This window comes from Spodoptera frugiperda, chromosome 25 (genome assembly GCF_023101765.2).
Source record: "Spodoptera frugiperda isolate SF20-4 chromosome 25, AGI-APGP_CSIRO_Sfru_2.0, whole genome shotgun sequence".
Taxonomy (NCBI): Eukaryota; Metazoa; Arthropoda; class Insecta; order Lepidoptera; family Noctuidae; genus Spodoptera; species Spodoptera frugiperda.
Genome location: NC_064236.1, coordinates 3485737 through 3629915, shown reverse-complemented (window position 1 = coordinate 3629915; position 144179 = coordinate 3485737). Strand labels below are relative to the sequence as shown.

The 144179-nt window shown below is 38.2% G+C and overlaps 9 protein-coding genes and 1 pseudogene across 20 annotated transcripts in view; 5 read left to right on the top strand and 5 right to left on the bottom strand.

Annotated features, from left to right (window-relative positions):
* Positions 1-1884: 1884 nt before the first annotated feature.
* LOC118263144 (phytanoyl-CoA dioxygenase domain-containing protein 1 homolog) lies at positions 1885-22134 on the bottom strand. Its single transcript, XM_035574957.2, has 6 exons — positions 21978-22134; positions 5544-5690; positions 4525-4641; positions 3876-4026; positions 3360-3605; positions 1885-2916 (listed from the first exon to the last, which is right to left on the bottom strand). Exons 1-6 carry the CDS (start codon positions 22002-22004, stop codon positions 2729-2731), a joined length of 876 nt encoding a protein of 291 aa, XP_035430850.1. The 5' UTR covers positions 22005-22134; the 3' UTR covers positions 1885-2728.
* A 4694-nt stretch (positions 22135-26828) lies between these two features.
* On the top strand, positions 26829-38445 carry LOC118263154 (cubilin). The gene is made up of 4 exons (XM_035574968.2): positions 26829-26996; positions 34797-34931; positions 35844-35969; positions 38233-38445. Exons 1-4 carry the CDS (start codon positions 26948-26950, stop codon positions 38289-38291), a joined length of 369 nt encoding a protein of 122 aa, XP_035430861.1. The 5' UTR covers positions 26829-26947; the 3' UTR covers positions 38292-38445.
* A 4716-nt stretch (positions 38446-43161) lies between these two features.
* On the top strand, positions 43162-73525 carry LOC118268783 (solute carrier family 35 member F6). The gene is made up of 8 exons (XM_035583485.2): positions 43162-43356; positions 45086-45233; positions 45616-45765; positions 51672-51819; positions 61181-61345; positions 62025-62189; positions 65837-65963; positions 66490-73525. Exons 2-8 carry the CDS (start codon positions 45087-45089, stop codon positions 66707-66709), a joined length of 1122 nt encoding a protein of 373 aa, XP_035439378.1. The 5' UTR covers positions 43162-43356; position 45086; the 3' UTR covers positions 66710-73525.
* Positions 73526-75203: 1678 nt separating this feature from the next.
* LOC118268839 (proton-coupled amino acid transporter-like protein CG1139) lies at positions 75204-82822 on the bottom strand. The gene is made up of 8 exons (XM_035583622.2): positions 82647-82822; positions 82455-82521; positions 80824-80974; positions 79937-80143; positions 78414-78689; positions 78161-78339; positions 76879-77048; positions 75204-76243 (listed from the first exon to the last, which is right to left on the bottom strand). Exons 1-8 carry the CDS (start codon positions 82696-82698, stop codon positions 75999-76001), a joined length of 1347 nt encoding a protein of 448 aa, XP_035439515.1. The 5' UTR covers positions 82699-82822; the 3' UTR covers positions 75204-75998.
* A 1746-nt stretch (positions 82823-84568) lies between these two features.
* On the bottom strand, positions 84569-101542 carry LOC118264186 (sialidase). 4 transcript variants are annotated; one of them, XM_035576632.2, is made up of 8 exons: positions 101353-101540; positions 98787-98948; positions 97934-98132; positions 96988-97325; positions 96327-96464; positions 94775-94897; positions 91274-91302; positions 84686-84804 (listed from the first exon to the last, which is right to left on the bottom strand). In XM_035576632.2, exons 1-6 carry the CDS (start codon positions 101367-101369, stop codon positions 94780-94782), a joined length of 972 nt encoding a protein of 323 aa, XP_035432525.2. In that variant the 5' UTR covers positions 101370-101540; the 3' UTR covers positions 84686-84804; positions 91274-91302; positions 94775-94779. The 4 variants fall into 4 exon arrangements, with proteins under 4 accessions (XP_035432508.2, XP_035432517.2, XP_035432543.2 ...); XM_035576615.2 differs by lacking the exon at positions 94775-94897 and having other exon boundaries at positions 84569-84804; positions 101353-101538; XM_035576624.2 differs by lacking the exon at positions 94775-94897 and having other exon boundaries at positions 84569-84804; positions 96988-97322; positions 101353-101535.
* Positions 86714-90878, top strand: LOC126912413 (uncharacterized). The gene has a single exon (XM_050704338.1). It carries the CDS (start codon positions 86979-86981, stop codon positions 90678-90680), a length of 3702 nt encoding a protein of 1233 aa, XP_050560295.1. The 5' UTR covers positions 86714-86978; the 3' UTR covers positions 90681-90878.
* An 8457-nt stretch (positions 101543-109999) lies between the features above and the next one.
* Positions 110000-122595, bottom strand: LOC118266889 (proton-coupled amino acid transporter-like protein CG1139). 2 transcript variants are annotated; one of them, XM_035580506.2, is made up of 8 exons: positions 122417-122595; positions 119945-119993; positions 118601-118751; positions 117603-117809; positions 112656-112931; positions 112116-112294; positions 111041-111201; positions 110000-110484 (listed from the first exon to the last, which is right to left on the bottom strand). In XM_035580506.2, the coding sequence occupies exons 1-8, from the start codon at positions 122436-122438 to the stop codon at positions 110243-110245; spliced, it is 1287 nt and encodes a 428-aa protein (XP_035436399.1). In that variant the 5' UTR covers positions 122439-122595; the 3' UTR covers positions 110000-110242. The 2 variants fall into 2 exon arrangements, with proteins under 2 accessions (XP_035436399.1, XP_035436408.1); XM_035580515.2 differs by having other exon boundaries at positions 122450-122575.
* A 9461-nt stretch (positions 122596-132056) lies between these two features.
* Positions 132057-144179, top strand: part of LOC118264474 (proton-coupled amino acid transporter-like protein CG1139) — a 15109-nt gene continuing 2986 nt past the window's right edge. Inside the window, exons 1-7 of one of the 8 annotated variants that reach the window (XM_035577007.2) lie at positions 132057-132139; positions 132274-132355; positions 132442-132644; positions 139199-139289; positions 142411-142501; positions 142584-142643; positions 144124-144179. The exon at positions 144124-144179 is cut by the window's right edge and continues 95 nt beyond it. In XM_035577007.2, coding sequence (XP_035432900.1) covers positions 139223-139289; positions 142411-142501; positions 142584-142643; positions 144124-144179 — 274 coding nt within the window. In that variant the 5' untranslated portion in view covers positions 132057-132139; positions 132274-132355; positions 132442-132644; positions 139199-139222. Of the gene's footprint in view, positions 132356-132441; positions 132645-139198; positions 139290-139941; positions 140428-142410; positions 142502-142583; positions 142644-144123 lie in introns of those variants that run through there. The other 7 variants (XM_035577037.2, XM_035577068.2, XM_035577061.2 and 4 more) reach the window with 7 other exon arrangements.
* On the top strand, positions 132651-136903 carry LOC118268450 (uncharacterized). Its single transcript, XM_050704370.1, has one exon. It carries the CDS (start codon positions 134930-134932, stop codon positions 136235-136237), a length of 1308 nt encoding a protein of 435 aa, XP_050560327.1. The 5' UTR covers positions 132651-134929; the 3' UTR covers positions 136238-136903.
* LOC118268448 (uncharacterized) lies at positions 137641-139192 on the bottom strand (annotated as a pseudogene).

Here is a 144179-nt window from a genome sequence, read left to right as displayed (position 1 = left end):
ATTTTATTAAAAACTGGAGAAATAAGGAAATTTAAGGTATATTTTGTAACCATTAGTTCGTGTGCCAAATGCAATAAATCAATGAAAACAACCACTTTTTGAAAAATGTACTTTTCGAGGTAATACCTTATTTATTACAAGTAAGCACGTATATTATCAACAACCATCAATTCATGATGTTTTGACCATCATCATACTGTGAATTATCAAAAAAGTGCATTCGTGGGACATCTATTCATATTAGACGGAACCAATTAAGCTATCGTATCGCTTTGCATCACAAGCCGGCACCGACTAAAATTTGTATTTTGTATTGTGATAATGCATGCTGTTATTCACAGATGACACTGCTGCTAATGTTTGACGATTAACATCATAGATGGCGTTGAATTATGTTACGATTTTTGTGTCATAGATGGCACTTTTTTCAACTTTTTGGTTTCTTACGAATGTGGATAGATGTCGCAACAATGCACTTTTTTGATAATTAACGTTACATATTAACTCCGTAAATAATGGTGATAACATCACGAATCGATGTTTAACGATATAATACATGCTTACTTGAAGTAAATAAGGTGTTATTTCAACATGTACTTTTTTTAATAGTGCTTAATTTCATTAACTTTTTGCATTTTTAGGGATCAAATTTGACATAGGAACCTAGATAAATAAGGTTTTTAACAAAATATTCCAAATTTCTCCAGATTTAAAAAAAAAATACCCTTTCCCAGTTTTGCCAGTTCTGCGCAGTTCCTAGGCACCATAGCGTGATGTTTAATACTCAGTCTCGTTCTGAAAGAGTGTGGCTATCATTTAAAAAAAGAATTTTTGAAATCCAACAAGTAGTTTCCGAGATATAAGCAATCAAAAATTTATAACCAAAATAAAACGTAATATCACGCTTCTTTTTCCGAAAAAGGGTCAGCAGGTGATTTACTAGCCCATTTCTGTACTCTATGCAAAATTTCAGACTCCTATTTCACATTTCATTTCCAGCGTCGAAAAAAATATGTTTTATTAAAATAATAACTTTATTTTCTCGTCAAAATGGACCCAAATATTCTATAAGGTCATAACTTTTGTCCATAGATACTTAGGTAACGACAATTTCAATAAAAACGTCTTGCCGCTGTGTCTGCACCAATTATGCGATATAAAATATTACTTTAACATACACAATATATTAAATTCATATATTAAGTACCTATTCTCATGTGGAAATATACCTATTGTAATAGTTTAAGCTGTGAAAACTCCCAATGTTCAATAGTTATGTATGAGTCTTATGCCATAAACCGGGCATGTTTCCAGACTATGATGCTCCGGAGCAGAGGACAACATAACAGGTTACCGGGACTCCGACTCAAAGCAGGAGAAGGCAAGGGGTGGTTTTTAGTCAGTAAGAGTCTGACGCTCCCTCTCGCCTAACCCAAGGCGGGAGAAGTCATTTTTATGATTTACACCTTTCAAAAAAAGTAAATAAATAAAACACTATGACGCAAGTAAAATAAGAAATCGGAATAAGCTTAATAATACCTAGTTTCCGAGAGCCAAACTCTAGTTCAACAGCCAACCTTGCGACCGCTTTACTTAACGACTCAGTCACTATCATCATATCCACAATCGGACTTGGATACTAGCCATTAGTCAGTAACAGTCTGACACTCCCTCTCGCCTCGCCCAAGGCGGGAGAAGTCATTGGATGATATCCCACCTCAAAAAAGGCCATGTTCCACTGCTGAACATAGGCATCCCCCAATAACTTCCAGATTCTTGATCGCCTGGTTGGAAGATACATGCGTCCAATTACCTATATGTATGTATTAATAAAACTAGCTTTATACATAAGTAAAATGACCACAATATAATAAAAAAATCAAATCATCGTAATTATTGTAATTTTGTCAAAAAATATGGCGTACAATAAGTATTTATGTATGTCATTATCACAAAAAATATTACATAAAAATATTGAGACGTATTATAAAAATATAATATAATATAATCATCAATGTATAAAAATATGAGTGACATCACAAACACAATTTTTGAATATTTATTTTAGTACTATTGCAGATATACATTTATTTTTTAAATATAGGTAGGTAGATAAATCACTCCAGGAACCCGGGAGTCATAGACTTCATGTCACGCGATAAAGCTCACGCTACGGGCCCCTGGCATGGCTTGAAACTAATCGCGTTACCTCGTCGACGTTATGTAAATAAGCCGTACAATGTAATTAATTTAATATGTCTCACGACACGTTATAAAACAAACATATATTAAATTTAGCGACTCATTTTTAAGTTTTGTACTTATAAAGGTATCTACTAACATGAGGGTCATAGTATGGTAACTATTACTACCTATTAGGCCCTAGGTACAATTACTAATGCCCATACAGGTACTTGACACGACTTGTGAATAATTTTAAACATTATAATAGGTACCGTAAGCTGTGCTCGTGCGCAGCGGGTACAAAGTAAATATGTACAGTATCAATTTACTTTTCCAAATGTCGATGAAAATAGTTTAAATTGACAGCACTTATGTAAATGTATGTAATTTTCGCAATAATCCTTATTTTAATTACATTTCATTATCAAAATCTTAATTACTTATTATTATTAAATTACGTAATTAAAAACCATCAAAAAATAAGGTAAAAGCCAGAAAACTTTCACGTTATCTAGAGACATAGTCGATGGTGCGAGTGATCTATCTATATGAGCTGCGAGGTGGTGTAGAGGTTGGAGAAGGGCGCGCGCTCCCCCTCCTGCAGCCAGTTGTCCGCGGAGTACTGGTTGTCCTGCTTCTCCACGATGTGGAACGTGTACGCGGGCCGCCCGTTGCTGGAGTGGTTGTGCGCACTCCTGTGCACCACGTTACCGTGGAGGACAATGCAGGTACCTGAAACATTATTTGTCTATTCTATAATACTGCTCCAGAACCTGGTCAAACCCCTAAAAGTCACCAAATAAAGCCTTACTCCAAAGAATCTGCAAAAGTTTTACTTTTTTGTATACTTCTACTAAACTTACTTTATCTCTTATTGCTAACTCAACTTATCCATATAAACTACGAGACGGTCTCGACTTCTCGAAAAAAATATCGCTGATCAGCTAGACTATTTTGTAATGTTCAATTCGAAATATTCGAAGTTTGCTCGATCGCGGTCCGCTATGTCATTGGTTGTGAAAATAATGTCGACCAATAACAGGTTAGCTAGCCTAGCTGCAGTTAGAGCTCATAGTATCGTCGATTCCGCCCATTGTAGAATAGACCACCCTATTGGCGCGCACATTGCATACCGGTCTCAAAATAGCTTTAAAGGCGTCAACGCCAACGCTTACCTTTACTAACTGGAACTGCAGTAAATCTAGACTGAGGGTAGAATGGAGCTGGACTATCGTATATCAGTTTGTCTTTACTGTCTTTGTCAAAGTTCCTTGTAAGTCTTCTATGGACCCCAGACTTGTGGGACCCAGGGACTATCCAGAGACATCCATTTTGTACTGTAGCGTCTTCCAGGGCTATCCAGAAACCCACTGGTGGGATGGGAGCGGTGTGTAGGTATGTGATGTCTTGGTGTGCAGTTACTGAAACGGAAAGAATTGTAAGATAATTATTTTATCAGTTGCGAGCTGTTGCTTGCGACTTCGTCTGCGTAGAATTATGACTTCCGATAGAATTTGGGACATTGAAATTAGTTTAAAATATTTAGTACCCTAAGTTACTCCTTAGTACATCAGCTACTTAAAAATAATATTCCCGTCAAAATTCGTCCAGCCATTTCAAAGTAACATTCTAAAAACAATTGAACGTTCTACAAATACAAATTGAGATATGCAAAGAACATAAGATCCTACCTTCGCCTCCAACACCAGGGTTCTTGTAGATGTACATGGACTGCACCACCGCCGGCTCCTTGAAGCCCAGAGCTTTGGCAACTTCCTTCACGCGGTCACAATACGTGTAGCATCTGAAGATTGGATGCTGGTAGTGCAACGCGTGACCGACCTGGAACCAGAACGAATACCACTAATTAGGAAGACCTACGTCTGATGAAACTTACTGAGTATATTTTCCTGACAGATCCTACCTGAATAAAAATTGGTAAGCAAGTGAAAAGAACGTCATCATGATAATGGAGACCTTTTCAGCTAACTATTCAACATTTAATAAGATCTATGGCCTTAATAAAAGCTTTTTGAGATTATCTAGTTCTTTCCTTAGAAGAGAGACACATACATATAACTATAAATATAGAATTTAGTAATCTACCACAAAACAGTGGTATTTCTCTCTTCTGTGTAATCTACGCAGTAGACTACTACAGGTATCCGGAGCTGCAGACTACCCAGCGGGTTTACCGGGGATCCGTTTCGGAAAGCAAGAGTTGGATCGGGGTGGTTTTTAGTCAGTAAGAGTCTGACATTCCTTCTCACCTCACCCAAGGCAGGAGAAGTCATTGGATGACTTTCAGCCCTTAAAAAAAGACTTATTATTCTGACTTACCTTGTTTAGAGATATGCTGGGGTCTACAGTCAGTTCTCCATCAGGCCCAACTGCAGATGCTTCGAAGAAATAACTGATGCTATCGTTGCTATTCAGGAAATACTCGTCTTGTAGTTGCTGCAACGAAAGTGGATGGAATGTTAGAATTGCAAGGTGATGATGATGAATATTTGATTTGATTGAAACATGTGCAATGGAGGACAAATCTGCTTGATCATTTTAAAGTTTAATTGCTTGTACCCAGCAAAAACATTAAGCCATACTCCATGAATGTCTCATTAAATAGAAAAGTGATAACGACGCAGCTTAGTGACGCAACCCGTGTATCTTTCAGTTAGTAGTGCGTTTGATGTTGTTCAGCTACCTGCGCCAGCGGGGCAACGTCCACCACCGCGATTTGCGGAGTTAGAAACTCTATCTCATCAGGTACAAGCAAACTTTAACTTGGTGGTTTGGTGGTCAGGCGAAAGTGACCACTATTGTACATACTTAAATTATGATTAAACTTTTGTCATATTCGCGTCTCGTTTGAAAAGGTTAAATGTTTAATGTTGTATGGTATATTCGGACATAGGAAAGCCAAGGGGGAATTCTGAAAATCCTTAAATGAATTAAGAAAATGGAGAGTTCAATTTAAAGATGTACAACCATTATTGCTAGCAGAGTTTGTAATGATTAACTACTGTGTGTGTGAGAGAGTGTGTGTGTGTGTGGGAGAGCCATGCTTCAGCACGAATGGGCCGCCTCCACCGGATACCACGGCCTCACCGAAAACCGACGTGAAACAACGCTTACGTTGTATTTCGTTGTGTGAGTGAGGTTACCGGATGCCCAACTCCCCCCTTCCCAATCCCCGATTCCTCACAACCCTTAAATTCCTAACCCAAAACGGTGGCAATGCCCTTGTAACGCCTCTGGTGTTTCAAGTGTCCATGGGCTGCGACGATTGCTTACCATCAGGTGATAAGTCTGCTCGTTTACGTGTTCCATAAAAAAAACAACTAAATACATTTACGTACCTTCTTTTCGGAGTCGACAGTAGAGAAAATTATCCGTTGTTCTTTAGGAGGTAAGTTCTTTGTGAATTCTGTCCCGGCTGCCACCATCTCGTCACATTCGGATGGGGACAGGAAATCTTCTAATACCACGTACCCATCCTCTTGCATCTGAAACATTAAATGATAGACAATTAATTTCAATATCAAGAGCCCACGAAAATCCACTGTTGAACTACGGACCTCCTCTACATAAGATATAATTATCTTATTATTCTCCAAACTGCTTAGCTGGTGGGTTCAGGGCTGTCATTAGCTTAAGTATACCAGCCCCCTTTTTGGGTGGATTGAAAGATTTACTACCGTGCTGTACTAAATGACTATGATTTAATGGTTACTTAACCCAATCCTTATCAATTGTTTTCGGAACAAAATCGTTACTAAGGAATAGTTTAAGTTATCATTAAATAACTCTCGAGTGCGGCGGTTAGACTGAATTTTCAGTTACGGTTTCGTTTTTGATTGAGTTTCGGCAAAAATACGAGTTTCGATTTAGTTATGTTTTCGGCGATAAACGTGTTGAAACTACGACCGAAACCGAAAGTGCATTCAGGGGTAAGAGTACCCACTCTTAAAATCGGCCAAGTGCGAGTCGGACTCGCCCATGGAGTGTTCCGTAGCAGTAAGTAGATGACATAATATAAAAAGTATGGTAGTGAAAAAAATAACTTGGTTTTACATAGTGTTTGTATGAACGACAAAGTTGTATTATGCGTTTTTTGAAAATGTTTTATTTCTTAAAAACTTATGATGACATCTCGTCCAAACCAATTTTCGTTGAAAGTTTCCATTGAAATCTACAGCATATCTAGATAGATCTTTAGGTATTTGTCCGATACAAATACCTAGTGTGGAGGGTCCCCTTTATTTATATTTTTTTATTCAAAATTCGAATTACGTTTACTACAATACATCAACCTACAAAGTTTCAACTATGTAAGCTCAAAAGTTTCTAAAAAAAATTTCTTTTTTAAAGCTTTATCCAAAGATAACCACCACGGTTTGCTGAAAAAAAAACTTTTGTCAGTTAAATGTATGGAGTGCCTCCCATTATTTTTTAATTTATAAATTTTTATTCAAAATTCGAATTGCGGTTACCAGAATACACCAACCTACAAAGTTTCAAGTATGTAGGCCCAACAGTTTCGGATATAGATGACTGTGACGTACGGACGGACGGACAGACAGACATGACGAATCTATAAAGGTTCCGTTTTTGCCATTTGGCTACGGAACCCTAAAAAGTAGTTTAGTTCTATACATATTTTGCTATTAAAAATTACGAAATATTTAAGCAGGTGCCTATTTTCTTAAGACTAAAGTAATAGTTATCCTATTTGTGAAATTACTATTTAACTATTTACTGAAGACTGAAGTAAAGTTATTTATAAAATTCTGTCAAATGTGTTTTTTAATCTAATTATAATAAATGTTAGGGAAAAGTACCTATAGACGTAAACGTATTTTTAAAATGTTATGAAGATAACTAAAAACTACAATTCTTTAATATGTTTCCTATACTAATTCGCTGATAGAAGTTTTGTATTCTCATTTTCCTTCCAAGATGAAACAAAAGATCGTATAATATATAAACACATGCAGTAAAATGCAATTTAATTAACTATATTCCTGACCAAGCTTATATGGGTAGTATTGTACTCTCCTTACGCAAGCATATTGCATAATGCTAAAGACAAATATTTTTTAACAAACTTTAATCTGTCTGTAATAAAAACAAAAATATAATAATTATTTAAAAACATGTCATTTTCTTATATCTGACACCCAATAAAATACTTCTTCCTCCCTGTATATGTACGTACTATGCAATATTAACTGTAGATATAATACTAGGTTATTCTGATACTGACTGACAAAAAGTATGGCGTAATTTTCATATCGTTTCAATACGTAATAACATACGTTATTAAGACTCTGAAAAGCCCTTTATGCATTTTGTATAGTTTATTAGAACTGACATGCATCCCTGCAGTCAGTTCGTTCCAAAAATTAAATGTCGCGGAGTCATCAAAGACCATTAAAGTTGAGGGTAGTAGCGCGGCGATCCTTATACGGGAGCGTGAACGAAACCATAGCGCGATTCAGCTTTTGTTAGAAACTGTACAACGCCATCTAGTTAGAAAATAGTAACTAAAATTGTTATGGAGTTTGTTATTATTTGCTGAAATTTTATTGCTGTTTTTTAGATTGGCATTAGAAAAAAATACTTCAAGAAATTAGTTTTATTATTTTTAACCGATTTCCCAAAAAGGAGGAGGTTCTCAATTCGGCCGGTGTCTCTTTTTATATATGTAGGTCTGTAATACATCAATTGGATAGTTTCCTAGGTCGAAAATAAATTATTTTATCACTTCAATATAATAAAATATCCCAAAATAATCGTAATTTCATTGATTAATTTAACGATATTCTTGTTTATTTAATTTTTCCAGCAAATTTTAGAGAAGTAAGTCGATTCAGCGAAATCGTACCCACAACGCCATCTAGTTAGAAAATAATAACTAAAATTATACTGGAGTTTACTAGGCTCACCACCTGTTACATGGGACTTAAAAATATAAATAGTGAACAGTGGGTGTACACAGTGGCATTACGTTCCATAATGTGCACCTCTGCCTACCCCTTCGGGGAATAAAGGCGTGACGATATGTATGTATGTATGTACTGGAGTTTAGTTATTTAGTTATTATTTGCTGAAATTTGATTGCTGTTTTTTAGATTGGAATTAGAAAAAATTACTTCTAGAAATTAGTTTTTATTATTTGCCAGCGGAGACGCTGGCAAATAATAAAAACTTACATTTTACATTTTTAAAATATTACATTTTTACGTATGTATGTAGGACCGTAGGTACGTCAATTGGATAGTTTCCTAGGTCGAAAATAAATTATTTTAACACTTTAATATAATAAAATATCCCAAAATAATCGTAATTTCATTGATTAATTTAACGATATTCTTGTTTATTTAATTTTTCCAGCAAATTTTAGAGAAGTAAGTACACTATATGACGCAAAAAAAATGACGTCATAAGTTGCGATCTCCTACAAAATTCATAGAAAATTGTCATTTGGATAAAAGTATTGACTTTGACTAGTAAGAAACTACCGTATCAGGTACGCCGTGCCGGATTACCGCCGTGGGATTTGGAGGCGAAGGTGCTTGCGCGCGTCTTCTGTTTGTGCGCCGACGCGCGTCGCCGGGGCGAAACTCCGCTGCCGCGCCAGATTAGTGTTTGGCGGGACGAGCTCCGGCGCGATCTCACGGCGGAATGGCAGCAACGACTGTCGCAACCAAGGGCTGGGCTCGCTGTCATTGCAGCGATAAGTCCCCTCTTTGAGGAGTGGCTTGAGAGACGCCACGGCGTCCTCACCTACCGCCTGACGCAGGTGCTTACCGGACATGGAAGTTTCGGCAGGTTCCTGTTTCGGGAGGAAACGCCCGGGTGTCATCACTGCGAGGACCGTCCGGAGGACACAGTGGAACATACGGTGGCGCTGTGCCCTGCATGGGCTGAGCACCGCCGTGTCCTCAGGGATGTAGTCGGCGACGGCGACCTCTCGCGTCCGGCATTGGTACAAGCCATGGTGCGGAGCGAGGGGGACTGGGATGCCGTCTCCTCCTTCTGCGAAGCAATCATGCTAGCTAAGAAGGAGGCGAGGCGCGTCAGGGAACGAACCCCCTTACGCCCCAACTGTCGCGAGAGACACTCAGGGCGTCGGATCGCGCGACGATCTCCGGCCACCGTAAGTGCGGGCCTGCAGACGGCGAGCAAGGGTAGTTCGCCGCCCGACCAGAACCAGACCCGTACGTGCGGCACCACAGATGGGGCCCAGTAGGGCTGATGCCTGATCCGGAGCTGCGGACTACCTAGCGGGTTTACCGGGGCTCCGGCTCGAAAGGCAGGAGAAGGAACGGGGTGGTTTTTAGTCAGTAAGAGTCTGACACTCCCTCTCGCCTCGCCCAAGGCGAGAAAAGTCATTGGATGATTTTCCCCCTCAAAAAAAAAAATCAGGTACACCGAGGTTTGTGGACAGATATGCGTGATTCTTTTTTTGTTAAAGTTAAATAGCCGCCAATTGGTCACATAAAAATTTGATCTGTGTGGTTCAATAGTTTTTATATTATAAGCATTATATTACTAAAATGATGCCATTTTCAGCCGTCAAATTGTAGGCTTAGACTCTGGAAAGGTCTTATAAGCATTTTGTATAGTTTATTAGAACTGACATGCATCTCTGCAGTCAGTTCGTTCCAAAAATTCAATGTCGCGGTTCAAAGAGCATTAAAGTTGAGGGTTGTAGCGCGATACTTATACCGTAGAGTGAACGAAACCATAGCGCGATTCAGCAGAACCGTACAACGCCATCTAGTTAGAAAATAATAACTAAAATTGAACTGGAGTTTGTTATTATTTGTCGCAATATGTTTAGATTGGCATTACAATGATAGACTTTTAGAAGTAAGTTTTATTTATTTTCTCATGTAAATTACAAATAGACCCTGAAGGAACTAAATACGGTATGAAGATTACTCATACGTCATTCTTTATTACAATATTTATGGCAAGACTAGTAGGTAATATATCGCACACCTAGTAATATATTGGCACATTTACGGTTTTTGTAGTTTCCCTGACTTGTTTAGTTTTTAGTTTACTGACCAATTAACCGTTGTTTTACGTGCGTAGGGGGAACTACAATAATGGTACAATGACACTTACGACCTCTCTCGATGAATATGCCGAAGCATGGCTCTCCCACACTTAGCATAACATATAACTTAATATTATTTAAACTTATTAAATTTAAAAATTAATATTTATAAAATAATTTTATTATTTTGTTTATTTATTTATTTATTATTATAAAAGAAATACAACATTTATTTAAGACAATCTCCCACAAAACCGGTTTAGCGGTTTATATAGTGTTTGTATGAACGACGATATTAAAATTTCTCAAAAACGAATAATGACATCTCGTTCAAATTACTTTTCGTTGAAAGTATCCATTAAAATCTACAGCTTATAGTATTTTAGTTTTCTCACTCTCTTATTTTAAAAGTTAGAAGGGGGATTTTACAATTTGGAAGCATGATTGATTTTGACGAAAAATGGTTTAAGGAACCTTAATGTGTCTTTAAATTCCTATCCTGTCATCATGGATAGGTTAGCTGAAAAACTATTTTTTGAATCAATTCAGTTATTAATTTTTATTCGAAATTCGAATAGCGGTTACTAGAATGCATCAACCTACAAAGTTTCAACTGTGTAGGCCCAACTGTTTCGGAAATAAATGGCTGTGACATACGGACGGACGGACGGACTAACAGACAGACATGACGAATCTATAAGGGTTCTGTGTTTTGTCATTTGGCTACGGAACCCTAAAAAGAAGTAAAAATAAATCATAGAAGCCGTTCATTGTGATTGTTACCGGCCAATCTCTTTGAAGAATATGCTAGTTTCCTACTAGTCAAATTCAATACTTTTTTCGAAACGTCAAAAACGATATTTTGTATGAACTTTGTATGAAATACTATATTATGACGTTATACGTTTTTGACGTCAAATAGCAGATTTATTTCTAGAAATTTAGCTAGAAAAAAATCGAATATAAGTCGTTCATCAAATTTATGAATGAGTGTGTGATTATTTTTTACTATATTTTATTGTATTGAAAAGTTGTAATAATGTATTTTTGACCCAGTCATCATCTCTATTATAGTTGTTGGTTGTATCGAGAAGTACAGACTTATTTTAGGCGCCTGTCCAGGTACATCGATGGTAATAGACCGTAAATCAGGCAGACATAGTGGTTCTGACTGAAATATGGTCTCTGGCTGGCATTCCACTTTCATAATTACTAACAGACGTCGCCACGAAGTCACTGCTTTAGAATTAATATTATCTTCTTAAGCTACTGAATAATTTTTCAAAAAACTTTAACTTTTATTTAACAAATCATTATTCTCCCGCGTTATTAAGCATCGTGGTAGCTTATTATCATCCTTATTTTTATTGGATTGTTTGAGAATGACAGATTAATTTATTGAAACGAAATTTTTTCTTTCAATCGGCAGAATTGTTTACATTTTTTTTTTAATTACCCCACTTCACATAGCTATGAATAAAAAGATAAATGAATCATTTAGTCGGTTATTTACTTTGAGTTATTTATTTTATGACATCAGTTGTCTTGACTTTTCTCAAGCTTATTATATTTTAAATTCAACTAATAATTATTTTTTTGAGTGGAAAAGTCAATAGTTATTTCTCCCTCCTTGGGTGAGGCGAGAGGGAGTGTCAAACTCATTCAACTCATTTTTTTTGGGGTGAAAATAATCCAATGACTTCTCCCTCCTTGGGCGAGGCGAGAGGGACTGTCAAACTCTTACTGACTATAAACCGTTCCTTCTACTACTTTGAGCCGAAGCCCCGGTAATTTGCCGATGTAGCAGCGCGACAATCGCCGCGTCGTGTGTTGCGGAATGCTGCTCATGAATATGAGCCTCTAGCATGGCTTGTAACTAGTCGAGTTCCTCGTCAAATAGTTAAGTGAGTAAGCCAATAAAATAATAATTAATTTAATATTTCTCACGAAAGTTATAATACAATTATTCCGCCGATGTTTTCGTAGTCTAATCTTGCTAAATATTTCAGTGTTTTTAATACATTTGTGGTCACACATTTACAGGTAAGTGAAAAAGTGTCAGTATTTTTTTTTTATAATTAAAACCATACATATATTATATACTTTATTGTATAGTTTTATTTTATCAATTATTTATGTTTATTATTTTTGTAATCGGTGCAAATAAACTGTTTTTCTTGCTTTCTTTCTTTCATATGAACCATATATCATATCATACCTGAAATCTAAATCTAATTATAAAAATACTTTTAACTTAAATGAAAGTGTTAAAACGACTGATAATTAAATTATAGTTAAAATTCATAAAAATAATACAATAAAAGAGATCACTAGGTCTTTAAGAATACAATACGACGACCATTCGTGTTGCCATAAAAAACAATAATTGTGATGTTTATGTTTGTGTTGGAGAGATGCGCACACGCAAGTCGCGTTGTCGGCCGCCCCCACGTGGTGAAGCTATTTTCGGCAGCTTATTTCAATATCGCGACGCGGAGGGCCTTGGGTTCCGACACCAAATAAATACAACATTTCGTAGTAAGTATATAAGAAACTAGTAAATGGTAGTACTGGCTTTTGTCACTACATAGTATTAAACAAAGTCGTTTTCTCTGTCCCTATGTCCCTTTGTATGCTTAAATCTTTAAAACTACGGAATGGATTTTGTTGCGGTTTTTTTTAATAGACAGAATGATTCAATTGGAAGTTTTATACGTATAATATAGGCAAAATATATCACCATTGCACCAATGCGAAGCTGGGACGGATCGCTAGTGTTATATAAATAGTACTTTATAATATATCTCTGTGTCAAATTCCATTCAAATCCGCTCAGTGCTTTTTGAGTAGAACATATTATACTTAACGGGAGATAGAGAATTAATTAATTTGATTAACTACCGCACTCAGAGACATTTAATGATTACTTAAACTATTCCTTAGTATCGAAGACAATTGCTAAGGGCTGGGTTGAGTAATTGTTAAATAACTCTGAGTATGGCAGAATCATCCAATGACTTCTTCCACCTTGGGCGAGGTGAGAGGGAGTGTCAGACTTTTACTGACTAAAAACCACCCCGTTCCTACTCCTGCCTGTCAAGCCGGAGCCTCGGTAAACCCGCTAGGTAGTCCGCAGCTCCAGATAGTCCGCAGCTCCAGATGAGTAGGGCGGTATAGGAGATTGATTCTAGAGTCCTTTGTATTGCAACCTTTTTTGAAGAGTTGGCACGTAACTGAAGAACAGAGTTGCGGAAACAGGTGACGGGTGACGTCTGTCATTATGGAAAAGAGGACTGTGGCCGCGTCGAATGTCGGCAAAACCGTAGAGCTCTTGAAAATTATTTTTCAGTAATAATTTGTAATCTATTTAAGTGTATTTGTTATTTTAAATGGTAATTAAATTTTAGTTCGATAAACGTTACAGCGTATTTTTTTTATTTTTTTTACATTTAATGGGTCGACGTTTGGCCGCTATCTCACCTGATGGTAAGTGATGATGCGGCCTACGGTGGAGCACGTCTGCCAATATTAATTAAGATGTTCCTTTTTTTTTTTAAGGGTCCCCCATCTTCCCAGATTTTCCAGTCTCTTCTCTCGCCAGGGCGAGGCGAGAGGGAATGTCAGGGAATGTTCCTAATCCTGCTTGTCGAGCCGGAGCCCTGGTAAAACCGCTAGGTAGTCCGCAGCTTTGGATTATGCATAGGAACTACTGGGCCCCATCCTTGGTGGTCCGGCTCTTTGGGGGCGCGCGGTACGCACGGATCGGGATCTGGGCGGCGAGCTACCCTTACTCGCCGGCCGCAGACCCGCACTTACGGTGGCCGGAGATCGTCATGTGATCCCCGACGCCCGGAGTGTCTTCTGCGGCGGCTGGGGGGTGAGGAGGATCGTTCTCCCACGCGCTCCGCCTCTTCCTTGGCTAGCATGACTGCTTCGTAGAAGGAGGAGACGGCGTCCCATTCCCCCTCGTTCCGCACCATGGCCTGAACCAGAGCCGGACGCGAGAGGTCACTATCGCCGATCACATCCCTAAGGACACGGCGGTGCTCGGCCCATGCAGGGCACACCGCTAATGTATGCTCCACCGTGTCCTCCGGGTGGTTCTCGCAATGATGACACCCAGGCGTTTCCTCCCGCCGAACCCGAAACAGGTACCTACCGAAAGTTCCGTGTCCGGTAAGCACCTGCGTCAGGCGGTAGGTGAGGACGCCGTGATGCTTCTCAAGCCACTGCTCAAAGAGGGACTTACCGCTGCTATTAAAGCGAGCCCAAGCTGCGGACTACCTAGCGGGTTTATCATTACTTCGGCTCGAAAAGCAGGAGTAGGAACGAGGTGATTTTTAGTCAGTAAGAGCCTGACACTCCTTCTCGGCTCGCCCAAGACCTAAGAAGTCATTGGATAATTTCCCCACTTAAAACAAAAAGACATGAAATGTTCTAAATTGGTACTAAAAGCAGGTGACCGCTATAATGTACCATAAAAATAAAAGTGAAAATTTAAATTGCACAATAAAAAGTATTTATGTACACAATGAACTATTAAACAGCTGCATTGGCCAAGTGTATGTAAAATTAATGAAATTACCTAGGTACTAACTTTTTGTTCACCCTGTATGAGCGGAAACACTTAATTTCACATTACATTAAAATGACACTTAAATGACTGGTTAACTGGCTTTTAATTTAACTGCTGTCAACAATTTTCTCAAGGAAACTTGTTATGCAGTTGTAGGGTTCAATTTGCGGTTTTTAGGCGGTATTTTGGTTTTCTGTGGTCGGTTTTTAATATTATTTAAAACTACCTTCTGTCTGCGGTCTCGTTTCGGTTGTCGTATAAAAATAAAAGTATCCTATCGCCCAAGTCAGCACATACCGTACATCAAAACCCGTTCAGTAGTTTCAGCGTGGTTGACGGACAAACAAACTTTTACAATTATATTAGAGTGATAGGATAGTCTGGAATTGAGCACGATTTGCATAAAAAGAAACTATCTTCACTTTGATAGAACCCACTTTAATAAAGATAAATGTGAATACGAGGTACATTATTTACCAAATGCAGAGCTGCTTTTGTTTTTATGTCAGTGCGAAAGGATCAATTATAAGAAACAACACATTCGCAAAATTATTGAATAAATTATTACATTGGCTAATGGATTAACGTTCATTTCTTATCGTCTGATGAGAGTCCTTTGTCCAGCAGATAGAGAAAGAGGGAGAGCGGTGATTTAAGAGTCTGCTTTCCAATTCTTGATAGATACACCATATTTTTGAATAGGTAATCATCATCATCCGAGAGACGTCCACTGTTGACCCTTAGTCATCCTCGTAGAGCGACAAGCCACCTGCATCCACTGGCTCCCCGCGACTCTGACGATGTCGTCGGTTCACCTAGTGGGAGGTCTGCCCACGTTACGTGTAACTAATTAAGTACTAAGTAATTAAGTTTATCAAACGTAGTAAAACAGGTAGACCATAAAATATGTAGCAGTATAATAAGAGATATAAATAGATAATAGAGTATATTCGAAACAACTATCGCACAGCAGATCCTCGGTGTGATCTCCAGATGTTCCAATTGAGTTTTCTATTGTGTGTGTATACTATACGATAGGTATTTTCATGCATTCGCATAAATACTTAGGTCCAATACATGAAAAAAATATCGCAGTGCAAAATGACAAAAGATAAAAAAAAAGATTAAGGCGTTTTAAGTTACCTAAGTAACATTATATACTTAATTCACCAGTTCTTGTCCTATCTACCTACCTCATAGTTTCGTTGCTCAGCTTTGTTGTGCACAATTCTAAAGAAAAACGCATCAGCTTTCACGAAAACCAAAATATACAACGCATCACCTTTCCCGCCTCGCAAAATATTTATACGCCGAAAAGCTATTTATTCAAAACGCGTGCATTCACCCCAAAAACGCAATGGTCTTATTATATTTTTGTATGTAAACAAAAAATGTTTTGCTGAGCAATGCTTCGGCACGAATAGGGTAGCTCGACCAGAGTGATACAATGGACCCAAAAAAAACCGGCGTGAAACAACGCTAGTGTTGTGTTTCGTTGTGTGTGTGAGGTTACCTGTGGGGAGAAAATAGCAGCGTGCGCGACGTCGCGCCTGCGCACGCTACTCGTGATTAAAAGCCCCTCTGTGACTCGAAACTAGTAGAGTTTTTCTCCATTGATTTACTCGAGCAAACCGTCATTTTTAGTTAATGTAGTATGTCTCACGATAGTTATTATAAAAAACATAAAACAGTATTTTGTTTTGCCCAAAGCTGCTAGGATAATAATTAATTAACTGAACTCAAAACTGAAGACAGCTGTCGTGATGTTACGGGCGCCGTGTAATTAGTGCTGGCTTCTTGTCTGACCGTCATTAAGCAATTACAGTCGCTGGTAGATCTGAATGTCAACAGGCATGTCTTATATTAACCTGATGTAAGAAATTACTAGGATGATGAATTATAAAATTGCATCTGCCTTGAATTACTATTAATTAATTATCAACAGCTAAACTACGATGAGATTATGTTTTAATTTCCATGGAAAAAATTAAAAAGATATCATAAATCGGTATGGTGATGAGGTAATAACAAATTCAGCTCTTTGAACCGCCTCCAGTAACATCATTCACATGGTGAAACACAATGCAAGCGTTGTTGCACGCTTGAGCTCGCTGTTATAGCAACGATAAGCCCCCTCTTTGAAAAGTGGCTAGAGTGGTGTCACGGCATCCTCACCTACCGCCTGTCGCAGGTGCTTACTGTACACGGAACTTTCGGTAGGTACCTGTTTTGGATTCCGCGGGAGGACACCGGGTGTCTTCATTGCGAGGACCATTCGGAGGACGCGGTGGAGCATACAGTAGCGGTTGCGCCCTGCATGGGCTGAGCACCGCTATGACCTTAGGGATGTGATCGGTGAAGGTCCTGCTCTGGTTCAGGGTATCGTGCGGAACCAGGCGGAATAGGACGCCGCCTCCTCCTTCTGCGAAGCAGTCATGCTAGGTAAGAAGGAGGCGGAACGCGTGAGGGAACGATCCTTCTCACGTCCCAGCCGCCGTAGAAGACACTCCGAGCGTAGGGGATCGCGTGACGATCTCCGGCCACCGAAAGTGCGAGTCTGCGGACGGCGAGCAAGGGTAACTCGCCGCCCGACCAGAACCAGACCCGTGCCTCTGCGACGCGTCCATTCCGTGTGCGCCTCAAAGAGCCAGACCACCACAAATGGGGCCCTGTAGGGCTGATGTCCGATGCGGAGCTCCGAACAACGTAAAAGGTTACCGAGGCTTCGGCTAAAAGCAGGAGAAGAAACCAAATGGTTTTCAGTCAGTAAGAGTTTGACGCTCCCTCTTGCCTCACCCAAAGCGAGAGAAGTCATTGGATGTGTGATATGGACGGCTTCCCTACTATTCGCAAGGTCGAGCCGAGCATCTTCTTCACACATCTTACTCACACAGCTACATAGCTTAGTATCTGTGGATACAGTAACATAGCTTCACAGCTTAGCTATTACATCTTCATAGCATAGCTACATAGCACATCCCTGGTGGAAAAGCACATTTTTATTATTTTATCGGCATCTGCATAATAAAATTTATCCTAGTCTATAAATAGATTACGAAGTTCTAAAATAACTTCTCAATTACAGTTAGCCAATCAGCAGATTGTTTTAATTTGTTCACAAACTATATTAAGAGCTTGTGTTGAGACGTGACCATATTTGTTAAAGGATAAAGTGCTCAAGGGAACGCTGTGGATGACGTCACGTAAGAAAAATCTAGATTACATTGCAACATGAGTCATTGGCTAAAACACTTGGTTATGTTTACAAAAAAAAAAAAAAAAAAAAGCACCTTGGTTTTTTTATAACTGAATGTTTTACTGGCCGTCGAAAAGAATATGCTTCGTGTTTTCCACACTTAGGTACTTTATTTGAACAAAGAATGTCTTTGTTTTTAAATTGTTGTCGAATTATTTTGAAAAGGATTTCATCGAGCTTTGCACTTTGAGCATCGGGCCCATAAAATAGTGGGTGAGCCTATTGCCCGGCACAATTTTATTCTAACCACGCGACTACTGGGTAGGCTGTGCAACATCGCCGCGTTTGCGCACGCTGTTCATGATGAAAAGTCCCCCTGTGATTCGAAACTTGTAGTGCTTTTCTGAATTAATTTACGTGATTAAACAGTGATTTTTAGTTAATTCCAGACTCCGTACTTCTCCTGAAGGATTTTCTAAATACCGAATATAACCCAGCAGTACATAGCCCGGTGCGAGAATCGAACCCGAGACTCCTTACCCAGCACTCGCACTTGCAATCACTGGGCCAACGAAACACTCGAGATATTATACCAGTAGCTAAATTAGTTTTAACAATAATGGCAATGAGTTAACTAGTTTAACTCATAGCATACTAGCCCGATGTCTTACGTATCATCAATTATCTTAATAGCTTATTAATTCCTTTTGGTATTTATACGATATTTCTTACGAAGAAATGTACGTTTCTTATCATTAATTAATATTTTATTGTTAACATCGTTTAACTGACGTTTTCATTTTATACCTCACTACATTGGTCTTACTAAGCATGGTCATAGAGTTTACGATGATATGGCATTAACCATTACCATCTTGCTTGGTAGTAAATGATAATTTAATGATCAAGTTTTAAATTAGAAGTTACGTTCTTGTTATATGCGAATGGCAAGCAAGGGTAGTTCGCGTCACGAGCCGTCAGACCACCACAGATGGTGCCCAATAGGGTTGATGTCTGATCCGGACCTGCTAACTACCTAGCGAGTTTACCGAGGCTCCGGCTCGAATAGCAGGAGTACGAACGGACGATTTTTAATCAGTAAGAGTCTGACAGTGTCAGGCTGACACTCCCTGCCCAAGGTGGGAGAAGGCATTGGATGATTTTCCCCTTTTAAAAAAAGCTCATTTAAAAGTAGAGTAGTGTTTATGAGTCTTGCACCCACATGCACCTGAGACTGAGTCTACTGACATAAGCAATCTGCGCTACCTATGACTAAGAGATTCTAGATAATTTATTCTAGATTTTCCAAAGAGATTTTAGTATTAGTTTCATAATATTTCTCAATATTCACCTAGATTATAACTAACGTGTGCAACGTACAGGATAAATTATTATTAGCGTTAGACTCAGCTCTGCCCACGACACTATGTGTTGGCTAGCCATCGGTTAGGGATTACTCACATACAAACATACATACGTGTGTATGTATATACACATACACAACCAAACAGAGATTCGTGAGAAAAGTTCCCAAAATATAAACATTTTAGGTTGAATTCGAATGATGACACTCTTTGACGAAATACGTGACGGAGACGCCTTTGTTTACATCTTATGTAAAACTAATCGGTCAAGTAGAAGTCGGATTTAATGAGTTCTGTACCAATAGCAGTAAAAATCGGAATAAAAATTGTGTATTTGCGACCGCTCGCTCGGCCAAAGAGGCAGCATGTTCAAATTGTGCCCATGCATTACCTAGGTAGGCACCATGAAGCAAATACAAAGAGGAGATTTCATTACTGCATTTCCCTTTAACATAATGCGTGAGCGCTTTACGTCGAGCGTGAGACGTTACCACCCCTCTCTGTTTACTATCTAGCAATCCCATACTACAAAAACGTTGCCAATTGTCCACTTTTGAATGTGCCTGTTTCTGAGCGCTTATAACTTGTTCAAATCTATTTACTTATAATATTATTAGGCAAAGCCGTTCTTTTACGTCAAGGTGGACAATCACATTATGGTTATCTCCTCTTTGTACTTGCTTCATGGTAAACATCAAACTAGAAAAACTTTGCTTAAATTAATTACCGTAGTGTTAAGTTGATCATCATGAGAGATAGACAAATAATTATGGTCATTGTCTATGAATGGAACAGGGTATAAAGTTGTATTTGTATTGTATCTTAACTTTTTCTTAATCTGCCTGTCTGACTCTAATTAGCTTCCTTTCAATCTGTAGATAGAAATCTCTACCTATCTACATACTATTGTGGCGACACATGACAAGTGACAGATGACAGAAGTGGCACATAGACGATCGACGAACAAATTAACAGATGACGTCATATATGCTACATCGCACATGTAAAGTTTTGCCAATAAACATGGATAGAAAACCCTAAGGAACAGCTGTTGGGCAGAAAGCCCACCAGACACAATCACCACGCATGGTTCCGGCGTGGTGATTGTCTCTTTGGATCCTCCTTTACTTAGGGAACTGCACTCTCAATTCCCTAAAACATGCTTACTTATACCATTGTTACTTGCTAGTAACAAAACTATTTGTCCAAACTAGCTCCAATAGTCGTGGTATTGTTAACATTTATACACCTACACGTCGTATTATTCCACTGAAACTGAATTTAGATAAAATAAACAATTGATGCTATTTATAATAATACGAGCTTGGTACATACCACTTCCAAAACCGATACAATGCATCGTATCGTTACTCAACCTTTCATTGCATTTGCTAGCTCTTGTACTTGCAGACTAACATGCTTCGTAAACCTAAAGTTACCTAACATACATTATAGTTGTCTACAAATTTGTGTACCACGTGGGTCTCCGTTTCAAATCCAAATAACATCCTCAGAGTTAAAAGTTGGTCGAAATAACCCTTCAAAAACTATTTAGTTAACTACATATTTAGTCATGTCTGATCGAGGGCCTCTTATTAGGATTTGCTACGGGGCCACCGTGTTATCTGTATATTAAGTCCATCACTGGCCACATTAGCCACATATTCAATCACTGTAACTTCAGTCAACGAACAACAAAACAATGAAGCCTTATGCTCAGTATAGATCTACAGTAAATAAGTTAATTCTGAAAACATTTTAACAAAACAAAAAGTTTTATAACTTTTATTGTCTTTCCCATTCCTGACCCTATACACTGCCAATAGACCAATAAGAGACCTTCAAACATAGGTCAGTATCGTATTAGTAATAGTCCCTGTCATGAAAAACATTTAGGTAAGTATCTTTTTTAGTGTAGCTTAGTCAGCATAGAGCTTCGAAATCTTTATGAGAATTCACATCAGTCCTTAACTTTGAAACTGATAACATAAACCGAGGTTAACCTAACAGACTAACTAACTAACTAATTATGTTTACCATAACAATGTTTACAAATGATACTAATTAGAGATAGAAAGCTAACAATACACATTATGCATAGTTCATTTGTGGCAAAGTAAAGCCGGTTACAAAGAATCAATATATCGATGTTATAACGAGTCTACTTTGGCCTTCTATGGTACTACGCAACAATATTTACTCACTAAACACGAATATTAATTAACAGACACTTAATACTATCAAAATAAATATGTTGTCCAATAAAAATCGACCAACGTTTAATTCGCATTTGTTCAATGAAGAATTAAGAATATCATATTATAACCACGTGTATATAGAAACATAGGTACTTACATATGATATTACAATAGGTACATTATGTCACACAAATAACGATAACGTAATAAAATATGTAATAAGAATAAATCAACCAAATACCGTTCGGTAAACAGCAGCTAAAGTTTGTACTTAGTAATATTCGTTTCTCTACTAACAGATAGCCAAGCGAAATAAACTAGAAATAGACACGATAAATAAAATAAAATAGAAAATAGCAGTAAGAAAATTAAATAAATATTTGAATACCTTTTGCCATATTTTGTTGCTAGTCATGTTGGCTGCGTGTAGAACGAAGTTACACAAACACGTAGGTGCGTCTCCTGCGCCGAGCGACTGACAACTGCCCGAGCCGGGAGTCGAGCAAACTCGTCTACACAAACAACCTCAAACAAGCAATGTACGTCCCGCGCCCACCCATATCCTACGTCACAAACGAAAATACTGATACAACGCGCGTTACATACCGCAGTGATGACTAAACACTCATTTAAAGCCAGCGGTGTATGTTACTCACTGGGAACTGTGACGCGTTATGATGCGCTGGCGACTGCAGTGCGGGGTTCGCATTGCCGACAGTTTTTGTCATATGTTCGTTATGAAAAAAGTACACTGCATTCCTTTTGGGGTGATAGTGCGTGCCATTATAGGGCCCGACTGAGTCATTTAGTTGCTTTGGTAATATGATTTTAGTTATTTGTGCAAAACTTATGCATGTCTCATCGATGAATGTTGATTTATGAAACATAGTTTCTTCTTTATGTAGATAAATAACATTCAGGGTATGTTTCAGAATGTCTGATTATGTTGCTGTTGACTGGTACCTATAGATTTAAAACGTTTTGCATTGAATGTACATAAAAATGTTCCCATTTGAAATAGACATTGTAAAATAGGCCTTAAGGATCTGACTACAAAGTACAAAAATTACAATATGGTCTTAAAAATGAGACCAAAAATTTAACATTTATTGGTCCAAGCTTTAAACTCATTGCTAGTATACTCCGATACCACGCTAGTTGGGAAAAGGCCAAAAGAAAGAAAGTATATCACCAACTAATAATAGGGATGATGACAGGGTTTGAAAAATAAACGTCTATTTAGTAACGGTAGTTAAATAAAACAAAATATATTGGACAATTATTTTTTGTTTTGACTAAATACCAACATAAAAATGAAAAAAGAAAACTAGACAACTCTCATAGAATTAAAGTTAAGGAGTTTTAGAAAACCACGCTACGTTATCGTTGGTGTATAAAATACGTGTCTAATATTATACATAATATTAAATTACCACATGGACACTAAGCGAATAAAAATGAAAAAAAAAATCATCGTTCATCTTTATTTATCTTTTTACAACTCATAATATGTATAATTATAGTGTCATTGGTAAGTACAAATAAAATTACTATAAGTATTGTTGCTCTCTGTATATTGTGACCCAAATCCAGTACTGATCATTTAATGAAAACAGCAAGAAATTGGTTAACAGTCAACATGTAACGCCTGTAGAAAATAAACTAGCAAATAACGCGTTGTAGCAACATACCAACGTTTGCTCCTTTCCTAAAATATCAGTGTTTTACCAAAACATTAAAAGATATTTACGAATCTAATCATAACCTTCTGCTTTTCTTTAATAGGTAGGTTTTTCAAAGTCCGATCGATCATAAATATCAATACGAATATATTTACGGTCTACTCAATAACAGACACTGTAGCTTAAAGGATATTTGGAACCTCAGAAATATCACAAACACATACAACTATTAGAGAACTACTAACTTATAGAGAACTAAATGTTTTTCGTTAGCGGCCCTGGGCCCCAGAATACCGGGCACCCTTCCCCGCATACCGAACATTAATGCGCCGGCCCTGTGTTTTCCCATCGATCAATACACAATTTCACATTCCGATCTCAGTATTGCCAGTATTCGTCGCAGCTTTTACCACTTTACAGGCAGATCGGAGTTAAAACTCACGGTAGAACGTTAATAAAACTATTTTCAATTAGTATTGCATTATTAAGACGGTTTTACTTATTAGCTTAGATTTCCAAAAAGCTAGAGATTTCCAATATATGTTTGCATCAAAAACAATAAAATGTCATTCAACGTTGGTAAATTTTAAAAATGTATGTGGCTACAATTTTCTTCTGTCACAATTTAGTTCCGGAAAATGCTACTGTTTATTTTGTAGATGTCGTGGGTGCTGCTTTGTGTACATAGAAAAGCCTGCGATCAGGTGATCTGGTGCTGATAAACGGACCGTGTCGTTTTTGTGAGAAAGAATTATAAAAGCAGGTGAGTACTGTTTATTATTGTTTGTTTACATCATTAATTTGAAAACCTTCGTGATATAGGTATTTGCACTCTAATGTCTTGAATTATTATTCTAGATTGAACTTTTCTCTGCTACGGCTACTGTGTTTCTCTCACCCTCAAAGCCATGTATAGACGGAACATAGGGGTGACTTTACCCAGCAGCTAAGAATCAGACAGTCCCCATCGACCTTCCTTTGAATGACAATGTAAACAAGAATTGTATTGTGAACCTGATTAAAAAAGAGTATTGTATATACCTATGGAGTTTCTTGCTCGTTCTACTTTATAGGAATCTATACTTAGGAACGAGCAAGTATCTTCACTAGAGGATTGCCAAACAGACTGTTATTTTTTATATTATAATATTTAGTTTGAAAGCCTCCTGGTCTATTTATTTATTTTTGAAATGAAGAATTTTGACTTGACATTTTACTGTCAGTTTTAAATCATGAAATACAGAAACTTCTGTATTCCGTGTTTTAAATATTTATTGAAACTAAAGTACCTACTCGTATTTACTTACCTCTTACATAAGTAAGTATATGGTGGTGTGATGTTTATTACTTAAATATTACAATGTGAAAGTGTATTTGTTTGTTAGTTTTTCTTTCACGTCACAACAGAGCATTATTCTGGTATGTTTTTCTTGTGGAAATACTTTGTCAGGTGGTTGGAAAGTAGGAATAAGTTTTGTGGATAGTTAGGAGGCCTATTAGCATACACCAGTGTGTAGGCTACCTTTCTGTTTACTGTTAACCCTGCACTGTTTCTGACGCATATTTAGACAGAGCACCCTTTATTCGCGTTTCCGGGTTAAATAAGATGATTGATAAGAACTTAAGAGCGCATACAGCGCTGTACTTACAAAGACAGGCTTATTCATAAATGCAAAAGCTGTTTTAAGTACATACCTATGTATCAATGTTATGTTATGTATTTTTCTTGAAAGTCAATTTATGTGTTTGATAAAATTAACAAAGCGTTTTTTAGGTTACATTAGGTTATTTAATTCGTATTTGTTAAGTCATTTTGTAGCTATCACACACTCACATTTTAGTAAATAACTACTATCCTTTTGCTAATTGCTTTTATCATTTGCAAACTAAAGATTTTTGATTGGGACTGGTTATTGAAATCGACAGTCCATACAAAATGTGTCAAAATTGTATCACTACTAAGCAAATCTACATATAAATAGGGATATTAAACTAAAGATTTTAAATTGAGATCGATTATTAAAAATCGAAAAAAAAGTCCAAACAAAATGTGTCCAAAATTAAATCTACAGATAGATAAAACTAGCCGACAGCTAAGCGGCTCAGCTCACGCCAATAGTTTCAGTGCGAGAGAATCTCCACACTCCACACATACTTTTAATACAGTAAAGATGACGATTTTAATGTTTCATATGAATACATTACCCTCGTACGATACAACAGGGACCATTGACCTGTCATTTGGTCAATATTTTCATTGCCACACGCTCTGAGATAATAACATTAATTTCAACTTGTATGAACTTCGAAAGAGACTGTTTACAGTAGGTACCGATATTATTCTTGACGATGATCTAATTAATTTTTATCATTCACGGAATAACAGACTCTTGTTTTGTTTATGTTGGAGCTGCTATTATTTCCTGTAAGTTGTTTTAAGTCAAAGTCAAAGTTAATGTCAAAAATATTTATTTCAAACTAGCTGACACTTTTTAAGTCTTTGACTGCCAATAGAAAACTGTTGAAGGCAAATCCTCCGCTAACGTCGGTCACCGGTGACCACCACGGCGTTCAAAGTGTTAAAGCTTTCCTGGACTTCCATAAATAATAATTCAAGACTAAAATTTACCAAATCCATTTAGACGGATCCGTTTGAACGGCTAGCCGTTTTCAAGTTTTAGTGAGACTAACGAACAGCAATTGATGTTTAAATATAGAGATAAACTAGTACCGTAAGTTAAGTAAAGTAAAGACAGTTTTGAACGTTAAAGAATTAACTGCCGTTCTAGTATTCAGTGACCGTGCTCAGTCTCATTTAAATATTACTTTAACTTTTCCTTAGCAACGATTTTGTATGGAACACTATTGATGTGGACTGGGTTAAATTATCACTAATTGATGCTGAGTACGGCAGTATCTAAGATTGGTAATAAACCTATAGGTATTATTACGTTACACAACAAGATTCCTTGTAATATGTCCCGTTATGACCAAATGTGTTGGAAGTACCATGATTTCTTAGTTGGTATATACCAAAGAGTGCGAACCTATTGCCTTGCATTAGATATATTTACAATTCTTGACTTTGATAAGAATTTTAGAAAATATCGGTTCTATCAAATTCAATAAATATCCATCGGCAGTTTAGGATCTACGACCAGTCGAACAACGGGACAGTCTCTTTGCGTGGAAATATTTGCTCTCACGCTTACTAATAATGGGGTTAGTCCCGTTAAAACCATTACATATAAAAATAACTCACCCAATCCCCCTCTAACTAGACTAGTCGTCAAAAGAAAGGCGCCATTTGAAAATTTCCTTCCGAAGCGAAACAAAATATTTCAAAAAAGGTATTAAAATAATTAATGAAATGCTTACATAAGACGTAGGCCTCGTATCATATAACATTAATCAGACAATTCCTATCATTACCCAGAAAGAACTATCAATCAAATTCCCGTAACATTAACTTAAATATGAATTAAAAGTTAAAACAAATAATATTGTGGAATGATAATATCAAACAGCATATACGCACTCAAATTTAGGGGTGTTAGTTTAATGGGAAGATAGATACGGTGTGATACGACGGCCGTTCACACTGGCCAGAGGAAGCGCGTATCGTATCAGTAAAGCAGTACAGTTTCGAACCTCACCGTGTCCACACAAGTCCACGATGCGTCCCAGCACTGCGCTTCTTATTGCCGTCTTCTCCTGCATCCAACGTAAGTACCTGAATACACGCCCAGCATTACCTATCGCCAATGCGTTTTTAAATTTCCATTCCACCAGCGAATTTATTTTGACGTTCCAATCTTAAAACTCGCGCTTTTTTATTATAATTTCTTTTTTTATCTATGGAACTTTTCGATTTCTTTTTTTTTTCTTTATAAAATTATCAATTTGTTTTCTGGGTAATAGGTATTTAATTTAGAGTGATATAGTTACTGTGAATGATTAATTTAATGTCGTAAGTTATGTATTATCGCTATGCATAGTCAAGTCTCGCGTTTGATAGTTAGATATCAAAGGGTCATTGGTTCATTCGGGTAAAATATATTTTATGGAACGTTTTATTTTAGAACGTGTTGACAGGTGGTCGATCTATATGAAGATGTACATATTTTACTTCTTTTTTAACATCTAGTCCCTCCGGTGGCAAATATATTTTCTATTTTCTGTTTTCATGTGTTTTACGTAATGTGGTATTTATATTGCAGTATCTTATAACTGTTTCTAACTGTTTAGACCTGATTATTATCAGATAACTAGGTAACTATTTTAGTATCAAACCAAGGATTTTATATGGGTCGATTAAGCTAACAACAGCAATTTTAATCAGACATTGTGGAACTGGCCAATAAGGCCTTAGTTAGAATCTTTCCAAAATTTAACTCTACACGTGATCACAGGGATCACCTCTTTTTCTCAGACCAAAGTAAGCGACATCTGTGATATTGCTTGAAGTCCAATTTATTCTCCATAAATGATCTTTCTACCAAGTTTTGGGGCTTAAACACATCAATTTTCTGCTCCGCGAAGCTACAGTTAGCTATTACACGAACTAAAAATCACGGTTTACTCACGTACATTAATGGAGAAAAGCTCTACTAGTTTCGAGTCACAGCGGGACTCTTCATTCATCAAGTAGGCTGGGCGACGTCGCCGCGTCTGCGCACGATGTCTCACGATATTTTTTATAAAAATATAGTTACCTAACATTGTATTAGTTGAAAAATTTCTGTCATTTTGGCTGAGCAATAAAATTGGTTGCTAATGCTTTTAGTACCTATAACTTCAATAATACGGGCAAATATTGCTAGATCAAAAAGAGCCTCTAGATCTGTCAGTTGAGTAATCCTGCTAACACTAAATTTAGTAACAGTTCTAGTAACTGTAAGACAGAGAATACTAACCCTTAAATTCCTAAACCCCATAAGATCGGCAACGCACTTGTAACGCAGAGACGTTACCGATGGTAAGCCGAAACACCTGAGGGCATTTCCATGAGCAGCGGCGATTGCTTACCATCAGTGATCCGTATTCCGTACGCTCTCTTACCGGTTATACCACCAAAAAAACCGTAAGCCGCTGCAGTACCCTGTCATCATCATCAACAACAACCTAGAAGTGGCCACTGCTGCCCAATGGCACGGTATAGGAAAATAGGGATAACCAATACGGGTTCAAAACGTATAATTCAAAATTATAAATCCAGGTTATCTATATATTAATACGTGATGCAAAAACTTTGTACGCACTTTTACGAAAATTGCGCGAACGTAGGAGCATAAAATTTGGTACACTTATAGTTTATGTGTAGGAGAAGTGCAGAACGCTAATATTTTTCAAAAATAATGCTTATAAAGTACATTAAATCTATAAATAAACACATTACACACACTACCATGCATAGTATCTGATCGTAATTGACAAAACGTCAAAATTGACAGACATTGCGATGATATTCTCACGTCTTATATGAATAGAGTTTTATAAAAGAGTTTGTTTGAGTTTGAGTTAAATAAAAATTATCTTTGAACGTATGTTAAGTGGTATTGTAAATTAAATCGTAGATGGTCGAATTTCGACCACTAGGCGACCACTAGTCTAAATAATTTCATGTTATGGTACTTACCAATAGTAAGTTTTGAAGCCGCATGCATGTTTTGAAACAGGCGTAGCAGCAGACTAAGCAGTTAAACTGCCTAAAAATATTTCATGCGCTACAAAAAAAAATGTTTACCTACTACTTTGCTTGCTAGCAAAGCATTATCACCGTATCAAAATACAAAAAGCTTGGTATTAATACAAGGCAGTTATTATTTGTCTGGTACCGCAACTTGATTTTTAATTTATTCCGCGTTTTCAGCTCTAACTGCTGATTTAAAAAACCGGTCTCAATCCTTCTTTAGATTAAGAATGATTTTTGACATTAGTTCTATAGAATTTCTGTCAAAAATAAGAATCGATCCAAAGATTTTGGATTTAGATCGGTTATTAAAATTGGCAGTGAATCAAGCAAACTAGAAGACAACAACTGGCAGTAAAGCCAGCAAACTAGAATTATACGACTGAACAAACAATCAGACGTCAGTAACAACAATTCACATTCAAAATCCATCCTAATTGCTAATAAAATAAAGGTTACAAGGTTGATCTATATTCAGGTGCATCCTTGATACCATTGCATATAGCAAAATGAAGTTCAGCAATTTTACAATTCAGGACACGGCACAGATTGCGTACCTAGATGTCTAGGTACCTAGTCATTTCGTGCATGCACTGAACGCACTCGGGAGCAAATTGGATCAATTCACAAATAGGTCAGTGTTATCTAACAACCGATGCACTGGTGTAATTGACAGCAGATGCTATATGCCCCAACCAGGGCAAGGATACAGCCTGTACCTAGGGTCCGTAGATTAAATGGGAAGTTGTTATACACTCGTCCACTTAAGTTTATTTCGAGCAATAGGTAGTTGTTTACTTACTGTTCACGGTCTTAATTAGTCTTAAATCCAGGCAATGATAAACAGTTTCGATAATTTTGTAAATTAACATCATCAACGAGAAACTCGAAAGAAAATTTCTTATTACTTTCATTAATTTGATCTGTTTGGTTCAATCGACAATCAATTCATTTCTCGTTTATTTTATCAACTTTCAATACTAGTAAGTTGATAATCGTCTTCGTCAGCGGGAATACGCATATTCTCCCTTATGGTGGTATGGAGGTGGAGCTAGCCACTCAGATTACAATGAGGTCGCCCTGATGATTTAACATGCAGTCCACGGGACAGAGAATTTTCGTTTCTGTGAAGCAGTGCTTTCATTTAACGTATCTCTAGGTTCCAAGTCACATTTTTACAATAACTGAAATACCAGATAATTACTACCTAAACTAATTCATAAACAAGAAAAATTGGAAAAAAAACATGATAGTTATGTAATATTCGTACTTAATTAGTCAAAATTCCGAATTGACTTATTTAAAAAAAGTTGTCAATGTACTAATACTGTGTTGCATACAAAGGATGTATTAAATCGGCGTGGACGGAAACTGGAGATAAAGCATCCCACAGAGGCCCATAAGTACACTTTAGTAATGAGTAGAGTAAAGTACGAATGTACGTTAAATTTGTACCACTACTTATCACCGTGTTTATAAGGTTTTTTTCTGATGGGGATAAGCCCGACACAATCATAAGATCTATAGTAGATACAATCACTAAAACACTGAAGTCCACGTTTCTGGGACATGAACAATTGCTGTTGGTTGCCGCGTAGAGATAGAGCAGAAAACTTTTTACTACCGTTAATAGTCTATCTGCGGTTATCGTAAGAGCCTGCATTTCTTTTTTGATTCTGTTGCTTTATAGCTAATATCGAGGATCAAATCTTTATACGGAAAATAACTGATCCTTCCATTTCGACGGCCCCTACGTAAACTATCGAAAAAACTACAAAACCTCTACTTTACAGGAGAGCGATTCTAAGTTTCGATTTAGATTTTTGTTAAACATGAAATTCGTATATTCAATATTACCAGTATATCTAACGTGGAAAATATTAGTGTTTTATACTATCTACTGTAGTTTTTCATAATTATCATACTTTTTCTAATATTACACACTCGATACTTTTCTTGGTTATTTCTGGTTACTTTTTTATCGAATGTGCCAGTTTCGATAGTGTTGTATGACAAAAAATTTTAATCTACTATCGAATGTGCCCGTTTCGATACTTTTCCACGACAAGTATCTCTAGTAAACTATTGAATGTGGTACTTTCGATTGTATTCATTGTTACATTGCTCAAGTCTAGGTAACATAAGACTAGTTTCGATATGAGATACCTTCCAACTATTTATTTATGTCAAGCTTTTACTGCTATTTTTTCTGGGGAATTAGTGACAAATGAAGAAAATCAATCAAATATTGTTAATCAAGCAATTTGTATTAAAAAATAAAGAACTTAAAAACGTAGTAATTGCACGGTTTTGCACTAAAGTTGAATCGAACTTCTGCCGTCCTTCACTCCCACCTCTCCTGGGGCCGCTGGCACACACCGCGGTAGAGAAAACAAACCTGTTTGCTTCTCTGTTTGCGGAATCTTCACGTCTTGATACTGGTGGCGCTTTGCCTCCTTCTCTCCATAGAGTTTGCGAGACGAATATGTCAAAAATTCGCATCCGATAGAAGGAGGTATATAAGACGTTGCGTAATCTTGACGTGAACAAGGCCAGTGGACCCGACGGAATCCTAGCCGTGGTTTTAAAACCTGTGTGCCTGAGACTGGTCAAGTGCCGGTTGCATGGAAGCAGGCCAACGTGCAGCCTGTGCCCAAAAAAGGTAGTCGTGCCGACCCTAACAATTACCGACCAATCTCAGTCACGTCGGAACGTGTACTTAACAACAGGCTCCTGGCATACCTTGAAGGTAGCGATCAGCAGTATGGGTTTCGCCGCAACCGATCCACAGAAGGTCCCCTTCTTGCGTATGCCACTCACATTTGGAGCGAGGCCATCGAGAAGCACGGGGAAGCATTAGCTGTCTCGCTCGATATATCTAAGGCCTTTGACAGGGTATGGCACGACAGCCTTATCGGCAAGCTTCCTTAGCATATGGACTTCCCGCTGATCTGTGCAGATGGATTGCTGACTTCCTTACGGGTCGGTCAATCCGAGTAGTCATTGATGGCTGCTCGTCTGACCAATTTAGCATCAACGCCGGAGTCCTCAGGGGACAGTACTTTCAGCAACGCTCTTTTTGCTGCATATCAACGACGAATTTGGGTATGCAGATGACAGCACAGTTGTTGAAAGGTATGTGTCCGATGCGCGGACTAGCGGAACACAGATCCAGTCTCTAAGAGAATCCATGGTCGAATGGTTGAACTCCTCCTTGAAGGCGGTCTCCGATTGGGGTGACGCCAACTTGGTCAAGTTCAATGCTATAAAAACCCAGGCGTGTCTATTCTCTGCCAAACGGAGCCAATTTCCGCTGACTCCTACTTTCCGAGATGTATCCGTTCCAATATCGGATCATCTTGAGCTTCTGGGCGTAACTCTATCGCCTACCCTAAACTTCGGCTCGTATACAAGGTGTAACAAAATACCCATATACATCAAAAAGCCCTGATGAATACAGGTTGAATAGAATCTCTAGACAAAGTTTCAGCAAAAAATATGTTTAAAAAAAATTAGTATCAAATACTTGGTATCGCATAGTTCTTGATTTCAAATCATACAAACGTGTCACAACCCTGCAGGAATCACTCGCTAATATTACGAAACATTTTTTCTGTCAATCTGATCACCTAGTACCTGTCTACCTAATTTTGATTCGCGCGTCGGCGCGATTGGAAAAAATTCATAACATGGTACCATGAAAACATGAGTTTAAAAAACCCTTCCCGTATCGTTTGTTATGTTATCTAGAAACCGTGCAATTGATATGTATACCCCCTTTTTGTTACACGTTGTATAAAGTCGAAGGCGCATCTGGCTGGTAGGAAGTTGGGCATCCTCTGGAGGGTGAGACGGTATTTCACATCGGAACAGCTACTGAGCCTGTACCAAGCGCAGGTTCGGTCTTGTGTGGAGTACTGTTCTCACCTTTGGGACGGCTCGGTTAAATACCAGCTCGATGCACCAGAACAAATCGAAAGGCGTGCCAAGAAGCTCATCAACAATGATGCGCTTGTGGAGGCCCGGCTTCAAAGCCTCGAACACAGGCGTAAGGTTGCAAGCCTTTCCGTTTATTACCGGATACATTTCGGAGAGTGTGCGGGGGAATTGCACAACTTGATTCCCCCTAGTCCTTTTCATCATCGAACCACAAAACAATCGGCGAGGCGTCACCGCTTCATGGTAGATATCCCACCCACTCGCACGAAGCGCTTCGCTTCAAGCTTCCTTGTGCGAACTGCTAGGGAGTGGAACTCCTTGCCGGAGTCTGTGTTTCCTGATGGGTATAACCTGGGTGTCTTCAAGGCCCGAGTGAATAGGTTGCTTATGGGCAGACGTGCTCCACCGTAGGCCGCATCATCACTTACCATCAGGTGAGATAGCGGCCAAACGTCTACCCATCAAATGTAAAAAAAGGTTTGGTTTGTTGGACAATAAAAATCTTGGACAGATTTAGGAGATGGAACGATTTCAGAATCGTTATACAGAAAATCCCCGTCAACCGCATCAGTTTCTTTGTAAATATCATTTAAATATTTCCACTCTTCGTCGGTGAATTGACATCGCACAGGAGATGCTGAAAATCCAAGACAAAAATATTATATCTATCGAAATTGTAGGACAATCTATTACTTTGCCGTAGTAAAGTATCGAAAGTGGTACATTCGATGTGTTCATAGCAGAGAAAAGTATCGAATGTGTCACTTTCGATAAATTGCTCAGTACAAATACCAAGGAATACTATCGAATGTGGTAGATTCGACAGTACAAATTTGCTCTTTGTACTAGAACAGTATCGAATCTACCACTTTCGATAGTATATTATATTTACCATGTGTATACTTCTCCTATTCATTTTGAATTAAAAGTAAAAAAAAACTAACGTAATCCTAACCTCAAAATACACGTGCGTCCTCACTCACATTTCGAGGAACACTGACGAAACAGGCAGTTTCGTGTCTCGCTCGCGCAGCGCTGACCGCGTATATCATCGAAAACGGCAGGTTCGATGTTTTAATGTGTTCATTTTATGCAGTTACGATTCTGTTCGATTGAAAAATAGTTGTAGGTATACAATTGGAACATAATTTATATATATAATAATAGATCTTTATCTCCACATACTATTAGTGCAATAAAATGAAAATGGCTTTTTTGTAGTTTCGATAGTTTACGTAGGGGCCGTCGATTTATAAAGAACTACATTACCTGTTTATAAAACCAAACGAAACACAAAAATACTAGTAGTATAATCGGGTGAGCGAACGAGTAAATACCAATTTAATAATATTTACATGACGATAATCAGATGACCTAACCTGTACGACCTGAAATATAATTATAAAGTTAAGCTTAATGTTTATCATATTTCCGCACAAAACTGTAAACAGCTTTTTACTAAACTGGCACTTCACATCTGTGTCTAGAAGAATACCAAAATCTGGATATTTTTCCAACTTACTACACAATTAGTGAACAATTTTAGTTTCATCCAATAGGTCTGCTAGAGGTCTCGGTGCCCCTTAACGGTGCTGAGGGTTGCCACCTGGGTAGTTTTAGTGAAGTAAAAATCCCACACTCCCGAGTCTTTCTCCCCAAAAAGCTAGGTGCCTTTTGAAGGTTTCCATCGTCATCAAACAAAAAAGGTCTGCTCACCCCTATGGTTCACAAAAGGCGATGGTAAAGAAGAATAAGATTTTCGCCACCACTTTATTATTTTTAATGATACCTGAACCTTTTTTATACTCTAATCTCCAATGCCACCTGCCACCTGGCAATCATAAAGTATACTGACAATGCCTATACTAATTGAAGTCTTAACTATAATTTCCAGTGGCAGTATGGGCCTGTGAACCAGACCAGACTCACAATGGATGCAAGATCTATGGCGCATCATGCACGTGTGGGTACGGATGCAGGACAGAGTACATCTACAGGACACGGAGGGCATGCCTCAACGCCTTGAGAGGTAAGAGCTCACGTTCAATGCTTCTTTTTACCCTCAATTTTTTTTTATGTTAAATCGGCCGACGTTTGGCCGCTATCTCACCTGATGGTAAGTGATGATGCGGCCTACGATGGAGCACGTGTACCCATAGGCAACCTATTCACTCGGGCTTTGAAGACACCCAAGTTATACTCATCAGGAAGCACAGACTCCGGCAAGGAGTTCCACTTCCTAGCAGTTCACAAAAGGAAGCTTGAAGTGAAGCGCTTCGTGCGAGTGGGTGGGATATCCACCATGAAACGGTGACGCCTCGCCGATTGTCTTGTGGTTCGATGATGGAAAGGACTAGGGGGAATCAAGTTGTGCAATTCCCCCGCACACTCTCCGAAATGTATCCGGTAAAAAACGGAAAAGATTGCGACCTTGCGCCTGTGTTCAAGGCTTTGAAGCCGGGCCTCCACAAGCGCATCATCATTGATGAGCTTCTTGACACGCCTTTCTATGTATTCGAGCGCATCGAGCTAGTATTTAGCCGAGCCGTCCCAAATCCAACATCATTATCTACTTCAGCTAGAACACGTTCATCCCTCGTTCACATGGAGGACTATGGGAGTCCCCATAGTCTTCCACGCTCCAAACGTCACTCGCCATTATGTTTTTGCGTATCCCAAATTAGTTATGGTTTCATTATTATTCTTATACATACTTTACTATTCTTCTATGTGAAAAGACACATTTTGACTTAACTGCGATTGGTTAGCTGTAGTACCAGTACCTCTAACCGAAAATTACCAAAATCATCCACCTCACTACCCACTTAAAATACCTCACAATTTTCCAAGTTACATATACATGAATACATATGTGAAAAATTATATTATTTCACTTATTATCCAGTTTGTTCTATACATATTTTTCGTTCTATATTTTCAGAAAGGAGTTCAAATATTTGCAGTCGCCTACCATGTTTGAGGGGAAATTGTATACAAACTATTCAAGATCCAGGTTTCACTTGCAAATGTGAAGGTACCGGTTTCTACGGGCAACGCTGCGAGAAGGGTATTTTTCTTTTAATTTGAGTTTGTTTGGTAAATTTTTTTATGGAACACGAAACGTTACAAATCTGTTATACGTCTGCTAAGACATATTATCACCTGATGGTAAGCAATCGCCGACGCCATTTGAAACACCAGAGGCGTTACAAGTGCGTTAGATTACTGCAGGATGCGCAGGAGGGTTGTAAAATCTACCGTTTTACATAACAACTAGCCGTTTAGTAAACCATGTGCGTTCTCAAAACTATCTTTGACATGTACTTAATAAATATGAGTCCAAAGATTAAAAAAAAGAAGAAGTTTCTTGTAGATCATTGCTTCATGCAATAAAATACTTTATCCTTTATATATTACAGATTATTTTTTTGAAAGGCAGGTAAATGTTGTGTATGAAAGTTATTAGGGACAAGCCCTTGTTGCGCTTAAGCGGCCCCTGCCCAACCTCGGGGGGCCAAATGCCTCCTGCCGGAGGTTGTACGTAGGGATCGTGCGGTCCATTGCCCTCTACGGCGCCCCTGTGTGGGCGCCGAACCTGATGCGGCGGCCAGCTCGGGCGCTGCTCACGTCCCAGAGGGTCATGGCCATTCGGGTGATCCGTGGATATCGCACGATCTCTGGAGAGGCAGCTAATCTTCTTGCCGGATTGCCGCCATGGGATCTGGAGGCAAAAGTGCTCGCGCGCGTCTTTAGATTGCGCACGGACGCGCGTCGCTGGGGCGAAACTCCGTTGCCGCGCCAGATTAGTGCGTGGCGGGACGAGCTCCGGCGTGATCTCATGGTGGAATGGCAGCAACGACTGTCGCAACCGAGAGCTAGGCTCGCTGTCATTGCAGCGGTAAGTCCCCTCTTCGAGGAGTCGAGTGGCTTGACAGACACTACGGTGTCCTTACCTACCGCCTGACACAGGTGCTACCGGACATGGGAGCTTTGGTAGGTTCCTGTTTCTGATAGGGCGGGAGGAAACGCCCGGGTATCATCACTGCGAGTATCGCACGGAGGATACGATGGAGCATACTGTGGCGGTCTGCCCTGCGTGGACTGAGCACCGCCGTGTCCTCAGGGAAGTGATCGGTGACGGTGACCTCTCGCGTCCGGCATTGGTACAAGCCATGGTGCGGAGCGAGAGGGACTGGGATGCCGTCTCCTCCTTCTGCGAAACAGTCATGCTAGCTAAGGAGGAGGCGGGGCGAGTGAGGGAACGAACCTCGTCAAGCCCCAGCCGTCGCGAGAGACACCCCAGGCGTCGAAGATCGCGCGACGTTCTCCGGCCACCGTAACTGCGAGTCTGAGGACGGCGAGCAAGGGTAGCTGCCCAACAAGAACCAGACCCGTGCGTACGGCGCGTCGCGTTCTGCGCGCACCTCAAAAAGCCAATAGACCACCACAGATGGGGCCCAGTAGGGCTGATGCCTGATCCGGAGCTGCGGACTACCTAGCGGGTTTACCGGGGCTCCGGTTCGAAAAGTAGGAAGTAGGAATGGGGTGGTTTTTAGTCGTTAAGAGTCTGTCACTCCTTCTCGCCTCGCCCAAGGCGAGAGAAGTCATTGGATGACTTACCCCCCTCAAAAAAAGGACAAGCCCTTAAAGAAGCCCAAGAAAGAAATTAGAATTACTTACGTCATGTACTTTTTTCTTAAAATCGTCTTTTAAATACAATTTATGAGTCGTCCTTTAACTAGTAGTCGGGGTAATTCTAAGAAATAAAATTGTTGTATTATCTGTAAAGCAATATTGGGTTTTCAGCCCAAAAACCGAAATTTTACGCATGAGAAAATCATTCACACGGTTTAGTTAAGACAAATTTAGAAATATAAAATGTTTGCTTATCAAAAGAATGGTCTTTGGCAATGGCAAACTTATCTATTCTAGTAAACCACCACAAGGAGAAATAATGCATTGGCTTCTCCTGCCTTGGGCAAGGCGAGAGGGAGTGTCAGACGCTTACCGCCTTAAAAACCACCCCGTTACTACTCCTGCTTTTCGAGCTGCTTCAAGCCGGAGCCCCGGTAACTCGCTACCGCTAGGCAGTCCGTAGCTTTGGAATAAATGGGGGCTTGCGTTCTTTTTTGAAATATGTCTGATGGACTTATACTGCTCTAATTTATAACAGCCAGTCCACTGCCTGAAAACCTTTTGAAGAAACTTCTGTCCTGCATTTTTGTATACCAAACCATCACATGGAAACCTGCACTACTCTGGACCCATTTCCTCAAATTTTATATTTAAAATTACCTGTCCTAATTATATGAATATCTTTCTTTTTGCAGCTTGCCCAATTGTACCAATGCGCGGAATGGTCTTCCCCCATGAGTGCATCGTCATCTGAAGCCTACAGGCAGCAACTACAGAAGCACCCATATTTATTTAGTCATCTCTAAACTATATTTTATATGTACAGTTTCAACAAACCATTAATAACTTAAGTATAATATTTTATCTGATCAATTTATTCCGAAATAAAGTTACACTTTATTAAAAAACGATGCAACTTTTTTTAAAAGGACATTTAAGCACGTTGTAGGCCGTCTTATGATTAAAACTTCTGGTACTTACTTCTTACTAACATTATACCTAACGTATTTAAATACGAAAGTTAGTGAGATTGTCTGTATGTTTATTACTCAATCACGTCAAAATGATTGAAAGGATCTTCAGAACCTATTAGAACCTATAAGAAGAGTTAGATTAGGTATGGTTTGGAATAACACATCCTTTCTGTACTGATGGTCCTTTTTATCCTGCTGAAACGGACGAAGCCGCTGACAGAAGCTAGTTCCTTATAATACAATTTTTATCCCACCAGATACTTAACTTTTGCCCGATGCCACCGATTGTCTGACAGCGTAAGTAGGCTTTCCATTTTTTCTATAAAATAGAGGAATAAACGAGTACGGATCACCTGATGTCAAGCAATCAGTGTTACCCATGGCCACAAATCAAGCTACCTACAAGTTCCTTCTGGGGGGTTAAACTCTATTGTGAATGTTTTTAATAATGTCTTTGAGACAATAACAGACAGTAATGCGGTATCTTCATTTTTACGAATAGATATTAGATTTTTTACTTAGATTAGATGGTTGATCTAAATGGACCTATAAGGACTACAAGCCTATATAATATGATGGTTTTTTACATAAAATACTTCACCTAGAGATTACGAATTGAAAACAAATGTAGCTTACAAGAAATAGGTACCAAATCAACGTTCAAAACTTAATGATATTAAGTATGTAAATAGTCTTTCAATCAAACAAACAAACAATCAAATACATTTTAACTCCTGTACTGTCAGTTTTGTAACATAAAAAATATGACTGTATTTAATTTGAATAGATAGAACAAAATTTAAAATCTACCGGAACAGGAAATTAGTTACAAACTACAAATAGGTAGGGTAAGGTCTCATCCCACGTCAACTTGCATCTCACTTACTCGTTAAGGTGCAAAGTTATGCCTACTCACTCACTCATAGGAAGTTCTGTCCTCAGTGACAGCTTTCAACGATCTGACGTTTGAGTAGAATTACATTGTTACCGAACTGGTAGATTTTTTAAAATAAAAACATGCTTAATTTATTTATTTTTAGTTTGAAATTTCTTGATTGGACAAGATTCGTAAATAAGATATGTTAGGTGTTGATTTTTTTTAAGCAACACCGTTTTATTTGACTGGTAAGGTACGAACCTGTACAAACTTGTCCCTATAAACCAAATACAAAATTATATTGACAAAATATATAGGTATTACGATAACAAAAGAGACCTAATTTGAAAACACATGTAGTTAAATTTTCTACCGTAGTAAAATTCTACCGTAATTTCTACTAACCAGCTGTATTAGTAGAATTTTGACAATTTTACTGGTCACACTAAAATTTAGAGCCGGCCAGTGCGGTCATTTTAAAATAATTCGCGCAGCGGTATTGTGCGGACGTACCTGAGCACCTGTGTCTGTGCTACCCCCACAGTTGTGTTCCATTTAGTACACATTCATACTCATGAAGACCAAAATGGACGCGAGACGACGGGAAGCTTTAAGGAGGATGACGGAGGCGCTTCGGGCCGACTTATTTGAAGATTACAATAGTGGCGAATGGCAAGTTAACCCAGTCAGAAATTTTCAAATGCTCTATAAGTATAATGTGGCAAATTGGCTTACCTTACTTCTTATAGGGAAGGACCCTAATGAGTCAGACTTGAAACCTATTCTAGAGAGGCTAAGAGCCACAATGGTGAAGTACGAAGAGAACAACCCGAGCGGCGATCCTGGAGCTGTCGAATTTATACATAGTATGTTCGAGAATATTTATAACTTGTAAACCCGCCAAGCGAAATTATTTGCGATCCACCGCGAATTACTGTTTTGTGCTAATTATGTGATGTTCTTACTGTTAAACTTTTGAATAAAAGAGATGTTTGTTGGCCATTGCAACACCAAATCAGGGATACCTGATCAAAATTTCCCTAACTCACTTATGAACAGCACTAGAAAGACTTATCATCAACGAAACTTTAGAAGAAGTAGAAAAACAGACACGAAGAAACCGAAGTACATCATAATATATCCTTGGAGTTGAAGTTGCTGCAATAGAAACATTCAAGATAAAGTGTGTTAAAATTAAGATACCTATTATTTTAAAGCTTATTGTGGTGCCACCCTGTCCCGGCTTTTTGATGTCATAAAAATTAATAAAAATGTAATAATAATTGGTGTTTCATTTTCCATTAGTCAAATATTAATCTGATCCTACACATAATAATCACACTTGGGTAGGTACTTACTTATTAAATGTTAAACACTTAACATACACTCTTGTAATGTCTTAAAATGTGGTCTTTAATATACAGAATAGCTTTCATTGTGCACACCACAATACATATTTGCAACTAATTTGCAAAGATATTACAAATAATCTACACCGTTCTGGAAAAGGTAGCTGCCTAGGTAGTTCAAAATACACACTTAATCATTTAGGTGGGTATTTTGTAATCGTGGTATTTTAATAAGCCAATAAATTAAAAATTGTAATGACTATAGGTACCTAAAAAATAGTAATTCTGGGACAAAAATAGCTAGTTATCTCACTAAATAAAACCTCTAGATTGATTTTTATCGTGGTGGCAAGTTCAACTAGACTACCCCACTACGCAGGAGATATTATAGTGCACAAGTGTATGCGCAAACACAGGTGTTTTTTTATTTATTTATTTTTTTAAGTCGATAAATAAAAAATTTCTCCCGCCTAATGACTATAGTGTCAGACTCTACTGAAAAAACCACCCCGTTCCTTCTCTGGGAGCAAAAATAGGTAACCTTACGTTGTCCGCAGCTCCGGATAAGGCATCAGCCTCTAGATCTGTGGTGGTTTTTCGCGGTGGCAAGTTCAACTCTGGTTCTACCGGGCGGCACTACGCTCGCCGTCCGCAGATATTATGGCCGGAGATGCATCCCCGACGCCCGGAGTGTATGCGGCGGCTGGGGCGTGAGGAGGATACAGGTGTAGATCCTACTTTCTGTTGTCTCACTCTATAAACCCGATGGCAGACCGACTATTAAAGTAAAGACAGTAAATTATCAAAAAGTATGAACTTAGGTATTTGGTTGTCATAGTCTACCTAACGTCTTCAATCTGCTGGTTAATAGCCGGGTTGGAGCGACGACTATGGTTACACCTTAGGTCAACCTGAAATAAGAAAGAAGGGATATCTCCTCGTTCTCATGAGAAAGACATATCTCTTGAAACAATATAAACAATCTTGGAACAACTATTTCGTTTCTGACATAATGCCGCATCCAGTTAATTTTAGTTTAAAGACCCAAGGGTCAACGTCTGTAAGGGGACTAAGGTTTAACAGAAGATAGATCTCTATCCAGGACGTGTTGAGTAATCTTTATAAGTCAATTGCTATATAATGATGCACAATTGAAACCAATGATGCACTTGATGAAGTGCAGTCTGGAGTTAAACTACGGCCGGTTTCACTAATCCATCTGCATATTTACAACCCAATAGAGATAAAATTTTGGCATAAAAATTTACCACTTATTAAGGAAAATAAATTCTTATCGTACAAGCCAGGTAAAGGACTACACATTCACAAAGACTGAGCCGCAGGAGTCTGATAAATCTGTACTTTTTATATGGGATAGTAAAGCAAATATCGGACAATCTGATGGTAAGCAATCGCCGCCGCCCATGGACACATAAATACTAATGGCGTTACAAGTGTGTTCCTAGCCTTTTAGGGGTTAGGAGCTTAAGGATTGTTGGGGAATCGGGAATTGGGAAGAACTACCGAACTATATACTACAGAAAGGATAGAATTTTAATTTTTGTAATTTTCAGTCAGTAATTTTATTATAGGTAGTAAAAATCCTTTTGACTTTGTAAGCCAACTACTAGATATTTTTTTTTTTAGATATTTTTATGTTACCTGCTCAGTTAGATTGAATTTTTAGTTACAACAAACAACATTTAGCTACTAGAAAATACCCAAAAAATAGTTGAAAAGTAAAAGGATTCTATATAATATGTAATACCACAGTTCAGAGTTATCCCCACGTTATCCCTAAGGCAAACTGGTTAAGTACCTAGTGCCAAGTTACAAAGGACCCCAGTCTCGAGATGCGCGTACGCAGCTGTCCAAGGAGTGGCGATGACGCCAAAAAATTAGGTACGTAAATGAGATGCTTGCCTTGAACATTTTCTACGTTTAATCCGCTTTTTTCCAATTCCACTTGTGATATTTTAAATTATTCTCCCTAAGTGTGTAACTAGGTAGTAAGACCAATTGCAACGACAATTTCTATAGGCGCATAAGAAAAAATACTTATAACTTGCTGTAAACTATATATTTATTTGTAGAGCAGTATCCAAAATAAATTCTATCTTAAAAAATATCGATAAGTTTATTTTGATTTCTTAATTGGCACTGTTCATCGTTATCGAACGACTACTTACGTACATAATAGACTAATTCAAAAATATGTACGACGTATTACTCAATTTAATTTCTTGTAAATAAAAAGTTCATATCCATATAAAATCTTGCTTTCGGAACTCTCTGTACATACTTACTTACAAAGTCTTAGTCGCCATGGTTACATTGGTTCCCTTCGAGACGCCATATTTTTATTTACTGCAATGTTACTTGGCAACACTCGATCGTGGCATTACGTTTACGTCATTCTAATGTCAGATGAAGTAACGCGAAAGCAGCCGAAGTCGCGAGTCGCCGAACTAGTAAAGTCATTGTCTTGTTGGCCTTGTTGCTTGTCGCTAACTTATGTTCTAGTCCATTTTTAATTACTTGTTTTAATTTAATTAACACCCTTTGTATAGTGTCGTTGTGTGTGTTAAAATTCTGAACCCAAAGGACACAAAAATCCAGGTAAGAATAATGTAAAAATCCAAAAAGCAGCCAAGTATTACGTTACCAAATTACCGTATTTTTGTTTACAAGAGAAACTTTCTGTCATTGTTATTCTTTTGTTGTCAAAAACACTAGAATTACGCTGTCATTTGTTTCTTCTTAAATATAATACAATGACTTGACAGTATTCTGATTAATTTCTATAGTTTCGTGTCGGCTTTTAAATCTGCATCATTTGCCAAAAAGAAATAAAGGTATATATGGCCAGAGTGAGTGCCAAAGTGGCTTAAAAATCTGTTTATCTTATTTAAAAACTTTCTTATTGTAAAACATTAATTTCTAATAGGTACTTTGTGATCCTATCAATTTGCTCTAATGTATCGAAATATCTCCTGACGAGATTACGATACACTTTAAAGGAGACTTAATAGAGGTCAAAGTTGCATTCTAACTAGGTACTTACTCAATAAGATAATTATCTACAACATATTACATACTTACCACCTAAACTAAAACTATCATTTTGCAAAAATATATCTACCATTTTAAATGTATTTTATTAATAATAGCAGGCAGTTAAAAACAACCTTCAATCACATAAAAATGAAATAAAACGATCTAATTATTATTCAATGTTCCCTCCAATTCAATTTTGTAATTCAAACTCTTTTCTCTCATTAACTGCTATTATTTCAAGCTATGTCTGTAGGTACATTATAAATAATGCATCTGTGTTAGTCATAATTTACCATTCTCTATAGATAATTTATTCGCCTATTTCATTTTAAAGAGTAATTCCATTATTGCTATTGCTTTAAAAATATAAATGAATGTACATCCAAAATAAATCATTTTTTAAAAATCATTGCCCCTTTATTAGGATTTTATCCTGTGTCGTGGGTGCATTTGCATACATGTAATTTCACATACAAATGACACCCAGGACCCAGACCCAGAACAATAATTTGTGGATCTCACCAAGAGTTGCTCCATGCGGGAGTCAAACCCACTATATGTTACACAACAGTTGGTTATCCAGCCACCGTGCTAACTGTGCAGTCTACAAATGAAAAATAATCAAAGGAGATAAAGACCTATCTAACATAATAGCTATCAGCCAATATTCAACCCTGTAAGCAACTGTATTAAAACAATTCTACAACATTATATTTACAATTAAGTAAACTAAAAAAACTTCAGTATTGTAACACACATAAATCAGCATTAGCATTGTCAGAGAGCATTTTAAAATTAAAATCATTACCAAAACCAGACTCACTATCTCTGATTGATAAACAATGTAGTGAGCAAATTTGTGTGAGAACAATAACCGACAATAAATGAGTCATAAACTCTCATGTGTGCTCTCAATCCACACAATACCAAAACTAAAGTAACAGCGATATTTATTACAGTCTTTTTATTTATATTGAAAAGACACACATAACATATTTATTATATTCTATGATATACTTTAGAACTATTATTTTTATGCAACTTTTTATGATAGATGCAATCATGATAGCGAGTCAATTAAACTGGCTATCATGCACGAAATATCATAGCATTATAATATGCATGGATACATACCTACTATACATGCAATATAGGTGCAATCAGTCCCCTCACTCTCTTGATGCGATGTGATGACAATCACACCCAATCAGAGCGCAGGGCAATAGGTTAATGGATTGAAGTGCATTGACACAATTCATGTTTTATATTTACACAAGGTCTCTTTTCTCAGGATGGCCTGGACAGCTTATCAGAAGTTCCTAGCTGCTATGCTAGTAGTTACGGGGTCCATTAATTCACTGAGTACCAAATGGGCTGATAAATTGGAAGCCAAGGGTTCCGATGGACAGATACGAGTATTCGAACATCCGTTCCTTCAGGTATGTACATACTTTTGTGCTATTTTCTGTTTATAAAACCAATGTGAACCTAATAGGTTTCCTTGTTTATTTTAAAATAGTCATACATATTATGCATTTTAACTTGAAAATGTGATCACGAAATTAAATTTACAATTCAGTGAATGCAGAATGGAACTCTGTGTTAGTGCTATTTCCAAATGAGTTTCAAACTTCTAACTTTGTTCCATTGAAATTGCATGGGACAAAGTTGCACAGAGCGACCCAATTAATTCAAATGTACAGTTTCAAAACAAACTATAAAGGCTTCAGTTCTAGATTTAGTTACAGTATTTCCATCCCTATTAGGGTATGCTATTTTGTAACTTTATCTACATGTTGGTGTTATTTTGCACCGAAATAGGCGGCTGCCATGTTTCTCGGGGAGATGATGTGCTTGCTGACTTTCAAGCTGATCTACTTCAAGACGAAGAATACTGGAGGACATGCTCTTACCAATGGCAATCAGAACTTCAACCCGTTCATCCTTATGCCGGCCGCAATGTTTGATTTGGTAAGTGAATACTATGCTATGCGTTAATTTCTAATGTTCTAATATCTAACGTTAAATTCTACTCAAAACTACTTTATGTACCTCACTGCCTGATTAAAAAAACAAATCACGTGTGCTTCTTAGAATGAGTGAGAGGAACAACTGAGGAATACTAATTATTCGAAAAACTGTATCCAAACTACGAAATGTATACTAAAATTGCGCTAAGCTTTCTTGTCACTGATTTTGATATTTTTATTCAGGCTCTATGACAATTACGAGACATTTTTTAGCCTATATAGCTTTTTACGTGGGAATTTGGATATTCTGTCCCTCGTCTATTTGATAAACGGTGATATCTATTGGCAATTAATTACGTCACGATACCGAAAAGGCTGCTATGTGCTGATCTCTTTCTCTTCTTCGAAATTCATCCGGGTTGGTCTTTATATGCGTGGATTCTTTTCTCTGTGTTAGTAAGTTGTATTCGCCGCACTGCTTTAAGTCACACAGACTATTTATTTAATCTAAAATGCTCATCACGGTCCGGTTTTATATGTAAACCTCAGTTCTTTTGAATCTCAATAAATAAAATGATGAATAAATGCCCCAACCCGCCACTAGACTAAAACTCTACCTGAGTCTTTCGCTTTGACGGGGTTCAATCTTGAGAAAAATGGTGGACAATATAGCTCCGAGTAGTTACTCATTTTTGTGGCATTTTAACTCCGTACCCTGTTCTTAAGCGACGTAGTGTATCAGATAGATCTTATTTACTCCAGAATATAAACACAAGAAGACCTCAATTATCCGATTAGTTCGAATATCACGTTTCACGAAAAAAGAAAAACAATTAGCTATTTCTATTTCTATAATAGATAAGTAACAGATATCAGCTAGGATTGTTTATGTGTGCCATGATACTCCTAATGTACCCATTGACTTTGTTCGAGATAATTCGGTGTTTCTAATTGGTTGCTATCGGCGATTCGCGGTGATTGTGCTCGGAGCAAAATAAATATCAATATTTATCTTAACCACGCGTATTATCTTTCGGATATTTATTTATGTTTGACTCTCTTGAGGTCGAGTGGGTTGACTAAGCCTAAATATCGGCCTGGCAAAGTATTAATGGGATATTAATTTGGAAATATTCCTGTAGCTTAGACTCGATTGCGATTTTCGACAACTCCTACACAATTTTGTCGTAGTTGCCATATAACATTACAAGACTATAATGATTAGTCAGATATGTTTGTTTGATTAAGTTCGAGTTTGTAAAACGTTATGCTATAGGTTATAAAATGTTATTCTATCTTCCCAATGATAAATATCCTCTGCGTTATCCACCATCAATTTTAATTCCTTCAAGAAAAGAACATAGTTACTCCTTTTTCGGCCGGAAACGCAACTGTGACTCCTGGTGTTGCGGTTGTTCATGGGCGGCGCTGATCGCTTATCATCAGGTGACTCGTCCGCACGTTTGCCACCTATTCCATAATAAAAATTGTTGGCTACCTTCAACGTCAACAACTTAATTAGTTTCGGAGTTTTCCGACTGATGTTTATCTCAGTTTTCTCTTCAAGAACTTCTTTTTCTTTGCTCTGAAGAGTTTTATGTAGCTCTCTGACAATCACCTAAGTTATGATTCCGTAATGCAGTACTTCTTAGTATAAGAATTCCTTATGTACCGCTATTAAATTGTATTGTGTACATTAAAGTTCATTAACATTTGTGTTATCAGCTGATGACGAGTAATATCTTTCTTTATAACCAGCTGACGATTTTCTTTCATCGAAATATTATGCTAATTATAAAGTAGACGAGTTTTTAATCAGGAGGAAATGACGATTAAAGTTTTATGTTCTTACATGTTTGAGTGACTGCCATTGTACAACTACTCACTGTACCTCTGCGTATGCGCTTACGTTCATAACGCTTCTCATTACAGTACCATTAGTATGAGTTTGCTCACGTTGAACGAAAACGAAACGAGAACTGCGTTTGGCGCTCTGATTGGCCAGCGCGAATGAACCAACCAATCAGAACGCCGAACCCTCTCGTTTCATTTTCGTCTAACGTAAGGCAAACTTGTACTAAGGGTACAGGACTCTTAAGTATTTTATAAACCTGATCCGGAGCTACAGACTACGTATCGGGTTTACCGGGGCTCCGACTCGAAAAGTAGGAGTAGGAACGAGGTGGGTTTTGGTCAGTAAGGGTCTGAGACTCCCTCTTAGAAAGTCATGGATGACTGTATTTTACAAAATACTGAGATTAAATTAATTGTTCTTGAAAATCTGTTGCTAGATTAAGAGCTTTAACTGTTAAGGTAACTTGACGTTCTTGACTGCGCGTCGTGAGCTGAGTCGTGGACCACACAAAGCTGCTCATGAATAGTCTATATACCTCGAGCGTGGCTTGAAACTAGATGACTTGCCTAGTTAAAATATCCGTTTAATGTTATTAAATTAATGAAGTAGCCTTTATTTTTAGATACTCTAGTGAATTAATGCACGTTACGCTTTTTATCCCCGAAGAGGTAAGTAGAGGTGCATATTACGGCACATTATGCCGCTACACAATGTTCACTCACTTTTCACCATTTCTGTTATAAGTCACATGTAATAGGGGCATTGCATATACTGGGCACAATTCTAGACTCCGTATTACTGCTGAGATATTTTGAAAAACCGAAAAAAGCCCATTAATACTTTGCCCGACCTGGAAATCGAACACAAGACCCCTCGTTCGACAGAAAATTTGCGACCACTCGACCAACAGTCAATTAATGGAAAATATTTTAGATTAAGGAAATTTCGTAGGTTGATACGGAAATTTTCCAGTACTAGCTACTCCCGCACGGTTTTAACAGCTGCTCGGCTCCCATTGACCGTAGCATTATGTTTCATAGCCTATAGCCTTCCTCGATAAATGGACTATCCGACCCAAAAAGAATTATTCGAATCGAACCAATAGTTCCGGAGATTAGTATACTTATAGATATGTAACGTAAAAGGAAAATTTTATTTGGTATTGTCGTTATATCACAGAAGGCAGGTAAACCTATAGATATTGGATATCTCGTACGTTGTCTAGGTACGTGTTTATATTGTTTTGAATGTTTATCTTTATGTATTTCAAGTGGATTTCCTTTGTTTTGATACAATTTTCTTATCGGTAACTCGTATACTCTATCGTAGTTCGGTAGCTCATACAATCGATTTCTTGTACACAGCATCGCACTCACAGTAAATACTTAGGCCATGCGTAATTAATTCTGATCACCATAATTATGACAAATAATTTTAAAGGTATTTCAGTTTGTTTGAAGTAGATTCTTTCGCATGTAGGTAATTAGTTTTAGTAACAAGAACAGTATTCGAATCTGTTATGCGATATCCAATGCGAATGAAAGTACGGGTATCAAAGCAAAATGTACGGAAGATCTGTGTAATTAATTATTAACTTGACATTCATACATTCTGAGCATTTCTGAGTACAGACACTCTGATAAGAACCTATCATATTAAATAAAATGTATTCAATTATCACTTTCCATTGCACGCTCCGTATCGCTTGTTGATAAAACACAAACATGTTTACGGAAAGGTCATCGATGCCATGGTAACATAATAAATGCTAAACAAAGTTTGCACTAAGAATTTTGGCTTTTATGCTCTGAGCAATAAGGTTGAAAAGTCAACTGTGGACATTGTGATCTTAGCTACGTACGATAGAATAAAATCTACAGGCTGTTGCGAAACGCTGGCGTCTCGTGTTCCTTAAGCCGATGACAAAACGTACGTAAGGACCTGTTGAATGTAATGTTTGCGTTTTCGTACCATTCATGAAAGTTATAGGCCGCTCCATTGTACGCCCGCCACAGGTTAGTAGTACGTAAATGACGTATGACATGATGGAATTTCGGTGATAGTGGATACGTTATTTGTAGTAGTTTGGAGTTTCATCGAAAGTGAATGGTGGTTTTGACATGAGATGGCTTTACAAGATATGTATCTATGTTTTGTATTGATTTTTGATTTAGTAAGGGGGCTAATTTAAATGTAAACAATTTTATATGTATAAAGCAGTATACATGCATGAATATTTATTTATTTATTTAGGAACAATTAACAATCATATGTTACATTAGTACAGTAAAAGTAATAAGACTAGTAACACTTAACAAATATATGATATATAATATAATATAGTTAAGGAAGGAAGAGAGCTATAAATTAATAATTAGTAGGGGGCAATGGGCACCGTTTTTCCTGCGGGTCGCGGGACGCGGTGCTCATTTTCACCGGGTCAAACCCGAGAAGGAGAGACCTCCCCACTAATATAGTTAAATATTAAGGTGTTTAAACCTATCACCATTACATCTGCTATGAATATAATAAGGTATGGAATATTTGACTTAAAATGGCCGTCGAATTGAGTAGAAGTAAGGTTTATGTAGGTCATACCGTAATGTAGACCTACTCGGCTACTCGTACGAAGACAAACGGCTGCAAAGAAATCAATAATTGCATCTGCGCAGACCATACTTCGATGTTCATTGAACTAGACGAACTCAGGTCATTCTAGAAATATCGAGGCTAGCTTTGGATTGATATATTACCTAGTGTAATGTTCTTTTTTGTGTAGGTACACCGCAAAGCGAATTAATGTTTAAAATTCATAGTAGTGGATAAAATATAATTACAGTTCGCTTCTTTTGCCTCAAGCTTATGCGAATTGTCTTAAAGAATTTAGATTGAAAAATAAAAAAGATGTAAAATGTATTCGTAGGTACTTGGCGAAAGTCTAGCGACATGTATGCTAATATGTTTTATTACATCTATTAATCTATTCCAACTTTCGAGAAGATAGTTTGAATAAAAATAATACTGATAATGTTTGACATGCGTAATTGAATGTTACTAGTGGTCGCCTAGTGGTCGAAATTCGACCATATACGATTTAATTTACAATACCACTTAACATACGTTCAAGGATAATTTTTATTTAACGAATTGCTATTAGTTTTGTTAAATTCAAATTAATATATTCCCCGGCGCATCATGAACAAGAAAACTCTATTCATATGAGACGTGAGAATATCATCGCAATGTCTGTCGATTTTGACGTTTTGTCAAATACGATCAGATACTATGCATGTGTGTGTAATGTTTTATTTATTGACTAGCTTTTGCCCGCGACTTCGTTCGCGTGGAATAGTGACTTCCGGCAAATTTTTGGTTTTAACCACATAGTTCCCGATCTCGCGGGATCTCTTCAAAAATGAAAAATATTCGCGTTCTCCACTTCTCCTACACATAAACTATAAGTGTACCAAATTTTATGCTCCTACGTCCGCGCAATTTTCGTAAAAAGGGGTCCATAGTTTTTGCATCACGTATTAATATATAGATATCTAATAGGGATGATGTTAAGTATGAAAATTAAAAATCTATTTAGTCCATTAGTTAGGGAATGAAAAAATATTAGACACGTATTTTTATTTTGTCCTATAACATAACTACTTAGAAAAAATGAATGAAAGTTTAGGAAAGGGGGCAAAAACGTCATTTCTACCTACATACTATAACATGTACATAGGAGTGACGTCACGCTGTTTCAAATCGAGATATCTTCGAAACTACACCAACTTTTGAGTAGAGGAGAGTGACATGAGAATGATACTTAAAATGTAAATTGAAGGAACTATTTAGGAATTCCTCTAAAATACATCTAGTTATTTTATCTCTTTGTCTTGTGTACCATTGAATGGATTTAATGCCACCATGCGAATGGATATTTAGGAATTCAAACCTCTTTGTTACTTAATGGATTTAATACCAGAGGATAACAAACCTCATAAATATAGAGTCATAATCGTTTGCTACAAATCTGCACCGATTTCCTTTTGTCCACGCAGATTGGAACCTCGATCATGTACATCGGTCTGACGCTGACCTACGTGAGCAGCTTCCAAATGTTCAGAGGGTCTATCATCATATTCGTTGCTGTGCTCTCCATGACTTTCCTGGACAGAAGAATAATTCGACGCGAGTGGGCTGGCATCGGTAAGTCAACCTTTATACTCGTATTTTTTTATATAGATGGTGGCAAACAAGCAGACGAGTCACTCGATGGTAAGCGATCAGCGCCGCCCATGGACACCCGCAACACCAGAGGAGTCACAGGTGCGTTGCCGGCCTTTTAAAAAGGAGTATGCTCTTTTCTTGAAGGTTTAAAGGTCATATCAGTCTCACAGGTCAGTCTCTTTTAATCCTTGTAAATAGAGAACCGATCAGGGTATTCAGCGCTTGTACTAGCTACGACCGTGCGGTTTTACCCGCTGCTCGACTCCTATTGGTTACAGCGTGATGTAATAGCTCATAGCCTTCCTCGATAAATGCGCTATCCAACAAAAAAATAATTATTCAAATCGGACCAATAGTTTCGGAGATTAGTGCGTTCAAACAAACTCTAACTATATATTTTAAAAAAAGTATAGAGCGTAGAAGAGAGATGCTTTTAAATATAAAAAAAGTATAGAGTATAAATGAGAGATGCTTATGTCCTAGTGATCTAAATGTGGTCTTCTTAGCAGCCTCCGTACTACAATTGACGTTGATGACTCGGAAAACTACTTTTAAACGTAGTTTGAAAGAGAGAAATGGGTCGACAGCCGTAGAAAGGGCTTTTGTGTCCTTTTTAAAGTAATACTAGCTACTCCTGCGCGGTTTCATTCGCCTCTTTACTTCTGATGACTACATTGATGCGTTTAGCTTATAACCTTCCTCCATACATGAACTATTCAACCAATATTTTGTATTAATTATTACTTTAGTAATCATTAAAAACGAAATGAGCGTACGGCATCAGCTGCTCCATAGTAATTTTGTCTCCACCAAGCTTTTTTTCCATTTTTAATTTGCCCGCAATCTGGTCTTTGACGATCTTTCAAGTCTTAGTGAATGGGTAGATAAATAGGACCAGGGGCGTTCCTTTTCAACTATCGCCTCAATATACCCGCATAGTTATGAATATTTTTTGTTTATTAGTTTTAACTGACGTTATAATAAAATAAGGTTGAAAGACTGACCTATTTACTGGTACTTATAGTTAGTCGAAGTGGTTAAGTTAAGCAGTCTAAGTGGTTCCTGATAAAATAAACATGGAACATCAAGTGACTGAATTAGAATATGGATATTTGATTCTCCGTACAGGACTATTTGTTTGCATAAAACATTTTATTGCATCTTTGTAATACCTTGACGCGATGTAACAGTCTTGCAGTTTGAAACGAACTTTTTTGTGAAGTGGGAAAATCATTCACGTCCTTCTCTCGCTTTGGACGAGACTACGAATAGTGTTAGACTCTAACTGACTAAAAATCACCCCGTTCCTAATCCTGCTTTTCGAGCCCCAGTAATCCGCTAGGCAGTCCGCAGCGCCGGGTCGGCATCAGCCTTTACTGAAACCCATCTGTGGTGGTCTAAAGGCTCTTTGAATCGTCGTGGGATCTTACTGACTAAAAACCACCTCGTTCCTACTCCTGCTTTACAAGCCAGAGCCCTGGTAACAGCAGTCCGCAACTCCGGGTCGACATCAGCCCTACTGAGCCCCATCTGTGGTGGTCTGGCTCTTTGAATCGTCGTGGGATCTTACTGACTAAAAACCACTTCGTTCCTACTTCTGCTTTACAAGCCAGAGCCCTGGTAACAGCAGTCCGCAGCTCCGGGTCGACATCAGCCCTACTGAGCCCCATCTGTGGTGGTCTAATGGCTCTTTGAGGCGTCGGGGTGTCTGGTTCTGGTCGGGCGGTAAGCTACCCGTGCTCGCCGTCCGCAGGCCCGTGTAGTTGAAACTTACATAAGTACTATGTATCGATTTGTTAGAACTGGAAATACAACGCGATCGATTGTCGCTGACTGATTCTACCTTAGCATACGGTGCATTATTGACTACTTTTTGATGCTTCAATTCTAACCTTAAAAATTAAGGCTTTAAATACGTATTATGTACTTAGCTATTAAAAGTATGTTTTCCATAACTTTTGATAAATATGTCCCAAAATTATGACCAACCTGACGAATGGCTGTCCATTCCTTGGGAATATTTAGAGGAAGCTGCCGTTAGGTTCCACTAAACTTTCGAAAACCTGACTGCTAACCAATTTGTCAGCCAAGCACGGGTATTTTAGTAATGTCACCTCCCTAATAGTCTTTTGGGCAGCAGTTTTCGGCTTTGATGTTCAAAATTATTATAGGTACATAGGTACATATGTAGTTAATGAAATTTCTGGAAAAGCGAGCCATGATTATTCTAGTTATTCATTTCAGCGAACTGTAGCCATTACATTTGCAGTGTTTATCTAAATATAGGTGGAGAGCTGCGTATATTTTATTCACGTTTATTGATTTTAGTACCGGTAACAGTTCGGTTGTCGGCTGTTGCACAAAAGTTACCTATACGCAATAGGTCAAAGCTCTCTCGATTTTGAATTCAGTTCAGTTTGGCACTTACATGGGGATTCATTTTTGGCGCTAAACGTCTCTAGAGTTAATTAAGAACACGATAGATTTACAATATGTTTAGGTACAAAAAATCTTTTCGAAAATGGAACATAATATCCTATCAAAAACAGGTATCTGGATACTGTTTGTCTAAGGATTCACAATGAATTATATTTTATTCTCATTTCCAATTCTAACGCATTGTAGAACTTCAGTTCTCTCAACCTTGTTATCTAAATATATGCACTCATATCGATCGCGCTGGACTTCATTGCATGTGAGTCCAATATATAGGTACTTGTGTTCTCGAACGTTCTAGAACTGTCGATGGCATAGTAATTACTTTAATATTTAGTCTTCTATCATTAACAACTCATCTTTGCCCTACTACTGAGAGTAGCTTTGAGAATTTCTTACTTAATTCACGTAAAACTGCCATCATCATCATTGATTGTCCTTTGCCGTATTATTGAAGTTAGTCTTGGCTGTTAAAGGCTTTATTCTTATCATGTTACTATTCGTTACTTAATCAAAGGCAAGCTATCTACCTCAAAAACTCAATACCTCAATTATTTGTAAAATCCAAAAACCTCTACCTCACTTTTGAAATGAAAGTTTATTTTAGTTGTGGATTTCTTTATTTGTCACATACGAGTAGAGTATATGAGTGCTATTATTTTAAGTAAGCTTTTAATCGTGGAGGAGTGTCAAAACAATGTACCACTTCAACATAAGTACGACTACGACGTTCCCGCTCGGGGACGTAGTTAGTGGGATGTTGTCAAAACAAAACGTTGCTTGTTTCCAAACAGGGCGAGAAAATTCCGTCGCCTTGGGAAGTTGAATCTCAACACAATAACAAAAAAACTGTTTCTGTTTATCTCAAATAACATGGCTTCTATTTTTGTTCGCCACCTCGTTTGTTGTCGGGTGGCTAGTATAGATACCATAAGATATTGACTCCTTTATTATCAACAGCCCACGAATATCCACAGCCGGGATATGGGCGTTATTTATCATAAGCATCAATATATAATCACCATATCATAATATCATTTTTATGAAAGAATTGGCAGAGGTGCACATTACAGCACGTAATGCCACTATACAATGTACACCCACTTTTCACCAATTGTGTTATAGGTCCCATGTAATTGGGGGTGAGCATTATCTTGCTGTTTACCATTATCTCCATAATTGAAGCCTCGTCATTATTTGAATCTCTTTAGGTACGTATTATCTTCTTGCGTCTCACACTATCCTACTATATCTTAGATTCATCATTACCTGGAGAAGATGTCCATTATATAAGTACTGTACAACGTTCTCCCCCCTGAACCACCCACACGCCCTTTTCCTGTGAAATTGCATAAGCAACACCACCTTCGCAAAAAATAACGCTTTCATATTATGCTGTTCTAATTACAATGACATCTCTCGGTTTTGCTTTCGTCGGCTTTATATGGGTCACTGGATACACTACTTTCATTTTTACTCCCCTTGTATGACATTCTGGCAAATGCAACAGGATGAAAGTAATTTTTACGGTTGACCTCTAACGTGCGGGATGCTAACTCGTGTTCCCCTCAATGTTATGAAATTGGTTTACAATGTACCATAATTGTGGCGTTGATGATTGGCGTGTGTCCAGGGTTGGCTGTGGCTTGGAGCTATCGATATAACGGCTGCAATTCTTAACCATTCCCAATATCCATAATGCTTGGTTGGCGATCGATTTTTGATTTGACTATCGTTGTTTTGTATTTCTGTCAAAGAGATCGACTACGAGATTTGTTGGATCAGCTTATAGTTTCGACTATTTCTTAGTTTATTAAAGTGAGTTAATCTTTGTTGTAATGAAGCCATAAATTTTGCATTGAGTACCTTCTAGTCTATTTGTACACGTGTACAAAATTACAAAGTTCAGTATAGTTCCAGGTAATGAAAGAAGGTTTAAGCACTTGAATATACACCCTAGTATTATTTATTTTTGAAATGTTTATTAAGTACTCATGTTTGATGAGAAATCTACTTAAACGCTTGAATCTATTCTAATGTTTAAAGTTGAAAAGTTTGTTCGTGAGTTTCGGAACTACTGGCGCGATTTGAAAAAATCCTTTTGTGTTGGTTAGTCCATTTAGCGAGAGAGGCTATAGGCCATAATAGGAGTTACTACTAACAGGAGCTGACCAGAGGTTAAAGATATATATCGGTCCAAAGGTGTCACCTTTGAATAAAACATAGCATCTCGTATGACCTAAATAGAGTTCTAATACGTCGTAGCACTGGATGGAAGCTGCATCCCGTTATAAATCAATATCCGACGTCGCCATAGTACAATGTGCAGTGTCCCCCGTCCCCCTCTCCCCCTCTCCCGTGTCCGCCGCTCCCCTGACGCGCCACCCTCGAACTACACTCAGGAGATTGAAATTGTAAAGCGTACTTATACGACACGGTTATTATGGTTTCAGAGTTCCGTGTACAGGTTTATAGAACTATTTTATTTTCTATTTTATTTGTTTTTTTTTTATATACCATATCTATTACGCATTAACTTGTCTGTCGTAAAATTGTATAGTCTTCAATAGCAAGGGCCTATGACGGTCCACTGTTAGACTAAGAGCCTCCTCTATACATATAGGAGGGCCTGTCATGATCTTCGTTCTTTGCTCACCAGGTGGATTTTTTGAGCTCGCAGTTTTCAAGTTCAGGTTTATCACGGAGCGCTGCTACATGGTCTCTCTTGTCATTTAAATAGTAGAAACTCGCGGAAAGAATAAGATTAGTTGCAAATGCATATTCTGCCGTTACAACACGGCAATTAGATTCGCCAATCACCTTCACAGATGCTCTGCAATTCCTGATCAATACCAAATAACTCATACCATTTTGTTTAGTCTAAACACCGCACCGCTCACCTAGCTCGAAAGTAAAATTATCGACCCCTTAAACAGCAATACAATTAACAAAACTTGGCATCTACTCATTTATGAATGGCGCGACGACGGGCGACATAGTTTCTGCCTCATTCATATTCTCCAACCCACAGGTGGTTGTTGTGGTGATTTTGTTTATCCGACACCGTGAGACGCATTGTTCTAATGTTTGGACTAAATGGGCCAGTAACACAATTACTTCCACGGCGTGTATTAAATTGGGTTTGATACATTCACTGCGTTGTTTGCATGCTCCTAATTGTGTGTCCGTTTACCTGGCAAATTATGCACAGGGGGAATGTCTTTTGTAGTTTCCCTAGTGATTACGGAGTTCTGAACAGATGGGGTCTTAAGTAGCGAGGGGTGACTGATGAAAGAAAGATATACGGGCGATGTGAATGAGTGTTGATATGAAAGCGTGGAATTACAAATGGAAAGGTAAATAAAAAAAATAATCAATCGTGAAGCCAAAATAAGTTTTGGTATTGTCGAATAGTATTTTGGTTGGAAAATGATAACAGGCAAACTCAAATTATGATGTGAACGTATCTGAGTTTATGTTGAATGAGGGAGAAATTGACACATTTTGAGTGCAGTTTAGTCATACATCTGCCTTTATTAATTTAATATACTGATCGATGTTCCATTCGTCTGTAATATTCGGCCGTATGATTTAAAAACACACAGCAGTGTGAACTAGTGAACTATTCAGTATATTGAAAATTTAAATTAATTTCTTGTAATGGTATTGCGGTTCCGTAGACACCAGCGTGCTTGGTCACTTCCTCAGAGGGAGTCTGGTAGGGTGGGGTAAACCCTAGCCTCCCTATACCACCCCAGACTTACTGGACTTCCCATAATATTTAATATAATTGCTACTTTATACACTACCTTCGTTGATTTGCGATCGATACCGCCTGCAGCTTTCATGTTTACTGCGTTTCCACTCACCCCACTACCCAACTAGTAAGTAGGGGTGAACCAACCTCCCCCCAATACCTATAATTAAGCGGAGCACTTACTTTGAGGAATATTATGTAGAAAGTTTTTCAAAGAGCTGTGAAAAGCTTTGAAAATGCTTCTCATTTAATTACGACGTCTTCTTATTTGCTCGCCTTTTTATAAAGTTGTTTTTAATATTATGCTGCCATGGACTGCATTGTAGTGGGTTGGAAAACGCCCCGAGGAGGGGAAACTTTTCATTTTCTTTTGCGTTTGTTTATTTCCAAGTAAATTGAATAGGGAGTCTTCGCCCGTTTCACAATTTATTACTAGCAAGCATCTATGCGTGCAAAATTGAAAGCGCTCGGTCCTGATTTGATTTGTTCAGTAGTGATTATGAAAGAGCCGTTTGTGATCACTGCACTCATGAAAATATGTTGGTTGTAGTCCGGTCAATTTAGACCTGAAAACAGTAATGAAAGAGCAAAAATTCCGACAGAGCTGAATTTTGGTACAGACCTTTATTTTACTATAAAGATTAAAAATTTAAAAGTCCCCATCGATCCCATATGTGCTTCAAAAGTTATTCGAGGTCAAAGTTCAACATTTTAGGTATTTTGAGTTTTCTGAAAAACCGTAAGTTTTTCAAAAAAATACCTCAGACCAAATTTGTAGATCTCAAAATTCTCTACAAAATGGTCCTTATAAGTTTTTCTATAAGTATTACCGTTTCTAAGATAAATTCGTGTGTCCCCACATTTTTCCACTTTGGAAGCGTCTAACTTTCAAACGATTGATTTTGACGTAAAGTGGTTTTAGAAACCTTATTGTCTTTTTAAAGACCTATCCATAGAGACCCATCACGGATATGTAAGTTGAAAAAAATTTTTTTGAGTCAGTTCCATGTATGGAGTGCCCCCTTTACTTTTTAAATTTATAAATTTTTATTCAAAATTCGAATAGCGGTTACCGAAATACACCATCTTACAAAGTTTAAACTATGTAGGCCCAACAGTTTCGTGGCCCAACAGGCTGTGACATACGGACGGATGGACGGACGGACGGACAGACATTTATTTCCGAAACTGTTGGGCCTACATAGTTGAAACTTTGTAAGATGGTGTATCGGTAACCGCTATTCGAATTTTGAATAAAAATTTATAAATTTAAAAAGTAAAGGGGGCACTCCATACATGGAACTGACTCAAAAAAATTTTTTTCAGCTTACATATCCGTGATGGGTCTCTATGGATAGGTCTTTAAAAAAGACATTAAGGTTTCTAAAACCACTTTTCGTCAAAATCAATCGTTTGAAAGTTAGACGCTTCCAAAGTGGAAAAATGTGTGGGACACACGAATCTATCTTAGAAACGGTAATACTTATAGAAAAACTTATAAGGACCATTTTGTAGAGAATTTTGAGATCTACAAATTTGGTCTGATGTATTTTTTCGAAAAAACTTACGGTTTTTGAGAAAAACTCAATAAACCTAAAATCTTGACCTTTGACCCCGAATAACTTTTGAAGCACATATGGGATCGATGGGGACTTTTAATATTTTAATCTTTATAGTAAAATAAAGGTCTATACCAAAATTCAGCTCTGTCGGAATTTTTGATATTTCAATATCGTATGTTGACCGGACTATTGGCGCGGTTTCTGGGCAACCGACTGCCGCGCTACGTGTAGCGGGTTTAATTCCCGCTCGGAGCAATTCTTTCTGTGATCCACAAATTGTTGTTTCGGGTTTAGGTGTAATGTGTATATGAACTTATATGTTTGTAAACGCACCGACGACATAGGAGACAATCCTAGGGTGGGACAACGGTGTGTAAAAGAAAAAATAAATAATGTAAGAATTCACTGTGCTAATATAAAAACATACCTAATGAGTAAATAATATAAACGTAACATCTGTGACAAATGAATCATGAAAATAATGTTTGCTCGATCCGTTTTCAATTTATCTACGTAACATGAGTCACCATAATTATATTATTGAGAACACATGACCTTTGTTACTAACTAACAGAAAATGTAGCATCAGCAATTAGTCATTGCATTGCTTTATAAGTAAAAATAATTAGCAAGTCTCACACACATCAACAGCCTATTAAGTGGCCACTGCTGACCAAAGGCCTCTTCTCGTACGGAGAAGGTTTGAGCATTAATTTCACATACACATGACACCCAGACTCGAAACAACAATATGTGGATCACACGAGGTCTTGCTCCGTGCGAGAATTGAACGTCGTGCAACGTGTAGTGGGTTCTCATGTAACAAACAACTTATATCGATCGTGAATAAATGACGTTAACTACAAAAATATTAAATGAGATGAAAAACATCGAAATCCTCTTAGAGAAAGTCAATAAATAAGACAATAACAACTTATTATTTTTTTGTTATTTCTTTTTCCAAGTGCCAATTTACTTCAATGCTCTTTATAATTTTCCAAAGAATTCATTATCAATTAAGCTAAAGAGAACTCTTAAAAAATATAAAATAATATATTAGTCTCGAGAATACTTCTTAAGTATACTTATAAAGAAATCACTAATGATATTACAGGTCTTTTTAAAAACAAATAAAAGGTTCTTTGAATATTACTAATAGGTTTTTAATGAAAATTAAAAGAAAAAAAGTAATGTATGGGTGGATGTACAGTGGAGAATAGACCTGCTTGATCTTTTTAAAATTTTATTGCTTGAATCATGTCATGACGTGACATGTCATGCAGTCATGGGGCGGGGCTAGAGAGCGGATCTCACCAGGTAAAAGCAAACAATAACTTAGTGCTAGTCAGGCGCATGGGACCACCCTTGTACTTTGTACATAATACTGATGTACCTCTTGTAAGAAGTTTTTGATTCTTGATCGAAGTACATCTTAGTTCAATCAAAAGGCTTTGGAATTCATTACTAGTTATCATTTTTTTTTCGAGGGGTCACCTGGTTGTTAGCGATGGTATTTTATTACGGAGACCATTTTCCAATTTTCACGGGCCGTTAAAGATAGTAAACTTCATTTTTCTCGTTCCAGGTTTTGTTATTATTGGTCTGATCGTGGTTGGTGTTACGGATGCTCTGTACCAGTCAGCTGGCGAGGCCAAAGGAAGGAACAGCCTGATCACCGGAGACCTGCTCATCATTGTCGCCCAAGTTATCTCAGCCTGCCAAATGGTGTACGAGGAGAAATACGTCGCTGGTAAGTGTTAATAGTGTTGTTTCCCAAAATATTGATTGTCAATCTAAAGAAGTACCTAGTACTTATTCGATTAAAAAATATTACGTATGAAAACACAATAATTTTCTAACCGGAAAACTTAGTAAAGTTTGGATATACAGAGATTCAACTGCCTTTAAAAGTGGTCTAGCTAATGGCTAGGCAAATGACTTTACTTAATTAATGGGTTATAGTGTCTATATATTCAGAGAAAACAACATGTATTTGTTTGCTATATACCTAGTGTAATAAACAAAAATGAAATGTTTCATGTCCATTGCGCACGTGTTGTTTCAACTTACCGTACATATGTGCTTACATGCTATACAAGTTATGGAACATTAAATGTTTCTTATTGGTGGAATAGATTTCATCAAGATAAACATACCAACGCAGCACACTATTCGTTGGATAAATAATATCTTGTTGTTGTAAAAATACACGCTATACTATGTTTGGTCCAGATGTGTTTCTAGCCCATATAGCACACCAGCGTAATAACTAGTGCCTGCTTATAACCAAACACTTTATTTGGAATAGGTTCACACTTGTTGATGATTTTTGAGCACCACCGACTTTTCATCAATCATTAGTATCATCATGACAATGATGCTAAAATGTGGTTTTACGATGTTTTAAGTTAATGCTGTAATATTTCCAGGTCTTAACATTCCACCTCTGCAAGCTGTAGGATGGGAAGGTGTCTTTGGTTTCTCTGTACTGTCCTCTCTCCTGGTCGTATTCTACTGGACTCCAGCCCCTCCCCACTTCGGTAATAATGCTCGTGGAACCGTCGAAGATGCTATTGATGGACTGGTACAAATCGGTGAGTAACATGGTCTATAAATGGTTTTAACAACATGGAATTAATCACATACATTATGAAATAGGAATTTAAATATTCCTAAATACCATCGACGTCTTACCCTATACAGAACTTAAGTGCTAGTTTTGATTTCAGTCAAGCCTTTAATTTCATTCACCACTCTACTCTTATTGAAAAGTAATTCAAAACTTATTTAAGAAGTTTGATTGTAACTGGTTCTAAACTTACTTAATGAGCAGTACTCAAATTACAAGTATCAAAAATAATCTTTACAAACTTTCTTTCTTAACCCATCATACTCAGGTAGGTGTCCCTCAAGGAAGCACTTTAGGCCCTTTGCTGTTCCCCATCAATATATGTAAATGTCTTTCAAAAGATCAGGAGTGTATTTTGTTGGCTAATAATACGAGTACTACTGTTATTAACTATAAAAACAATCGTTTTTCTCCATTCGAAGCTACACTTTGGAATGAGCACCTAGCTTCACTAACAGACAGACTGACAGACAATTCAATTCGACGTTTTAAAAGTGCCTAATTAAGGATTAATTGAAATAAATGTTTTGACTTTGACATTTAATATTCATATTATCTAGCCGATGCATTACATTTGCAGCTGAATTACTTTTGTGAATCTCACAATAGCACGTATTATCATTTAATGTGCTACTATTCATAGCCTTCTATTTCATTCCTTTGTTTCATAACACGTGTATCACTATCGCGCGTTAGAAGAAATATCCTATTAATATTTCAATAACAGATTAAATTTTCTCTGGCATAGTTGATTGGACATAATAAATGTTGCAATTTATTGTTTAAAGGCTTTTAAATTATTAAGAGTTATGCCATTCTTACAGATATAATTATGACGTGTATCCGATTGCGGAAAATTCATATAATTATGTAAGAATTTGTATTGAATAAAGATACCATTTATAATGTTGCGTGGGATAAAATGTATCCTATCGACTAAATCACCTCATACTCTGTCTGTATACCAAAATTCATCGAAATTCGTTCAGTAGTTTCAGCTTTAATTACAGACAAACATCCACACCAATAAACTTTCACATTTAAGGCGCGGTGAATAGACAACTTTTATGTATTTGAGGGGGTGAAGCAGGTGAAGTGGGTCTCGTGTACTGAGGGATGCACCGTGCAAATGTCATTGATACGCGTATTCCATTTTATTTAGGAGCGTAATTTCGCTACTATAGTTTCATGGACGAGTGGCCCAGTGCGTTGCCGTCTAGATTCGCGTTCCGTGATCCTTAAGATCGAATCTCATTACTCGTATTAGTTTTTGTTTTTTTATTTTTTCAATATTATGTTGTATACATTTTTATTTTATTTTTATTTTATTTTTTTATTAGTTTTTTTATGACTAAAACCGAAATCGAACAATAATTTACACAAACTTACTACTACTATAGTTTTTGCGCTAGTGACAGTTGCCTGTATGACGTTGACGTCTCTCAGTACCACATGATTAGGGATGGACATTAGAAAGGTCTTTTTTTATCGCTATCGATACTCGCAGCATACATTGAATTCTCTTTAATTTTGTTATTAAAGTGTGTTGTTTAGTTGTGCAGTGTATCTGCGTGTATATAATGTCAATATACAGATACAGATTCAGATGATCCTGACTCAGATAATAATATGAGTTTGGACGAATAATAAGTAAATAATTTTGGTTTTAAGCAAGGAGCGTGTGTGACGTGTCGAAGATCTGACACGTTTGGCTCTCCAGTGCCCCGAACAGTCGCTACAGTCGAAGACAAGTTTTTACATTCAATATTCTGTACTTAGGGCCTATGCAAACCACGTTTTTTAAACGCGCCGGTGACTCGCGTTGTGGAAACGCGTGTCACCGGCGCGTTTTTCTCCTTCAGTGCAGTTTGTTGTCGTTTGTATCGATACAAACGCGCGGCACGTGCGCGTGTGTATCGATACACACGCGCTCCTGTATCGCTACACACGCGCGTCAGGTGTGCAAAGGTCTACAGGCCGCGTCTAACTATCGCGTCTGTAGCGATACAGACGCGATACGCACGCAAGTATCGCGTCAGTATCGCTAAAAACGCGCGTCGACGGCGCGTTTAAAAAACGTGGTGCAAACATAGGCACTTAGAAGCAGTAGGCACTAATCTTTTAAAAACTAAAAAACGGACAGGAGGATATATAAATAAAACACCAATTATGTATAAAATATGTATTATTCATCTTCAATAATTAGGAGAATGTCATCTAAGAATTGTGTAGGGGCGGGGTACGTATATTTTCTTGGTATCTTTCCCAACTGAGATACCATATTATACAGGCTGAGATGCACGCCACTGACGAATAACTGATAAAATCGCCTCATCTTCCAAGACTCTTCTGCCAATAGAGTTACTGCGACCAGTCGCAATCGTACAATCTACACAGCGATCCATGTCGTCAATATCCGATTGATAGGCTTAAACAGTTGTCCAAAATAGAGAGTAAGGTAATTTAGAGATGCAAGATCCGTCAAAAGTCCTTTATAAAGCCGAGGTCGTGGGGTTTAACAATAAAACATGGAAAATACGTGCGCATTTAGAACGAAACACAACAAACAAGTGTCATCTGTCAATCGATGACTGACTGATATCAGACAGAAGTGTTGTAAGAAGTTTAAATCACAGAGTACTTATACGCATAAATGATTAAATAATCATTAATGTTTTATAACTTAATTTAAGTTTTCTCGCTTCCCGGATAGACACAAGGTACCATATTTTGTGATTTCCTTTAGAAAAATATGACGGTTTTTTTAATATACATTTCAACTAGTTAACTGCTGGGCCCAAAAGTCCCCTTCTCCTTTCAAGAATGGTACGGAACGTTACTGAATGTGTCATCTGCACCATGCTACGCGGTAATAGTATATGAAAAAATTAATTGTATTTACATAACTTTAAATCGATTTCGTACAAAAAAATATACTGACAACCCAACTTAGAAAAAGCTAATTACAAAATAAAATATTACAAACAGCAAAAAGATATGTTAGTGAATGATTATTTTCTGAGCGGCGATTGACACAAACTGACATAGGTCCACCAAGCAGCGCGCCTCAGCGGTCACTGCCGGTCCGCGTAGGAATGAAAGAGAAACGAATAGATGTCATGATCGGACGACATTTTGTTCGATTCGTTCTGAGTTATTTATCATGAATTATATTAATTCTTACAAATATCTCATTTCAATCGACAAATAAATAAGGCAGATCCCTTTATTATTTTAAATTACGTCACTGTTATTAATTTTATTAAGATATGTTCATAAATAATATAGTTACAATGGCTAGAATTTCAATTTAAATGGTTAGTTTATGATTTTTTTTTATCGAGAAAATTTATAGAAATCGTGTTTTGAAGAAGGTGGTCCATTCATAAAAATGATCAAGATTAACATATATTTTTTTTGTTGCTCTAACATGTAAACATTGGGCAAAAAAATCTGTTGAATCAATCCTATTTTGACTATGCACAGCGCCTTAAATAATATTAGTGTGATAGAATTGCTATAATTCATATAAAATTGTGTACTCTACAGGCATAACTTATTACATTCTTTCTTCTTTAAATTATATTGTTCGTCTATATGTACATGTTTCAGGCAACAACCCCCTGATCTTGGTAGCGACTTTGGGCACGATCATTTCTATTGCATTCTTCAACTTCGCCGGTATCAGCGTCACTAAGGAAATGTCTGCTACTACTCGAATGGTCCTGGATTCTATCAGGTAATCTGATTAATCATATTCAATAGATGTATAATACGTAATTTATTACATGATGTGTCGTGGTGGCTCGGAGGTTTAAGACACCCGCTTCTCCAGCATAAGGGTGTGGGTTCGGCACCTACCAACGGCAAGTACCAATGAGAAATTTTCCAAGTTATATGTACTTTCTAAAATTACTTAAACACCACTGTCTAACGGTGAAGGAAAACATCGTGAACAAACCTGCATTGAGTAAAGTCATTAATGGTCAATCTTTTTCCGTATGAGAAGAGGCCTCTGGTCAGCAGTGACCACTCATAGGCTGTTTATGTATGATGATGAATTTATTACATTGTGAGTATATTATATCTAGCTGATTATAGCCAGTTTTTACAGTCATTACGTGTACTGTACAGGCAGAATCATAGGATTAGGGTATTTATGCATTTCACGTATATAAATCTTAATTTAAAATAAGTACGTGTAAAATGTCTGTAAATTCTTTACACACCATAAATTACTATAAAGTATGTAAACACATTCACAGAACGTTCGTGATCTGGATGGTGTCTTTGGCGGTGAGGTGGCAAACGTTCCACTGGCAGCATCTGATCGGGTTCGCCATCTTGATCTTTGGCCTGTGCGAGTACAATGGCATTATTCCTCGATGCCGTCGCCCCGCTCCCGAGCCTCTCGCCGACGACGCCGAGAGCCAGGCTGTCAACACCGAGCCTGAACCGACAGATCACGATGTTGAGGAACAATAGGTAAAGCATTCTTTACCAATTCAGTGTCCACAACCATCATATCAAGCGCACACGAGACATTTGGACTGGCCACTGAATTTGTAAAAGAATCAAAAGTGAGAAACGGTTATGCAGTGTATCTTATACGGGAACATTGATATTTTGATGATGTTTATTAATGTAAAATTAGAAATTTTAATGACTTTTTGGTAATATACAGTTATAACTTATAATACTCTTTGTAATGTTCACTCGGCAATGTGTACGTTTTATGTCTCAGTGTGCAAAATTCATGTGTAAAGAAGATTAGTTATATGTAATGGTGTTTACAGACATACAGTTTCAAGATCAGTAGCGAATTAATCTTCCTTATTCCATTAGACTGTTAGATTTTTATGCGTAATAATGAAATTGTTATAATTATTATGTCACTTGTAACACGGCCGTTGTTATATTTATGTCAGTTGTTACACATATTATTATGTATAATCCACTAGTAACTTGCCCAGATCGAATAGGTAAATGATTTTCACTATATCGGAATCTTCATATATTTTATAGGACTATTGATGTTTAAACGATATTGGATGTGTAATAAAATGTATGTTAAAGTATACAGCGTGAGTTTATAACCGCTTTCCCGCAGCAGAACGACGTAATTGCCCTCGAAAGGAATTAAAATTCGAAACTGTCGATTATTAACTGAGTTAAAGGAAATATGAAAATAAAAAGATTTTCGCTAACTCAAGGTTTAGTATCCACGCTAATCAAATAATTGATAAGTACGATCAGTCCAGGTTACCGTTTTCGTATTAACGGCTGATTATGATGACAGGGGCGTAGCTAGTGCCGTATCTGCCGTACCAATTATATGGGCCCCTGGGCTACGGGGGCCTTCAACGTGACAAGGAATGACAAAAGTCCAAATAACGAATCAATTCCTTTTTTAGCAAGTTTAAGATAATTGATGTCATCATAAGGACCCTTAAACATGGGGTCGCTGATTCGATGATTCGCCACTGCATAATGATGATTCTATCAAGAAAAGGTAGATCGATTGTACTATCAAAACAAAATCATTTAGCCACGGGAGAACAAGACAAAATCACGCTGTATAATTACTTAATGAATGTTTGTTTATATACATAATACAATATAATATACATTGCGTATTTTATATCACTATATATTTGAACTAAGATTTTTGATAAAGGTAGATAGGATGGCGTTTGTCAGTAACAAATTAAAGGAAGGAAAGTCCAATGGTGATATGAAGTGATGAATTATGTATTGTATAATATAATATAATATAAATGTATATGGAAGGTAATTATAACATTATACGATTAGATTAAAAGAATATTAATGAAGTAATTCCGTAAATATATGACAATAAAGTAACCGGTATCATCATAATAATTTTAATAGTTCAATAGGACTGCCTCGTTGGTCGATTGTTGCGTGTGACTGTCGAACAAGGGGTATTCAATTCCCTGGTCAGGCATTATGGGGTTTATATTTAGCATATTATTGGGTTTTTCGATATTCGAAAGGCTCTGTAATAGCGAGGAGTCGGGGTTTATACCTGGTGTGGCAGTAGTGGTAGGCTTCTAGAGGGTGCTACATTGTACATGGGCACGTCATTTGTACTTTAGAGGTAAACATTTTGAGGTTATGCCTGAATCCAAAGGAACGGTTACTTTATGTCCTCATTTACTCATTCCTCAAACTCCATAGGCATATATTTGCCTCTAATGTGTTGTCCGTATAAGAATTTTAGAAAAGTAATTAAAAAACAGATCTTACTTAGCTCAATTTGTGTAATTTTTTATATTGTAGGAATTAATGAAATAATCGATTATTATAAATTGATTCGATGTCTATCACTTAATGTCTAAGTTTAAGGATTTCGGTGTTGTACCATTGTTGCGTATGCGAGATGAAGTTCCACTGATATCGTGATCCAACGACGATTTTTGTTGAAGAAAATTAATAGTCTTACCTGTCCACGCCGCAATGGAACAATGCCTTCACAAAACTATCAGAACTAAAAGCAATATCACAGTTGTTATTAGAATATACACGCTGGCTAGGGAGCTAGCAAACTAGTACTTATATCCAATAGCATAAGGTATATTTATTTAATAAAATGTAGCTTCCATTCTGACAGGAATTATACATAGGTTTAAACATTTTAAACTTATATATAACACGAATTATGCAGTACATTTATTGATAATTAGAAAAATGTGGACACTTACTCGGTGTGAGTTAGCCAGGTGCCATTAAGGGAGTGTCTAAACATTTGTTGTTTAATACAGGTGATCTCTTATTTATTCAGAAGCCTTCGTGCAAGTTTGTTTTATGTTTAACCAGACCGAAATGAGAGCGCGTTCGGCGTTCTGTTCCCTTAGTAAGTTTTTTTTTTTTACATTTAACGAAATCGAAACGAAAGCGTGTTTGGCGCTATGATTGGTTAGTTCATTCGTGCTGGCCAATCAGAGGCACCGAATGCGGTGACCTTTCGTTTTCGTCCAACGAAAAAAAAATCGTATTAATGGGTACGGATTGGTTGGTTCATTCGTGCCGGCCAATCAGAGCGCCGGTCATGCTCTCGTTTCATTGTCGTTCAGCGAAAAGCAAGCTCGTACTAAGGATACTAACTTTAAAAATGAGGCAGTGACATAATTCCATACAGCTTCCATATAAATAGGCCAAATCTCTCTTCATTAAAACTTAATACAATGAAGAAAAGACGCGAATAGTAAACAAATAAACATTAAAATCGTAGACTCGCCTTGTCTCGCCTTTAGAAGGCTGGGCTTGAGGCAAAGTATGTTACATTATACTAGTAACCGTTATTGTATTAAAATTGTCGTTGTTTCATAGTTACCGTTTTCTCTATCAGTTAATTGTTAACTTTAACAAAATACGAATACTAATAGCGTCTCTAGTTTTCGCGGTACCGTAAAAAGAGGTGAATAGAATTCGAGGGGTGAAAAGATACAGAAAAGGGGTGAATAGATACAGTAGAGGGGTGAATAAGTACAGAAGAGGGGTGAATAAATACAGTAGAGGGTTAAAATATATATTGGGTAAATGTTCTAATATTTATTCACCCCATTATTTTGTCTATTCACCCTTTGAACACTATTCATCTCGTTTTACCGTTAAATAAAATTAAAAATAGTTGTTGATTTAATTATGTGTTCGATTCGCGGTTGTGCAATTGTTATGTTCTTATGCACTAGTTACAAGCAAACAGCTTAATCTTCTTACATCTTGTTCTTGGTAGAATAAATAAATTGTTGGATGATAATTTTACAACCAAAGAACTTAATTATAATTAAGGACCAATCATAAGGAACTTGGATGGTAAGCAATATAAACTCTCTTTTTTGATAATACAGATTTTTAGTGTTATTTACACCGATTTATAAGTAAATATTACCTCATAAGAAATTGAAACCTAGCTCCCTAACCATACAAACAGATTTTTGAAATAATTATTACATATTATTATACTTATATTATCACAAAACGCATCTAAATGTATTTTAGTATCAATAGAATGTAGTTAGTTGTTAAGGAGTAATTACTTACGCAAACGTGTTTATTATTATTCCAAAAATACATAATTGTATCAAAGACGCTACGGTAAATATGCTAGTTCATAATTCCTAACACCCCAAGTCCCCGAGAGAATATTGTACCTAATTAAAAGCAATAAAACGAAATATCACTGATTTTAAATAGATATAAATAATTAATAGGCCATTGTACTAATGTTCTGACTTCTTTACACATATAATAAATACATCGATTGTTGACAGAGAATGACTTTTGAAATATATTATTAAATGTTTTTTAATAATAATAATAGTCGATAGACTAGGTCGCTGAATGTCTAGATTCTAGATGTTTTTCGAATTATCTACAACACAGTAATATCAGCTTGAGCACTAGTTTTCATTGTGTATTTACTAGATTATAATAATAGTGGTCTAATTCATCCGTCTACATGTTTATCGCGTCTTTATCTTATTATACAATAGCAATACTAGTACGTTGTAATTCTGTTATAACGCGTTAGCGCAATCTTACTATAGACGATACCTATTCAGTCCGTCAGTTTGATATTCGAAACAAATTCACGTTTGTATTTATTTTATCGATGTGATAAAATCTTTCATAATGGGCAATTGGAGAATTGTAATAAAGAAAGTGGGGAAAGAAATGTCGGTTGTGTGAAACGAAAAATTCATTGTAATCGGTTCCCTTTAGGGCTGAAACTGCGATGCGGACGTCTGCGACACCCGTGGCGTGATAATGCAACTTTAACGGTGTACATTATAGTCGTATCAATTGAAAGCTTAATATAATAATTACGTAGCAAAACAATGACGACTAACAATATAAAAACGACAATCAGTAAGCATGTTTATGTGCTCACGCGACGGGTGCCCCTCGTGGGTCAGTTTTGTATGAGACCGTGTTCACGTACGGGTACCGCAGTTTCCAGCCTCATATACATATATTATATGGGAGTCAGTAACACAACTGGTGCCTATTTATAAGAAAATTTTGGAAAATTAAAGGCGTGACGTAGAAAAGGTACGTGCGGGACGTGAATGTATTTCGTTATCTAACGTAAACAAAATATTGATCATCTTTATCATAGTTGCACATTTATTGTTACGTTGCACCTTGTCTTTTAATCATAGAACTTTCTAGACATGTGGAGAACAGTGGCAGATTACAATTTCCAGAGATATTCGGATAATTACAAGTATAATCATTGTTTTTAATACTTAATTAATTATTTTTTCGGATTTTCGAAAATTTCTCGGTAGTAGCACGGGAATTGTGTCCAGGATGTGGCAATAGGCTCACCCCCTATTACATGGGACTTATAACACAAATGGTGAAAAGTGGGTGTACAATGTACATTGTATAGCGGCATTACGTGCCGTAAAGTGCACCTCTGCCTACCCCTTCGGGGGTAAAAGGCGTGACGTTGTGTGTAATAATTGATAATTTAAGAATCTGGAAATCCTTCTCTGCACCTGTTCTGAACCACGATCGCGAATATTGAAGTCTTACTTAGTACTTTAATATATTTAATTAGATTCAACGGCTTACCCACGGAACTGTTAACATGATTACTCTACCAGTTTCGAGCCACGCCAGCCGGCCGTAATCAAACAGTTGCGTAAGTCAGACGTTTAATTTAATTAATGTAGGTCAATGTATTCTATTTTTATTTCCATAAAATATTGTTAAATTTTATCCAAATATCATTAACGTGGTCTATTACAGTTGATCCGGATTTAAATTGTACGTGCCAACTTGTATTCTAACTTTGGATAAAATTTTATGCTATATGCTATGTGCTTTGTATAATCCTTCCATTTTAAATTGCAGTTTGTTAAACAGTTTCATATTGTGTATTGATGAGGTTTTTAAACGGTTTCATATTTGAAAGTTACTTGAACTGAATATTGTTAAATTTGCTGGCGAATGTTTTATTCAATTTGGTAATTTCTGCAACAGCTCGTGGAAGCTCTTTGCTGGAGTATATACTCTGTTCAAAAATGAATGTATTTATCTTAACGCTCAGCAGACGGATTCAAAACCTTCGTTTAAATTATTTTTGTGTTGAGAACTTTTTAATCAAATGTTATCTGATCTCTATCAAATTAATATACAGTCTTTTGTCAGAGCGCTCTTAGTACAAGTAAGTTTTACGTATAAAGCGATCGAAATTCTTCGAGAGCGTTCGCTGCTCTAATTGTTTGGTATATTCGAGCTGGCCAATCAGCGCCAAACGCGGTCTGGTTTCGATTTAGGTGAACATAAAACAAATTCGTACTAAGCATACAGGTCTTACAAGACGAGGGAGAAGACTCAGAGCGATGGCTCAAAGTCAAAGTCAAAGCATTTATTTCAATTAATCCTAAATAAGGCACTTTTGAAACGTCAAATTGAACTGTCCGTCAGTCTGTCTGTCAGTGAAGCTAGGCGCTCGTTCCAAAGTGTTGCTTCGAATGGAGAAGAACGATCAAGAAACTCCATCGTTACTTTTTTCAAAAAATGTTCTTTACAATATCTCTGATACATTATTTGATCATTTACCTATTGTATATATATATATGTAGGAACAATGTAACGACAATACGACGTCAAAACTATGGGACAATAAAACCAATTTGAAAAAACCAACTAGTACTAAGAGTACAGGTTATACGAGCAAGAAGAGTCAGAGTAGTGGCTAAATGTTTTCAATACTGCCTTTTCCATATGCAGTAAAAATTGACTAAGTTAATTTCTTCACGGTCAGTATTCACACTGACAGTTTGGCATCAGACGTGTGGACCGTCTGAAGCCGTAATCTTTATTGCTAAAAGTGTCATTAAACAACGAAGAAGAAAAGACTTCATGCATGTTCGTCTTTTTCTACTTAAAATATAATATTTTTTTTATTTATGTTTACAAAACGGTTACCGATTGAAAAGCATTATGAAATCTGTTCCATGCTGGCCCTGAAGGAAATCATTTTACTCCAAATATAATTATAATTAACATATCATTACTACAAGCTCGTCGTACATAATAATGTCTAATGTCTATTGCTTAAGCGGTAAATAACAATAATAATATGCTCTGCGATGCAATCCTTTCTCTGCAAATGTTTTAATACTATAGCTTTATATTGCTCACAGCGATAGTCTTTCAATGCTGAAGCCGGCTTAAAAACCTACAGTATGGCAACATTTGACTGAATTATTATTACTTATACTCAATGTGCTATTAATGTAATAAAAAATATTGTTAAAATCGTGTATTTTCAATGATTTAATAACAACGTTACCTAAAAATTAGCCTATTAATTTTATATTGAAACAGCGCCATCTAGTAGATTGGTCCTGTACTATTAAGAAGATAACTAGTTTTGTTTAAGTTTTCCATATTGCTACACCATTAATGCAAAAGTGAATAACAGCTCTATCTAGCTAAATATTTAAGAACTAGGTTCAGGATGACTACGGAAAACATGTCACATACACGAATTTCCTTCCAAACTGTCGTAAAAGTACACAGCTAGACCATTAGATGGCGTAAAATACTGCCATCTAGCGGATTAATTATGAACTAATAACTTTTCAAAAATATCAATAGATGGCGCAGAATACAAATATTTTTTTAAATATTTTTTTTATCTTCTACAATTCTACAATTATTAGACGGATTATTAATAAAATTAAACCGTTGCAAAATAAAATTCTTATGTAATTTTTTAATATTTTGTTATTTACCAAAACAACAACATGTCTCAAGAAACTTATTTTATTTTAACTTTAACTAAGTACCTGTACATAATACCTGTACTGGCTACATAATTACAATCATCATACCTATAGGAAAATACTCAAAAAAAAAATAGCTTAGAGAAATAATGGTAAAAAGTAACCCAATATCACAATTTTCTCCTTAAAATCCTGTTGGAAAGGCACTCTCATATTGAATTGGGACTATTAAAATGAATGTTTTTTCCCTGAGACCATCAAGTATCCCACCCTGATCCCAACCAACAAAAATGTATCCAGTTTTCTTGAAGTATCACACCAGTTTTAGTTTGGTTAACTTGCTTGCAAAACCTACTTGTTTTAGGCAACCAAATCACTCCCAGCTTTAATTCTGGTGTCCACACGACCATAGATTTACAAACTTATTTATGTCTAAGGTAGGCACAGGCACCAGGGTTGCATAACCATGGTATCTCAATAATAAGGGGACCTAACACTTAGAATTTTAGTACCATAAAACAGGGTGGATTGAATTCAAATGGTGAATAGATACAGGAAAGGGGTGAATTGGTGTTAGAACATTTTCCCAATATTTATTTACCCCTTTTTATTGTTTTATAGGTAAGTAATACAATTACTATGACAATGAGTTTTAAGAAGCATGTATATTGGAATTTAAAAGAAATTAAAATGTTAAATGTTTATTGCTTCAACCATAGTATGCATAGAAAAAATCAATTATAAGAACAACTTTATAAGCAAGATTATGCTTCCAGAGCTGCGGACTGCCTAGTGGATAATGGAAAAGCAGGAGTAGGAATGGGGTGGTTTTTAGTCAGTAAGAGTCTGACACTCCCTCTCGCCTCGCCCAAGGCGGGAGAAGTCATTGCATGATTTTCCCCCTCAAAAAGGATTGATGAGAATAATTCGGTATTTCACCACAAAGCTATTTCTTACTGAAGTCATTGCATTCAGAATATAGATGTATGCCAGGAGTTGGCATTGTGTTTGGTCTCAAAACTCAGGGCTTATTCATAGACTGATGACAGTATGAATATGCAACAAAATTTTATCGAAGTTTATATTGAAGTTTATATAATATCTTATATAAACTTCAATAAATAAGTCTTCAACTACATATCTTAGGCCGAGGCAGTGTGCAGGTAGCAACACGAACAACACAAAGACAAATTGCAAAAAAACACATATTTGTTAAAATGTTTATTTCTGTATTGTAATAAATAAATTACATTATTATTGCAAATGTTCACAGAAAATGCAAAATACCAAAAAAGTCGTATAGGAAAGATTGAAAGGGCTCTTAGTTTGCAGTCGGCCATCTTAATATTTAATTTTTTACATAAATTGGTGTGTCAAAATCTCTATATGCTAATATGTAGGTAGGTAAAGGTCTAACCTACGGAACTACTGATTCGAATTGAATAATTCTTTTTGAGTTGGATAGTCCGTATATTTAGGAACAGCATAAACAAATCATCACGCTACAATCAAAAGAGGCCGAGCAGCAGTGGGTGAAGCAGCGTGGAAGTAGCTACTATAAGGTATAAAAAAACGTAAAAGATCTGAACCAAACCACTTTAAGTTTTAGTTGAAAAATAGGTATCACGCTAAAAATTCTGCCTAATTGCTGAAGGCAAATCCTCCGCTAAGCGTCCGTCATCAATGACTGACGAGGCGGTTAACGCATTTAATAAATTGGTGCACTTCTTGTCCATAGAAATCTCTACTGTTTGTTAGATTAACAAAAATATAAGGTAAGTACCTTGATATTGCAAATTTTTGTTAAAAATACAAGTGTTTTATTCCACCAGAAGTTTGTTCTTTTAAAATATTATCGGCGTCGGCCTATTCACAATTACCTAGTAAGTATGTATATAATCGACAAGATATGTCGGTATACACTTATTATTGCTTTAATTAATAACAAACGTAAATAAAATACATTTAGTGAATCATATTTTGCTTGATTGAGTCGCGAGCATTTAGTGTTTGGGTCCTGCTAACATTTCGAGAGCACTGGTATAGACTCCTGAGCAACAAGCGACGATACCAAACAGAATAATTAATAAGTCTTTGAATAATTTGTAGTAGCAGAATCCGTATTTTTTAGGCCAGTACACGAGCATTTCCATGAGCGCAGGAAACACAATGGCTGCGAACGTGAGACAGAACGCGCCCAGCAGCCCCATGAACGCCTCAAGGTTGGGCGCCAGCACCGCCATGCCGACTGCAACAACAAGCAGGTACACATTCCATGGAAACGAAACCGAAGCCAAGTAACTCCAAGTGTTCAATTTATTGGACACACAGAACAATATTTAAAAATGTATAAATAGGACCCTACCGGTAACGGGGGCATGGTTCAAGCTACCGGTGGTTAGGGCTCCAGAGACAGAAGCCTCCTCATAATACGTTTTGTTTTGAGGAGCACGGCTTTTGCATCAGGCGTTTGATCCACCTGCCAGCTTCCTAAGGTGGTTGCCGAGGCACGCCGAATAATATTTTTATTAGATTTTTAAAAGATATAATAATATCTAACTGCCTCGCACAGCAAAACTACGGAATGAGCTGCCGTCGGCGGAATTTCCGAACCGATATGACTTTCAAACCTTCAAGAAAAAAGCATACTCCTTTTTAAAAGGCCGGCAACGCACCTGTGACTCCCCTGGTGTTGCGGGTGTCCATGGGCGGCGCTGATCGCTTACCATCGTGTAGGCCTTACCATCCATGTTTGGTCGTTTGCCACCTACTCCATAAAAAAAATCTACAGTCCAACTGCTTTTAATGTCATACAGAAACTGGCTGACTAAGAAAAATAACCGCCGACAACAGAATACTAATGGTGCGTACAGCAATACTCACAGGGTATGGTGGCGATCAGAATACGTATTACATAATCTGCCAAAGGCCTGATGCTTTCTCTGAATTTTTTCCTTGATTTACGCCATACGATTTGCCACGCTACGAAGTTTTGTAGTGGATATGAGAGAAACAAGGCCAACGTAAATGTCAGCTTCGCCACTTGCGCCTTTCTGTAACATTGTTCATGTCATTTAACTACAAGATTATAGTAAATTTACAATTTAATCTATGTATATAAAAATACTTTTGTTATGAGAGCTTGTTTAGGATTATTGTTATTGCATAAAAATAACAAAATGTTTTATTATCTAAAATAATATTTTTATTGTATATTCGATAGAACTGGTAAATAAAATAATAAAGTAAAATAATTAACAAAACAAAATTACGTATGTGATGTGTATTAGAGATGTGCTGTGTAGCTATTCTGTGAAGATGTAATAGGTAAACTTTGAAACTATGTGACCGTTTCCACTGATACTAAGCTACGTAGGTGTGCGAGGAAAATGCGCAGCTGGTGTATGCGAAGTATCGATAGTAGGGAAGTCATCTATCTATAGCACACATCCATAGAGCGTGCAATGGATGCGTATCCATAGCAAGCATCCATAGCACGCTTCCTTAGCACGCATCCATGGAAGCATCCATAGCACGCTTCCATAGCACGCATCCATAGCACGCTTCCATAGCACGCATTCATAGCACGCATCCATAGCAAGCATCCATAGCACGCATTCATAGCACGCATCTATAGCAAGCATACATAGCACGCATTCATAGCATGCATTCATAGCACGCATCCATAGCACGCATCCATAGCACGCATCCATAGCACGCATCCATAGCATGCATCCATAGCAAGCATCCACAGCACGCATCCATAGCAAGCATCCATAGCACGCATTCAAAGTCGCATCCATAGCAAGCATCCATAGCACGCATCCATAGCACGCATCCATAGCACGCATCCATAAAACGCATCCATAGCACGTATCCATAGCATACATCCATAGCACGCAACTTTCCATTTAAAGAACATAGCTGAATCCGTTTCCACCAGTGCTAAGCTACATGTACCAATGAATATGATACGGCGCTAACTACGCCCCTGATTGTAATCTTTAGTTTATACGAGTATTAGCTGAAAATGCAACCACATCGTTCACGTGATGTCTATGTAGTTTACTGTATTGATACATGTGTGTTTAGATGTTATTAGTATTAACATAAATTTTTCAGTGTATTGAAACAAATATTTAAAAATAGAGGCAAACATTAATACTTCTGGTTCTGTGGCAAATTCAGCGTAATGGATCCTTCGCATTTGTTGCCGTACTTGAGATAGCCGAAGATCCCCAAAGTGACGTAAATTGTGATGATGATGAACATGGCGACACTGAACAGCCCGCACAGGCCCGTGAAGTCCCGCGGCTTCTCCATGTTGTACTCGAGTGCCAAGATCTGCACACGAGTGCGACATTTAACTTGTACAGCATTTAGCAATAGTAGAAGGCCTAGAGAACATTGACACTCACCACGCCCACTGCCTCCAACGCAAAAAGGGTAATACCGATGAATACAGGAATTTCTTTAATTCCTTTCATTTGAAGTTTACTGTCATCAATTTCAGCGTCGTCTTCTATTAAATAAAAGAAAACGAGATACAATCCGAGCATGACGGCAAAGTTTGAGATCGTTGAAAATGGAGTCAATAGTTTCAAATCCTTTATGAGACTCAAAAGTAGCAGCGGAGGGTAACAGTAAATAATGAGCATCCGTACGGTCATTGAGTGTCCATAAAAATCCATCACCTGCAGACAGAAACATATATCAGGGGCGAGAGCACATAACAATACGGATCCCGAGGCGCTGATCGGGATGGACCTTGGAACCCCAGAAGTTGTAACGATACGGGTTTTAACTGATTTCCTAAACAAATAAAAAGAAACCAAAAAATGAAAACAAAACAAAAGGTAAAAATTAAAATGCATAAAATAACTATTATTAGTACTAATAGGTTACCTATCCACTCATAGGTTAGAAGTCGGTGCTGTCTTCCCAATATAATTCAGATAGGTGCAAAGTTCTAATCAATAAAAATTATACAAGCCCAAACACATGGTAGTTACTGTAAACAATCGAGGAGTTCCCCTTTGTGTTGATGAGAACTTTACACTCCATCTGAGTGTAAAGTTCTCATCAACACAAATTAATCAAGTCAAAACACAAGGTAGTTACTGTTAACCGTTGAGGAGTTCCCTCGACTGTCTGTTGGCTCCATCATCAGATCCACTTCAGACCCTTATCTCATTTTAATATTTTTAAATAATAAACGCATTATTTCACGATTTGAGATGGAATCCTGGGGCAAGCGAAGGAAACTATTAGAAATGGTGATTTTTTGATTTTTGGATTTCAGTAATTACTTTGTTTGGGCTTGAATTATTTGCATTAATGAGAATCTTACTCTTGTATGACGTGTGATTATCGTTAGGATCTGATGATGAAATAATATTATAGTTGAGGGGACTTTTAAGTGGGGGGGGGGGAGTTAAGTGGTATAACGGATCTACGAGGGTGGCACTGAAAATATCGAGAATAAAGGAAGTGACACAACAATACTATTTAAAAATGTATTGTTTATTGGTAATAGGGCTGATGCCTGATCCGGAGCTGCGGAATACCTAGCGGGCTTACCGTGGTTCCGGCTCAAAAAGCAGGGCCCCTCAAAAAAGGGTCGGGGCTGTGCGGCGGATGAAGTAATAATAATTCTATGTTTTCTTGCTCTAAAAACTTACTTAAACTTTAAAACCAAGGAGTTTCCAATTAAAATGACTGTAATATGACAGAAACAGTGGAAATATTTCATTTGAGATACTTTTAGTGCTAACCCTCGTATAAACGTAAAAAATAAAAATAAACAAAATGTAAAAATTAACAAGCAATATGAGTCATAATTATGTACTGATAGGTCACCTACCGACTGATGGGTTTATCAGTTGGTAGGTAACCCCATACAGTATACTTCTGTATGTTATTAACGGTAAATAGTATGCACCTGTTTCACATTTTCTGCCACAAATACAAAATATATGGCACAGATTCCCACTTGCCAAAATAAAAGAAAGAAGTCTACGCCATTTGCGAAAAATCCTTCCAGGCCACGCATGCAGACTGGACCGTCCTGCACCGCCACGCGCATGCTCTTGTTGTACGCCATGTAGCCGCGTCGCTTCCTCTTGCAGAGCAAGTACTGTGCATGGACCTGCCGACAGACGTGGACATGTGGCAATATATTGGCAAAATATATTAAAGGCAATCAAAGACCTGTGCCGTTAATTTATGAAACTGATGATAAATGATATTTATTTTTAAAAATAGCTTACAAAATACGCATCGACCTCCAAAATAACTAGGAGTCACAGAAATTCAATCCAACCGACTTGGCCAGGGATCAAATCGCCTTACTACCCGCTGGGTGCGAAGTTATTCTCTGTTCAGCCAATATGGCTAAAGTGAGCCCTCTGCAATGCGTTTTTTCATGATTTGGCAACCTGGTTATAAGCACTTTGATTCTTTTGAAGCACGCTTCTGACTCCAAGACTGCGTCGGTAATCAACATTAAACTCTGGTTGGGCACAGACTGACGATGCCACATCCAGGAATGGAATGTAATATTTCATCCCCTGGCAAATCGACGAGGACGTTTTACATGGTGGTATTTGAATAATCCTACTTTTCAGCTTGTTGGGAATTATTGTAACCTCGGATGTCTAAATTGACCGGACTAATGTAGCTTGTATACTAGTGATAGCCGTCAACCGTCTCCAAAATAGGAAAAGGATTATTCCACTATGAATACTAAAACATTTGTTATACTATTCTGAAAACTAGAATATGATGCAACTAAGCTGTGTAAACTGTTTATAAGCCGAGTAAACTTACCAGCACTTGAATGCAGTAAGTGGCGAAAATTCCAATTAAGACCATACCAATGGTGCCATATATGATGCCCATTCGTGAGAACGCGTTGGGCATAGCGAGCAGACCGGCGCCTAGGCACCCCTTTAGCATGTGCATCATAGTCTCAGAGTATCTGTAACCAGTTGTGAGGTGAAAGGGATGCTGCAAGTTAGTTATGTATCATTATCATGCGCTGATCCATCTCGAGCCAAGACCAAGAAACAGGGGTCACAATTTACTCCCAAACAGCAAATTTTCATACTAATGTTATATTTGTATGCATTATATTAGGTCCGGGACACGAAATTTATTTACTATTGTAATCTTCAAAGTCACTACCTCCCATTAAGGCCGTGGTAGATAATTTTAGAATACCTTATATAAACTACTAGTTTTTGCCCGCGATTTCGTCCGCGTGGTTGTGTTAGTGGTTGGTGTTCAAAATGCTGCCGTATGTCATGTAAAATCTGAATTAATTCAGAATATGTTACTGTTAGCATTTTTAAAGATATGTATTCCATAGAGACCACAGCCGCCGATTCATCATTTTATAATCACGATGAAACGTAACCAATAATAATATATGTATATCATATAGGTACTATCAATAAAAAAATACATTGTTTCGTTATTATATTCCATAAAAAACATTCGTGTAAGCGTAACCTCAAGACAAACAGGGTTACTTCCGCATTAATAATATTAGTATGGTAGTAGGGATATTGACGATTAAAATAAATAGGTACGTACGAATCGAACGCGAGTGAAGCCACAGGTAACAGTATTAGGTAACAAAAATTACGAATTTTCAAGCAAACATTAATCTCTTCTATCGACTACGCCTTTAATTAACAATGTATTTTTTTTATTCTAGCCTAAGTTCTTTCGTTTATCATAAAGTATCTAAATACAAAGTTTCACTGTTGCTGCTTAAAAAATGATGAATTTTCATATGAACATTCATCCCCCCCTTTTTACCCTTTCTCCCCTATTTTTTTGCAATAAAAAGTAGCCTATGTTGTCCCTCAGGGTCTATTCTATCTCTGTACCAAATTTCATCAAAATCGGTTCAGTGGTTTAGGCAGTTGTCCCACCAACGACGAGAAAACGACAAACTATCGGCTACTTTTGTCGCTCAAGAAACGTACAATAGATATACTTTCCGTGTAAACAAAAGTATACAAACAGTTGATCGCTGACTGTTCACACTGCCGGCGAGTGCTCGCTTCACTAGTTTGTCGCCTGCGCGACAAGAGCTATGAAAGATAACACTCGCTCGGCAGCACTCGCCAAGCGATAAGAACTCACGCCGAGAGAACAACCTGTGGTCATTTCTCTACAGTGCGCATCGTAGTGATGCGATCAATCACCCGCCTGACTCGCACACTCGCTTATAGCCGAGCTACACAAATATCGGAACTATGCACTCGCGCCACGCGACTCGCTAACTCGTTTCTAGTTCTAGCTCTACTCGTTACTCGTTAATCGTTACCGGTGGGACAACTGCCTTAGGCGTGAAAGTGTAACAGACAGACAGACAGACAGAGTTACTTTCACATTTATAATATTGTCACTATACTACAGAAAATATCTTAACGATAGTTTCTGCTTACGTGGTGGGCTTCGGTATATGGCGATGTGCGTGGGGGTCGAAGTCTTCTTCACTCTCACCAGGCAATACTGCAACAATGGTCTCAGATCAAATCTTACTCTATAATAGTTTAGAGGATTTATTTATTTTCATACAGTTCAGTTCAGTTTCATCTGCCATTACAGATCGTAGAGAATACAACCGCAGTACTCACCTACAGCCTTCACGTCCTCGAACCTCGTCGCTACATATTTGAGGAAGTACATGGCGCCAGCGCCTCAAGGTTCCTCTGCCCTGACCGCGGCTGTTGAGCCGTCCACTACTCCACGCTGCTTTACTCGTTCGTCGATCTGTGATGTATGCAACCTAAAAAATATGACATGAGTCTGTCTGTCACCTGCTATTTGTCACAATGTTACATAGAAACCAAAGAGAGGGGAAATAGAAACCATAGACCTCAATGTGCACCGTGCTGTGTAAGATTGAGGTCTCATTTATGCAATGCGCTACGCTGTGTCGTGGGTGTTGCAATGGAACAACGCATTGTATATCCCACCAGAGGGCGAATCCACAACACTGCGTTGCGGCGACGCATCGCAAAAATCTACGACGCCGCGTATCGTGGAAATTTCCGATGTGACGGCACGTCGTAAGAGTACGCGACGCGGCGACGCGCTAGCGTTTAGTGGGTATCGTGGGTAGGTCGTATCCGATGGTTTCCGGCAGCAGCGGTCCACAATCGATGCGATACTGCGCGTTCGCTCGCTGTCGGATCAGGCAGTGTCCCAGGGTAGGGTTGCGTTGGCGATAAGTTTAGATATCGTTAACGCTTTTAATTCCCTACCCTGGAAGGCAATCAAGGAGGCTCTTGTTTATCACAGAATCCAGGTCCAGGTTGGGCGATACATAAAGTATCTAGGCCTAACCTAAGTAAGGTTAATCCTAAAGTAAGGATACCGAACTGTGTCCTTTGAGGCGGCAACTCTCCTGGCTCGCTTTCCGCCGTTGGACATTCTGGCGGATATGGACGCGATGGCCTATGATCAAATCCGCACTGTCGCCGTAATGGCGGTAGGATGCCAGAAGTGGCGTTCGTAAGGCTGAGGCGGCAAGAGAGGCGACACGCGCTTGAGCGGTGACGTGAGTCACCAAAAAAAGGTCGTATCCGATGAAATTTTTGCGATGCGACACCGCAACGCAGTGTTGTGGATTCGGCCAGAGTTGTGACGACCTACGACGTAGTAGGTACGATGTGTTATGCTATACATCTTACGAGTTAACTGTGCAGTTTTAACTGTACATACGCTACATGAACGAAAGTTAGGATTACCTGGATATACATATACCTTATAGGAGAATCTAAGTAGGTACTATCGCTTGGTTCAATCGAATCCACATTGATCTAATCTCCTTTTTTAAAGTCTTCAATTACATAATCACCAGCACGTAATTTGGTTTTTACCTTTTTTTTACATTTTTTCTAATCCCAGCTTGTTCATGTTAGTATCGTTACTAAATTCTGAAGTTACTTTTATTACTTGGCCGAGTTCATCCATTTCTTTGTCGATTTTTGCATAAAGTTTTTATCATCCATATAAATCAAATGGGAGATATTAAGTAATTGTGTACTATAAGTTGGGTTAGAATCCTACGGTTATTAAGTACTTGAAACAGATGGTTCGCCCGCATTGCGTTCGTTTTGTTATTTTTGAAGTTGCGGCCATCGAATCATTTGTACATTTTTAAGAATAGTTTTACGATGCCAAAACACAAGTTTATACGAATTTACGACTTCATATCTAAACATTCTGAGATTTTGGCCTAATTCTACCTACAATTACTGGGCTAAATCCAATTTCAAACCCCACTATTTTCACACTGCCTAATGCCCGTTTCAAGCTTAGGCCACTTTTGTTATAACGGCCTGATATAGTGCTGGGCTCGCTGTTATCGTAGCGGTAAGTTAGTGATTATTAGACACGGAATTTTCGAGAGGTACCTGTTTCAGATTCAGTGATAGAAACTACCTGGATGGCCTCACTACGAGAACTTTCCGAGGTCGCGGTGGAGCATACGACTTTGTCTTTAACATTAAGATATTGTAGTAGAAGGCATAAATTAATAAAAGATTGTGTATCGTATTGTAAATGTGCATTTATTGAGTATAACTTAGCGCGGCCGGGAGCGCGCGCTGCGATGGCTTTGGGGGCTGCGGGGGCTTCGTGGTCTGTGCGGGCTGTGCTGGTTGGTGCGGTCCAGTGCGCGGTTGAGGCGCTCGATGTGGCGCAGCTGGCGCAGCACGAGCCGCACGTGCGAGTCCCGCAGCGCGCGCACTCCGCCCAGCCACTCGTCTGTCTCATGTCCTCCTTCACCTAAGGTTAAAAAAAGGTCAGCAAGGGAGATCATGGTGCCATGATGATGACCATGATGAAAATACGTAATGATACTGAAAGTACTAAGTAAGATGAAACTGAAAGTACGTAAGTTTACCTATCAGACGTGAGCAATAGCAATTGAGAATAGTTAGTCTTTGTTAACGCCGCGAGCCAGCGACGACGCACCGTGCGGGGGCCGGGGAAAGGGATGCCGCGACGCCAGCGCGCTGCATGCGAGCGGCAGCGGCGACACTCGCCGATCGCAACGGCCGAGCGCAGTCGTTTTTTTATTATTTTTCGTTTTCATCAATTATTGTCATATTTTTCGTTTATTCTTCAATACAAAATCACAACCACAAGCAATTCGTTTTATTGACCACAAACATTGGTCCTTCGAGCCGGATTTCGCCAGAAACTTCGGAAGAAAAGTGGTAAAGCACGTGGTTGTGAATAAGGTTTCGAAGTGTATCATTACCGTGTATTCGTTTATAGTGAGTGAGTGTACCAATTATTATTCTTCTCTACATACTCCGGGTGATACTTGTAAGTACTTTCCTTTTGTCTTATAAACAACCATCAACATGGGTCGAGATTCGGAGTTGCGTGAGTTGGTTAGGAAACGAGGTAATCTTCGTGGTAGGCTTACTTTATTTGAAAAATATATAAATTCACTAGATAAAACCAATATATTAGAACAACAGGTCGTCGAAATAAAATTACGTGTGGCTAACACCGAAACGATATTTAGCGACTTCCAGGAAGTTCAAAGTGAGATCGAGGGTTTGAGTGATGAGCCAGAGTTATCAACACAATTAGAGATTCGAGAATCCATTGAATCACAATTCTACAGCAGTATGTCGTTAGCTAAGACGTGTATTTGTAACAAAGGTGACGATAACATCACCAAACCTACGAAAGGTAACACTAACAGCGTCAAATTACCTACCATCACGTTGCCTTCCTTTGACGGTACAATCGAGAATTGGCTAGAATTTCGCGACACGTTTACATCTCTCATTCATAACGCAACGGAAATTACACCTATTCAAAAATATCATTACTTACGTTCTTCATTAAAAGGAAGTGCCTTGCAAGTAATAAAATCATTGGATTTTTGTTCGGATAACTACGCAGTGGCTTGGGAATTACTAACTAATAGATTCGACAACAATAAATTATTAATTAACAATCATGTACAATCGTTGTTTACATTACCTACTATAAGTAAAGAATCACCCGTTCAACTTAGAAAAATAATAGATTCAGTACTTAAAAACTTAAGGTCATTAAAAAACTTAGGCGAGTCCACAGAACACTGGGACACGTTAGTCATCTTTCTAATAACAACTAAACTCGATCCTAACACTTGCCAAAAATGGGAAGATAAAAAGAACACCTTTGAAAAGGACTACAAACCTAAGTTAGATGATATTATTGAATTTTTAAAAAACCGTTCAGACGTCCTTGATATGTTAAAGGCTCAAGGACATAAACAAAATACCGATTCTCCAAAACGATCTATAATTAATTCATCCCAAAGTCAACAAATGCGTAGTTTTGTCGCTAACAAACAGCTGACTCGCGCAAGTACGTCCGCGGCAAAATCATCGCGCGCTTTTAAATGTATTATGTGCGACGGAAGCCACGCGTTGTATTCGTGCATTACATTCCTTAATTTACCTGTCCAGGATAGGCTTACGTTTGTTCAAAATAAAAGGAATGTAATATGCACGAATTGCTTACGTACTGGACATGCATTAGACGATTGTCAGTTTGGTCCATGCAAACAATGTACACAAAAACATAACAGCCTAATTCACATTGATAACACCGCGAGTTGTAACTCACTTCGTTTTCTACCTACGCTAACACACACTGACACGCCAGCTAACAACGCGACGGACAGTGCACATGCGAACACATCTTCTTTAGGTCCAAACTCTATCACTTCTTATCACTCGAAACAAGCCGTGCAGTCTAACACATTAGACCAGGTTCTGCTTTCAACAGCTCTCGTTGAAGTCTGTAATAATAACAATACATACATAGTTGCGCGCGCCCTGCTCGATAGTGGGAGCCAACGATGTTTTGTTACAGAATCGTTATGTAAAAAATTACACTTACCTACTATACAGTCCACTCTCAATATATCGGGGATAGGTAACAGTGTCATGTGTTCAGAACAGTCCTGTGACCTTGTCATACGTTCGAGATTTAACGATTTTAGTAGACGTTTAAATTGTTCCGTTTTACCTAAAATTACGTTTTGTTTACCAAATAGTCGTTTAGATTTCAATTCGTTTCAAATCCCGCAAAACGTTAAACTTGCGGACCCAGACTACTATGTACCCTCTGAAATAGATATTTTGATCGGAGCGGATGTGTTCTGGGATTTATTACAAGTAGGCTTAATTCGTTTACCTACCGGGCCTTACCTACAAAACACGCGTTTAGGGTGGGTTATTTCAGGTACGGTTTTAGGTAATAAAGCATACTCTACTAATAACCAAACTAGTAATAATAATATTATCTACTGTTCATTGTCAACTTCACTCGAAGGTCAGTTGAAACGTTTTTGGGAACTAGAGGAGGTTGACAGTGGCAAGTCGGGTAATAATAATACTTACACCGAAGACGATAGGTTGTGTGAAGATCTATTTACTTCCACCACCATTCGTGATTCTGAAGGTAGATTCGCAGTTCGAATCCCGTTACGTGAATCGACTGACTCGCTTGGCGATTCGTATGAGTCAGCGAAGAATAGGTTTCTTTCCTTAGAAAGAAAGTTAGATCGTGCGCCCGAACTAAAGAGCATGTACTCCGATTTTCTTAAGGAGTACCTAGCATTGGGGCACATGACGCGTATTGATAGATACCTACCACCGTACTACTTCTTACCACATCACTGCGTTCAACGGGAAAGTACCACTACAAAGCTTCGCGTAGTTTTCGACGCCGGCGCACAAACATCGTCAGGAAAGTCGTTGAATGACCTACAGCTGATCGGTCCTCCGTTATTAAACGACTTAGTAGGCATTCTTCTCCGTTTTCGACAATATACTTTCGTTGCATGCGCTGACGTCGAGAAAATGTTCCGACAAGTACTCGTGCAGGCCGAACAACGTCAACTTCAGCTCATTTTATGGCGGGATAGTAAACAAGAGCCGTTAGGTATATATCAGTTGAACACCGTGACCTACGGCACCGCCTCAGCTCCGTACCTCGCGATGAGGTGCTTACGACAGTTAGCGTTCGAATGCGATGACGAACTAGTTTCGTCTAATATATTAAATTCATTTTATTGCGACGATTTGATATTTTCTCATGATAATAAGCAGGAGTTGTTGACGTTGTGTGAAAACATTAACAAGACCTTACTTTCAGGTTGTTTTCCATTACGCAAATGGTCGTTTAATTTTGATGTCAGTCCGTCGGATAGTTTCACAAAATCATTATCACTTGACAAGAATGCGCAATGTAAAACACTAGGTTTGGGTTGGTGTAATAGTAGCGATGAATTGCATTTTAAAACTAATTTAAATATCGATGTTGACGTTTCACAACTAACTAAAAGAAAAATCCTCTCGTTTATATCTCAAATCTATGACCCGCTGGGGTTATTAACGCCAGTTATAATTACTACAAAAATACTTATACAAAAGTTATGGCTTTATAAAATCGGATGGGATGATCCTGTGTCTTCTGATTTGGCGTGTTTATTTAGTAAAATTGTCAGTTCTTTTCAATACTTACCTCAAATACGCGTTCCGCGACACGTTACCACGAAACACGTACAATACCTACAGTTGCATATATTCACCGATGCTTCACAGGACGCGTATGGCGCCTGTGCGTACATTCGTAGCGTTAGTACATCTAATGAACCCGTCGTTAAATTGTTGTGTGCGAAAAGTAAGGTCGCACCTCTGAAGCCGGTAAGCATACCGCGACTCGAGTTGTGTGGCGCGCTAGTAGGCGCGCGTCTTTATAAGAAGATTATTGAATCCATTAATTTAACATTTAATAATACGTATTTTTGGACAGATTCAACTATTGTTTTAGGTTGGTTGCGTACTCACCCTATTGCGTTGAAAACTTTCGTTCAAAATAGAGTAGTCGAAATTAATGACTTGACTTCTGGTTGTACCTGGTCACATGTAAGCGGCGTACTTAACCCAGCTGATATGTTAACTCGCGGGGTAAACTTACCTGAACTAGTCCACAAGGACTTGTGGTGGAACGGTCCCGGGTTCATTCTCGACGGTAACCTAGAGAAATATAACTTACCTGACATACCTAGTGACTTACCTGAGTTGAAACCTGACAAAGTAGTTGGTTTACATGCGTCGTGCAATTCGTTTCCTTTTGACAAATTTTCTTCTTTCGTTCGTATGACACGATGTGTTGCGTATATGTTGCGTTTTATTCACAACACTCGTCATAAAACTAATCACATACAAGGTGCGTTATCAGTCGAGGAATTACGTAGATCTACTATTCTACTCGCGAGACTAAGTCAAATAGATTCATTCCCGGATGAGTATAAGTCCTTATCGATTAAATCGTCAAATATAAAATATTCGCGTAATATGTCGGGACTTAATTTATTTTTCTGTGATGATTTGGTTATTAGAGTGGGAGGTAGGTTGGGTAACTCCGATGAGTTTACCTACGATAAAAAGCACCCTATACTAATCTGTAGTAAACATAAGTTTACTTCGCTTTTGTTTGAGTTCAAGCATAAATACCTACTTCACGCGGGTCCGCAATCGTTGCTCGCTACCATCCGCGAAGAATGGTGGCCACTCGGTGGTAGGAATTTAGCTAGGTCTACAGTTCAAAGGTGTTTGCGTTGCGTTAGAATGAAAGGTAAAACGTTAAGCCCAATAATGGGCAACTTACCGTCTAGCCGGTTAAAACCGGGTTTTCCGTTCTTGATCACGGGCACAGACTATTGCGGTCCTGTTCACATTTTGAACCGTCAAGGCAAGGGTTCGCGGTTAATTAAATGTTATATTTGTATTTTTGTTTGTTTTGCTACTCGAGCGCTCCATCTCGAACTGGTGACAACTCTGACAACTAATGGGTATCTTCTTTGTCTTAAGAGATTTATATCGCGCAGGGGTAAACCTGCTGTCATTTACTCAGATAATGGGAAAAATTATGTAGGTGCTGCCAAAGATTTAGGAGATTTTCTAGCTAACAATTCAGCAACGTTGATGGATAGCATGGCTGGGGATGAAATTTCTTTTAAATTTATTCCTCCCTACTCGCCTCATTTTGGTGGTTTGTGGGAGGCAGGAGTACGGTCCTGCAAGTATCACCTGCGACGCGTTGTAGGTAACAGTAACCTCACGTTTGAGGAATTCTACACGGTATTGGTACAAGTCGAGGCCGTTCTCAACTCGCGTCCGCTGACACCTCTATCAAGCGATCCCAATGACCTGCTGGCATTGACACCGGCACACTTTTTGATTGGTCGTCCACTCACCACACCAATCTGCGAGGACATCACTGACGCTGCCACCTACCGCTTGCCGCGATATGACCGGATCGAACAAATGCGCCAACATTTTTGGCAGAGATGGTCAAAGGAATTCGTTAGTGAACTACAAACTCGCACTAAGTGGCAGAAGAATAAAGGCGATTTGAACGAGAACACACTTGTTCTTATTAAAGAAGAAAACCAGCCCCCACTGAAGTGGCGACTAGGACGAGTGTTGGCGGTACACACCGGTAAAGATGGCGTCTCTCGAGTGGCCAAAATCCGGACAGCTTCGGGGGAAATCTTACGCAGCTTCAGCAAGATCTGCCCACTGCCTGTCGACATCACTCCTACTGAAAACCAAGTTTCCAGGGGGGGAGCATGTTAACGCCGCGAGCCAGCGACGACGCACCGTGCGGGGGCCGGGGGAAAGGGATGCCGCGACGCCAGCGCGCTGCATGCGAGCGGCAGCGGCGACACTCGCCGATCGCAACGGCCGAGCGCAGTCGTGTTTTTTTTATTTTTAGTTTTGATTAATTATTTTGATATTTTTAGTTTATTATTCAATAAAAAATCACAACCACAAGCAATTCGTTTTATTGACCACAAACAGTCTTCTACAAAGTGTTTTTCTTGAAGGGGAAAATCATCCAATGACAGGGCAAGGCAAGAGGGAGTTTCAGACTCTTACTGACTAAAAACCACCCCGTTCCTATTCCTGGTGGTCGAGCCGGTAATCCAGCTACGTAGTACGCAGCTCCGGTCTACGAAGTGTTGGATCTCCTACAATATACTACGGGATAGCTTCATGCCTATTGATAGCTGTCGCAAAAGCGAATTAATATTGACTTAGATATTTTCACACTTTAACGTTGACGTTGCAGGGCGTTCCTAACAAGTTGTAGCGTTACATAAACAAACGTCAGAGTTGACCTCTCAGATTGTGCCAACTATAGTTGTTTTTAGACTTGAAAGCCTTACCTTTTTGGCAGCTATTCGACGAAACGTTTCTGCGAACAATAATCACCAATTACATAATATATCGCTCACCCAGTAATATATTGGCACATCTGCAAAAAATGAGAAATTGACTATATATGGTTTACTTGTTTAAAAGTGCATATTAATCTATTTATTTCCATATTCATCGAGAGAGGTCGTAAGTGTCATTATATCATTATTGTAGTTTCCCTCCTCACGCACGTAAAACAACGGTTTATTGGTCAGTAAACTAAAAACTAAACAAGTCAGGGAAGCTATAAAAACCGTAAATGTGCCAATATATTACTAGCTTCCGCCCGCGACTCCGTCCGCGCGGATGTCGGTCTTCGCGTGGAAGTTTTATTTCTCCATTTTGAGTAACTCTGACAATGACATCTTATAAATATTAGCTATTGGACCCAAATACGGCGAGGCCCATAATAATTAAGGAGATCCCTCTATTGAGCTACTGCTGTTGAGCTCGCGTTCTGTAGAATAAAACTGAAAAATAAAGATTTTTTTCTACGTATTTTTCCTGGATAAAAAGTATCCTATTTTATGCCCAGGATAATAAGGTATAATTATATCAAGTTTAATCGAAATCGAACCGTTAGTTTTCGAATCGTTAGTTAGTTTTCACGTGATGCCTGAACATACAGACAGACAAAAAAAAACACATATTTGGTTTTGGTATCGATCCAGTAACACCCCCTGCTATTTATTCTTTCAATATTTTCAATGTACAGAATTGATGATTCAGTTTTATAAATCTATACTTATAATAAATCTGTAGAGAGGTCAATTCTGTACATTAAATATATTTCCAAAATAACTATCAGCGGGTGATCAGTGATCGATACTGACGCCAAAAATGCAATCAGAAAAATTTATGTCTGTCTGTCTGTCTGTCTGTCTGTCTGTCTGTCTGTCTGTCTGTCTGTATGTTCTTTATAGAAATAAAAACCACTCGACAGATTTTAACGAAACTTGGTACAATTGTTCTTCATACTCCTGGGCAGGTTATAGTATACTTTTCATCACGCTACGATCAATAGGAGCAGAGCAGTGAAGGGAAATGTTGGGAAATCAGGAGAACTTACACCATTTCTTAAGCTTCCGTCGCGTATGCAGCCTTAATGGTTAAAGCTACACAAAAATAATGTATGACGGAAATGTTCTCCTTAAAATTGTTTAAAAAATATTCTACGACAGCAAATGTCTATCTCTTATGGTTGACTCACAATAACACGTATAACTCCCGATAGCTTAGCAGTTCGGAGCTTTCTGATTATATTTGTCTACTCTTACGTTTCTAACACTCATTCATTCATTCATATTATAATAAATCTGTAGAAGGGTCAATTCTATACATTGAAAATATTGAACTGTTACTGGATCGATAGCAAACCCAAATATGAGATTAAACATGTTTTTGTCTATCTGTCTGTATGTTCAGTCATCACATGGTAGGATCAAACGGTTCGATTTCGATGAAACTTGGAATAATTATGCCTTACCTTAATTATATCCTGGACATAAAATAGGATACTTTTTATCCAGGAAAAATACGTAGAAAAAAATCTTTATTTTTCAGTTTCATTCTACAGAACGCGAGCTCAACAGCAGTAGGTCAATAGAGGGATCTCCTTAATTATATATATCCTTATTATGGGCCAATAGATATTTATAAGATGTCATTGTCAGAGTTACTTAAAATGGAGAAATAAAACTTCTACGCGAAGACCGACATCCGCGCGGACGGAGGCGCAGGCGGAAGCTAGTACAGAATAAATCTGTATTTATTCTAATATGAATGAATGAATGTGTTATAAACGTAAGAGTAGACAAATATAATCAGAAAGCTCCGAACTGCTAAGCTATCGGGAGTTATACGTGTTATTGTGAGTCAACCATAAGAGATAGACATTTGCTGTCGTGGAATATTTTTTAAACAATTTTAAGGAGAACATTTCCGTGATACATTATTTCTGTGTAGCTTTAACCATTAAGGCTGCACACGCGACGGAAACTTAAAAATTGAGTAAGTTCTCCTGTTTTCCCAACATTTCCCTTCACTGCTCTGCTCCTATTGATCGTAGCGTGATGAAAAGTATACTATAACCTGCCCAGGAGTATGAAGAACAATTGTACCAAGTTTCGTTGAAATCTGTCGAGTGGTTTTTATTTCTATAAAGAACATACAGACAGACAGACAGACAAAAAATTTTCTGATTGCATTTTTGGCGTCAGTATCGATCACTAATCACCCGCTAATAGTTATTTTGGAAATATATTTCATGTACAGAATTGACCTCTCTACAGATTTATTATAAGTATAGATTGTTGGTGTTAAACATTGCCTGCTTCTTTTGCCATAATAGTTTTTTACATGCGGTATTACAAGTTTTCGTTGAGCAGCATTCCTAGTTTTATATTTATGATTTACAGCTTCTTTGTATTTATCTATATTGTATTGTTCTACAGCTATTAAATATTCTACTTTTTCATGCACTGGTATTATCTTTCGGAACTTTAGTAATTCGTCGTAATTCTGTTTATATTTTAATTTAACCTTTTTGCTAACAAGATGCTTACACAATCTAATCTGTGGTTGTTTAATTAAGTCTAATTGTGTTTTAAATGTAAGCCCATAACTACTCAAGCCATAACTAATTAGTGAGTCGACAAGTGCGAAATACAATACATACAGTAAATGTAACAGTATTTATGGCCAGACTAAGTACATTATATTTTTAGTGCCAATACCTAATGGAGTAAGTAAATATTCCATGTGATAAATGAAATCTTCAGAGAAAAGCTAAATATATACAATGTGATAGGGGTGGGACTTCTAACCCGTTAAGGCTGAGTACTACATCTAATTTTATCGACAAAAAAATAATATAGGGGGTTGAAACCCCAATTGAAAATATTGAAACATAGCGATTTTTTCGGTAAAAATAATTCAGAAATGATTTTTTTTCTCACCAAAACATTATCAAGCTATGAAAAGAGTAATGAATTAGTTAGCTAAGATTATTAGCTACCATTTGTCGTTTTTTTTTTGTTTCTACGACGCATACAACCTTTGATATCACATAAAGTAAAAAAAATATTAAAATAGCCATAATTTTTAGGGGGAGGGGGTTCAACTCCCATATTTCTTTTTTGTCGATATTAGATGTACTCAGCCTTAACTTATCTCCAAAACTGTTCACGAACGCACTGGAGGACGTTTTTAAGCTCTTGGACTGGAGCGGACGCGGCATCAACATTAATGGCAAATACATCACTCATCTCCGTTTCGCCGATGACATAGTCGTAATGGCAGAGTCGCTGGAAGAGCTGAATACCATGCTCAGCGACCTCAATACCGTTTCCCAACAGGTGGGCCTTAAAATGAACATGGACAAGACGAAAATCATGTCAAATGTCCATGTTGCACCTATACCGGTTATCGTTGGGAACGATATACTCGAAGTTGTAGACCACTACACATACCTGGGTCAGATCATCCAGCTAGGTAGGTCCAACTTCGAGAAAGAGGTCGCCCGAAGAATCCAACTCGGATGGGCAGCGTTTGGGAAGTTACATGAAGTCTTCTCATCAAAAATCCCGCAGTGTCTGAAGACAAGGATGTACAACCAGTGTGTGTTGCCGGTGATGACTTACAGTACCGAGACATCGTCCCTAACTGCTGGCTTTTTAGAAAAGTTCAGAGTCGCCCAGCGTGCGATGGAGAGAGCTATGCTCGGAGTATCTTTGCGCGACAAAATCCGAAATATGGAAATTCGCCAAAGAACAAGAGTTACAGACATAGCTCTCAAAATATGCAGGCTGAAGTGGCAATGGGCAGGCCACGTCGCTCGGAGGACTGATGGCCGCTGGGCCAGGAAGGTGACTGAGTGGCGACCGCGGACCGGAAGACGCAGCGTGGGCAGACCTCCCACTAGGTGGACCGACGACATCGTCAGAGTGGCGGGGAGCCAGTGGATGCAGGTGGCGGCTTGTCGTTCTACGTGGAGGACCAAGGGGGAGGCCTTTGTTCAGCAGTGGACGTCTCTCGGCTGATGATGATGATGATGATGAGCCTTAACGGGTTAGAAGTCTCACCCCTATCACATTGTATAAACTTGAACCTAAGTTTGATAAAAAGTAGACCTTATTATCTTTTGCATAAACTTAACTTTCGTTTGTTGTTTTAGAAAAACATGTCTCTAATGTTGAATCACTATTTTTATTAATGCAGCTCAAAGTAACGTGTTTGTATTTTTTTTCAAAATCTACATTTGGCAGTAAAAAAACGAAATTAAAAGTGTTTTCTTAATTTTCGATAAATATTTGCAGTTACGATTATAAGTATTTTATTAATTAATAACTTTACATACGAAAGATAATTTATTAAATTACTTTTAAAATGAAAGTAACTGTTGTAAAATTAGTCGTTTTATAAAAGATACAGAGGGCTCTTGAAGACCAGCGCTGTTTACATGTTAGAAACATTTGAAAAGTGTATGTCCACTACACATACACTTTTCAAATGCTTTTGCACCGCGCCTATTAACAATACAATTAAAAAAAAAACTGCCTCGTTAGCCGAGTGGTTGCAAGTGCGACTGCCGGCCAAGGGGTCTCGGGTTCGATTCCCGGGTCGGGCGATGTATTACTGGACTTTTTTCGGTTTTTCGAAAATTTCTCAGTGGTAGCACGGAGTCTGGAAATGTGCCCGGTATATGGCAATAGGCTCACCACCTATTACATGGGACTTACAACATAAATTGTGAAATGTGGGTGTACATTGGCAATATGTGCCATAATGTGCGTGGGCGTGACGTTATAAAAAAACCCTATTAAAAAGAAGTTTTTACTTTCTACTATAAGGTGCTCCCACACAGCACTTATATAACGTTAGAGACAGACTGTTATAACTTAACATTTGTGTGTAAACAAATTATAACAGTGGTTGTAGAGTATGTTACATGCTATTATAAATGTTACACAATGTTGTATAACGTTATATAACTGCTGTGTGGGAGCACCTATAAACAGTTACTTGATAGTTGTCCGAGCTTGCGTGGCCGCGTGTCTTGGCCGTCGCCGCTGCCGCTGGCGTGGCTCGTGGTCTCCGCTGTTGGCGCTGCAGGTGCTGTCTGTGCTGAGCTCCCTCGGCAACGTCTGAGGTAGCAGACTCCTGTGCCAATTAAAGAGACGGTCAATTTCTTTTATCTTTATATTATATAACAGAAATACATTTTAATAAACGAATTAAACAGATAATAGTATTCTTAAAGTTCATAAATGTAGCATATGAGTAACGTAGTAATGAATTAATATTATAAATTCGATATTTTTTTTATTCGAGTGAGACGTTCCAGGACGTTCATAACAAGTAATAGTGGTACATAGACTGACAAATGTCAGAGTTGACCTCTTATTTTGTGACGAAGATAATCTTGTTAAATACAATATAAAATCTAATTTTTCCCACAACTACTTACCTTCATACGTATACCAAATGAAAATGATTGATAGAATAGAGCTCATTAAAAAAAATTGCCCCACATTATGGGTGCATGCACATGACACCCAGACCCGAAACAACAATTTGTGGATCACACAAAGAGTTGCTCCGTGTGGGTATAGAACTCGCTACACGTTGCATGGTTAACTGTAAGAAATGCCAGCACCCTGGTTTATACAATATGTGTGCTCACCTGTTCAGGCGGCGTGTGCGCTGTGCCTCAACAGAGTACACGTGCGTATCGGGGCCCGCGTAAGATGCGTGCGCCGGGGGCGTCGCCGGCGTTGTTAGCATTGCGGGCGTTGGGGACGTAGCGGGGGTCGCGGGCGTAGCAGGCGTAGCGGATGTCGCGGGCGTAGCAGGCGTAGCGGGTGTCGCGGGCGTAGCAGGCGTAGCGGATGTCGCGGGCGTAGCAGGCGTCGCGGGAGTCGCCGGAGTCGCTGTCGTCCCAGGCGACTTTATCGGTGACGGTGGTAATATCGATATTAGCTCGCAAAGGACGCCTTGCACCACATTTCTGCACCGTATCTGCTTTATAGACACCTCATTATTTACATTACTACTTGTGCTTTTTTTATTATTATTTATATAGCGTGTCTCGTAAACAGCAGGCATAAATGCACGTCTAGAAATTCAAATTATACTTAATTTTGTGTATTTTATTTATTCACTAGCTGTTGCTCACGACTGTGTCCATGTATAATGATTGTGGCTTTTGGCAGACTTTGGGCTTTTTTACTTATATCCTTTTCTAAGGTATTTTTAATACCTTCGCACCTTTTCCACATTTCAAACTATCGCTGTATCAAAACAGGCTGTAAATCCTGGTCCTAATAGATTTCATAGAATCTCTGGCATCATCCTTCCATTGAACCAATTATATCCAATATTTTACAAGATAGAGCGCCCCAAGATTTTAATGCATAGTTCCCGTTCTCTCTGGATTCCTGGAATAAATATTATCCTATCCTTACCTGGATCCCAAAACTATCCTTATATCAAACACTCAAATAGATTAAGTGGTATAGTTAATAAAGAACCCCAGGTTAGTTTATCCCATTAGGTGTAGTTTTTAAACGCAAGTGTAATATACGAATACGAGTAATTGACGCAGTGCAAATAATATTTTCAATATTAACATTATTCAGATGCGTAGCGAGGTCAGCAGTATGCGATGGCGGTGAGGAGGTGGACAGGCGCGGCGGCAGCGCGGGAAGGTTGAGAGGTGCAGACACCGGCACCAGTTGCACAGGAACCGCTGGCGGCCGCATGGAGAAGTACGCCGACAACCGCGCCAGGCTACCACACGCCACTCCGTCTCCCATACCCACGGGTCTTCTGTATACAGGTATTACTCACTAGAACTACATAATCATATTAGCAACAAACCGTCAAGAATTATGAAACTACCAGCTGCATTAGATCACATACGACTCTCTGCTTGAGAATCACCAATTTGTAAGAGAAACGTCTCGCTAAAGCAGCAATTATTGTGTTTCTGAGGTTATCCTTACAATCCTTACTGACAATTATACATATTATAATGTCACATTTTTTTGGATGTTTCAGATATTTGTCACCTAAACCAATGTTCACTATTTCCTATCGACAATGTGGTCGTAGGACCCGTTCAGGCAGATCTGCCGGGCATATCTACGGGTGTACGGCTAGCTAGTCGCCGAGGACAGATCAGATCTGACAGGCATCTACCTGGCAAATGGCCTGACAAATCTACCTGGCTGTGCGTGTATATTTAGCGTATGGCTAGCTTAAAAACACTATGGATCTTTGCGTCTCCAAATATTCTAATCAATGCCTCACAATTTGCCGCTGGTAAGGGCTTCAAAGAAGTAAACTTTTTAAAAAGGCAAGCTGCCGTCTGTATTAGGCCCTCGGTTACATTCTTATTCTTATTGTGATTATGTTTTTTTAGTCGTTATTCGTTTATAATTTATGATGTAATGAGTAAATTATTTTTCTTTCTTTGTTTACCTATCATAGGCAATGCAGCAGAGCGGTTCGCAGGTTGGAAGTTGGTCCCCGGACAGCGTTGGCCGATCCAACATCACTGGGCAGGTAGGCGCTCGCCCTGACGCCGGCCGACCAAGACCGGACCGAGAGCGCAGGCGCAAGTATTCCTCCGCTACTCCTGCCCTATTACATGATATATATTATGCATTAATGGCTCGTACAAAGTATCAATCCTATGGTTAATATAAATACTTAAATACAAATCTTACTCGCCGCCCGACCAGAACCAGATCCGTGCGTACGGCGCGTCACGTTCCGCATGCGCAAAGAGCCATCAAACTACCACAGGTGGGGCCCAGTAGGGCTGATGCCGGCTCGGAGCTGCCGACTGCCTAGCGGTTTACTCGGACTCCAGTTCGAAAAGCAAGAGTAGGAACGCGGTGACTTTTTATCAGTAAGAGTCTAACAACTACCCTCTCGCCTCAACCAAGACGTGAGAAGTCATTGTTCCTCTTAAAAAACCGGCCAAGTGCGAGTCGGACTCGCTCATGAAGGGTTCCGTAACAGCAAGTAGATGACATAATATAAAAGTTGTAAAATAACTTGGTTTTACATAATGTTTGTATAAACGACAAAGTTATATTTGCAGTTTTTGAAAATGTTTTATTTCTTAAAACCTAATAATGATAATTCGTTCAAACCAATTTTTGTTGTTAGTTTCCATTGAAATCTACAGCATATATTTTTTTCAGTTTCCTCACTCTCTTATTTTAAAAGTTAGAGGGGGGGGGGGGACACATTTTTCCACTTTGGAAGCGTCTAACTTTCAAACGATTGATTTTGACGAAAAGTGGTTTTAGGAACCTTAATGTCTTTTTTAAAGACCTATCCATAGACACCCATCACGGGATATGTAAGAAAAAAATTTTTTTTTAATCAGTTCCATGTATGGAGTTTAATTTTTAAATTTATTAATTTTTATTCAAAATTCTAATAGCGGTTACCGAAATACACCATCTTACAAAGTTTCAACTATGTAGGCCCAACAGTTTCGGAAATAAATGGCTGTGACATACGGACGGACGGACGGACGGACGGACGGACGGACGGACGGACGGACGGACGGACGGACGGACGGACGGACGGACGGACGGACGGACGGACGGACGGACGGACAGACGGACAGACGGACAGACAGACAGACAGATAGACATGACGAATCTATAAGGGTTCCGTTTTTTGCCATTTGGCTACGGAACCCTAAAAACGAATAAAGGGACCCCATCCGTCCAGTAAAGCCTCTGGATATGTCAGTTTTCAAACACTACGCCGTCAGATCCGGTTTCTAAAATTGCTCTTGCTGTCTCTAATATTCCATCGTCAAGCATATTCTTGGTGCACTTGGTATCCACCCCTAGGGAATTTCTGGGAGTAGGTTTAATCGTCACTACTCCACATTGAACGGACTCCCTCTCGTCTACAGATACAATAATCCTGCAGTTGTATTATGAGTAGTCATACTACGACTTATAGGGGTTCCTCTCAGTACTCTCAATGTGTTGTTATCGTATGACTGCTTCTGCTGCTTCGAGTCTATCGTTCAGTATCACCTCGTTACCCTGCAGGTAAGTCTGCAGGATGGCTTCGCAATTCTGCAAGTTGACCTGCTTAGTTGCTACTATTACTGCGATAAACTTGAGAAAAGCATTTAAGAGATGGGGGTGGTGGCTTGTGAATAAGCTTCGGCGGACAAACGTGGCCCATAGCTGCACTATTTGGTGATGACTTGAAATGAGAAGACTGTATTGGAGCGGCAAAGTCCCCCGATCTTGAGTGTATTTGGATACATTTTTCCTGAAAGGTGACGCGATGAGTCCGGTTATTGAGCTTGAGCTTGATCTGTTGTTATTTTCCACATTCTGCTGATTTTTGTTTTTATTTTCTCATTCGGTGTTTCGCTGTTGTTGTTGCAGAGCGCTTTGTTGCAAATATCTTTGCTGTCCTGAGCCCCTTGAAGAATCCAGAATCCACCCTTGGCGGGCGCTGAACTGACCTTTTGAGGAAACTCAAGTCCTCACTCCTCTTCTCATACACGTTGGCTTCATGATGTTCTGAAGTTCTGATATAGCCTAAAAGTGTGAGACAGCCATACATCGGCACGTATGGGCAGGCTCAACCGGAGTGATACCACGGCCTTACAGAAAATCGATGTGAAACACCACTGTGTAAGTGAGGTTACCAACGGTCGAAATTCACCTCTTCCCAATACCCGTTTGCCCGTTTCCCAAACGATCCTTAAATTCCTTACCCCAAAAAGCCGACAACGCACTTGTAACACCTCTGGTGTCCATTGACAGCGCTGATAGCTTACTATCAGGTGATCGGTTTGCTCGTCTACCGGCTTATATCATAAAAAAGTATTATTGCTAATTAAACGATTGTATAATGTGCATTCCAGCAGTGTATCGAGGCAAATCTGAGACTCGAGATGTTTAATTTGGTAAATGCACCGGTCACCTATAGGTAGGCACTCTAACATACTAATTTATAGGTAAGTGAAAGAAAAGGTGGCGTGTGCAGTACTTACAGGACGTCGGCCGACATCTTTGCGCTGCGATGTGGACCTAACGTGTGCTTTCAACATCGGAACTATTCCTTACATTTGCAAAATTTTTCTTAACCTACAAATTCGGAAAAATCAAACTATTGTTTGAAAGATGACTGTTGATCAATTTAATTTTTAGGGTTGAACCTTCTCCTGTACTTATTATACTCTTTGGTTGAACCACAAAGACAACTAAAAAGGAATATAATGTCTATTGAATCTGTTCTAAAGAGTATAACGGTCAATTTCAAAAACCTATCTGTAAATTTTGACAATGCCAGATCCTGCCCCACTTAATTTCATCAATGTACAAGAAATAATGTAAATTAATCAAAATTATGCAATGAAAATAAGTCCCTTGGTTACTTAATTATTATTCTGATAAACTTGCGGATAAAAATTAGGAAATAAAATGAATTTAAAAAACCCAAGGCCTATTTCCTGTATTTATCGCGACCATCTGCGTTTCTTAGTACGCTTGCACAAGGAAAAAAACGAGTCATTCAATAAAAAAAAGATTTATTAATGTAATGTGTAGGGATTTTAATATGAATTTGGTTTTAATACATACTATTAGTTAATTTTTTTTTTATAATATATATGTTTTGGGAGGTCTCTCCTTCTCGGGTTTGACCCGATAATAAATATTATTATAATGAATGCATATTCTAATTAATATTTCGTATTTGAACGTTAGTGATTAGATGTAACGAAACATCATTGGCGTGCTTGCGTCAGTTATGTCCAAAAAGTCATTATTTGACATTCGCTCTATCTGTTCTGTTTACATTGTTGTTTCGTTATGACTATGAATTAAAAGTAGGATTACTAAAGGTGATATTGGTGATAACATACCTGCCTTTCATAACTAAACACCCTATGATAGCATAGTAATAATATAAAGCACTTAATTTAATTATTTCTACTATTATAACTGTAATTAACCTAAACTGGTACCTAACCTAAATATAATATTTTGTTCTTAGATTTATATAGAAACCGCAAGGTCTAAAGGCTTTTAATCTTGTTTTTAGTTATCACTAATAGAGCAGCAATAGAATGCTACATTTGGCATGCCTGTACACTATATTTTTTTGGTGGTTCAAAGCTCTATAGAGAATTTGGCATTGTCAATTTATTATTTTATTTAGAACTAGCTTTTGCCCGCGACTTCGTTCGCGTGGAATAGTGACTTCCGGCAAATTTTTGGTTTTAACCACATAGTTCCCATAGCTATAGGCTGATGATGATGAGTTCCCGATCTCGCGGGATCTTTTCAAAAATGAGATGTGGAAGATATTCCAGGGAACTCTTCAAAAATCAACATAATGAGCTCTGCGTTTGATTTTAATAGATGTATACTCACTTAGGGCATTGAAAAAATAGTTTAAAAACGGACTTTAACTAAAGAAATATTATAATCTTTCCGAACTTAAGATGAAAACTAACTTAAAACTAAAGAAAGCTACGAATTACGAATTTATAACAATTAAAAAAGAAATTATATTAGAACCTATTTTTTTTTTTTTTTTTTGTATCGCGATGGAAATCCTCATGGACTTCCCACGCCGTGGGGACGACGGGGGGGTGTGCCGGACTCTTACCGGCTAAAACCACCGCGGTGTTCCTCCACTGCCTGTTGCCGTGATCCGGGCTGCCCTCACGGATTCACCGCACCCGGCAGGCTTCGACCTACCGCTACGTTTGCGGCAGATCCCGCCACGATATTAGAACCTATCCTTTATGCTATAATAACCAAGCTTAAACTAAATAATTTAAAAGAAACGACTTAAATCTAATCTAATTAATTTATAAATTAGACTTACAATTTTATTAAAAAAACTAACTACAGTAACTACTAATAATCGATATCAAACTAAACCTACGTTAAAAAGTTAAACCAGAAAACCAGGAAAACCCAACAAATAAACTTATTAATTGACAAATACAACGAAACCAATTTAGAATATACGAAACAGCAGGACCACTATAGACAAATAATCATACGACTGATAATACACATTTTCTACAATAGTACCGAAGCGCTCGGCCGATACCCAACCAAATAATTGTAACAAAACCATAGCGCAATCTATTTCGATCCCAACGCCATCTATCGAGGATAAAGACAACTTGGATTATTTATTTATACTCCGTTCGGGCATTTTCTTTGTACTAAAAGTTTAATTATATTGATATAATTTTTTTCATACCTTTTTACTATTTGTTAACTTTTTTCGATGAATTAAAACAATAACATGAACCGAAGTCGTGTAACGATCGACATAGAATTATCTATACTCCGTTAGAGCGTTTTCTTTGTACTAAAAGTTGTATTATGTTATATTTTTCATTGCTTTTTACTATTTTGTAAAAACAAATTTCCAATGACTTAAAACAATAACATGAACTGAACAATTGTAATTACACCATTGCGCGATCAACGCCATCTATCTACGGAGTATAGGAACAGCCCGACATTGTTCAATTCCGTACTATAAGTACGAAATTGAACTTGAAAAATTTATTTTTTATTTTATTTTTATTTTATTTTTATTTTATTTTTATTTTATTTTTATTTTATTTTTATTTTATTTTTATTTTATTTTTATTTTATTTTTATTTTATTTTTATTTTATTTTTATTTTATTTTTATTTTATTTTTATTTTATTTTTAATTTATTTTTATTTTATTTTTATTTTATTTTTATTTTATTTTTATTTTATTTTTATTTTATTTTTATTTTATTTTTATTTTATTTTTATTTTATTTTTATTTTATTTTATTTTATTTTATTTTATTTTATTTTTATTTTTATTTTATTTTTATTTTATTTTTATTTTATTTTTATTTTATTTTTATTTTATTTTTATTTTATTTTTATTTTATTTTTATTTTATTTTTATTTTATTTTTATTTTATTTTTATTTTGTTTTTATTTTATTTTTATTTTATTTTTATTTTTATTTTTATTTTTATTTTTATTTTATTTTATTTTATTTTATTTTATTTTATTTTATTTTATTTTATTTTTATTTTTATTTTATTTTTATTTTATTTTTATTTTATTTTTATTTTATTTTTATTTTATTTTTATTTTATTTTTATTTTATTTTTATTTTATTTTAATTTTATTTTTTGATTTTTGAAATAAAAATATATCTATGTCCTTTCAAGGTTCTAAACTATATCTGTACCAAATTTCAACCAAATCCGTCAAATAGTTGCGGAGATTAATGGTATAAGCATAGAATGTTCGACGTGATTCTTTAATTTGACATAACTTTTTTATTTATGAACCGATTGACATGAAACAAACACTAAATGTAAATTTAAGCATCCCACAATATATTCGTGAAAACCGCATCCAACTCGGATCAGCCGTTTCTGAGATTAGCGCGCACAGACGAACAGACAAACAGACAAACAGACAAACAGACAAACAGACAAACAGACAAACAGACAAACAGACAAACAGACAAACAGACAAAAAAAAGTTAATTACATTTTTGGGTTCGACATCGACATAACAATAACCCCTGCTATTTTTTTTATTTTTATTTTCAATGTACAGACAGCACTTTTCTACGATTTTATTATATGTATATAGATTTTGACACCATTTTATATGGAGCCTATGTCAAAATTGTATCTCTATAAGTCACCTAGGTACTGAAATTGACCGTAAAAATCGTAGGGTCAATCTGTTGCAAAATCATACCAAAGAGTATGTAAACCTATATTTATATTCTTTGATGACCTATCTACTCCTTGATAAGTACACTTTACACAACTTGCACATGTGTGTGAACTGAGGGACACTACCATACCTTAGTTACTAATTTCTTTTAGCGTTCATAAGTTGCGTTTGGCCACCAACCCTCTTTCTGAGTTAAACGGCAAACTTTAATTTTCCTCTATACTTATTATACCTACTTTTTGCCAAAGATTATAATAAGTAGCCTACACTATCATTAGGTTTTGTTCTTTAGGTCCCTCCCTTTAAACGTATTTATTTGTACATACATACATTTTCTGGTTTTGGTTCTAATTACTTTTTAACCGACTTCAAAAAAAAGGAGGAGGTTCTCAATTCGACCGTATATATGTTTTTTTTTAATGTTTGTTCGCGGATAACTTTGTCGATTATGAACCGATTTTGATGATTCTTAATTGGTAGGTCTTATACCAGAGGTGGTCCCATTAAAATTTTATCAAAATTGATTCAGCACTTTTTGAGATAATCAACAAAAACAAATATCGACACAAACATTTACTATTTCTGTTCGCGAATAACTGTGGCGTTTATGAACTGATTTGGATGATTATTGTTGTATTTCGTAGGTCTTACATCAGACGTTGTTACATTAAAATTTTATCGAAATTGGTTCAGCACTTTTTGAGATAATTAACAAAAACAAATATCAATACAAACATTTTATTATGTCTATTCGCGGATAGCTGTGTCGTTTATGAACCGATTTTGATGATTCTTTTTGTATTTAGTAGGTCTTACATCAAACGTTGTCCCATTTAAATTTTACCGAAATTGATTCAGCACTTTTGGAGATAACTAACAAAAACTTTTTTTTTATGTATGTTAATCGATATCTCCGGCAGTTATAGACCGATTTGAGAAATTCTTTTTGTGTTTGAAAGAGTACGATGTCAGTGTGGTCCCATATAATTTTTTTAAAGTCTGACCATAAATGTGGTTGATAATCCAGGGAACTCCTCAAAAATGAACAGAATATGCTCTGCGTTTGAGTTTAAGTGATGTATATTAACTTATCTTTCTGAGAAACCATAAAATTCAGGACAGATAGTAGCACATCTGGTATAGAATGATGGGTAGCTTGATGTGCTGTCTGATTTACATGTGTATGTAGGTACCTAATCTGTTTGTGTTTGACAAATGCATATCTCTGGCAGTTATAGTCCGATTTGAGAAATTCCTCTTGTGTTTGAAAGAGTACGATGTCAGTGTGGTTCCATATAATGGTTTTTAAAGTCTGACCATAAATGTGGAAGATAATCCAGGGAACTCCTTAAAAATGAACAGAATGAGCTCTGCGTTTACGTTGAAGTGATGCATACTAGCTTATCTTTCTCAGTAGCCATAAAATTCAGGACAGATAGTAGCATATCTGGTATAGAATGATGGGTAGCTTGATGTGCTGTCTGAGTTACATGACTGTATACCTATGTGGGTATCTAATCTGTTTGTGTGTTTGACAACTGACTATGTATGTAGCTTATGAACAGGTTACTGTTAGCTGTCGGCTCAGCAGATCATAAGTAAGTGTATCAGGTTAATATGCATTTGAAAATAATATAATTATGCGTCAATATGGATAGATATTAATATTATTCATTTAAACGGCGCTGTCTCATATGAGCAGCGCGTTTAATAGGTCGACCCATACTCAAATAAGTTATTCACTAAAAATCAAGAAATAAAAAACAATTTTAACAAAAAAATTAAATTAAAAATTTAAAAAACCCCCGACACAAAAACTTAATTTCCCTTTAAAAAGTAAAAAATAATAAAAGAAACCTTATCTTAAAGTACCTAAGAATGTACTAATAATTCTAAAAAAAAAATACGTCGCTCTGGGGGACCGCTCCTAATTATTTCTTACTTCTTTACGATTTGTTCATAAGTATCACATGCTTGGTGTTAACATTAAAGTAAATGGATGTTTAATTACTTAACTATAACGCAGAAAATAGAAATATAGCGGCGCGAGCGGCGGTGTGTAGTCCGTATTCATGCGGTCCCCCAACGCGACGTATTTTTTTTTAGAATTATTAGTACATTGTTAGGTACTTTAAGATAAGGTTTCTTTTATTATTTTTTACTTTTTAAAGGGAAATTAAGATTTTGTGTCGGGGGTTTTTTAAATTTTTAATTTAATTTTTTATTTCATACTTTTTATAGGTAGGTTAGGTTAAGTTAGGCTTAGTATATTACATATACTTACTATAATTTCAATTCTTGTTAAGGTAAAGATTACATTCAAGGTCAAGCTCGTTCGCTTTGATTTTTTTTTTTTTACTTATTAATTACTAGTTTTTGTTTCTATAAGTAGGCTAAAGATTACATTGGTGCAGGTTTTATATTTTTGTATTTTATAAAATATTTAATTTATTTTATATTTTTTATAATTTTTTTTTATTTAATTTCTTATTTTTGTTAATACGAAAAAATGTTATCTTTCAATATTTTCTTTCAGTGCGGTTTCATTTGAGACCCCATCCCAGTATATTTGCAGACCTTCGGTTAATCTCCCGCTTACGTTGCTTTCACCGCCCATAACTTTAAAACGGCTCAACCGATTTTCATCAAACATGTCTAAAAACACTCGCACATAAGTCCCCTTTAATATGAAAAAAACTAAATTGAAATCACTGCATCCGTTCGGGTGTTATGATGCCACAGACAGACAGACAGACAGACAGACAGACACGTCAAACTTATAACACCCCTCTTTTTGCGTCGGGGGTTAAAAAACAAACCGACTTCAAAAAATTTATATTCCAAAACAAATTAATATGCACTAAAAAGTAAAAGAAATAATTGCCTATTTTTCAACAACTTAATAGATCAACTAACTTTACTAACTCATCACACACATTATAATGTAAGTAGGTACAATTATTGTTACTAGTGGTCGCCTAGTGGCCGAAATTCGACCATATATGATTTAATTTACAATACCACTTAACGTACGTTGAAGGATAATTTTTATATAACTCAAACTCTTTTATAAAACTCTTTTCATATGAGACGTGAGAATATCATCGCAATGTCTATCGATTTTGACGTTTTGTCAAATACGATCAGATACTATGCATGTGTGTGTAATGTTTTATTTATTGATTTAATGTACTTTATAAGCATTATTTTTGAAAAATATTAGCGCTATGCACTTCTCCTACACATAAACTATAAATGTACCAAATTTTATGCTTTTACGTCCGCGCAATTTTCGTAAAAGGTGGTCCAAAGTTTTTGCATCACGTATTAATATATAGATTTTTGGAGTCGGTGTCAGCCTAGGAAACGCCAACAACTAGCACGGCACGGGCACGGCACGGGCGGAGTGGTGGTTAAGTACCTACTTACAACTGGTGTAAAACTGTAATGTTTTGTTGTGATAATAGGTAAATAACAAACCTATCTTAGTTGACTGACACCGACTCCAAAAATAACAATAATTGTACCTACTTACATTATAATGTGTATGAGTTAGTAAAGTTAGTTGATCTATTAAGTTGTTGAAAAATAGGCAATTATTTCTTTTACTTTTTAGTGCATATTAATTTGTTTTGGAATATTAATTTTTTGAAGTCGGTTTTTTTTTGTTAAAATTGTTTTGGTACTTCTGGACACAGCGCGTATTGTCCGAAAATTCCTCTCTCTTGAGCCCTGACCTAGCTTGGATTCATCCCGTTACTGGTGGGCTACTGGTTTTTATATTTTTAAATGTTTTCTTTTTTCTAATTACATATTTAAAAATGTAATTAACAAGTAAGATAAATAAATAGAAAAATAAAGCCAGTAAATATTTTAATTTAGCTCATGAGGTTATCGACATGTGGGATGTAGATTCAGCAATCATTGTGCCGATAGTCGTATCTGCCAATGCCTCATAGCCAAAAGCCTCGACAAACACCTGAGTAGGCTAAAGTTAGATGGTTGGATCAAGATCCTGATGCAGAAAGCGGTACTTCTGGACACGGCGCGTATTGTCCGGAAATTCCTCTCTCTTGAGCCCTGACTGCCGATAGCTTGGATTTCTCCCGTTACTTGTGGGTTGCTGCACACGATTTTTTTTCCATCTGTAATTGTCATTCATTAATGTCGTCATATTCTAACTGCCGCACTCAGAGACATTTAATGATTACTTAAACTAATCTTTAGTAACGATTTTGTATCAAAAACAATTGCTAAGGACTGGGTTAAGTAACCATTAAATGACTCTGAGTGTGGCAGTTAGATACCAACTCTGACAGCTGTCATGTAGTAAGAGGTATTTTTTTTTATATTTAATGGGATAGCGTTTGGCCCCCATCTCGCCTGGTGGTAAGCGATGATGTGGGCGACGATGGAGCACGCCTACCTATGAGCAACCTGTAAATAATGTAAATAGGATCGGTATGAAAATTAAAAACTGGAACTGAAAAAACTGGATGTTTATGACTGATTCCCAAGTCACATCAAGTTAAAATATTATAGATTATGTTTACATTACATTAAGTTTCCCATCCCTACCCCATCATACCTGGGTTTTGTCGAATTTTCATCGTAATCATCATTTCATCAAAAAAAGGGTTAAAATGTCGATGATTACCCAATGATTATCTTTTATACGATACAGTAGATGACAAATTTTTATTTTAATGTCCGTCTTGTAGTTTTTTTTTCTTAGGATATCAAATAAGTACTTTCGAAGATCTATTGAGTCGATCTTCTAAGTACGTTTTACCTAAGTATTGTTATCTTGTATGACAAAATAAAAAAGTGCATTTTTTCATTACCTAACTGACGGACTAAATAGATTTTTAATTTTCATACCCCGTCACCATCCTATTACTCGTGTACAGGAAATGAAAAGATTGTAATAATAAAACTAGTAAACATATATTAATATAATATTTTAATTTAAAAATAAAATCAAAGATTGTGAACGTTCTCATTGTGATTCTGGTGGATGCTTTCGGGAATTATTTTCGCCGTGTAGTGCCAAATCATAGTTGGACTGGACTTACAATGTAGAAAAATCCAACGGACTCCAACATCAGGCAGCCCAGTGTGCGTTATACCCTTGATTGTACATAAGTTATGTGAATCTACTGTTATAATGCTTAGCTCAGGCTGTCAACCATTTCAAGTAGGCTGGTGTAAACGCCAGAGAAACAACAGAAGATACCAAATATTATGATGAAGATATCCGAGAACAATTTGTATTTAGCAGGGCCGTACTGGTCGGGGTAGAATACACAGATGTCGATAATGGCTGGGAACATGATCGCCGCAGTAGACAGGCAGAGTGACCCAATCAGTCCAATGAACGGGCCAAGCGAGGGCGCCGCGACCGCCATTGCAACTGTAACAAAGTCATTATTATTCTCGTCTACCACTTAATACATTTGGTAAAATACACATCATTTATAGGAATACTTTATTATCAGTCACTCCACTTGTCTGTCCATCTTTCTAAGAAGAATTTTTATTTAGAGAAACTCAGAATTAAAATGGTCTGGTATCATCAGTTTTCATTTGAACTCCTTACGAACACTCTACTACCAGCGGCTTCGCACGGGTTCCCGTGGTATAAAATGTAGCCTATATATAATACTACAGACCATAATCTACCCTTTTTCTAAATTAGATCCTGATCTCTTCAGCCGTTTTGATGTGATTGAGTAACATACATACTCAAAAACTTTGTATTTTGCTGGAACTATGTTTACGCAAAGTTATTTGGGGAGGGCCACTGCACATATGCATAATATACTTACTATAGTATGCATGTTTAAGGAATCATCCTTGTAAGCCAAATATTTAGATCTTTCTGAAGATTTAGAAAATAATAAATAATCATTAGCATTACGAACTGTTGTGCACACAGTACAAGAAAGGGAGAGCAATATAGTACTCACATGGAATTGTGGCACACCCCACACGAAGTCCATAGTCCATCGCGGATGATGGGTACTTCTTTTGCAGTATTCCCCAGAGGATTTGCCAAGCCACAAAGTTTTGTAGAGGAAATGATGTGAATATTGTTGCAGCAAATGCTAACTTAGCTGCTTGCGCCTTCCTACGGGACAAAAAATCCGATCAGTTTCAAAAAATATTTCTTAGCGTTTTCTTGCTTCTCTGAAGGAACATGAACATTAGTTTCAAATGAATTCATTCAACTAATTAAAAGTAGTCCGGTCAAAATAGACATTGAAGGCTTTACCCCTATTTTTGATGCTAACTTGACCGGACTAAAGTACTTATATTACAAACACATTATCTAAATATACAGGGTGACTTGTTGCTCCTTTACTTCTACTAATTTTATAATTGCGAAAGTTTGTGTCTATGTTTGTTATTCAATCACGTCAAAACGGCTTGGGATTGGGATCTTTCAAACAGGGATATATTATGGATGCATTATAGTGATGTGATTTGATTTGATTTATTGTCTGGAATAATAAAGGTTACTTTTCATCTCAAGTGGATGCGGGCGAAGGCACTAGCAGAGGCTGGTTAAAATTAAACTCGTATGGAACGCATTATTTTCAAAAATTTCGACAAACGGACATGTACCTGTCTAAAAATTGGAAAAACAATAATGAAACGCGCTGTTGTGCATTTTTCTTAATTATTTTATCATCAAATGTACAATAATAATTCATGGAACATTGAATATTTTAACTTTGAGTCAAATATGGTATAAGATGTGTCGAGAATAGTTGCCACTGTTACTTGGTTACTACGTAAAAGTAAGGTGACGAGAAAGGCCCTCATTACTCCCTATAGGCTCTTGTTTATGTTAGCTTCTTTGAACATTTTAGCAAAGAACTGAATAAAACAAAAGTTGGTCATAACTTCTGAAGGAAATAAACTTTTCAATCTCGCTGTTCAGTTTGATCCTTACTTCCAGACCCTATACACGAGACACTGGTGCAGATGGACGATGTAAGTATGGAAACCGAGTTATACTGTAATAATAACAAATCTTACTTCTCTTTTTGCGGCAGATTGAGCGTAATGGATGCTTTAATTTCATCTCCGTACTTGATGTATCCAAAAATGCCCAGAATCATGTACATGACGACAATAATAGCCATACCGATGCTGAAAAGTCCAAATAATCCCGTGAAATCCTTCGGATTCTCCATGTTGCGCTCGAGCGCCAGAACCTACGGACGCAAGCGGTAAATATACATATACATCAAGAGTCAGATCATACCGAAACACGACACAACGCGCGCTTCAAAATAGTGGCTCAAAATACAATTCTTACTGTCTATAAACTTTTTACTTTGTAACTCATAATACAATTATAGAATAAAAATGAAAATTGAGATGGGGAGCACCACAGGGGAGCGCCATTCTTTTAACTGGTGCCTTTATTTTTATATTATACTTTAATAACCTTCCACAACACGTTGATCAACCCTTGATTGACTGATCTGTTCACCGAACACAATTATTATTGTTAGTACATTTTGTAAGAATGTTGAATAAAAGTGTACAACTGTGTAGTAGTGTCGTACTCACCACTCCCACGGCCTCCAGCGCATACAGCACTATACCAATGAACACGGGGATGTCAACTAATGATTGCATCTCCAACATGGATTCTTTGAAGACGAGACTTCCTTGTGCCAAGTAAAAAAATATAAGAACTAGCCCGACGGCATTGCAAAGATTGGAAAATGTAGATAGTGGCGCCAACAGTTTTAAATCCTTTATCAGACATATCATCACCAGGACAGGATACAAACACAAGATAATCAACCTCACTGGCATGCTGCCTCCGCAAAATTCTATGAACTGTTGACAAATTAAATAATTATTTGCCATTTTAACACAGTTACAGAAACTATATAAAACAATGGGCATTGTTCATAATTTATAAAATATCGTAATTGAAAAACCATTTCGAGGAATATACTTCCTAATCATTATGGACTAATTAAAAATTTAAAATATTTATTATTTATTGATATTTCGTTAAAATTCGGTTGACCTTGCTTGTCCTTCAAATCGCGTCATAATAGGACGTATACATTAGGATCGTTGCCTCATGTTTCAAAAATTAAAAAGTTTTGAATCAAGCCTACAACTGTCAAATATAAATGTCATGTCAGTTTGTTTCGGTTTTGTTTACAAAAAATACAAAGTTTCAAATTCTAAGTTTCTTCTGCATAAAGTGAAAATGGAATACAGAAAGTGCTTTGTAATATAAGTTTTTAAACTGACATGGTCACTAACACTATTATTAGAACTTATTACGGGATATTTACCATGTTTATTAATTTTGATGAGTTTCCGATATTTCGGCACTGTTGCAAGCGCCATGATCACGGATTAACTGGAGTAAATGCGGGTGGGTGTTTACGAGCAGACAAATCGGTCTACCCGCTTTCTCGTTCGTTTCTTACTGACACTGCTAACACCACTAACATTGTCACTTGCAACTCGGTTTAACTCTCGACACACAAAACTCACTGTGTCAGCTCGCGAACTTTCCTCCTTCTTGGCACTTTTGCGGGTTTTACATAGTTGGACCACTGGATTCCAAGCCCTCGACAGTTGAAACCCATCCTCCCGGTTGAAGTTTTTGTACTTGGTTATCTCAATCGCTTCTCTTACCAGTCTAGGTATATAGTGGCGTTCTGTCGAGATAACTTGTGGGTTATGTAACTCAATCCAGTGGTAACTTATCAAAATTAATAAACGTGGTAAATATCCCGTAATAAGTTCTAATAATAAAGTGCTTTGTTCCAAGTTGCAGCAGTAATTGTAAAAATAGTCCAAACAAAATCTTCGTTCGCAATAGGGAAGACTTACGATAGAAGTGGTGTATTGTCGCGAAGATCATTTTATTGTAAGTATCACAGAAGTAATATACTCCTATGATATTGTCAGTCCCATTATTGTCCATATCATATGTTAAATTACGTCTTATCACAGGTTTTATTGTTTAAAGCCTATATTAAGGTTATTATTATTGACAGTTCTATTCAGACAGCTATTATTGACAGTTGTACTTTTTTAATGCAACCACACTATGGTACAGATACTATCGTAATGATGACGTCACCTATATCAAAAAGTGGAAAATCTTAAAAAATATTTTTGAAGTGGTTTCTGATCCTTTTATCAAAATATTCAAATTAGTTTCTTTAAATGGTCTATATTATCAAAAAATTCAATAAAAACACAAGGTAATATTTTTGAACAATGCCCATTCGTGAAAAGGGTGAACGTTTTTTACTTTACATTATATGGATTCTCTGGTTCGAGGTAAGAATTATATTATTTACTAGCTGTTGCCCGTAGCTTCGCTAGCGTGGATTATGTGCCACAACTAAAATGATATGACAACGGATTTTCGTTTGGCTTGTATAGAAACTCATACAAGTACGGACCGTATCATCGACAATACGTACTATGTGATGCGTACTGATGACATCATAGGGAATGAGTGCGATGCGTAAGGCGCTGGCTCCACGAGCGAGAGAATCGCGACGAGTCCGCCCTTATATCGTCGGATAATCTCCACGAACGAGCGATAATTCCGCCGCGTATCGTCGCGAGTCGTTTTTTTTTATATATTAAATGGGCCGACGTTTGGCCGCTATCTCGCCTGATGGTAAGTGATGATGCGGCCTACGGTGGAGCACGTCTGCCCATAAGCAACCTATTCACTCGGGCTTTAAAGACACCCAGGTTGTACCCATCAGGAAACACAGACTCCGGCAAGGAGTTCCACTCCCTAGCAGTTCGCACAAGGAAGCTTGAAGCGAAGCGTTTCGTGCGAGTGGGTGGGATATCCACCATGAAACGGTGACGCCTCGCCGATTGTCTTGTGGTTCGATGATGGAAAGGACTAGGAGGAATCAAGTTGTGCAGTTTCCCCGCACACTCTCCGAAATGTATCCGGTAAAAAACGGAAAGGCTTGCGACCTTGCGCCTGTGTTCAAGGCTTTGAAGCCGGGACTCCACAAGCGCATCATCATTGATGAGCTTCTTGGCACGCCTTTCAATGCGCTCGAGCGCATCCAGTTGGTGTTTAGCCGAGCCGTCCCAAAGGTGAGAACAGTACTCCATACATGACCGAACCTGCGCCTGGTACAGGCTCAGCAGTTGTTTCGGTGTGAAGTACCGTTTTACCTTCGAGAGGATACCCAATTTCCTATCAGCCAGATGCGCCTTGACACTATATAAGAGCCGAAGTTTAGCGTTGGCGATAGAGTTATGCCCAGAAGCTCAAGATGATCCGATATTGGAACGGATACATTTCGGAAAGTAGGAGCCAGCGGAAATTGACTCCGTTTGGCAGAGAAGAGACACGCCTGGGTTTTGGTAGCGTTGAACTTGACCAAGTTGGCGTCACCCCAATCGGAGACCGCCTTCAAATACGAGTTCAACCGTTCGACCATTGATTCTCTTAGAGATCGGATCTGTGTTCCGCTAGTCTGCGCATCGGACACATACCTTTCAACAACTGTGCTGTCATCTGCATACCCAAAGATACCGGGCTTAAGCAGGTCGTTGATGTGCAGCAAAAAGAGCGTTGCTGAAAGTACTGACCCCTGAGGGACTCCGGCGTTGATGCCAAATTGGTCAGACGAGCAGCCATCGATGACTACTCGAATTGACCGATCCCTCAGGAAGTCTGCAATCCATCTGCACAGATCAGCGGGAAGTCCATACGCAGGAAGCTTGCCGATAAGACTGTCGTGCCATACCCTGTCAAAGGCCTTAGATATATCGAGCTAGACAGCTAATGCTACCCCGTGCTTCTCGATGGCCTCGCTCCAAATGTGAGTGGCATACGCAAGAAGGTCCCCAGTAGATCGGTTGCGGCGAAACCCATACTGCCGATCGCTGAGGAGGTCGTTACCTTCAAGGTATGCCAGGAGCCTGTTGTTAAGCACACGTTCCATACTCTTGCAGAGTATGGACGTGACCGAGATAGGTCGGTAATTATTAGGGTCGGCACGACTACCTTTTTTGGGCACAGGCTGCACGTTGGCCAGCTTCCATGCAACCGGCACTTGACCCGTCTCCAAGGAAAGGCGAAACAGACGTGTCAGGATTGGAGACAACTCAGGCGCACAGGTTTTTAAAACCACGGCTGGGATTCCGTCGGGTCCACTGGCCTTATTCACGTCGAGATTACGCAACGTCTTATATACCTCCTTCTGTCGGATGCGAATTTTCGACATTTTTGTCTCGCAAACGTTATGTAGAGAAGGAGGCATAGCGCCACCAGTATCAAGACGTGAAGACTCCGCAAATAGGGAAGCAAACAAGTTCGCTTTCTCTACTGCGGTGTGAGCCAGCGTCCCGTCAGACCCCAGAGAGGCGGCAGTGAGGGGCGGCAGAAGTTCGATTCAACCGCCTTGGCCAGGGATCAAAACGCTTTACTCCCCGCTGGCCAGTTTGTTCCCTATTCGGCCAATGTGGTTGAACCGAGCCATCCGCAGTGCCTTTTTGCATGACTTGGCAGCCCGGTTGAAGGCTCTCTTCTTCTGAGGAGTGTCGCCAGCCTTACGGCGCCTGGCATCCGCCCATGCCAAGTATGCCGCATGCTTTCGCGCCTCAGCACGTCCGCAGTCGGCATCAAACCATAGACGAGTGCCACCGGAAGATGCTGCGTCCGAGAATGGGATGTAGTATTCCATGCCCTGACGCAGCACCCCCGCTACGGCATCCGCACAAGCTGACGGGTCACTGGATGAGAAGCAAACAGGCCGCCAAGGATAGGATGCAAAGAAAGATCGCATCCCATCCCAATCTGCTGACTTGTACCGCCACATCCGCCGAGATCCCCTGGGACTAGGATCCTGCGGCGAGTGTGTGGATACAGATTTCACCAGACAGTGGTCAGAGCTACCCAGGGGTGATGAAACTGACACTGAGTAGCTGTCTGGATCAGTTGTCAGCAGAAGGTCTAAGCAGTTGGCAGTTTGCATATCGACATCAGGCACCCTTGTGGCCTCATGGACCAGCTGGGTCAGGCCAGAGGCAACGTGTAGGGGTTTTGTATTTTTAAGGGCGCTCTCCTACGGACGAGGGTGACTCAGCCTCCATTCGTAACGGAATCGCAGCGTTTCCGCGGCGACTCGGTATCGCCGAGTTTCTTACGTCCTTACTTAACGAGAGGCAACGCTGAAATTACGCTGCGCGCCCGCTGCGTGCTCGTCGCGAGCGCGCGGCGGGCCCGCTGCTAGTCGCGGCAGGCTAGCGACGATGTAATGATGTTTCGCGCGCTCATTGCCACTCGTCGCATCGCGGCGATAATATCGCCGTGTAGAGACGGTTCCATAAAGAGTGTATAGAAATACGTGGCACGACGATAATATCGCCGCGATTCTCTCGCTCGTGGAGCCAGCGCCTAAGATGCGGGCTTTTGGATGCTTACTTTTAAAGACGAGCGGCATTCTCAAACAGTTAACCTTACCACGAACAATTAAAATTAGAACAACTAACCTGTTTTAAATTTTCAGCGACAAACACCAAAAATATAGCGCAAACTCCTATTTGCCAAATAATGAGAAATGCGTCCACAGCTACGGCAAATAAGTTGGCAGACCAGCGCATCGACGGAGGGCCACTCTGCAGTGCCAGCCTCATACTCATAGGATACGACATGTAGCCCACTTTGTGCTTCTTGCAGATTATGTACTGCCCAATGATCTGCATACAAATCATAGAGTTAAAGATATTTCTGTGGTACAAACACTCTCTTTATACTAATCTAATACAGTTTCATATCAAAATAATATAATTTAATGGTCACAAAGGACATCACCCATTTTGGTTCAATTGTTTCATCTTGGCCGCCACTTTCGAATTTGGATCAAAATTGTACTAAGCGTGGGTGATGTTTATTGTAAAGAGATTTTGATAGAATATCTAATAAGCTTTAAATTAAATACTTAATTTAACTTATGGCACCGACTTCTAACCTGTAGGTACATAATATGGCTAATAATAGTTATTTTATGATTTTTAGTTTTTTTTAGTATTTGAGTTTTTAATATCATACTGTATTATACAATGTGTACAAATGTATTTTGTACATGTATGCCTTGTTATTAGAGCACCAGCTGCTTCAACGCGGTTTCACCTGCTTCTATTGAATGGAGTATAAAATGTCATAAATAAAAAAGTAATAAACATCTATGGCAGTTTTATTTTGTAGTTATACCTGGAAACCACGGGGGCTCCAGGGTAGATCTACTAAGAGGGCCCGGTGCCTCCTTTAGGCGCAGATGGTGGCCACCGGGGAGGTTGTAGTGCGGTAAAAATCCCACATTCCCTACTTTTTTCCCCAAAAAGCTAGGCGCCTTCTGAAGGTTTCCCCCGTCAACATAAAAAAAATAAACCTGGAAAGATATCCATGAGTTTTGAAAATCCTTACTACATCTGGATTCGACCTTGCGTTGCCTGCCTAACAAAGAAGCTATAGAACAAGGTATACTTACCAGAATTTGTATACAGTATGTAGCAAAGACTCCTAAGAATATAACACCGATACTGCCAATTATTAGACCCAGGCGGTAGAAGGCGTTGGGCATCGCCAGCAAGCCAGCGCCGACACAGCCTTTCACCATATGCGTCATGGTCTCCGCGTACCTGCCATCAGAGTATTCCTTATAAAAGTGGTTAAACTATAATTAAATATTAATTTGTAAGACTTTATTAAAACTTATGCTAGGATCAAATTGAAAAAAAAATCACGTTGCATATTAATTTGCACAGACAGCAAAAGCACTTGAGAGTCCGTTCATATCCGACGGAACATACGTCGCGTAACGCCAAAACAGATAAATGTAAAAAGAAACACTTGACTGTTCACACTCAACCGATGATACGTTAGTGCGACCGATGATACGCTCGACATATTTTACGTCAAACATGAACCGACCCTTAAACTTGGTAAATTGTAATTCAGCAATAACTCTGCTATTTAACCATCAATCACATTATGGTATCTCCTCTTGTACTTGCTCCATGAGTGGTATTCATAGGTAGATAATCTAACTAAGTTAAGAGATTTCTTATAAAAGGAGATGGCTAAATGACTGACCCAGGCATAATAACAAGAATACGAATTTCACGCTAACCCGTATCATTTAAATATTCACTTATGAATTATTTTGTGTTTAACTAATTCTTATAACTTGGTGAACAAAAATTAACAAAAAATAAGTTTCATAATTGATTTTTTTCTGTTGTGGTTTGACATGACAACACGGAAGTAGGTACTGCAAGCTATTATTAGGACATTAGTTTCCCCGAAAATCAAATCGAAATAATTAAACGAACATCAATTTTTAATAACGGTAATATAATTACTTTTTTCTGAAACTAAATAATTGTAAATGTTTTGATCGACACAAAATGTATATTTTGTATAAGATTGCACAATCTTACTATATATTTTGTGTCTGTCCTTGGTTACTGTGTGTTCATTATCTAGTATAAGCAGAATTGTTTACCTATCTACCTCATATATAAATAACTTTCGGCTCAGGTACATCAAAACGCCTTGGTAAAAGTTCACAGCAATGTGTAGTTTGAAGTGGCGCCGGAAATTTTGTAACGTTGTTTGACGTAGGAACGCTACTTTATTTTCAGGATTGCGCAGATATGCCAAGTTTCTGGACCATCTTAATTACAAAATATCAATTTTTAATTATGCGGCTTTATTTATTGCTAGGTACCATATTTATACAATATTTATTTGTACGGGTTACGACGTCCATACTTTGGTTTAGCCATGTCCTTTAAGAGATGTTGGTGAAAACGGGCATTAGTTCACTTACGAGGTGGGTTTTTCAACATTTCGATGACGGTGCGGGTCATAGTCTTCGCCTGTTGAAACATATCCACTTGGTAAAAACTAGTCATAAGTAAATACATACTTCCTACTTATATGTATATGTACTTCCTAGTTTTCCCTTGGTTGCCTTCATCAATATTATGAAACAAACCTTAACTTTGCTATCTAAATCTACTACAATTACACTCTGATTCGATACTGTCGTTTTGGACCAACACTGGACTTAAATACTCCGCGCTTCTCATCTATGGAAAAATTCACTTCTTTTGGAAAATGTAGACAAAATTATTAGAAACCCATTGTCATTCATCCTTAATGTGGTTTTGGATGACCGAGCTTGGCAACAAGCTACTCGCCCTTCATTCGCATAGAAGGACTCGGCGTCCGCAAAATATCAGGTATCATGCGTTTACAAGCTTTTTTCATATCCACAGTACCTCTGAATTAGTCAGGAAAATTATTTTTCCGTCATTGGCTAGTTTTGAAGTGCCGTGCTTGACTGTTGAAGTGGAAATTGGAAAATAGCTTGTTCATTTACGGATTTACCTGTTCACCCATTTTCTCAGAGACAATGGGATGTGCCGCTGTGCAGTATTATTCGTGAGTCTTTAATCAACTCTTCTTCTAATGCTGCAGAGCGAGCTCGCTTATTGGCTGTGGGAGAGTGGGAATCAGGATTGTGGCTTCAGGCGCTCCCGTCACCCTTTTTTTTTTTGAGGGGGGAAAATCATCCAATGAGTTCTCCCGCCTTGGGTGAGGCGGGAGGGAGTGTGAGCCGGAGCCCCGGTAACCTTTTACGTTGTCCGCAGCTCCGGATCAGGCATCAGCCCTACTGGGCCCCATCTGTGGTGGTCTGGCTCTTTGAGGCGCGCGCGGAACGCGACGCGCCGTACGCACGGGTCTGGTTCTGGTCGGGCGGCGAGCTACCTTTGCTCGCCGTCCGCAGACCCGCACTTACGGTGGCCGGAGATCGTCACGCGATCCCCGACGCCCGGAGTGTCTTCTGCGGCGGCTGGGGCGTGAGGAGGATCGTTCCCTCACGCGCTCCGCCTCCTCCTTAGCTAGCATGACTGCTTCGCAGAAGGAGGAGACGGCGTCCCATTCCCTCTCGCTCCGCATCATGGCCTGAACCAAAGCCGGACGCGAGAGGTCACCGTCGCCGATCACATCCCTAAGGACACGGCGGTGCTCAGCCCATGCAGGGCACACCGCTACTGTATGCTCCACCGTGTCCTCCGGGTGATCCACGCAATGCCGACACCTGGGCGTTTCCTCCCGCCGAATCCGAAACAGGAACCTACCGAAACTTCCCGTGTCCGGTAAGCACCTGCGTCAGGCGGTAGGTGAGGACGCCGTGACGCCTCTCTAGCCACTCCTCAAAGAGGGGACTTACCGCTGCTATAACAGCGAGCCCAGCTATAACAGCGAGCCCAGCTCCCGTCACCCTACATAGGCACTATGTTGGATGACATTACGTTCTGGCTAGCTGTATGCTTACGGATGGGTGCTCCTTGTAGCTCTGACTCATGCTAGCATCAACAACATTATTCGTCGTGCTCTCGCCTCAGCCGGCGTATCAGTCGTATTAGAATCTAATGGTTTGGTACATGATGATGGCAAGAGACCAGATGGTATGTCGTTGCTGCTTTGGAAGATGCACAGGCCTTTGGTGTGGGACGCAACGTGTGCAGACACCCTTGCGCTATCTCATATTCTAAGTACTATTGCATGAAGTGGTGCGGCCGCTTCCACGGCAGAGACCCTCAAACAACGTAAATATTCAAATCTAGTTTGCAACTACTGTTTGAGCCGTTTAGGGTCGAAGCCATGGGGCCATGGGGTCCCGGAGCATAATCTGCTTTTAAAGAGATTGCTCGTAAACTTATAGACTCTACACGTGACCAGAAAGCTGGCTATTTCTTCAGTCAGAAGATAAGCATTGCCATTCAACGCGGCAATGGGGCCAGTCTTCTGGGAACGTTCCCCAGTAACAGTGATGCGGACGAGTACTTTGACGCCTAATATTTATTACTTATTTAAGTTTTTATTTCTTGTACATATATTTATATAGTAATAGTAAACATATAGAAATAGGCCTGTTAAAAATACCCACTACTAACTTAAATTAAGAGATAGCTATATATCAACTAGGAATAGGCAAATAGTCACAGCTTAGTCGTCATTACACATAGAGGATTATAAGTTAGTTAAAACAGACGAATAGATAGGCAACTTGCAGAATTATAATTATTATAATTCGTAATATGTAAAAGAAGATGCTGGTGATCAGTCAGTATCCGTCCAATGATTGTGGATATAAGACAGATGCGGCACTGGTTAGCATTGTAGTATATGGGTTCCCTGCGCTATGTGCATGCGAATCATTACAGGTATAAAATGGGTTTTACATTGTACACATGCACATGGTTATGGTGTAGGTACATATCATACATACTCCGCGCAGAAGAAGTAAACATCGTGGCCCCACCTCGCGTACTCTTGCTTAGACGAGCCTGCGAATCAGCAAATGTTCTAAAATTATAATATTTTGCTTCACATCAATAAAATTTTGTATATAATAATGAGTATAAAGTCACTTTATTATTGATATAATAAAACAACGCACAATGTCAATAACTTAAATTATTTTTAAATTCGTAATTTTTCCAAAAAGAATGCATTCGTAGTAGTAAATAGATTGTAACAGTTTTCAGCGTCGTCTATGTCACGCGGTACCTACTACTTTACTGGTGTGTGGGTTTGTGTATGGTGTATGGTTGTTCAGAAATGTGGATCTAAAAAAGATCACCTAAGTGCAGTTCGAAATTATGCACGAAGGTTCCGTATGTATAATTTATGTACGAGTATGCAAGTCTGATTACTGTGTTTGGGTCATTACCCAAAAAAACAATATGTAAGTACTTGAAAACCAGAATCATCATAATATAGAAAATAAGAATTTAATTTTCATTGAAGTTGCCGGAGATCTGCCTATGGAAAAAGTTTGCGAGATGATCAAATGAGATCTGTCGCAATACGAGGCCGAATTCGATCTGGCGTTGAGTTAAAAACATATACGACACAATAGGCTATCCTACTAGAAACGTAGAATCGTAAAAAACTATATTTTCTATGAATTTTGTACGAAATAGTGCGTTATAACGTCGTCCGATTCTCACGTAAAATAGCAGTACAGACTTATTTCTAGAAAATTAAGTAGAAAAATCCTAAAATTAAGCAGATCCTCAATGAAAGTGTGATTTGTGTTGTGATATTTTATTGTATCGAAAAGTTGAAACAATTTATTTTTGACTTCGAAATTCGACGTCGTAAATCCAAAGGCAGGTCGCGACGTTTCCGGAGGTGACCGAGGCAGAATTGAGAGCGGCGGTGCGCCGGATGGGCGCCAAGAACACCGCCCCAGGACCCGATGGCCTGCATGGCAAGGCGTGGGTCCTGGCCTCAGAGGCTCTCAGGCCTCGATTAATCGGTCTCTACAGCGCATGTATGGAGAGGGGCCAGTTCCCACTTCAGTGGAAGACGGGAAAACTGGTCCTCGTGAAGAAGCCGGGGCGCCCTGCGGACTCTCCGTCCGCGTACCGGCCCATTGTGCTGCTCGACGAGGTGGGAAAAGTCTTCGAAAGGATAATTTCGAACCGCCTCGTCGCGCACTTGTCCGGAATTGGGCCGGACCTCGCGGATGGCCAGTTCGGCTTCCGCAGAGGGCGCTCCACGGTGGACGCCATCATGCGCGTAAGGGACCTCACGACGGGGACTGCAGTGTCCAGGGGTAAGGTCGTAGTGGCGGTGTCTCTGGACATCGCCAACGCCTTCAACTCCCTACCCTGGAGCTGCATACTGGAGGCACTCCGGTATCACCGGGTGCCTACCTACCTCCGTCGTATAATCGAGGCTTACCTGACAGACAGGTATGTTATATACCCCGGTCACCAGGGCGAATGGAAACGGCGAGAGATGTCGCGCGGTGTTCCACAGGGTTCGGTTTTGGGACCGCTCCTGTGGAATATCGGTTACGACTGGGTGCTGCGCACCGACCTCCCGAACGGCGTCGACGTAATTTGCTACGCCGACGATACGCTAGTGCTAGCGCACGGGAGGTCGCACCAGGCGGCGGCCAACTTAATGGCGAGAGCGGTTGCGACAGTAGTTGAAAGGATCCGGCAATTGGGACTCGAGGTGGCGCTCCACAAGTCCGAGGCCATGTGCTTTCATGGCCGCGGGAACGCGCCACCTCCGGGTGGGTCCCAAATAACGGCGGGAGGAGTTTCCATCGGCGTCGAGACGACGATGAAGTACCTAGGACTCGTCCTCGACAGTCGATGGAACTTCGTGGAACACTTTCGACGTTTGGCTCCTAAGTTGGAACGGACGGGGGCTGCGCTTAAGCGGCTCCTGCCAAACCTCGGGGGCCAAATGCCTCCTGCCGGAGGTTGTACGCGGGGATCGTGCGATCCATGGCCCTCTACGGCGCCCCTGTGTGGGCGCCGAACCTGATGCGGCGGCCAGCTCGGGTGCTGCTCACATCTCAGAGGGTCATGGCCATCCGGGTGATCCGTGGATATCGCACGATCTCCGGGGAGGCGGCGAACCTCCTTGCCGGATTACCGCCGTGGGATTTGGAGGCGAAGGTGCTCGCGCACGTGTTCAGTTTGCGCGCAGACGCGTGCCGCCGGGGCGAAACTCCACTGCCGCGCCAGATCAGTGCGTGGCGGGACGAGCTCCGGCGCGATCTCATGGCGGAATGGCAGCAACGACTGTCGCAACCGAGGGCTGGGCTCGCTGTCATCGCAGCGGTAAGTCCCCTCTTTGAGGAGTGGCTAGAGAGGCGCCACGGCGTCCTCACCTACCGCCTGACACAGGTGCTTACCGGACATGGGAGTTTCGGTAGGTTCCTGTTCCTTATTGGGCGGGAGGAAACGCCCGGGTGTCATCACTGCGAGGACCGCCCGGAGGACACGGTAGAACATACGGTGGCGGTGTGCCCTGCGTGGGCTGAGCACCGCCAAGTCCTCAGGGATGTGGTCGGCGACGGCGACCTCTCGCGCCCGGCACTGGTTCAGGCCATGGTGCGGAGCGAGAGGGACTGGGATGCCGTCTCCTCTTTCTGCGAAGCAGTCATGCTAGCTAAGGAGGAGGCGGGGCGCGTGAGAGAACGATCCTCCTCACGCCCCAGCCGTCGCGAGAGACACTCCGGGCGTCGGGGATCGCGGGACGATCTCCGGCCACCGTAAGTGCGGGCCTGCGGGCGGCGAGTAAGGGTAGCTCACCGCCCGAACAGAACCAGACCCGTGCGTACGGCGCGTAGCGTTCCGCGCGCGCCTCAAAGAGCCATCAGACCACCACAGATGGGGCCCAGTAGGGCTGATGCCTGATCCGGAGCTGCGGACTACCTGGCGGGTTTACCGGGGCTCCGGCTCGAAAAGCAGGAGAAGGAACGGGGTGGTTTTTAGTCAGAAAGAGTCTGACACTCCCTCTCGCCTCGCCCAAGGTGGGAGAAGTCATTGGATGATTTTCCCCCTGAAAAAAAAAAAAAAAAAAAAAAAAGGTCGCGACGTTGGTGTATAAACCATAATTTTATTCATTGCAAAGGCACCGTACCACCAACACCTACAGTGCATGTTGTGACACCTTAAAATGTTGTGCATTTAAATTTATTATTATGTAAGTGTTTAGATATAAGTCCTAATGTAACAACTACTAGTTGTCCTAATAAATAAATAAATAAGCTCTAATTTAAAAAAACAAAATCCTACTAATGAGAGTAACTTTTTTTGTTGTATTTTCCATATATACTACTTATAAAATACAAAATAAAATAATATTTAAAAATATAAAAATAGGAACCGACCAGTAGCGGAAGTATGGTCCTAGCTACCGGTGATTAGGGCTCCAGAGTCAGAAACCTCTTCACAATACGTGCCGTTTCAAGGAGTACTGCCTTCTGCATCAGGCCATTGATCCATCCGCCTAACCCTAGCCTCCTAACGTGGTTGTCGAGAGACACGGCAATCGGCAGAATGATAGCCGAATCCACATTCCACATGTCGACAACCTCGTGAGCCCAGTCAAGATATTTTATTTGTTTATCTTTCTGAGCTTTCACGAGGTTCTCGACATGGGGTATGGTGACATTGATTATCATCGTGCGGCGCGCTTGTCGGTCTATCTCCACTATATCAGGTTTATTGGCTACAATAGTCCTGTCAGTGATGATAGATCGATCCCAGTACAACGTGATATAGTCGTTTTCGAGAACTGGATCGGGCGCATACTTGTAGTATGGAACCTCAAACTCAACAAGTTGATAGTGCAAAGCAAGTTGCTGGTGGATAATCTTGGCCACCTGATTATGTCTATGCAAATATTCACCACTAGCTTCAGCCTGCGACTCCGTCCGCGCATATGTCGGTCTCGCGTGGAAGTTTTATTTCTCCATTTTGAGTAACTCTGACAATGACATCTTATAAATATCTATTGATTGGACCCAAATACGGCGAGGCCCATAAATTAAGGAGATCCCCCTATTGAGCTACTGCTGTTGAGCTCGCGGTCTGTAGAATAAAACTGAAAAATAAAGATTTTTTTTTACGTATTTTTCAAGGATAAAAAGTATCCTATTTTATGCCCAGGATAGTATGGTATAATTATACCAAGTTTCATCGAAATCGAACCGTTAGTTTTCACGTGATGCCTGAACATACAGACAGACAGACAAAAAAAAATCACATATTTGGGTTTGGTATCGATCCAGTAACACCCCCTGCTATTTATTCTTTCAATATTTTCAATGTACAGAATTGACCCTTCTACAGATTTATTCTAATATGAATGAATGAATGAATGGATGAATGAATAAATGAATGAATGTGTTATAAACGTAAGAGTAGACAAATATAATCAGAAAGCTCCGAACTGCTGAGCTATCGGGAGTTATACGTGTTATTGTGAGTCAACCATAAGAGATAGACATTTGCTGTCGTGGAATATTTTTTAAACAATTTTAAGGAGAACATTTCCGTCATACATTATTTCTGTGTAGCTTTAACCATTAAGGCTGCACACGCGACGGAAGCTTAAAAAATGGAGTAAGTTCTCCTGTTTTTCCAACATTTCCCTTCACTGCTCGGCTTTTATTGATCGTAGCGTGATGGAAAGTATCCTATTTTATGCCCAGGATAATAAGGTATAATTATACCAAGTTTCATCGAAATCGAACCGTTAGTTTTCACGTGATGCCTGAACATACAGACAGATAGACAGACAAAATTTTTTTAATCACATATTTGGGTTTGGTATCGATCCAGTAACACCCCCTGCTATTTATTTTTTCAATATTTTCAATGTACAGAATTGACCCTTACTACAGATTTATTTGTATAGATAGATAAGCCAAACGACCACAACTAGAAATGATATTATGTCTTATGGATTCACCAGCACTATGACATGTCCGACATATGTCAACAGTCCCATCCTTAATAATATAACATATCCGATAGTTATTCGTAAGGATAACTTCGTCCATAATTGCACAGACAAATCCTTCAGCTTCTCCAAAGAGATTACTGCATCGTAGCCAAGTTACGGTCGCCAGAAAATCTACACTACACTACACTCCTTGCTATGCCGCCATAGCTCCTTGCGGTCATTGACGCTCAGTACCACAGGTTTGCACCAGTTCTCTTTTGCTAAAGATAGTGGAGTGAATCCATTGTCCACTGCTGCTACTTCTCGATGCATACCCTCGTTTACTTTTAGGAAATATTCCCTGAGGTTGCACACCTCACGGTTATGAAGGGTCTTAGCATTTAATAAGCCTCGACCCCCACACTTCCACGGGATGTACAACCTCATGATCGATCAACGAGGGTGATGACTACGATTTGCAGTCAGCAGTGTTCGGACTCGCCTATTCAAGGTGTTAAGTTCAGTCTTGATGACTACATGACTACAAGAAGGCGCGTAGAGTTGCATCTATCTAACACAACTCCAGCACCCTCATGTGCCATGTATGTGGCACAAAGACATTACTGTTTATTATTGAGAATACAATTAATCTATGATCATAAATGGTTTTTAATACGATAAAAACTACGTCTATGGGATTTAACGCCCGTGAATGCTTACCAAAAATTGATATACGACCTATACATTTTTTTTTAAGTACGTTATTCATCGAATGTATTAACCAATAATTGATGTTTTCTTAGATGTCAAAGTCAAAGTCAAAGTCAAAGCATTTATTTCAATTAATCCTAAATAAGGCACTTTTGAAACGTCAAATTGAATTGTCCGTCAGTCTGTCTGTCAGTGAAGCTAGGCGCTCGTTCCAAAGTGTAGCTTCGAATGGAGAAGAACGAGCAAGAAACTCCATCGTTACTCTTTAAGAAGGTTTTTTACAATATCTCTAATACACTATTTATCTATTGTATATACAGGGTGACTTTGAATTCGACGTATTCCTCTCGGGAGGTGATAATACAACTAATTTCCTACAAAATTAGCCCTGAGGTCCTTGGGCGGAAAGTGGCTAGTTTCTGAGATATTCAACATTTTTGGTTTTGGTAAAAAAATCCCGAATTGATTACAAAAACATCAATAACTAAAAAAATACTAATTGGATTTTAGTTATTTCAGTTTTAATCAGTTGCCAATACATGAATTATCATTTATAAATACTAATAATGGCAGAAATATCATTCGTTTTAAAATAGCAAGTAATTTCCTATGAAATTTTGTTTTGTTTCACTAATTTGGTCAATAGATAACTGGATTTATTTAAAAAAAATTATATGACACTAAGCGTACAAACTATTAGAAAAACTTCCTTGGTTTATTAGTTACCCAGAAACGTAAAAATATTTACAAAATTCCCAAAAACAAATGAATTAATTGACGATAAGTAGAGCGTAAAGAGAAAAGCGCAATTTCAAAAACATCTTAATTTGCAAAATTTTGTTCAAAATGATCTTCCCTATGACGAATACATGCCCGATCACGTTTCCTTATGTCTATGACGGTCACTCTTGGACTGAATATGCGTCTTATTTCGTCATTATTTTCAAATATGTTTCGGAGAAGAATTTCGATGCACGGCCAATTCCCTCAGCATAAACAACGGAATTCATGTAAAAATCAACCAGCCTTAAATTCTGGACACCGCGCTTGCCATGTAGTTAGACCCTGTGCCAATATAACGCCTGGGAACCAAGGTATCCAACCATTGCCCCACAGTAGTTTGATAGTGCGCTGGATAAACTATCACAATATCCATTATTATTAGCCCCAAGAAAGTCAATGAAATTCTAAAAAAGCAAACCATCAGGTTCGCGCATACGGTTTTAATTCAAATGTTTGCATGGGTATCATAAATAATTATTTGATTGGACCCTACTTTTCATCCAACAATTTAAATGGTGAGAATTATGTAGTTTTTTTAAGGAATGAGCTAGGGTCATTGTTTTAAATTTGAATTTAGAAACAAGATGAATTAACTTATTCTACTTATTGAATTAATTTATTAATTTGATTGACGAATTTATTCCACACGACGATTGTCAAGTGCAATATCGAACTACTATGCGGCAATGGTCGGGTACATTGATTCTCAGGCATTGGATTAGTAGGGCGGTCCAACTACATGGCAAGCGCGGTGTCCAGAATCTAACACTGGTTGATTTTTACATGAAGTTCATTGTTAATGTAGAGGGAATTGGCCGTGCATCGAAATTCTTCTCCGAAACATATTTGAACATAATGACGAAATAAGACGCATATTCAGTCCAAGAGTGACCGTCATAGACATAAGGAAGCGTGTTCGGGCATGTATTCGGCATAGGGGAGGTCACTTTGAACAAAATTTTGCAAATTAAGATGTTTTTGAAATTGCCCTTTTCTCTTTACACTCTACTTATCATCAATTAATTCATTTGTTTTTGAAAATTTTGTAAATAATTTTACATTTCTGGGTAGCTAATAAACCAAGGAAGTTTTTCTAATAGTTTGTACGCTTAGTGTCATATATTTTTTTTGAAATAAATCTAGTTTTCTATTGTTCAAATTAGTGACACAAAACAAAATTTGATAAGAAATTACTTGCTATTTTAAAACGAATGATTCTTCTGCTATTATTAGTATTTACAAATGATAACTGATGTATTGGCAACTGATTAAAACTAAAACCACAAAAATCCAACCAGATTTTTTTTATTTATTGATGTTTTTGTAATCGATTCGGGATTTTTTTACCAAAACCAAAAATGTTGAATATCTCAGAAACTAGCCACTTTCCGCCCAAGGACCTCAGGGCTAATTTTGTAGGAAATTAGTTGTATTATCACCTCCCGAGAGGAATACGTCGAATTCAAAGTCACCCTGTATATGTAGGAACAATGTAACTACCATACGTCAAAACTAACGGGACAATAAAACCAATTTGTAAAATAAAATAGCGGGTTATTTCAAACATAGTGCCCACATATGTACACTCACAATTTTGAAATAATGCTTCTATACAAATAAAAATAATATATAATTTAATCTTTCAAATCAAAAAATAACTGCTTGATGCCACAGGATCCCTAGACTGCATTGGAATAAATTAGTACTTTAAGTTAACGTGTAACTAGTGATCGTATTTGAGCATTGTCTAGTGTGAGCGAGTGTCCAGTGGAGCCGGACCAACATGCTGCCACGCATTTTTATCTTCAATATAATCTGACAGTTTATAATATGCCTGTTTACACAGTTCACGCTTTATACAAGATTTAATTTTTTTCTCGTTCAGATTCAGTATGGTAGTTGGTAGTTTATTATAACATTTAACACAAAAACCCATGAAGGATTTCTGCACTTTGGACAATCGGAATTGCGGTATAGCCAACTTATTTTTACCTCTCGTATTAAAATTGTGTCTGTCGCTTCTTTTTTCAAACAATTGTTGATTTTTTCTTACGTACATAATATTATCGTAAATGAATTGAGAAGGCACTGTAAGAATATTTATAGTTTTAAACAGTTCTCTCAAAGATTCGCGACGGAGCAAGTTATATATTGCTCGAATAGCTCGCTTTTGCAAAATAAAAATTGATTCTACATCCGCGGCACGTCCCCACGGCAAAATGCCGTAAGACATTATGCTGTGAAAATAGCTAAAATAAACAAGGCTTTCCTTTTCTATACATCCGTTAGCTGCCTAATTTGTCTGACTGCATATGCAGCTGAGCTTAGTCTCCCCGAAAGTGCTTTTATGTGGGGCCCCCATTGTAATCTGTCATCTAGTGTGATACCCAAAAATATAGTCTCCTTAACAAATTCCAACTTTTGTCCGTTCAAAGCAACATAACATTCGTTATTTTGTACGTTTGGCAAGCAAAATTTAATACATTTGGTTTTTTTCTCATTAAGCGCCAAGTTATTAATAGTAAACCAATCATAGACTCGAAGAATGGAGCTGTTTACGTCGTCAAAATTATTCATACGTCGACCTATCTTAAAAATCAATGATGTATCATCTGCAAACAGCACCATTTTTGGTTCATTTTCGAATATGAGTGGCAAATCGTTAATGTAGACTAAAAAACATTTAAAAGGTTTGTGACACTTAAGTTACTACAAGTAAAATAAGTATTTTGGTGGTTGCCTAAAAACAAACGAGTTCTTTGACCTTTTTTTGCTCGATATTTAATCATTAAAGAAATGGTACGGAACTCGTCTAGTCTGCGAGGGAACACTTCAAGTCCCTTCTAGTCTACGAGTCCGACTCCCACTTGTTTCTTTTCTTTTGATCTAATTCAGATATATTTAGCACATCGATACATTGCGAGTGAGACTCGACAGTAAACAAAACTAAAGTAAGTGAGTACCTACTTAATCGACTCTAATGACATTTGATATAGCCGTAGAATAGGAAATGGAACATCCTTGGGAAAAAGGGAAAAATTAAAAACTCCCGCGTGTTTTCATGTATGCAGATTTAAGGTGAACACGATAGACATAGTAAACATAATATTATGGGAGGCCGGTCGAGTGTTTCAGCGCAGCGCCGCGGCGCACCACCCCGGGCCGCCCGCCGGACGCCCGACGCGCGCCGCACTCCGCCGCGTGCCTTCGCCGACTACTTCACGCGTCCGCCACTAACTCGTGTTGTTCCTCGCTGGTAAGCCCAGTTCGCACTACCCTAGTATTTTAGTCAAATAGCGAGTATTTAGTAGCTCTCTCGCTTCGATTTTGAGTCAGAAGCGGGAGAGCTACTATATACGTACTCGCTACTCGACTAAAATACTACCGTAGTGTGAACAAGGCTTCAGCGTGACAGCCGTCGGCGCTGATTTGTTTGTGTGCATTTACCGACGCCGCAGCTAACCGGCCAGTTGTAAGTGGACCGTGTGTATTGCGCATTGCAAGTTGCACATTGCCGGAGGATCAGCTGCATATTATGCGATACTTTGGGTTTTGAAGGTGCCTACGGGAGTGAGTGACGTGAGTAAAGCCAGCCTGGTGGTAGGCCGGGCTACAACGAAGCGTGTAGGTGGAAGCGTGGTGAGCACAGGGCGCATGCGCCGGGCGCGCACCGGGCCCTCGCAGCCGACGCGGGTGCCGCGCAGGCTGCGGCTGCCGCCCCACCTGCTCCTGCACGTCGGGCTCGTGCTCTCCGGCCTGGGGTAGGTCGTGACCATAGCTCATGCTAATTATGCTTCTAATTATATCAACAGTAATAGATCCTTAAGCTTCGATATTCACTGGTATCGCAGACGCGACAGTTACATCATATTTGTACCCCTATGTCATAAACAACATGTTACGTAACTCTAATATGATGCCCATACTTGCACCATGTAGCATACAATGTCACTATACACCATACACTGTATCACTCATGCATAGATAACATATTATTACAAAAACATTAAATTATAATGTATTTGTTTACAAAGAAGTCGGTAAAATGTGGATGACAGTTAAAAAACATTGATGAAAGCACCTAGCTAATAGCTATCCTAATTACGTAAGAATACCGATATTGCGTGAAGTGAGTAAAAAAGGTACATAGTTACAACGCTGAGAGTACCAGGATTAGGAGAGTTGTTCAAAACTAACCTAAAATTGGCAAATGCTCTCCCGTTTCCGAGGTGAATGAACCGTTGAGTCATACATAACCCGTACCTAGATGATAATATGCGATTTCTTAATATAAATTGTGATTTTTAAAATTTTCTTTTTATATCATTCCTGCGTGTAGCTTAGTATCAGAGCAAAAACTTAAAACAACACTAAATATAAAATAAAAAATGGATGTTTATTTTTGCTTTTTCCAACAACGTAAGCACTAAATCGATTTATTTACATGTGCTTACATTATTTTCAAAATTAAAATATAAAAATATTTGGGTGGCTACCAATCATCTCTCTTCATAATCCACAGACCCATCTTGTTCATAATTTCGTTTGCTTTATTCATACTTAAATACATAGAATTATAATAAAAACAAAAATAATTATGTTTCAAAACTATTGCTGTAGATATTTTAAAATCATGATAGTTTATTGCCCACTGTCAAACTATTTTTTTTTTATTTGATGAAATGAAGTCAATAAATAACAACATATTTTGTTTGCTTTTTTTTTTAAATTTAATACGAGTTTGTCCCGTTTTAGCAATAATGATAATAGGTAATTTTAAAATATAAAAACAAATAAAATTACCTATACATTTGTTAAGAGTAATATATTAAAAGTTATGTAGTTACCTAATCGATTTATTTAAAATATATCGCAAATTAAGATCTCAAACTATCATTTTACCGAATTCCGCACAAACAACGGATTCGGGGATTAAAAAGATCCTGTTTTTAAAATCAAATACATTCGAAATTAGAATTCTATGCAAAAAAATAAATATTTGATTTAAAATAGCCAGTACGGCAGAACGACAATTGACAACATTTCAAATTTTTAACATGCATGTATTATTATGTTATATAAAAGTAAATCGAAAACAAGGGTACCCATATTTTTTCATTTTTCGAAATTATGTACTTTTCATTCATAATTTCGAGTTTGAAATTCAGTGTATTCTAAAAAGACGTAAGCGCCAAATTACGGTTGAATGGCGATAATACCTTTGCCTCACTGAGATGCGTAAAAAAGCCTAAACATAGACGTCTAATCAGTGTTGTCAACCTTAATTTTAGAAAATTTGTAGAATATGTGACAGAAATCGGTAGAAGTTGGTAGATTCAGAGATTAAAAATAGGTAGATCTACCACCTTAATTTAATAGGATTGTTTCGTTAAAAATACATACATACATACATATCGTCACACCTTAAATGTCCGAAGGGGTAGGCAGAGGTGCATATCATGGCACGTAATACCACTGTGTTCACCCACTTTTCACAATTTATATTGTAAGTCCCATGTAATAGGTGGTGAGCCTATTGCCATATACCGGGCACATTTCCAGACTCCGTGCCACTGAGAAAAGCCGAAAAAAACCCAGTAATAATTCGCCCGACCCGGGAATCGAACCCCGAGACCCCTTGCCCGGCAGTCGCACTTGCAACCACTCGGCCTTGTGCTTAAGCATATCCTTATTAAAAAGTTTTGGATGATTACTACACCAAATTCAACTCAATATTATGATGTAATGCTAACAAATAGCTCAAATGCTAAAAATGATACACATTTATGTGTCAAAAATTATGAAAATAAGAAAATAAAAAGATACATTAGAATATTTTGAAAAATAGGTAGATTTGAGGATTAAGTTGGTAGACAGGTAGACTGAGGGCAAAGTTGGTAGATCTACCTAAAAGTTGGTAGATGTGGCAACACTGCGTCTAATGTATCTATTGTCATTGAGAACTTTCAAACTCGTTGGCGAGCTTGTGATTGTGTGATTACAAATTTTGTTATTTTTGTGTTGTTATCCTCATTACTAACTCATCATGAAAGTTTCGGAAGGATTCCTAGTTGCCGATAGCAGAAACTTGCCGAAAGTTGACTATATAATGCTATTGCAATATATGCACGAAAATGATTGCTATAATATTGCAGAAACACGTAGTGCCAAAGCATTACTAGCGTCACGTGAAGCATACGTAGACACAGCTGTAGGATACGTAGAAGTCAAGCGAGACGGAAACTTATGCACTGTTAAATGCAGGGTAACACCGGAACATAAGGTAAAAGCTAGGCTTTATCAGGTTACAGCTGTAATCGATGAATCTCTTGAGAAGATTATCACAGTGGAATGCAATGACTGTGTAGCTTCTGCAGGAGGCTGCAAGCACGCCATATGCTTTACCATGTGGCTGATAAAACGGTCAGATGAACCATCGACTACATCTACTCACTGTTATTGGACTAAACCAAAACTAGCTGGAGCTGTAAGTCACCAGAACTTCATCTTGGCAAAAAACATTGGCAAAAAGAAGAGAACTCCAGATAATGTGGACATGACTGTTAGTATTGGCATGTTTTCGGAAGAATGTAAGAAACGTAAAGTTGTAACAGGAATGATTTTAAATTACTGTGGAAATCAACAGCCCCAGTTAAATGACTGTAGTGTGTTCAATTTAGTGCTGCAGTTTATACACCAAGTAGATGATCACTGTTACAACAATTTTAAATCTTTTTCTGCAAGTAAACTTACTGTAGATGTACTTGAATCGATTGCTGAAGCTACAAAATCTCAAGCTGACTCTAAATTGTGGCATTCTATGCGTCAAGGGAGAGTCACAGGGTCCAAGATCTATGAAGCTATTCACTGTAAAACAGAGAATGGTGCCTTAGTACAAAGCATTCTCGGAGGTTACAAGGTGCCAGAAACAAAAGCCATCAGAAGGGGCAAAGTGTTAGAAAAAGAAGTAGTCAAGGAGTTAGAAAAAGAATTCGGAGCAATTCAACACACAGGGTTGATTTTAATATCCCCTATCATTGGAGTATCACCTGATGGGATTTGTAGCGACTTTGTGATCGAAATAAAATGCCCTATAAGTGAGAATACAATAAAAAATTATGTGAGAGATGGTATACTAGGTGAAAAATATAAAGCGCAGATTATGGTTCAAATGCATGCTGCAAAAAAATTAAAAGGACTGTTTTGTATTGCTGATCCTACTTTTGAACAAACTAAACTCCTACATAAGTACTGGGTAGATTATGATAAAAAGTATGTGACAGGTTTATTAGATAGAGCTGAAGAATTTTGGAAACAATTTATTTTTAAAACAGTTTTACAAAGTGCTAAATAAAAATCAGTATAAATCGTATTTGCATCTTTTATTTTTTTGGGTAGTCTACAATGATTTAATCAATCAAAATACAATTTACAGACAATAATAGATATTAAGACTATGCTATATAGATATACATTATACACTTAGGTCAAAGTCAAAATTATTTATTTCAAATAAATCAGGAAGGCACTTTTGAACGTCAAAGCAAATATAAGAATATTAATAACGTCTGTCTGTCAGTCAGTCCTCTAGTGAAGCTATTTGCTTGTTCCAAAGTGTAGATTCCTATGGAGAAGAACGAGCAAGAAACTCCATTATTGGAATTACTTTATTTTTTCGTAACCCTGTGGAGCTGGACCAGCCTGCTTCCAAGCATTTTTATCCTCTATATAATCATTCAATTTGTAGTATGCTAATCTACACATCGTTTTTTTAATACATAATTTAAATTGTCTTTCATTTAGGTGTTTTATTTCCTCTGGAATTTTGTTATAACACTTAACACAGGATCCCATGAACGAACATAATATTTTTATAGATAAATTGACATGAAACTTCTATTGAAATGTCAGAAATCTCATCAGAAATCTACACTAAAACTAATTCAGACCCAGGATTGTGAAATACCTACTCTCACGATACGAGATAAGGAGTGAGGCACGAGTAAGGCATTATATAAACATTATTTTATTCATTTTTAATAATAGGACTATGTAGATTTATCAACCCGCATGCCACAATGACTGCATCGTCACAATGTTGAATTAATTTATTATTTAGTACAGAGTGTGGTTTTAACAATTTGAATAGCCTTACTCTCCTTATCACCCTCTCAACATGAATACGCAGACTGGCAATGACCTTACTTTTGATAGCATCCTGTTTTGTCAATTTTTGATCTTTTGCAACACTGGGTGGCCGAAGTAGATTATTTTGATTTCTACTTAGCAATGCGTCCACGTGCTTAAATCCTCTGTCTGCCAATACAGTACATTTTGGTGGCAGCACATCCAGAAAACCGCTGTTTTCCACAATATTGGCATCAGATACACGACCCCCAAAACCAACAGACACAAAGTTGATAAAACCTTCAGGTGTTGTAGATATTAAATATTTTAACGTATTAGCGTTTTTATACTGTGACCAAGTTAGAGACTGGGTAATAGGATTTGAAGGTTTTTCGATTTCTATTTCAAAACAGTCAATAATGCAATATACATTTGAGTAGTCTTTGTTGGTCCTGAAGGAGATTGGTAAGTTTCTTTTGACATCATACACTTTAGGAGAAAATATAAATTGTGAGAAGAATTTGGATAGAACACTCAAAGTTCTGAAAAATATTCTCCATAATGTGGTTAATGATATCTCAAAAAAATCCGAGATTTGGTAGAAAGGGGTATTATTCTTAATCTTATACAAAGTTACTATTATATCTATAGATTTTACATTGAGATTACTTTCTAAATAACTAATTAACCAATAATAATTCTTTGGTAAGCCTATATAATTTTGTGGTTTTTTTTTAATAAGGTCAAGCATAAAGGTTCTCCGGGTCTGAATTACAGTTTTAGTGTAGATTTCTGATGAGATTTCTGACATTTCAATAGAAGTAGAACTTCCTTGTGTTGAAGGCAACACCATTTCTTCCATCTCATCAACTTCAGATAAAGGTTTCTTTATCTTCTTTTTGGAAATGGTGCAATAAGTAATTCTATCTGATGTTTTTGGCTTCACTTGTACTCCTTTGCTGGCTTTTGTAGTGAATGGATTTTTACAAACTGAATGAAGTGATGAGGAAGCTGTTGAAGATGTGCTGGGTTGAGGTTCAATAATTTCTTGAAGAACAGTTGAAATTGGTATCTTCACAAGAGATTGTGGTAGCCGAGTCTTCAACTTCGGTCGCATTTTCATTGTTGTCCAATACCAATAGTTCTCCAAATCTTCCTCCAACTAAAAATAAATAAATTTTATATTTTAAATGAATAACAACAACCTACTTACATTGTAAGTTATTATGTTATATATTTTAAGTTAATTGAAAGATGTGGTAACAGTTATTACAATATTACTCTATAGGTAACAGGATATAAAAATCAGTGTTTAGTTACTTACATTGAGATGATCTTCGCATATATATATAACACGTTTAGGACATGATCTACCCACAGCATTGCACCACTCTTGTTTTGTTGAGTTAGGCACCGCAAAAAAAGTTTTTTGGGTATCTCTAGAATTGTTTTTGCAGGCTGGTACAAAACAATATTTTGGATCCTTCATTGGCGTATATGTTTCATTGAAATCCATTGTTTTGAACAGTTGTTAATAATAAAAATAAGCAGTGTGTCGATTCGATACAAAAATATTGTGTAAAATCAATTTCGATTTCGAATGTAAATATTTTCAAGTTACAACTTCAAGTGACATTAACAACATTGACATTTGACACTTGATGTTTTCATCTGAAACCATAAATGCTAAGGCAAAGGTAACGACTGCATTCTGCCGTATGTATGACGTCATCACACGTTTTGTGATTTTAATTATTTTTCTCAGAAATGACAAATAAAAAAAATATGAAATAAATATATTTGAACTCAGGATACGAAAATAAAGAAATGGTATTTTTGTTTCCATGTCGTATCAGTTTTGAAATGTTGTCAATTTCATAGGTAAAGACCTATTATAAAATTGATCCCGTTCTAATTGGTTAGCTCATATTCATGGCACTTACGACTCCTCCGGTGTTGCGGGTGTCCATGGGCGGCGCTGATCGCTTACCATCAGGTGACTCGTCTGCTCGTTTTCCACCCATTCCATAAACAAATTAGGCGTAGAGCGATGTTTTAAGACACAGTCATACTCACCTTGAGATATAAAAAAAATGTGTATAATTTATACACAACACCGTGTTTGCAGCACAAATCACCAGACGATAAGTTGTCTGGTGGATTTGTCAGTGAAAAAGTTGTTTTCAAGGTTCCAGTACAGCAATCAAATCAAATGGACGGAGACCAGGGCCTGACAGATTCTGAAGTACTATGGATAGACGAGCGTCCCTCCATAGCGGGTTAGAGTGTAGCTTGTGCAGTGAAGGGAAAATAGACGCTTTTACTGGCTTTTATTTATGCTGCATTGTTGCTGGTGCTAAATGAATGATTTTTCTTCTTCTAAGCAATTTTTTATGTATGCCATTATTTTGTGTGTACCCTTAGTCAAGAGAAGATGAAAAATTATCTACTGCTTGTATATATTTTGTTGTTAGCTTCCTTATTTCCTAGCTAAAATAAAATCTAACAAACTTCATATAATTATTATGAGGTTCGATTTAGCTTGAATATAAATGTCTTTACTCAAAACCTATAGGATTCAGTATTATACATATATTTATTATTACTAGCTTAATTAAATACATAAACAGTAAAAATATCGCGATTATTAAAACTGAAAGTAATATTTTATTTATAAATCACACGGGACACAGCACGGGTATCCAACTACTGATGGGGCCAATCTTTTATTGAGTGGAGGCCACGTAGATACCGGCAAGTCTACCCACCAGGTTAACAGACCTGACTATACTTTAGTTATTTATTATGTTAGTCGCAGAGAGCCACTGGCTACAGGCAACTGATCCATCCTTAAGCCATTTGGGACGGTGTATTATTATAGGCAATGTACTACTGAAAATAGGTCTCTCCGAAATGTAGGTGAAAGATATAATGAGGATAATAATGACATCAAAAATTAAATTAGGGTTGTATTTTAGAAAGCATTTCATTCAGACCTGAATTGATTGGATTTATTCCAAGTAATATACAGCGTGTAAGAAAATAGGTCATAGTAACATATCTAACGGTAGTACAAAGGACAATTAAAGTCACTTGTTGCAACTATTTGCGTTCGTTTTCATTACGTTGCCGAGGTGAGGTCGCCGCTGACCAGGCGCTGGTTGTGACAACGATCCAACGATCCAATTGCCTGTAAATGACTTGTAGTTGACAAGTGGATCCCGAGCCCGGTAATGGAGGGCGTGGGCGTGCGCACGCCGGCCGCGGCTCAGTCCGCGCCGCCGCCGCCGGGACCGTGCGCGCGCGCCGCTCTCCTGCCACGCTCTCCTGCTACGCGCTCTAGTGTCCCTGTAACCAGTTGTGTGTGTCACCGCGACCAGTGTGGCCTGTTTACATTGTACCTACTGCGATTACTCTGTATGTAATGCTTAGAATAGTTGTATTTGCTGTGTGATTATCATTTACCTATATATAACATCTTGCGTTTGATAACAAAATTGTTTCATAAATAAACGCATTGTGGGTATTACATAAAGGAAAATGGCCGGTGATGTTTACGTGCTTCCCTACTTTACGTATATAGCGAGCTTTACCAATTTAATTCTGCAAAGATTGAGCCACTTTTCGTGAGTCTATTATTAGACCAGGAAATTAATCTAACACAAAAAAGCAAAGCGAACTAGTCTCGGAAGCCCATCGCGTGATACACAATAAAAGCTAAACTTGTCATGTCGTGAATACTATATGTGACTGTTTCATATATTACATATATTCAAGAAGACTACTTGAGCTTTCTTTCTACCTGTTATCAGTAATAACTACACTTATTCGATGAATAATAATCAAATAGGCTTTAGCTTGTAAAAAAAAACCAGGAAAGAGCGACATTAAACTCGTGAACATGATTCGACCACCGGCGTAAGCAGATGTCAGTTGCCATGGTGACCAAATCGAACGATTTATAACAATCAACCATTGAACAACCCTTCCCATGGGAAATACTGTGTGAACAAAGCATCTTGTGTTGTGTTCACATCGCGGTTACAACGACACTTATTGTCGTGTCGTGACAAATTTTCAAATTACGGACACTCGAAATCATACTCAGACATTCGATGCCCTGCCCGATGAACCCTCAGTGTATAGAGGGTTTGGTGTATAGCGTCGTCGTCTATTCGTACCTTAATAACACTCGTAAAGCAACTCAAATCAAGTGACTAGTGTTGATAGGGTTTATAGGAACCTGATTCATGTAATTAGTGTTGATCATGTTTTTGCCCATCTAGCAAGAGGTAGCAAAGGCTACGGGCTCCGCGCTATATATGGGATCCCCGCGCCTGCGCCCCAATAAACGAAAAACTGACTACCAAATCCACAAATTAAAACTAATAACAAAAAAATACTATCATTCATGACATGACCCACTGATAGTTTTTAATAGGCAATGTAACTATATGGCCCCCTGTTCACATTTGGTACGGGCCCCGCGTTGGCTTTATCCGGCACTGTTGTTAAGTAAAGTCAATATCTTGTGTTGAGAAGTACCAGAATCGAGTTGCTGGAACGCAAAACCAACTACAAAATCTTATTTGCAGTATCTTTCAAATAAGCAGTAAAATATAAAAAAAAAACAATTATATGTAAGTTAAAAATTATAATAATAGGGGCCAACCGGCGTGGTTAGGGTTAAACCTGAGGTCCTTAATTCGTCCACCAGCCTTCTGGGGTAGTTATAGGACTAACTCATTGCCAGGCACAATGATATCCCTGACTACTACTCCACATGTCGACAACCTCGTGAGTTAAGTCAAGATATTCGATGTTTACTTTTTTAACTTTCATTAATAATAAATAAAACATTTATTATTATTTTATAACCGACATGCTAGCGTGATATTGTATGTGATAGTATAGTTTTTCAATAAAACATATTATAAACCTACCAATATTTCCGCTCACTAGGAATAGCAGACAGAGACTGGACTAAGAGGTCCAGAATAAAGTTATGTACATACTGACTATAGTGGTTAGGTTTAAATATAATTCTACGTACTTGGGAAACATTTCTACTTATTCTATTAATTATTACTCTGACGCTTAATGAGGAACTCGACTAGTTTCAAGCCACGCTACGGGCCCATATTCAGGAGCAGCACACATGACGCTCCGTCGTGTAGCCAATGTTTGGCTGTAATAGTATACAAAGTTTTTCTATGTTGCAGGCTTTTAAATGCTTATTTGGCTTTTGCGAATAAATCTAGATAAAATGTGTATAAAGCACAGAAAAATGTTAATGCCGTATTTGGATAATTAATTGTAACATAAGCGCTTACATAGAATAAGGCTATATTGTATTGTATTATATGTATATTTACGTGTACGTAAATTTGTCCATTGTAGCCGTCGGCAAAATGAGCAAGTCCCAAGACAGCCACCACTCGGAAACGGTGCACCTCCAGCCCGTGGGCGAGGCCGCACAGCCAGGGTCCAAGTGAGTATGACTGGCAGCGGCTGCTGATGCTATACAGCGGCAAATGTAAGTGATGACATGATGACACATCCGTCATTGCCAGCAGGGAGTTCGAGTCCGAGTACGACCCGCACGAGCATCGCCAGCTGTCGAACCCAACGAAGTGAGTACACAACACACTTATATCGTCCTTGTATACCTAACTAGCGACCCGCCCTAGCTTCGCATATTTGATATGTTATGCGTCCTTCCTCTTGAATGACTATCTATTAAAAAAACTGCAATCGCATTAAAATTCGTAACGTAGTTTTAAAGATTTAAGCATACAAAGTGACATAAGGACAGAAAAAACTAGTTTTTTTTATACTATGTAGTGATATTATGGTGGTTTAACACCAAGGCAAAGGCTGCATGTATATATAGTACTCTTCGTATCCTATATGATGCTAAACACGAGCGTACATAATAAGGAGAAATACATTAAACACGTGGGAAAAAAGAGTGCATGCATTACGAGTACTACTGAGAACGGTTTCGTGTTTCTTACACGACAATGATAACTACCAGTATTCCACTTCTCCATACTTTGTTGAGCTGATCCTGAGCCTGATGATAACCATTCTTTGCTTGATTTCATTCGTACATCCATGATCCATCACTGGGGGCCTACTCTAAATTCAACGAACGAACAAAATAACTTCGCAGATTGCATACTACATAATTATCTATTTATTGCGATTTGCGAACTTTCGTGAACAAAAATGAACGAATGAAATGAAGATAAATAAATAAGTTTTGATATGAAATTAAAAATAAAACCTTATTTCAAGTAATTCTATTAGTAAATCAATAAAACCTACGGCCGATGATTAAACGAAACACCGGAGTAGGCCCCCTGTTCATAAGTTCCGTATAGATATTAACAACAGTAATGATCGAATACAGTCGTTGACTGGTCTCAATGAAGCTAGTCTTCTTTAACAAGCTCTTTGGGTTTACTCAGACGTGTAACGCTTTCGTATTAACACATGTGTAATTCTTCGCCAACATTGCTAAGGGGCGAATCTTATACAATTTCTTATTTGCGGTTTGGCTCTTTGTGGTGTTGGCGACGAAATGTACGCCACTAGCCACGTGTACTAGCCGTTATAAGCCTAACCGCAACGCGAGTCTCAGATATTAATTTATAGATCACAATCATCTTGTAGAAGATACAGGCGTTCAAAATAGCGCTGGAAGGTTGAACATAAAATGATCAGTAATTGATAGAAGAATACGTGTTTAAACATTTTTTAAGTTTATGGAAAATTGCTATTTATACATACGAATAATGTCCAATACATATATGGAAACAAAATCAGTTTCCACTGATATTACAAATTACGCAATCTCAACCTCAACGCTCAACGTTGTTTTAATATACTTAAGGCAAAATTAATTCTTCTTATTTTTTTTAACTTTTGCGTACATCGGCTAATTCCGCGGATCAAAGCCAACAGTCGAATAAAGTTCAGTCTCTCTTCCATAGCACATTATACTCGTTGTATCAGTTGGTATGATTGATATCCAACATCTTCTTCAGTTGCTTATTAAACCAAAAACATTTCGTGAAAAGTTATAATGCGCGTCGCGCTTGTTTCCAGCAATTGGGAGACTTTGGTGCATCTTCTCAAATGCAGTTTGGGTACCGGCATCTTGG

Coding starts and splice junctions, on each gene's coding strand:
- LOC118263144 (XM_035574957.2), bottom strand. CDS start 22,004: ATGACTAGCAACAAAATATGGCAAAAG. Junction 5,691..21,977: donor GCAACAAAATATGGCAAAAG/GTATTCAAATAT, acceptor TTAATGTTTCAG/ATGCAAGAGGATGGGTACGT. Junction 4,027..4,524: donor CCAGCATATCTCTAAACAAG/GTAAGTCAGAAT, acceptor TTCTGGTTCCAG/GTCGGTCACGCGTTGCACTA.
- LOC118263154 (XM_035574968.2), top strand. CDS start 26,948: ATGCGTCCCAGCACTGCGCTTCTTATTGCCGTCTTCTCCTGCATCCAA. Junction 26,997..34,796: donor CGTCTTCTCCTGCATCCAAC/GTAAGTACCTGA, acceptor TATAATTTCCAG/TGGCAGTATGGGCCTGTGAA. Junction 35,970..38,232: donor CGGGCAACGCTGCGAGAAGG/GTATTTTTCTTT, acceptor TTCTTTTTGCAG/CTTGCCCAATTGTACCAATG.
- LOC118268783 (XM_035583485.2), top strand. CDS start 45,087: ATGGCCTGGACAGCTTATCAGAAGTTCCTAGCTGCTATGCTAGTAGTT. Junction 45,766..51,671: donor CGGCCGCAATGTTTGATTTG/GTAAGTGAATAC, acceptor TTGTCCACGCAG/ATTGGAACCTCGATCATGTA. Junction 65,964..66,489: donor ATGGTCCTGGATTCTATCAG/GTAATCTGATTA, acceptor ACACATTCACAG/AACGTTCGTGATCTGGATGG.
- LOC118268839 (XM_035583622.2), bottom strand. CDS start 82,698: ATGTACTTCCTCAAATATGTAGCGACGAGGTTCGAGGACGTGAAGGCT. Junction 82,522..82,646: donor CGAGGACGTGAAGGCTGTAG/GTGAGTACTGCG, acceptor CCATTGTTGCAG/TATTGCCTGGTGAGAGTGAA. Junction 80,975..82,454: donor CATATACCGAAGCCCACCAC/GTAAGCAGAAAC, acceptor AACTGGTTACAG/ATACTCTGAGACTATGATGC.
- LOC126912413 (XM_050704338.1), top strand. CDS start 86,979: ATGTGTTCAGAACAGTCCTGTGACCTTGTCATACGTTCGAGATTTAAC.
- LOC118264186 (XM_035576615.2), bottom strand. Junction 96,465..96,987: donor CGCACACGCCGCCTGAACAG/GTGAGCACACAT, acceptor TAATTGGCACAG/GAGTCTGCTACCTCAGACGT. Junction 91,303..96,326: donor CAAGCTCGGACAACTATCAA/GTAACTGTTTAT, acceptor TATTGTTCGCAG/AAACGTTTCGTCGAATAGCT.
- LOC118266889 (XM_035580506.2), bottom strand. CDS start 122,438: ATGTTTACTTCTTCTGCGCGGA. Junction 118,752..119,944: donor AATGTTGAAAAACCCACCTC/GTAAGTGAACTA, acceptor CTCTGATGGCAG/GTACGCGGAGACCATGACGC. Junction 117,810..118,600: donor CATACTGTATACAAATTCTG/GTAAGTATACCT, acceptor ATTTGTATGCAG/ATCATTGGGCAGTACATAAT.
- LOC118268450 (XM_050704370.1), top strand. CDS start 134,930: ATGAAAGTTTCGGAAGGATTCCTAGTTGCCGATAGCAGAAACTTGCCG.